This window comes from Saccoglossus kowalevskii, chromosome 12 (assembly GCF_978046115.1).
Source record: "Saccoglossus kowalevskii chromosome 12, keSacKowa6.1, whole genome shotgun sequence".
Taxonomy (NCBI): domain Eukaryota; kingdom Metazoa; phylum Hemichordata; class Enteropneusta; family Harrimaniidae; genus Saccoglossus; species Saccoglossus kowalevskii.
The window spans coordinates 11602579-11746757 of NC_140652.1; the positions used below are offsets into that span (position 1 = coordinate 11602579).

General features: G+C 33.6%; 3 protein-coding genes and 1 long non-coding RNA gene across 4 annotated transcripts; 1 reads left to right on the top strand and 3 right to left on the bottom strand.

Moving 5' to 3' along the window:
- Nucleotides 1–5047: 5047 nt before the first annotated feature.
- LOC102807318 (sialidase-2-like) lies at nt 5048–16735 on the bottom strand. Its single transcript, XM_006817070.3, has 9 exons — nt 16546–16735; nt 15849–15888; nt 14758–14928; nt 13573–13708; nt 12198–12294; nt 9158–9238; nt 7508–7650; nt 6109–6300; nt 5048–5389 (listed from the first exon to the last, which is right to left on the bottom strand). Exons 1-9 carry the CDS (start codon nt 16733–16735, stop codon nt 5048–5050), a joined length of 1392 nt encoding a protein of 463 aa, XP_006817133.3.
- Nucleotides 16736–17670: 935 nt separating this feature from the next.
- LOC100367150 (sialidase-2-like) lies at nt 17671–104784 on the top strand. Its single transcript, XM_085506133.1, has 8 exons — nt 17671–17749; nt 57137–57176; nt 95560–95730; nt 97032–97261; nt 98745–98825; nt 99026–99210; nt 103442–103630; nt 104298–104784. Exons 1-8 carry the CDS (start codon nt 17692–17694, stop codon nt 104631–104633), a joined length of 1290 nt encoding a protein of 429 aa, XP_085362259.1. The 5' UTR covers nt 17671–17691; the 3' UTR covers nt 104634–104784.
- Nucleotides 43981–45002, bottom strand: LOC146735518 (uncharacterized). The gene is made up of 2 exons (XR_014931102.1): nt 44660–45002; nt 43981–44162 (listed from the first exon to the last, which is right to left on the bottom strand). It is a non-coding gene; the product is annotated as an uncharacterized LOC146735518 (long non-coding RNA).
- Nucleotides 104785–135266: 30482 nt separating the features above from the next.
- Nucleotides 135267–136070, bottom strand: LOC146735519 (growth hormone secretagogue receptor type 1-like). The gene has a single exon (XM_085505888.1). The coding sequence runs from the start codon at nt 136068–136070 to the stop codon at nt 135267–135269; it is 804 nt and encodes a 267-aa protein (XP_085362014.1).
- Between the last annotated feature and the right edge of the window lie 8109 nt (nt 136071–144179).

Consider the following 144179-nt stretch of genomic DNA (forward strand, 5'->3'; position numbering starts at 1 on the left):
TTTTCGCTGAAGAGATGATTCCGTGAAAATAAAATCCAGCAAATATACTTTTTTTCCTATATTTCACATTCAACTCATCAAAAATCAGTGAAAATAAATTCCATAAAGAACGCCCAAAAAGCCTTTTCAGCGAAAATTAATCCCAGCGAAAATAAAGTACTCCACAGTAGGTGAAGTAAATAATCACAACATTAAAGTAAAAGACTTAGAGGTGACTTATCAAGTTGCATATATGATTTAAGTGGGAGAGTCGTCACCTGTGTATGCGTCAGATTGCCATAGCATGTCAATGTTTACAAACAAGTGTCTACCCATGAACCTTTGCATTTTTAGCTTGTGTTATAGTTGTTTGGGACGAAATTCCTGCGCGTGCAGAAGGTTTAGACACTTCTGCTTTAAAAAAAGTCTTGTTAGTGAAAAATCGCACTACAACAATGACAGTTGATTCTTGAGAGGTCAAACTAGTAAATATATACTAGACAAAATAATAACATACTGTAAAACCATTTATTTTCACTGACATTTAATTTCACTATTTTGATGTTTTGAGCATATTCACTGTGTTTTAATTTCATGAATTTGTCAAGGAAACAATGAGTCCCCCCCCCAAAAAAAAATAAAACAAACAAAAACAAAACAAAACAAAAACACAGTGCTAATAGTCATTACAGATGATGGCATATGAAAACAAACATTCATTCAAACATTTGCTGCAGTTTTGCAGTCCTGGTTTTATAATCATCAGTATTACCGGTATCTTGAAATCAATGTATCAAAACATTACACAACTGCAGCTGATACAAAGTACTCTTACTATCAATGGTTATGGTTCTGATAAAACTTCAAAGACATGATATTAGAACACAGTCTGTCAAAATTGCAATAACCCAAACAGGACACTGTCTGTCAAAATTGCAATAAACCAAACAGGACACAGTCTGTCAAAATTGCAATAACCCAAACAGGACACAGTCTGTCAAAATTGCAATAAACCAAACAGGACACAGTCTGTCAAAATTGCAATAACCCAAACAGGACACAGTCTGTCAAAATTGCAATAACCCAAACAGGACACAGTCTGTCAAAATTGCAATAAACCAAACAGGACACAGTCTGTCAAAATTGCAATAACCCAAACAGGACACAGTCTGTCAAAATTGCAATAAACCAAACAGGACACAGTCTGTCAAAATTGCAATAACCCAAACAGGACACAGTCTGTCAAAATTGCAATAAACCAAACAGGACACAGTCTGTCAAAATTGCAATAACCCAAACAGGACACAGTCTGTCAAAATTGCAATAACCCAAACAGGACACAGTCTGTCAAAATTGCAATAACCCAAACAGAACACAGTCTGTCAAAATTGCAAAAACCCAAACAGGACACAGTCTGTCAAAATTGCAAAAACCCAAACAGGACACAGTCTGTCAAAATTGCAATAACCCAAACAGGACACAGTCTGTCAAAATTGCAATAGCCAAAACAGGACACAGTCTGTCAAAATTGCAATAACCCAAACAGGACACAGTCTTTCAAAATTGCAATAGCCAAACAGGGCACAGTCTGTCAAAATTGCAATAGCCAAAACAGGACACAGTCTGTCAAAATTGCAATAATCCAAACAGGACACAGTCTGTCAAAATTGCAATAGCCAAAACAGGACACAGTCTGTCAAAATTGCAATAACCCAAACAGGACACAGTCTGTCAAAATTGCAATAACCCAAACAGGACACAGTCTGTCAAAATTGCAATAACCCAAACAGGACACAGTCTGTCAAAATTGCAATAACCCAAACAGGACACAGTCTGTCAAAATTGCAATAACCCAAACAGGACACAGTCTGTCAAAATTGCAATAACCCAAACAGGACACAGTCTGTCAAAATTGCAATAAACCAAACAGGACACAGTCTGTCAAAATTGCAATAACCCAAACAGGACACAGTCTGTCAAAATTGCAATAGCCAAAACAGGACACAGTCTGTGAAAATTGCAATAACCCAAACAGAACACAGTCTGTCAAAATTGCAATAACCCAAACAGGACACAGTCTGTCAAAATTGCAATAAACCAAACAGGACACAGTCTGTGAAAATTGCAATAACCCAAACAGGACACAGTCTGTCAAAATTGCAATAGCCAAAACAGGACACAGTCTGTGAAAATTGCAATAACCCAAACAGGACACAGTCTGTCAAAATTGCAATAAACCAAACAGGACACTGTCTGTCAAAATTGCAAAAACCAAACAGGACACAGTCTGTCAAAATTGCAAAAACCCAAACAGGACACTGTCTGTCAAAATTGCAATAGCCAAAACAGGACACAGTCTGTCAAAATTGCAATAAACCAAACAGGACACAGTCTGTCAAAATTGCAATAACCCAAACAGGACACAGTCTGTCAAAATTGCAATAACCCAAACAGGACACAGTCTGTGAAAATTGCAATAACCCAAACCTGACACTGTCTGTCAAAATTGCAATAACCTAAACAGGACACAGTCTGTCAAAATTACAAAAACCCAAACAGGACACAGTCTGTCAAAATTGCAATAACCCAAACAAGACACAGTCCCTCAAAATTGCAATAAACCAAACAGGACACAGTCTGTCAAAATTGCAAAAACCCAAACAGGACACAGTCTGTCAAAATTGCAATAACCCAAACAGGACACAGTCTGTCAAAATTGCAATAGCCCAAACAGGACACAGTCCGTCAAAATTGCAATAACCCAAACAGGACACAGTCTGTGAAAATTGCAATAACCCAAACAGGACACAGTCTGTCAAAATTGCAATAAACCAAACAGGACACAGTCTGTCAAAATTGCAATAACCCAAACAGGACACTGTCTGTCAAAATTGCAATAACCTAAACAGGACACAGTCTGTGAAAATTGCAATAACCCAAACAGGACACAGTCTGTCAAAATTGCAATAACCAAAACAGGACACAGTCTGTCAAAATTGCAATAGCCCAAACAGGACACAGTCCGTCAAAATAACCCAAACAACAGTGTAGTTTTGATAATACTGTAACCTACTTACTAATTAAACAAGTTTGCAGCAGTGAACATTTCACTGGAAAGAAGAGGCAGTTGTGTTGACCTCAACCTTAAATCACCAAATCACAATTCTGGCAGCAACACAAGCTTAGGCCAAAAAAGTATAAAAGGAGGAAAAAGGTTTTGCCTTATATACTTGGAAAAACAATGCAGTTTTAATTTTTTTTCATATAAAGATTATTTAATACCCAAACAAGAAGATATATATTCAACAATGAAAATTTGTTAAATAATGGTTTTGAGAATACTTGCATTAAAAGTTGACAAATAATCTTCTTAAAAAAACAAACATTTCCTTGTTCTACCATATGTGGCACACTTTACTGATTCACAAAATTTCCCTCGCAAAATGTTTGAGATACAGGACTGGTTTAAACTGTGTTTTTTTTTTATTGGCCTTACAGTATGTCACCCAACAACTTTGTTTTAGACTATTCATCAACCTTTTGAGCAGAGCACCACAGTTTTTGTTACCATTCACAGATATACCAGTAAACCCACATAAATTTTTCCATATTTTTTCAAAAAATTCTGATAAAAAAATATTACATTGTAGAAAATTGTAGAAATCTACATAAAGAAGTAGGAAATTTTGGCAGGAAAAATTGTGGTGTTCAAAGAATATTCATTATGTGTACCATATTGCCAAAACAAACTTTTGTATTAAGGTTATTTTCACTGATTTAGTGAGTGTAAAATATCTGAAAAAAAAAGTATATTTGCTGGATATTATTTTCACTGAATCAACCCTTCAGCAAATAATGGTAAAATAAATTCCAAGCAAAAGTAACTAGTACAATTTTTCAAGTTTTTAATCCATGATACTGATACAAAATAATGTTTGTGGTCCCCAAGTCATTGTTAAGGATATAGCCATCGTTGAAATTAGGAGAAATGCTATTCATGTCAAAAATAAAGTACCGTGGAGGAGGGGGGGGGTAATATACATTAAACTGCATAGTTAGTAATTTAGAGTAAATAATTGGCTGGTCTAGTATCAACAGAAATTAGATGTATTACATGATGCTTCCAAAATCGTGATATATGGTCAGAAAATAAACAGAATATGCTATTCATGCATTTTTTGTATCCAAACTGAATTTCACTGAATTCCAGGCTCATGTACAGAGATACGAAACACGAAATGAATTATCATAGACATGTACATTTGTATCTCAACATGTATAATGTTTGTATCAAATTTGAAAGCCGACAGATCCTGTCCAAGATACCACATTTTCAAAAAAAAAGATGGATGCCAATCAGCCATTTTTGATCAGATTATGGATTATGTATGATGTATGTGCCAAATGTGAATAAAATGGTCCATAAACCGTAGAGATATAGTAGTATGGTCAAAAAGCAAGATGGCCGCCGGTTGGCCATTTTTTATCTGACCGTAAAACAAATCGTAATCTAAAATGTATGTACCAAATTTTAACAAAAACTGACAAAGCATGCATAAAAAACTATTTTCAAAAGCAAAATAGCTGCCAGTCAGCCATCTTTGATCCAATCGCAAAACAAATCGTCATGGACATGTATCCTAACATGTATAATGTATGTATCAAATTTGAGCAAAAACTGACAAAGCATTCATAAGATACAACATTTTCCAAAAAAAAAAATGGCTGCCATTCCGCCATCTTGGACTTCATGTGCATATTTCCCAGATAAAGTACTAGGCACATGCAAAAGTACTTTTGTTCAAACAGGGACTAATAACAAGTATAAAGTTTATGTAAGGTAAAAGAACACTGAAGGTGAAAATAGGTTACCAGTAACGCTACTTCTGGGAAATACCTACATCAGGTTAAAAGGCTTTTTAGCCTCACTTTGACAGAGAATAGCAGAGCGCCCTCTACATAGAGAAAAGTAAACAGTCCATATCTACATCAGGTTAAAAGGCCTCCTAGCCTCACTTTAAACTGAGAATAGCAGAGCGCCCTCTACATATATCCACGTGACAGATTTTTAACCTTCCCCCTCAAAGACTGACTTTTTGTTATCGATTCCTTTTAGAAGTGCATCCAATGTGAAAATCCTCAACATTATTTTCTCGGCTTCTGACATCGTTCCACCCTCATAAAAGACGGCAAACTTAGGAACACCTTGATCCATGCCGAGATAAGTCAAGTCAGAATACCCAGAATACCATGGGTAAATTGTCCATGGTTCACTCCATGTTTTGCAACTGTCATAACTTAACCTGACTGACATATACTTGCGAGTTGTTTTGCTGGCAGGATTCGAAAATAGTACCCACTTCTGGTTTCCATAGTTACTAGCAGGTGCAGGAAATGAGAGAATACTACCCTGCAAACAAATAAACAAATAAATAAAAGAGACAATGTTTTGATAACTTTTTGACTTTTAACGGTTTGAAAACTTTTTTCAAAATTTTGGATCAAGATCTGTAGGTAAGGGATTTTTATTTCTATTTGATTCAAAACTAATAACAAAATTATGGAAAAATACATATCAAAAATATGTAAAATATTATATCAAATTTTTTGCAGAGAACAATCAAACAAACAGTTAATATTTATTCAGTATTTTGAACCACCTGACATTGAATGTTGTTGTATCTTCTGGCTTTTTCTCATTTGCAATTTTCAACTCAAGTTAATGTTTAACTTTAAGTACTTAAAGGACCTATAAACTGAGCATGGGTGAACAGTGCTACACCACAGATGATCAAATTTATGTAACTATTTATTATTATTTACTATTATTTATTTTTATTATTATAGTTTGCATTTGCAAAATCTTGTTTACTATATTTATGTCACATGTTAGAAAAATGACTCCTGAAAAGCATTTTGAAAAACAAAAATGGCTGCCAGTAGTACTACATGATACGAGCAAATTTGATGACGAGAAATGTTGTGATTTTTTTTTCAAAAACAATTAGTATTCAGTGCATTTGTATACAAAAATATATGAAATTGAAAATTATATCAAAACAATTCCAAATGAAGAGCATCCCAGCTTGGCTCTTGAATTAAAAAAAATGATAAATAAGCAACAGTTACCTGGCAGCCTGGAGTGTTTTTTGGAATCAGAAATCCGTAGCTCTCTTTATAACCTGGTTCAATCAAGCTGGTATGTACCTCGGCTTTTTGGAATGTGATGCCACCATCGTAGCTGAATGCTTGCGCTCTTGGTTGACGGGACATTAGGGTGCGCATTGCCATGACAACAACTCCATTATCTAGCTCTGCAACCTTAGTAGGCAAACAAAACTAATTTAAATTTATCTGCCTGTTATGACTGAATCAAATCTTGTGTATATATAAACATAGAAACATTTTTAATATAAAAATTGACCTCTCATGTTACATGGTATATTCACCTTAGCGAGGGGGTGTACTGAAAAACATGTTGAAAAAGCGACATACTATTTTAGCGAATTGTGGTACAATGACGTAATAGAGAAATTAGCGAATGATTTAGCGAATCTCACTTGTCATTGTTGATTTCCTGGTTTCACAATACTTGTCTGTCGTGTACCAAAACAAATCCGCAGTTATCACCTCTATACAAACTCTCAAGTGTAATAAGGAAGTGCTCCAGAATATTATGTTTTCTGTGTTGTTTACAAAGTGTATGTGTGGAGAAAAAGACGTTGTTTGGCCGCCATTTTGAATTTATAATGAAGTCATCAGCGACATCTTAAATTAGCGAATTAGCAAATTCTCTCGCTGAATTCGCTAAAAAGACATGCTCACGAAAAAGACATGTTTTACAGTATTTCATAAATAATACAGACATTCTCATATTTTGAACTTGAACTTAGACACATTGACATAAATTAGATAATTACATTAACCTCCACATAATCACACTTTTACAAAAATGTCCTACAGGATTTTATTTTGTCATATAGGACTTGTGTAGGATTCGTATCAGGCATAATTTGTCATATATGCTCTGTACAGTCCATTTATTTGTTACTTGTTTCCAATTTTGTTTCTACAAATTTTATTATTTGTGCTGCAATAAGAGAGTGTTTAAAAATGTTTTCTTTTGTTTTTTTTATCCCTGGATTTAGATGAGTGTAAAAGATTATAGAACAGATCCATAGAACAGATGAAACCAAAAGCTGCCTTTTTTATTGGTTGGCAGTTTACAACTAATTCTATTTTATTGCATAATTATCCCCTCAAAACTGCAGTGACAACTATAGAGGGCGCAGCAGAACAGATCAGCCATGGAAATTTTGTGTCAAAGCGAGAGATTCTACAAATTTGCTTTTTAGGAAATTACAATAAAAAACAATAAAATTAGTCAAGACATTTCTGTAAATGTGCATTAAATTTCAATCTGTTGAATTTATTGGTCTTGAATAAACTAGATTCATTGAAGTAGAATCAACTGAAATCAACTATAATAAGTGAATTATAAAAACTGGTTTGTACTATTTTTGTTCACCTGTGCCTCATTAGTAATTATCTTCTGCCCAGCAAGGTCCCTTGAGCTGGGTACAATACCACCCATATGCCAATTATCACCTCCATCATCACTGTAGATAACATTACTATAATCACTATTATTAAGTAGACCTCGTGGACCAGCTGTGAAAAAAAAAAAAAACGAAAAGCAATTGTATTGTGCATAAATTCATCATTACCGGGGTAGTGGAAATATTATCTTGAATCTAAATTTCTTTGTTTTTTACGAGTTTGGTTTTAGTACTATTGATAGTAAGTAAACAAGCAGCCTCTCTGCTGTGATAGCTTCGCTGTTAGCAGTGCATATTTCAATTAAGAACTGAAGATATCATTAGAAAATGAACAAATCTAAAAGAGGTCCATGATCTATACATTGTATATGTAATATCAATTTTGAAATATAACTTTTCACCAAAATTAGAGAATTGAAGATATCATCATGAAATGAACAAATCTTAGAGAGGTCTACCCAAGGTACATATACACCAAGTATCAAAGCATTCAGGCTTTAGTTTTCAAGAAGAAGCCGAAAAAGTAAAAAGTTGACACGGACGACGACGGACAATCACTCATATGATACGGTAAGCTCAGCTTGACAAAGTCGACAGCGAAGCTAAAAAGAGAGAGTAAAACAAGAATTGTTTTCACGCTAACAAATGATTTTCCCCAATATCAATTCTGAAATATAACTTTTCACCAAAATTAGAGAATTGAAGATATCATCATGAAATGAACAAATCTTAGAGAGGTCTACCCAAGGTACATATACACCAAGTATCAAAGCATTCAGGCTTGTAGTTTTCAAGAAGAAGCCGAAAAAGTAAAAAGTTGACACGGACGACGACGGACAATCACTCATATGATAAGCTCAGCTCGAATAAGTCGACAGCAGAGCTAAAAAGAGAGGGTATAACAAGAATTGTTTTCACGCTAACAATGATTTTCCCCACACAGTGTCATGATCCAAAAATTGTGGTCATTTTATGATGAACTGGAGAAAATATTTAAACTTGAGACACTATACAGTTTGAAAATCAAGAGTGATTACGTAATTAGTTTGCTAAGGGTTTTCAACATGATGAATATTTCTACGATCAAGTTTTTTTTTGCTACCAACCCAAAATCTGCAATTTTGAGATTTTCTTTCACTTTCCTTTCACCATACTTACATCACATCTGCTTATATCATCAATGTACAGAGTGAAAAACTTGTTTTTGTAAATTTACAAATGAACAAGTTTTGAATTCCAGGGCTACTACCGGTATGTTACCGAGTGTGTGTCTGTGACAGAAGGGAGGATTGATTTTAAAACCAGGTGTATGTGAACCTGTTCACCTCAGTTTTACGTGAATAAAATACACATCCCTGCAGAAGTTTGAATAGATACCAAAATGTTATAAATCATATACTGTCCAGTTTCATTTTTACAGATTTTATTTACATTTCGTAAACTTATACGCACACATTGTGGATTCATACCTACCACTCAAAGTGGTATAGCTACCCAAAACTGTATTTCCAAAACACAACTGTAATTGTGCACACTGTAGCTAGGCAACCGGAAATTCAAAATATCAGCTATTTGGTGAGAATTTTACGGCCAATTCACAATGAGATCTACAGTCTTACCTATTCCTAACCAGTCCTTTTGATAATGATTACCAGCAATCAAGATCCTTCCAGACTCTAACTGAATTCCATGTCCAGGTCCTGTAATAGTAATTCATTACTCTTTATCTGTATCTACAGAAGCAGATCATATTAACTTTGTGCATAGTAGACAAAAAAGTGATTAGCAAACATCAAAATAAAAAAAAGTCTGATGTTATACATACAAAGTGTGTATCATTGTAAATACACCACTTTTAACCATAACATATTTGGGGCACACATTCTGATATTAATGATGTGGAGAGAGTACACAATAAATTTTGCAAATTTTTACTAAGTGTTAGTTTGGTTGCCACTAATTCCGCTGTTAGGGGAGAGTTGGGTCGGCATTATCTTAGAGTGTATGTAAATTATTCGTTTTTGGTTAAAACTAATACGTGATGTTTCTCCACATATTTTAAAAGAATCGTATAAATTTCAACTTAATATGGCAGGAGCAGGTGCTATTTGCTGGGCTTTGACAGTTAAAAATCTTCTCTATAAATATGGTTTTGGACATATTTGGATTGACCAATATGTAAGTAACTCTATTGCATTCCTGGAACTATTTAAACAGAGGTGCTTTGATATTTCCAGACAAGATTGGAGCTCTGAAATTAATAGAAGTCTCAAACTAGTAACTTATTGTAAGGTGAAACATGAATTAACATGTGAGAAATATCTTACAAATATTGGTCAGTCTTATGCAATATACAGAAATGCTTTATGTAGATTAAGGATCTCGTCCCATGTACTACAAATTGAAAAGGGTAGGGCCAGTGGTACTCCACGTAACCAGAGGTTGTGTCCTTTTGGCTGTAATGTAATTGAGGACGAATACCACTTTACATTAGTTTGTCCCAAATATAGCTCCCTAAGGTTGAAGTTTATTGCACAGTATTACTTCTCCCCACCTACAGAGATAACGTTTATTTCATTATTTCAGAATCAAACCCCATATATACAATTAAACCTTGCTAAATTTATATTTTATAGTTTTCAAGTACGTCAGCTTATGCTTGAAGAGAACACTTAATTATGCAAATGTTATGTATTATGATTTTATATTTGTTTTTCTTTACTTGTTTCTGCGACCATTCCAATCTAATTTATTATGTATTTATTTGTATCTGTACATAAGGCCAATGGCCACAGTACGAAATAAAGATATATATATACACCACTTTTAGCTGCAACTGTTAAACCACATGATAGATGACTGAATACACTTACTAAACATATTAACTGTAAACACCAATTGTTTTACCGGTACTCTAGAAATTTGACTGCTAACCACCACACATTCCAGTGTAAAGACCAAACATCTCACTGTGAACACTCTCCACTGTACACATGACAGCAATCTGATTGTAATCCAATGTAGGTATGAGGCTCCATTTTTTTTCTTTTTTTCGACCTTTTATATAATACTTATTCGTAATTTTGTTTGTTTATGTCGGTATTTTGGTTTTACACGCTGTTAATTAGTTTTTAGAAAATCATGTCCAAGTCGCCTCTAACAAATCCTGTCTAAGAAACCACATTTTCCAAAAATTAAGCGGGATGATCAGATTATGGAACAAACTGTCATGAACATGTACTCCTTCATGTGTGATGTATGTGCCAAATATAAATGAAAACAGTCAATTAAGCTTTGGAAATATAATAGCAGTATGGGCAAAAAGCAAGATGGCAGCCAATCTGCCATCTCTGCTCTGATTATGAAACAAACTGGATGAACATGTATTCCAATATGTATGATGTATGTGCCAAATATGAATGAAAATGATCCCCAAGGCCTGGAGATGAAGTAGTAAGTCAAAAAGCAAGATGGTAGCCAGTCAGCCAGCCATCTTTGATTTGTTGTCATGGACATGTAATCTAAAATGTACAATGTATATAACAAACTTGAATGACAAACTAATGTCCATGAAACAACATTTCCAAAAAACAAGATGGCTGCCAGTTGGCCATCTTTGATCTGACCGTGAAATGAATCGTCATAGACATGTATCCTAACACATATAATGTATGTACGAAATTTGAACAAAACCTGACAAAGCATGCATAAGATACCTTATTTTCAAAAAACAAAATGGCTGCCAGCCAGCCATCTTGGGTTGAAACTATACATGTGTATATGCATGTACATATGTTCCAGATGAAGTATTCGTTACATCCAGGAAATGAACAGATTTGGTCCACAGGATTCTGCAATATGACCCCGAAGGGGCAGACAGAGACCAAATTATAAGTCCCTGTTTCAAGTTTTGTTCGAACAGAGACTAAAAACAGTGTGTTTCTAGTAACCCATCTTTGTAGGTTGACCTTGTGCCAGCAACAATGTGTCAATAAGAATTGACTAATTTGTAGATAACATGGTCATTGTCTGCAGGTTCGTTGGCGTTGAGTCGTTTTCATAAAAATAAGTAAAAACATTGCTGTGTGATGCTGTTATATTCCATATTCATATCAGCTGTCTGTGGTACTGGTTTTCAGCAGGCGTTGTGTTGAAATAAACAGTTATTTCTACATGCCTGTTCTAGTTTTCAATGTTCCCTGAAACAGTCTTTACTGCGATGGCAAGAAAGAATGGAACGGTAATATTGCAGTAGGAGACACTTTGCTAATGATATACAATACAATATAGCCATTGCTTCCTATGTCAACACTTTGTGTAATGTTATTATTTTGTTTGCAAAACATTATCTCATACTGCAATATTGCTGTTCCATTCTTTTTGCAGTCGCAGTAATATTTTAATTCGCTTAACAGTATACATTTGCTTCCTGCAAACATAACCATATTTATTTTTCTAGTGAGTTTAAAGCGAGGGAGTCCTCACCTGCATATACATCAGATGGCCATTGTGTGTCATTGTTTATAAACAAGCCTCTACCCATGAGCATTTGCGTTTCTAGTGCGTGTTGTTATTGTTGCTTGGGACGGTTGGTTGGTCCCGTGCGTGCAGGGGACGCCCCTCCCGCTTTAATGAAATGATATAATAATTGTACTTCACCTGGGGCGTACATAGCAACTGGCGGATTTTGAATTGTATCAATAGTGGTGCCCGTGATATCAATAGCGTCACTCCAGGTTTTACCAAAATCAGGACTCTATTAAAAGAAATAAACAATATTATCTACTATTAGTACATGTAACATACAAACTTTTGAAAATGTCAAACATGTGTAACAGTTGGCTACAATGTTACATTCAATTAGAAAAGCACATTGGATTGAGGGAAAATCAATGTTTATCAACACAAATGTTGCACATGCCAATTTTGATTAAAATCAATAACCACTCTGTCTATTTAATAATTTCTTTCTTACCATAGAAAAACTGAATTGCATAAGTATGTTAATCATGTCTTAATTTAATGTTGCATTCAGAGTGCATTCAGAGTATGTGAAATAAAATTTGCATATTGTTTCTATGGAGAAATGGAAGGAAAAAGTTATATATTGATATGAATACTTTCACGTCCAAAATAAACATAGCCCCCCCCCTGAAAAAATTCCAAAATGGCTGGTATAAATTATTCCTTTGCTTCTTAAATGTGCTCTTACTGATGTATATGCAAAATTCTCTCTATCCCTTGTAATAAGAAATATAAATGGAAAACAAATGATGCATTTCTAGCAATATACTTCAAATGACTGTTTGCCAGGCTGCAAGATCTAATCAAATAGCAAACCAATCACAACCCGAGTTGGCCTGGCTGTGAAACTTCCAGCCAATCAGTACAATGGTGTCACATTTCGAGACAATACTTCTCTCGATTTGCATGCCACCGTGCAAGATACTGGTAATTACAAAATATCAAAACAAATAAACAATCAGACTTTATTGTATGTACAGTGTGAGCTGACAAACAGGATTCCCTTTGGCCCCGGACCATGCATTTTGACTCAGTCCTCTACAGAGGCTATTACGCCACATGCCAGCACATCGGCAAGCCTCCCCAACGCTGATTTTCCAAGGGAGAATGACCCTGTTAAGTTTGCCGTTTTGCACACGTGCTTGAGCATTTATAAATGTCTTAACATCAAAGATTGTATAGAATTTTTTTTTAACCGATAAATAAATAGACATATCATGTTTTTCGGGAAAAAAAATAAACGTACTGGTATGTTTATTTGGGACATGAGAGTACTAATATTATTGAAAGATTTAAAAAAAATTGAATTTTCAGTGTGATAATAGTTTTCTATATACAATGGGAAGTTCTCTCCCATAATACATTGCCACAATTTTGCTCACTCACACTGCCTTAATGCAAAGTTTCAATGAAATTTACCCAGACTGTCACAGAAATGGTTGAGAGCATATTGAAAATGTTTCTGAGGAATGAAAACAAGATATTATGAAGATAACAACACTTATGTTACCTTGACAACAGCAACAGTGACTTGATGTTGTCCCATTTTCATCAAGTATTTTTCTCCTATCCTGGGATCCACTGCGAGAAACACCAGAATTACTGTATTCCTCATCCTATCATACACAGGGCAGGGATTAGAGGTCCTGCAAAGGAAAAGAAAAGTTCAATCACTGGTTGCAAATGTGTGCTGATTCATACAATACAAACAAACATCAACACCATGAATTATTTATTACTCAGAGCACAGAATCAAATTGTCCATGCATATATTTTCAATATTTTGGGAATATTCACTCAGTTTTGGGTTCATAAAATTGCCAGTGACACACCGAGTTCTATTCAACATGTGAAATTATTTTAACAGATTTTCAATGAAAAAAATACAGTGAATAATCTGAATGTATTTACAGTATCAATCTATTAGTCCTATCAGCTTAGTTTTATACAACAACTTAAAAACCAAAGATTATTTGACATATCAATAAGCCAGTAAGTTGAATCCCAACATTTAAACGAAAGTGTTTTCTAGATTTTACAATCAAATCACATTGGTTGAAAGTAAAAAATTAAGTTAATTTAACTATACTGATACTGCCAATATTGAAAATATTAACCAAGTTAACCATTTCAAAACCAGTTGGTTTTTATTAGAATTCCACTCATAAATCTAGATGCTACATTTTTTTTCTCAAATAGCAAGCATTACATTTGTGGATGGCAAATGTAAAACTTGCTCTTAAAGGGCAGTGTGCAACATTTGTGTTGATATACATTGATTTTCCCTCAATCCAATGCACTTTTCTAATTGAAATCACGATTACGAGTTTTGATCTAGGCACAACATGCACTAATTACCACCGGTGACTCCTTCAATACCTTCCAAATACCATGAAAATTACATAGTTAAATCTTAGTAGCGTCTCAGTTTGTATTTGTTGGAGTCAGAGGTGACATCGAAAAACAAATCTATACCTAATGATATCTACAGTTCTTTAATTGAAATGTGCATTTTAGAGAATAAAAGATATCATCACGAAATGAAAAAATCAGAGAAAGATTATGTTTCTGTAAATTTCATCTTTCACTCAGAACATCTGCACTCTGATTGCTTTTATTTGCACCAAGCTCCTCATCTCAAGGAGTTAGAACATAACTAGGCATTGCAGGTACCCTGTACCTTTGATTATCTTACCTCAAACCTGCAACCTGGACAACAATTTTGCTTTCTTCCCACTGTACACTGTTGTCAGGTTGCAGTAGCCCTCTTTTAGAAACGATGGCCATTTTTCCATTGTCTGCCAATCGTGCCCTAGCTTCACAGAAAACCAAGAATTGACCATCATGATACAGCATTCCAGGCACTCTACAAAGAGAGAATACTAGTTACTGTAAAAGGTTTAATTATTCACTGGGTTTTAATTTTGCTTATTTCGCTGACTGAAAAATGCGCTAAATTATAACCCAGTGAATATGTAAAATTGAGCATAGAACACATTATCTAAATGATAAAACCGTGAATTTAAAACCCACTGAATATGCCTGAAATGCTAAATCAGTGAAATTTAAACCCAGTGAAAATTAGTCATTTCACAGTATAGCATCCAAACTCATGAAAAATCCATTGACATTTGGAAAAGGTCATTTAATATCAACTTATTACTGAAAATACTGCAATAAAACACTTTATTTTCGCTTAGAGCTTATTTGTGCTATTTTTGCAGAACGGATGATTCAGTGAATATAAAATCTTTTGAGTATGCCATTTTTTTTATATTTCACATTTTTAGTATGGCATGCATATTAATTTTATGGGAAAACAATTCTTCAACTTGCTGCTTAAAAATTATATACAATTTGGGAGAACAAACAAACTAATCAACAAAGTAAAAAATTCTTTTCAGGAAAAATGCATATATTTTCAGGTAATGAGAATTAGTTCTAATATGCTTTTCCACAGTGTTAATAGAGAAGGGCAAGTTTAAATGGAAAGCTACACGTGTGTAAGGATGTGCCACTAAATAAAGTCACTCGCAAAAATGTGTCTTTATCAAGCATTTGATTGAAAAATAAACATTTAAAAGCATTGTATGCACCTCAAAAATAAATTTAGTTGGTGATAAAATCAGTTATTTGTATCAAAATTGTGCAAATACTGGAGTATAAATAATTGTCTTTTTAGATTGTCGGAGGAAAAGATGGAGGCAGGTGGTACTGGAGGCGAATCCCTACCACTGCTACAAATACGTTTTTTAACAAAATCATTTCACGTCTTCATTTACATACCTGGTAACATTGAATCCCTTTTCGTTGCCAGTGAACACATCTGTAAGTGAATAAGGAAGTAAGCAATTGATACATTTAGTGGTATAGTAGAGCAGGTGAATCACTCTGAACAGCCTGTGGTTGCAGTTGGCTCTCAGTAAAATGTACCTTACCATGATAAATATCTTGGTACCGGGGTACTTAAATTGGTTAAGTTTATTTTGATATATGTATACATCATATTGAAGAAAAGTAATAATGATGCAGAATTATCAAGTAAAAGTATCTTAGGGGGAATCTTGGTTTAGGTACACAGGTGTTTGTGTTCGACCGAACCTGGTTGACGCCAGGAGAGCGCATTAAAATTGCCATTTGATAGAGGGATGGCCACACGGCCCTGTCATGTAGTCCCAAACATGAATATGACTTCTGTGGCAAAAATGTGTCAGCACTAGCACTTGCACTTAATACAAAGGAAAAAATCAGGAGAAACAATGACAGTGATACTCAATGTTCAGAACAAAAACAATTTAAAAAAAAAAAAAGTATCTCAATGCCATATTCCTTTCAGACAGATTAGCATCTCTACATTGAAGTATAGAAAAAGAGGAATTCAAAAGCAAATTTTTGTTCCACACGTTTCAAGCAATACACAATATCTCACGTTGAATGGAAAATTGCCTATTAATGCCACACTTAAAAAATAACTCGTACTTACCCATGACTTCTGACATGAATACATTATCTTGCTTCCATCTGATTGGTAATTTAAAGTCTGTATTTTGTTTCACAAGTCTTGGCTCATGCGGTTTGTTAAAGAAAGGAATAATATTTTCATCTCTGTGGTGGTGCTGGTGTTGATACTGAGTGAGCTGCGGTTGATTGTTTCGATCTGGCAGCATGTACATAACCACATAGATGGTAATAAAACTCACAAAAACAAGTAAAGTACAAGTTTTTAACCTGATACTTCTCATTTTGAAAACTGTAGCATGCTTATTCCAGTTTAGGGCGTGTATACGGTAAATCACCAATTCTTGTAAACAATCTCTGCAGCAAGGGTTTAAGCCTCATCCAGAATCGGCTTTTTTGCCACTATAATGGTCGACGCATGGCACACATAAATGACATAATGCGAGAATATCCCCCGCAGCTCCGCCAGGGTAATGTTCGCACACAGATTTCAGCTGGAAGGGAGACCTCAATCGGTCAGAGAAGACGTCCGCTATATTGATGGTACTCACTTCCGGGTTTGGACGGATATCTGTTCGCAGCTTGTTTACCTGTTATTAATAAAGCTTATACTATTATTTTGCCTTATACTATAGGCTTAGAAATATGTCGACTCGATATCTATCGTTGGACATGCGACAGCAATCCTCTATTTTCTAGTCTGTAAGACGTTGCCACGTAACATAAAACCGTCACGGTTCGTGACAAGTTAACATTCGCATTTCTCCAATCCAAGATAACCTGAACAAGTCCGCGTGTGTCAACAAAACAAACGTAAATTTAAATTCACGATGACTAAATAAAACCAAGAAGTGAACTTACTTTCAGTGAAAATAACGTGTTTACAAACCGCATTACGTACAAGGCACCACACGTTCCAGCCCAGGGTTTTGACCACTCAGGTTTGTGATGTTTTAGCTTAAAATAAAACAATATTTACATAAAACACGAACAGAGGTTAATAACAGTGTAAACACATCGCAGCTTCGCGACACGGAACTAATATAATAATTTATATGGCCACTATCTGACTATTATAGAAAAAAATGCAAAACAACACTTTTTGTGATAGTTATTTTTTCGAACTAAGTTAGGTGGTCCGTTCGAGTTAGGCGATCGCTCAGTGTTCAACATGTCTTCAACGAAGGCTGCGGTTTCTGGCACGGGTCTGAAAGAGTTTCCGTTAACAGGTAAGACATTCATATATAATTTCCATATTTGGTGGAATCGCGCTGTTTATGCTTGGTGCAACGTGTAAACCATGCGTTGAGCTGTGTCAGTCGACGTGGCTTGTAGAATACGTGAGTTGATGATGATGGAGACCAACCATAAGTATATCCCGTACGCGTGAAGCCCGACAAGTCCATAGTACTAGTAGCATTGTGGATCGTACCAAAGAAGTGCATAAAAGTTGCACCGTTTAGACCGGTATTTTAGTAGAGGGGTATTTTCGTAAGCTGTAATAAATTGTTTTATTTTCGTAATAATGTAATTTAAATAAATAAAAAAACGTAAATTCGTAGACATGCTATTTTATTTGTACAAAAATATTATTTTTTGTAAGCGTATAAAGCATTTTTCGCATTAAATGTCGTAATTCGTACGCAATTTCTAATTTTGATTCTTAAACACAAATTATCAAATATACTATAAAAATGTAAAAGTGTAAAAACCTATTTTTTTTACTGTAAATGGAACATTCATTAAATATTCCCTGTAAAAACATAAAATGCCTTTTTTTATTTCCTGTAACCTGTATCAGCTACCCCCCCCCCCTGTGCCCCCTTGTGTGATATTAGGAAGAAATACTCAAATTGAAATAGTTGTTTAGTTTTTTGATTTTTAGGAAGGGTGTAAGACTTTTTAATACAATACTACATCCTCCAAGAAATTTTTTTTTTTTCGTTTTATTATTTCTCCATATGACCGACATACCCACTGATCTATATAGTGTGTATATTTATCCTGTAAATTTACGTCATTGTTGTGTTTTTATTCAATAATTGCTCAATCTGGATATTTTTTTTTTGTCAGATAGTATTAGTTCCATGATGTTCAAATACTGCCAATGATAATGACAGATTTAATTCTTTAATCCTATTAACAAAATAATCCTGTTAAATACAACAGAAAACTTAAACCTGCTTAATTTTATTATCATTTTTCAAAAATTGTGTTTAAACCAATAGGAAATTATGTTAATTTAGTAAAATCTTAAGAATTAGGGAAAAATGTATAAAAATGTGTCAATTTTTACCAAACAAATATTGAGTCATGAAAAATTGCAACCTTAGTAGGTTTATGTCCATCTCAATATCTAATTATAAATGAGGTATTATTTTTTTACTGTTTTCAAAACATTTTTTTTTTAACTACCCTGGTACTATTCTTTTTCTGATTGCAAAATCTGAAGGTCTGACGTGACCAACTCCAATAAGAATTCTGATTCAACTCTCAATTGCTAAACTAATTAGTCTGTCAATCACAGAACATCTTGCAAACAGCATTCTTGTGTCTTTATTCGGTGCAATATGGAGATTTTTTATTTGTCAGATTATTGCTCCAATATTGTGATTCTATTGTCTGTATCTTTAACCTTTTCGCCACCAGTTTCCTCTTTTCATTACAAATTCACAAAATAATTCTGTTTATAGTCTGCACTTTCCTTCAGAAGATTGGGACAAAAATAGCCAATTTTTTTGAGTAAAAACTGAAAATTGATTAAAATTTTGTCTATATTATCCCAATATTCTGACGGTAAGTGCAGACTATAAATGGGACTATTTTGTAAATAAACTAAATTTGTGATGAAAAGTGGGAACTGGTGGTGAAGAGGTAAACTTAGCAAATTGCTTGCATGTTTTTGACATATGTCCATGTTTTAGAACATGTACTGTAAATGCATTAATTATTCGCTGGATTTAAATTTTGCTATTTTCACTGATAAGTAAAATCCACTAAAAAATTAAATCTACATGTACATGTAAAATAACAGTAAAATTCATTGTTTTCTTCACAAATTCATGATATTAAATAAAACACAGTGGAAGTGCTCAAAACATCAAAATACATGTAGTGAAATTGAATGTCAGTGAAAATTAATGTTTTTACAATACACATGCAAAAGTCACCATATTTTGCCTCAAAATCTGTATATAATCACTAAATATTCCAGTATTAGTCAACAATTATAAAAAAGCCAATTAATATGCATGGAATTTAATGATTTAAGCAATTTCTGTAGACACAATGAAAACACATTTTGTCATTAAAAAACAACTAAACAGAATGTCAATTTTGTATTACTACTAGACATTGAACGAGTACATCGTAAGATATTATATATCACTGAGCTGAATTTTCGAGATATAATGGTAAAATAATATAAACATACAAGACATGGCTATTTTTACCTTACCTTGTATGTCACTATTCTCTGAGCAGATTGTAACATGGAATGTCAGAAACATGTACGTAAAAATATAGAAACTAACATTAATTGTACTTTTTTGATGCAAAATACTCCTATCTCATTTTGTGCAATTAGATTTTGTAGCCAGACTCCATAAATTATTAGAACTTTAATTAGTTCTGTCACGTTACAGCCTTTTTCTAAGTATTTTTGTTAGGATTTTAGAATAAACAAAAGAAATTTATAAATTGAATTAACAGCACAAATTTAATGAAAAACTTCGGAATAAAAATGTAAAAAAACTGCCTATGCAAAATATTTTCTTTTTTTGGGAGGGGGGTTCTTAAATGCCATTATTCATATTTAAAATTTAATGTACCGGTAATGTTATTGGTTTTTATTTAAGGTTATATATATTTACATGATCTGTATTTTTGTATTTGCCCATGAAATGAATATTGCTGTCATGGAAGAGTATATGTATTAATGAATAAATCTGCATCATTTTAGCATACTTTATGAAAGAATTTAAGATAATAAGACTACACTAGGTAACTTTATTAAAGATATAAAAAAATTGCATTTCCTGACATTTCCATTCATGTTTAAAAACTTCTGACGAAAAACTGTAAAGCATATCAGTGTTCAGGCTACTTAACTATTCTGGACATACTGTTATTCAGGTTATAAAGTTAAAATGCTAACAACTTGTGATGAGTCTCTAATATATTGACAGTAAATAATAATGACAGTATCAATTCTCTATAGTGCTTTATTGCCGATTGGATTAAGAGACAGAGATTTCTATGTACATCTGTGACTTGCACAGTATTTCATTCAGATTAGCTTCTCATTTAATATTGGATTGCTTAGGCCAAGAAACAAATCTTTCAGCCCACCTGTAAAAAAAAAACATGTGCCTGGAACATTTTTTAAGGGAAAAATACATAAGTATTTTGGGGTCTAAAAGAACAGCAAATTGACCTTGATAATTCACAGCAAAAATTCCCTAATTTCAATGTTTATATGGTGAGAACAAAAAACCATCACTGTCTCTTTTTTAAATTTTGCTCATACAAGAAATATTTTATTTTGACCTTTTATTATAATAAAATTATATTAGGGTAAGACAAAGAACAGATCTGATGTGTTTTCCAACGTTCAAATTTTTTCTATTTCTGAAATATAATGTACACCAGCTTTCTAGCTCTCTGCCAAATGAATAATAAGTTGGAATTAATTTTTGCTGAAAAAACTTTTTGGGAGTTTTGTGTGGATTTTATTTTCACTGAGTTGAATGTAAAATATAGAAAAAAAAGTATATTCGCTGGATTTTATTTTCACAGAATCATTCCTTCAGCGAAAATTAAGTATTTTACAGTAACCAATTATTTATACTGGTATTTAGAAGCACTAGCAATCTCGCCATCAGTATTTGGAAAATACAAATATTTGAATAGTGATTATTGCATTAAATAGCACACAGTTGTTACACTGATTCATTTGTTGCATTTGCTGTGTGTATATAATGAATACATGGCATCTAAGTGCTGCTATTACAGTCATCTTGTGCTCGTTTTAACGTCATCAAGATTGAAAAGAGAAGTAAATGCTGTTAATCTTTCTTCAATAGAAAACATTCAATGACAGTAAAAAGAATTCTGTGTAAGCAGTCACTTAACATTTCATTCAAAGCGTGTTGAAAGAGTAACATGTTAAGGATTAAGTGCATTTATATATAGCTGATTAATATTTGTATGTAGTTTTGAGCCTCCAAAATAATGCATTTCTGGGGACTGTGTCATAGTGCATTCAACTATACAAGACAATATATACTATATATATATATATATATATATATACTATACAAGACAATATATACTATATATATCATTTGCATTTTAATTCAATAAAAGTATGCCCTCTATGACAACTCAATATTAGTATGCCCCGTTGTGTCGTCACCGGAAGCGCTGTCCCAGCACAAACCTGTGTCATATGACGCCTTACCGTTATGTCGTCACCGGAAGCGCTGTCCCAGCACAAACCTGTGTCATATGACGCCTAACTAGCCTTACTAGTCGATTTTGGCTAAAATTCCGCTCCGCCGCCTCTTTACAACAGTGTTTATACGCGGAACTTGATATTGCTTTTTACAATTTGGGTTGCCTTTGAATCACATATTTTAGTGAAATATTGTTTATAGAGTGAAATATTATTGTCATACATAATTCAATCTTTGAAACAACAGAAACTAACACATAATAACAATAGTCAAATTTGTGTTTGAAGTTCGAAAGTAGTTATGTTATTTCTGGTTTCAACATGTTCGAAAATAGAACGTCCTTGAGCACAATAAAATCACGCGAACCAGACTCCAGCAGCGTAAACTTATTGCAACTTGCGCAATTTGGGCCCAGTTTGTTCTTACAAGTTTTCTAAGTTTCATTTATCATTATTTAGTAAACAGGTCTCTGAAACGATTTAATATATCCGTAAAATACGTGGCAATCGACAATTGACTTCGAAACGTTCGAAATTTCGAACAAACTCCCGGCACACCTAGCGCGATATGCGTCAGATCGGTGTAGAAGACGCCGAACTGCAGCGTCAATGAGTATGCCCTCTATGGCAACTCAATAAAAGTATGCCCTCTATGGCTACTCATTAAAAGTATGCCCTCTATGGCAACTCAATAAAAGTACGCCCACTATGTTATAGCCAAATAAATTACCTATATCATGTATTCTTATTTACCCATATTTTGGTTGGAAATCCAGAAAATTCATTTTATACAAATGAATTCATAATTATTTATTTCTAAGCGCTTTGAAATTAATATCATAAACACAAACTTAGATTTCATTTCAACTTTCGTATAGCAATTAATAGTACAACTCACTGGGAAAAAAAAAAAAAATTATAATCTGTGCCAACCTTTGCTAGTTTTTTAGAACATTACTGCAAACACCAAACTAATAATGCCTTTGATGCACAGAGGTAAGACCTGCAGTACTACTCTGATGCTATTTTGAATTAACAAAGAACACAGGCAGAATTAACTTATAACGTAGTGGTTGTTGCATCAGGCTCATGATCAGTAGACCCAAGTTCAGATCCTTACCCAGATTGAACACCGAAAAGGGTCAACCCCTACCCTGAGTGAGTGAGTTGTTTAATTTCGACAGATTTCTGCCAAAGTATAACTGCGAGGCAATGGCCAATTAATGAACCTTGGCTGGCAAAGAAGATATAGACATTAATAACGAATATAGGCCAGCAGTAAAATTAGGTCTCCTTAGGTGGTTAAGCCTATATTGTCCGCGACTAAGGAATTATTATAACATGTACATAAACGATTATGTTGATCATCATTACATTCTATCCCATTGATTTGTCTATTGCCACAGATGGTCACATTGTTACATTGTATTATTTTGTACCATTCATGAATTCAGTGTTATGCAAGGTAAAAAGGGTGAATGAACTGTAGTTGTGGCAATTTATTGGAAATTTCACTACTGGTGACTGGTTTCCCTGGTAATACATTGTAGAATGTTATAATGAGTGTCTAATGTGTTGTCATCAATTATTTTTATGTAAAACCTGCGTAATTCTTTTTTCTCTTTAAAAGTATTTTCGCCTTTGAGGTTTATATAGAAGGAAGGAGGAGCTGTTATTTGAGTTAAGATAAATTTAAACATAGTTGATCGAGTGCTTACTGACTTTGAAAGGGTGAATACTTGAATAAAGAATTTATTGCTTTGTGAATACTTCCAGACATTTGCCTTTTAAAGGATGATTGATGTGCCAAACCATTTACAGTCGGTATAAATGCCTCCATATGAGAATACATCACCATATCTCCTATGTACATATATCATTCGTATTAATCATATTGGCATGTACATGTAACATCCTGTGATGAATTAGAAATCTAAATTCCCAAAGTAATAAAATAAAAAAAGGCAGAAACCATTGTTATATTGTTCCCCAATATTTGTCTTCGTTCAGTTGGGGAAAATAGTCATGATATAAGAGGTGTAAGTTTACTCTTCTAAGACTTGTACTGATACCACTCGTATTTTTCCAAGCTGATTGAAGAAAAATAATAGAGAATACAATGGTAAAAGTCACAAATATGGTCCTGGGCTAATAGACCATTTCCCATTCACTGCAAGATTCCGCATTTTATATGTGTGGAATTGAATGTTAAAATGGAAAAAACAAAGATCATGGTGTCAGAGTGGCATCAAAAAATATGCAAAGGATTTGACAATCACAAACTTACCTTTTAGACATTTTAAACTATACACATTTGACGATGGTAAATTTTGATGAAGTAATGGTATCTCAATGCCATACTCCCCTCTGAAAGATAGTTAATTCTAAAATCAGAAATTTAAGTTAAAATAACAGCTTAGCAAACCGGGTTAGTCATTTAATATAAAAGGTGAATGAAATCAAATATGACAATGGGATTACTATGACTAATTTGCATAAAACCAAATAATTTGAGACTTGCATAAAATGTACTACATGTATACCGGTAATACAGGTTTATTTATTTTATTCTAGCAACAATCTTAAAGCGTGTATACCACCATAAGCATAAACTAAAATATTTAAAATAACATGGATAAATACTGCCTACCCACCCATTAATTTTCAGCCTGTTAATGGAAACATAAAATTTGTTTTAATTGGCCTTACTCGACTGTAAAGTAGTGACACTGCGATTAGTACACTAGCTAAATACATGCACATACGTATAAGTAATCAAAATTACATAAATACTGTGGAATACTTTATTTTCGCTGGAATTAATTTTCACTGAAAAGGCTTTTTGGGCATTTTGTATGGAATTTATTTTCACTGATTTTTGATGAGTTTAATGTGAACTATGGGAAAAAAAGTATATTCGCTGGATTTTATTTTCACGAAATCATCCCTTCAGCGAAAATAGCGAAAATAAATTCCAAGCGAAAATAAAGTATTCTACAGTACCTTCAATATGTTCATGTCTGCAGGCTGTGAAAACATTCAATCTGGACTATGTAACTAAAGAAAAAACTTTCTTCTTTCTTGTTACACCATTATAATCTGAGTAAAATTCCCAAAGAATGTACTGATATACATATACGTACAGTGGTCTAGAATCAGGTTGAGAGACAGCCAAGCTAATGAGCCAATATTTTTTAGATCTTTATCATCTTTAAAAACTGTGATAAATTGGGGAATATTAATCTTGAAATCACAATCTTAATGGCAATCGTTGCAGCAACCTTTATAGTTGTAACTCGTATCCCAAAATGCTTAACAAACGAGATAAAAATTAGACCTTAGGGTACACTAAATCACTATCATGTTTATATGACTTACATTAGACATATACCACAAAATGTACGTTCCACAAGAGATATCTGAAAAACTTAAACATCAAGCCATACTTATTCAGTTTTGTGTTTATATAATTGCCAATAACAGACCTGTACTGCATAATGTGCTTTCACAAAAGAGCGATACATGAAAATTAGACATCAAGCCATACGTGTTCAATGTTGTGTTTATATTGCCAATACCATACATACCACAAATGTATGTTCCACAAAAAAACAAAACACAAACAATAGATATACTAATTCAGTATCATATTTATCACTAGTAAAAAACGTATTGTAAAATGTATGTTCCACAAAAAACAATAGACATACTACCGGTAATTCAGTGTTATATTTATAAAAAACATGTATGTATGTTCCGCAAAAGATCAATATTTTAAATATTTTGTTCCACTTGGTAGATACCGGGGTACATACATTGGACATTATGTGACCTTGATACACAATGTTTTGTTTTTCAGATCAGATTCAAAATGGCCAACTGACGGCAATTTGGTTTAATGAATGTGGTTCATGAGTTGTATCTCTGACTTATACAAGTTTGAACATTATCTCCTATCATACATCTTGTCACATATATGCACATTTATTTGTTTGCCCATCAGATTCAAGATGGCCAAATGATGGCCATTTTAACATTAAAATTCATCAAGCTCAAAAAATTAGTTTATTCAAGTACTGCAAGCCACTGGCCCAAAATAAGTACAATTACATCATATAATAAATACATGATGTACATGAAAAAATTCTAGCACTCAAGAAAAAATTGCTCATCAGATTCAAGTTGGCCAAATGATGCCATTTTAACATTAAAATTCATCAAGCTCAAAAAATTAGTTTATTCAAGTACTGCAAGCCACTGGCCCAAAATAAATACAATTACATCATACAATAAATACATGATGTACATGAAAAAATTCTAGCACTCAAGAAAAAATTGCTCATCAGATTCAAGTTGGCCAAATGACGGCCATTTTAACATTAAAATTCATCAAGATCAAAGAATTAGTTTATTCAAGTACTGCAAGCCACTGGCCCAAAATAAATACAATTACATCATACAATAAATACATGATGTACATGAAAAAATTCTAGCACTCAAGAAAAAATTGCTCATCAGATTCAAGATGGCCAAATGATGCCATTTTAACATTAAAATTCATCAAGATCAAAGAATTAGTTTATTCAAGTACTGCAAGCCACTGGCCCAAAATAAATACAATTACATCATACAATAAATACATGATGTACATGAAAACATTCTAGCACTCAAGAAAAAATTGCTCATCAGATTCAAGATGGCCAAATGATGCCATTTTAACATTAAAATTCATCAAGATCAAAGAATTAGTTTATTCAAGTACTGCAAGCCACTGGCCCAAAATAAATACAATTACATCATACAATAAATACATGATGTACATGAAAACATTCTAGCACTCAAGAAAAAATTGCTCATCAGATTCAAGATGGCCAAATGACGGCCATTTTAATGTTAAAATACATCAAGATCTTGGTTTTACATGGACAGCTATTGGTACATAAATTGTACATATGTATATAGTATATATTGTCTTGTATAGTATATATATATATATATATATATAGTATATACAAATATTTCACATAATTCAATCGACCCTAGGTCGATGATCAAGCTGCTCGGTCAACTATAAAGAGTCTGCCATCTGTGAGCTTTCTTATAGTGTGGAGGACTTTTCCTCAAAAAACTGATGAACTGCTATCTTAGCATGCCATTGTCCTGTTTTTAATTACCATACATGTATGTAGTGTTATACTCTCTATACACAGTCTGTCTGTCTGTCTGTCTGTCTGTCTGTCTGTCTGTCTGTCTGTCTGTCTGTCTGTCTGTCTGTCTGTGTCTGTCTGTGTCTGTCTGTGTCTGTCTGTGTCTGTCTCTGTCTGTCTCTGTCTGTCTGTCTCTGTCTGTCTCTGTCTCTGTCTGTCTCTTCTGTCTGTCTCTGTCTGTCTCTGTCTGTCCGTCTCTGTCTGTCTGTCTGTCTTTCTGTCTGTCTGTCTGTCTGTCTGTCTGTCTGTTTGACTGCAGTTATAGTACAATTTGTTTGGACCGCCTTTCAAATCCTAGGAAAGTTAATTAATTCCCATTTTCCATGTTCCAGTCTAATCTGCTAATTTCAAGGGATTTGCCTTTTCTACATAGACAAGATTCTGATGATTACATTCTCTCTACTCTGCGGAGTCTGTACGATATGTTAACCTTTTCACCACCAGTTCCCTCTTTTTATCACAAATTCACAAAATAGTCCTGTTTATATAGTCAACACTTTCCTTCAGAATATTGGGATAAAAATAACCAAATTCTTTGAGTAAAAACTAAAAATTGAGCCAAATTTTGTCTGTTGGCTCCAAAATTAGGGTTCATTTCCAGAAATATTGAAGAATGCAAGAAAAAAAAGTGCAGACAAATTTGGGTGAGAAAGTCTGGTGGTGAAAAGGTTAACAGTCTGACTAATCATTGGTTTTTGTGTCCCTTGTGATGTATCTTTTTTCTGTCACACACACACACAGATAAATTTGCTCAGTCGTGAAATGAGAAAAAAAAATGAGCAGAAAGACTAGTCAAAGTTTTTTTACTCTCCTGGGGAGAAAGGGTGAATTTTTTAATTTGTATGCCTGTCAATTCATTTGCTGGCATTCTCCTTAAAAATATATAGTATTGCAATATTTTACACTAAATATGTTATGATATACTAACTTTCGTGTTAGAGGCATTGATAATGGGAAGGCAGGCAGACAGGGATTTTTATAATATATCTCAATTTACTCTTACTTTTCTGAATGGGTTGATAAAACGAAAATTTAATTTTCAAAATATACTTTCAACATAAAAGTATGTGCTATAGTCATTTAGTGCATAGAAGTAAATCAAATTCAAAATTACATCATTAATACAAGACCATAGCTAACTTGCATTAAAATATATTTTTGGTTGGGGTGGGGTTAATTAAGAGCAGGCAGTCGGCCATATGGCCTGCTACAATCCCAGATTGGCTGTCTACTCTTTTTCCCCCTGATCGTCTACGCCGGTCTATGCACTGCAGAGAGCCTTCTTATTTATTTTTTTGGCCTGCTGTTACAGGATGATGGCCTGCTATAAACGCATTTGTGAAACCTCTGTGGACTTGCTTGCATAAGAATAAACTTTCTGATTCTACCAAAAATATATGTATAAAGTAGGATTATTGGAAATGCAGGATTTATTTTATTTATCTAAAATTTCAATCAATTAACGCTTTGAATGCCAAGGTCAAATATTGTCATCTTCAAATTATAAGATAAACCTATTGAATTTGTTCATTTTTCATCGACAATTTTTATTCAAGACTTGTAGGTACGGTATTAAAATAACAAATGATTATATAATAGGGGGATGAAAGTTGGCTGTGATATGCGTTGGTTTTCTTGTGTGATTTGAAAAAGAATGATCTGACAGGAAATCACAATTAATACGTAAAAAGTTAGGCAAATTAGTCTGTGAAAAATCTGTTTAGTGTTTGTTGTCTTGGGCTGTTTTCCTAGACGTGTTCTTTCTTGTTCGTAAAATGAGTATTGCGTGCATTTTTGGATACGATGACAATTATCTTTCTCATTCTGTTTACGCAATCCAATCTTTTCTCAAGCATCACTGCATTCTGTGATGTCATTGGTTAGACATGCATTCGATTAATGTAGATTTCTTATCACATCTCACCATACAGAGGTATCAAAAGCCTTATCTTTTAAATTAGCAATCATGTCTACAACTACTGGATAACCAACAATGTTGACCCATAGATTTTATCCATCACATACAGGTACCAAGGGAACTTGAACTTCAAGGAGACATCAAAGAAAATTCACGAGTTTGCCTCGGTGTCTTTTGATATTTGAATTTTTTTTTTCTATTTTATGCTTATCTTACGGTGGTGCCTCTGATAGAAACAAAAGGAATGCACATGTGACATAAGTGTGTTTATCGTAAAATTTGTATTTAAAGCCACATCCCAAATAGAAGTCGCACCCATTCTTTTCATTGATTCTCCATTTCTCATATGTGTAGATGTTCTAATAGAACCGCATCCCCTTTGTTAGAATATACCATTTTAATAGAAATCGTGGCTTCTAATACAGGTTTTACACAGTACATATTTTCAAAATAAGTTGGCTTATTTCATTGAATAGTCAAATTCTATTAAATGTTGCTACTGTCGGTGGAAACTTGGCAATGCATTTGTATTATACTAGTATACCTAAATTTTCACATCATTAATATGCATGCTAGTGCAGCATGTATTAGGGGTTACCCATTTGAAATCTGTGGGGGAGCTGGAGGATTTTGGTAAAAAAATGAAGGTGGGTTGAAATCAAGGAAAAAAAAATTCCATTGATTAACTAGTTAGCATAAAAAAGAAGTTCAAAAATAAAAAGCCTCTTATTAAGAAAAAAGTGAGTGTGGGGGGAAAAAAAAGAATGCAATAGACCAATTTCCTCTGCCCCCCCAAATTTAAAATGGATCATCCCTAAGTATTTACATATAAATGTATCAATTACTGTGATATGATAAGAAACCATTACACTTCACTGTTAAGCTGTTGGCAAGATATCCTCCAGGGTATCTGCTATCTAATTGAAATGCCGCTGGGCACGGAAACTATCCATATTACCATAATTGATAAATTCAGAATATTTGCTTTTAATATAATGTAACCATAATTTTTTCAGCTGTGCCAGGCAGCGTCGCACAGCTTCTGTTAAAATTGATAACTTTATGGGTGATTTAATATTCATTGGTCTGATCAGTTCTTAGATGTGTGTAGCACTGTTTTAATACCATACCCTGTATGCTAGACTGGCAAAGTTGGGACTTCTTTTTTGTTTTAACAAAAAAAAAAATATAATTAATTATCAATTTGGCCTTTTTAGCATAATCGCGAAAACTAGAGTGGCCGTGAAAGAAATCCTGCTAAAAAGGCCAAATTGACAATTAATTAAATTTTTTTTTGTAAAAACAGAAGAGAAGTCCCGACTTTGCCAGTCTACCTGTACGTGTCAACTTAAAATGCTGATTATCGACAAATTACCATGCAATTGCTCACTGGTCAAAATAAATATAATTATTTATCAATTTGGCCTTTTTAAGCGTGATCGCGAAAACTAGCATGACCACAAAAGAAATCCTGCTAAAAAGGCCAAATTGACAATTATTTATATTTTTTTTTGTAAAAACAGAAGAGAAGTCCTGACTTTGCCAGTCTACCTGTACGTGTCAACTTAAAATGCTAATTATCGACAAATTACCATGTGATTGCCTGAGTTCACCTGTTCTTGGCTCTCGATCACTGGTTTGTTTAAACCTTTGAGCATCATTGTCAACTTTTGACACCTTCTACAAAATGATTTTGTACAGACTGCTTCTCCTTACAGGAAATTTTGATAAAAAATGACAAACCTTTTAATCAAAAACTAAAAGTAATATCCTAAACTGTCAGTTTAGTCTAAAATAATGATGAAATTTAGTGACAAGTTTACAGAATGAGAAAATATTTGCACAGAATTTTGGGTGGGAAAAATTTATCTGACTCTTGAAGGGTTGATCAAAATGTCAATAAAGTTCATATTTGAGGGAGAAAAACAAGAAATAGCGAACGTTTTCCTTATACATACTAAATGTAATGTAAATTTTTACTGAGTATTTCATTTTCAAATTTTTAGTAAATTTTTTCACCACCAAACTTTCTCGTCCATTTTTTTTCTTCTTTTTTTTACTTATATTCTTCAATAATTCTGGAAGTGAACCTTAATTTTGGAGCCAACAGACACAATTTGAGTCAATTTTCAGTTTTTACTCAAAAAATGTGCCTGTTTTTGTCCCAATTTTCTGAAGAAAAGTGCAGACTATAAACAGGACTATTTTGTGAATTTGTGATGAAAAGAGGGAACTGGTGGTAAAAAGGTTAAGAGAAAGAATATTGTATAGCTGTTACTGGCGAGGGCATGTATACAGTGTTCTCATCAGGAATTAAATATATTGGGTGGGATTTTTCCATCAGTTTAAAAAGTATGAGACAATTATCCATCCGTGAAGTATTTTGTTTCCCTGATAGTGGAGACGGTTTATTCAAATGTTTATTATGTTTGAATTTTTTTCTGCACTTATAAATTGTTGCTGGTATTTCCTTATTATATTTTTGTCCCGTAAACTTTTTTTTAAATTTCATTATTATTTTTCGATAATATGACCCAAATTGCCCTTTAGTTGTACAAATGTAGATAAATTTTGATGAAAAATTTGTTATGGAATTTATTTTGTGAAGAGAGACGAAAGGTGGTTGATTTGATATTTTGTTGAAAAATTTCTTCATTGAGAGAGAGATTAAAATTCTATCACCAATTCCATGATATCATTGCTTATAGAAATAGTTTAGAGGTGCATTTCCAATAGAAGTGCATATAAATCGCATTGGCGTTTACATATTATTTAAGATCATTAAAATACTACTTATTTTGATCATAGAAACTCTGATTTGCTTATAAAACACATGTGCTACTAATAGAGCAAATACGGTATATGATAACCACCAACTGCAATTAGCTTCTGGCTTTGAAATACCAAAGTGATTATAAATCGAAAAAGCCCTTAGAGGCAGCGGCCATTGATGCAGAAATGCTAGAAACTGCATTTTACGCACAATTGTCTGTTGTTGACATTGATTTCCAATATCAGCTGAATACACAGAGTGTATTGCAAGCACTCATGGTAATTTGTTCTGCAAAGTAAGATGAATATTTACATTTCTGTTGTGGCTTATAGTGTTAACCCTTGAATGTTGGATTTTCACATCAACATTTGAAAGCAACATTCTTCTCACAGTGATGTATTTATCTCCATCTTTCTTGTAAGTTTTGAACTAGTTGCACATCATTTTCTATTGTTTACTTAGCTATTGATCAAATTTGGACAAAAATTGCATGGGTTATTTTTTGAAAAAAATTGATGTTTAAGTTGTGTTAAAGTTGTTACCCAGTGTTATCCGAACTGTAACCTAGTGTTATCCAAAAACAGTAACCTAGTGTTATCCAAAAACAGTAACCTAGTGTTATCCGAAAAGTAACCTAGTGTTATCCGAAAAGTAACCTAGTGTTATCCGAACAGTAACCTAGTGTTATCCGAACAGTAACCTAGTGTTATCCGAACAGTAACCTAGTGTTATCCGAACAGTAACCTAGTGTTATCCAAACAGTAACATAGTGTTATCCGAACAGTAACCTAGTGTTATCCGAATGGTAACCTAGTGTTATCCGAACAGTAACCTAGTGTTATCTAAATGGTAACCTAGTGTTATCTGAACAGTAACCTAGCATTATCTGAACAGTAACCTAGCGTTATCTGAACAGTAACCTAGCGTTATCTGAACAGTAACCTAGTGTTATCTGAACAGTAACCTAGTGTTATCTGAACAGTAACCTAGTGTTATCTGAACATTAACCTAGTGTTATCTGAACAGTAACCTAGTGTTATCCGAACGGTAACCTAGTGTTATCTGAACGGTAACCTAGTGTTATCTGAACAGTAACCTAGTGTTATCTGAACAGTAACCTAGTGTTATCCGAACGGTAACCTAGTGTTATTCGAACGGTAACCTAGTGTTATCCGAACGGTAACCTAGTGTTATCCGAACGGTAACCTAGTGTTATCCGAACGGTAACCTAGTGTTATCCGAACGGTTACCTAGTGTTATCTGAACAGTAACCTAGTGTTATCCGAACGGTAACCTAGTGTTATCCGAACGGTAACCTAGTGTTATCCGAACGGTAACCTAGTGTTATCTGAACGGTAACCTAGTGTTATCTGAACGGTAACCTAGTGTTATCTGAACAGTAACCTAGTGTTATCTGAACAGTAACCTAGTGTTATCTGAATAGTAACCTAGTGTTATCCGAACGGTAACCTAGTGTTATCTGAACGGTAACCTAGTGTTATCTGAACGGTAACCTAGTGTTATCTGAACGGTAACCTAGTGTTATCTGAACAGTAACCTAGTGTTATCTGAACAGTAACCTAGTGTTATCCGAATGGTAACCTAGTGTTATCCGAATGGTAACCTAGTGTTATCCGAACGGTAACCTAGTGTTATCCGAATGGTAACCTAGTGTTATCTGAACGGTAACCTAGTGTTATCTGAACGGTAACCTAGTGTTATCTGAACAGTAACCTAGTGTTATCTGAACAGTAACCTAGTGTTATCTGAACAGTAACCTAGTGTTATCTGAACAGTAACCTAGTGTTATCTGAACAGTAACCTGGTGTTATCTGAACAGTAACCTGGTGTTATCTGAACAGTAACCTAGTGTTATCCGAACGGTAACCTAGTGTTATCCGAACGGTAACCTAGTGTTATCCGAACGGTAACCTAGTGTTATCTGAACGGTAACCTAGTGTTATCTGAACAGTAACCTAGTGTTATCTGAATAGTAACCTAGTGTTATCCGAACGGTAACCTAGTGTTATCTGAACGGTAACCTAGTGTTATCTGAACGGTAACCTAGTGTTATCTGAACGGTAACCTAGTGTTATCTGAACGGTAACCTAGTGTTATCTGAACGGTAACCTAGTGTTATCTGAACAGTAACCTAGTGTTATCTGAACAGTAACCTAGTGTTATCCGAATGGTAACCTAGTGTTATCCGAATGGTAACCTAGTGTTATCCGAACGGTAACCTAGTGTTATCCGAATGGTAACCTAGTGTTATCTGAACGGTAACCTAGTGTTATCTGAACGGTAACCTAGTGTTATCTGAACAGTAACCTAGTGTTATCTGAACAGTAACCTAGTGTTATCTGAACAGTAACCTAGTGTTATCTGAACAGTAACCTAGTGTTATCTGAACAGTAACCTGGTGTTATCTGAACGGTAACCTAGTGTTATCTGAACGGTAACCTAGTGTTATCCGAACGGTAACCTAGTGTTATCCGAACGGTAACCTAGTGTTATCCGAACGGTAACCTAGTGTTATCTGAACGGTAACCTAGTGTTATCTGAACGGTAACCTAGTGTTATCTGAATAGTAACCTAGTGTTATCTGAACAGTAACCTAGTGTTATCCGAACAGTAACCTAGTGTTATCCGAACAGTAACCTAGTGTTATCCGAACAGTAACCTAGTGTTATCCGAACAGTAACCTAGTGTTATCCGAATGGTAATCTAGTGTTATCCGAACAGTAACCTAGTGTTATCTGAATGGTAACCTAGTGTTATCTGAACAGTAACCTAGCGTTATCTGAACAGTAACCTAGCGTTATCTGAACAGTAACCTAGTGTTATCTGAATAGTAACCTAGTGTTATCTGAATAGTAACCTAGTGTTATCCGAACGGTAACCTAGTGTTATCCGAATGGTAACCTAGTGTTATCTGAACGGTAACCTAGTGTTATCTGAACGGTAACCTAGTGTTATCTGAACGGTAACCTAGTGTTATCCGAACGGTAACCTAGTGTTATCCGAACGGTAACCTAGTGTTATCCGAACGGTAACCTAGTGTTATCCGAACGGTAACCTAGTGTTATCTGAACAGTAACCTAGTGTTATCTGAACGGTAACCTAGTGTTATCCGAACGGTAACCTAGTGTTATCCGAACGGTATCCTAGTGTTATCCGAACGGTAACCTAGTGTTATCCGAACAGTAACCTAGTGTTATCTGAATGGTAACCTAGTGTTATCTGAACGGTAACCTAGCGTTATCTGATCAGTAACCTAGTGTTATCTGAACAGTAATCTAGTGTTATCTGAACAGTAATCTAGTGTTATCTGAACAGTAATCTAGTGTTATCTGAACAGTAACCTAGTGTTATCTGAACGGTAACCTAGTGTTATCTGAATAGTAACCTAGTGTTATCTGAACAGTAACCTAGTGTTATCTGAACGGTAACCTAGCGTTATCTGAATTTCTTGATGCATTCATTCAGATCTTATTGGATTACCTTACATCTTCCTGTGAATTACTGTTTATCTGCTGTTAGGAATGTTTGTGTTTTGATGACTTTTTGACATTAGTGATAAAATATATATACAAAATATATTTAAAAAAGCATACTGCTTTATGGAACTGAGACCTGGACACTTACCAAAGCAATGGAGAAAAACCTTGATGGAGCATACACCAGTTTCTTGCGTCATGCACAAAACATCAACGGGAGACAACATGTCACAAATAAAGACCTCTATGGTAATCTACCACAAGTATCGGAAACAATCAGAAAACATGGACTCAGACTAGCAGGACACTGCTTCAGACACAAAGAACCAGCATCCTTGGTGCTACTGTGGAAACCAACCCATATACAGACAAAACTTGGCAGGCCTTTTGATGACTGCATATCCGTGCTTCAAAAGGATGCTGGCCTAAGCACTGAAGAACTACAAGTTCTGATGAGGGACAGGGAATTGTGGAGCAAGCTGACCATGGAACCGGGTGTGCCTGACTGATGATGATGATATTATATAATTTATACTTCACTCTATCTGTCCATTTCAAGTCAAATTCTATTACAGTGAAGTCTAAGAAATCATGTATATTGTTTATATATGATACTCGTACGCATACACATACTCACATAGAGCTCAAACTTTCAGAGTTAAAGGCACACAGTTTCAAGACAAAATTTGTTAACACATACATGCCTTTAAGTTAGCTCATAGAAATGATATTAGGAATATAATTGTTTCCAAAGGCGTCACAAATTTCAAGATAACTTGCTTACGATGCCCCCATTATTTCATCCAAAATATTTATATGCTAGTTTGCTACGAAAAATATTGTTATATTTGATCTCGGTATTTAAAAACATTCTCTCCTTGCATGGCTCCACTGCATGCATCCAAATGATGATACACATTAACCCTGCAGTGCTATCTCTTTCATATCTTCATTATGAAATGACATTATGCCATAGATTACTGCTTCAGCACTCATTATTCATTAATAAAACCCATCACACTGCCGGGCAAATTTACCATATCCTTCCCCTCCCTCAGTAATTAAGTGATGAAATGGCCTTGCATGTCTTTGAGAATAGGTACTGTGATGGTATCACACTTTGTACTACGAGCATGTTCTACAGTAATACATGTACTCTAAGTTGCCATGGCAACTGTCTTCTGATCATAGGCTTTACGACGCATTTTAATTTAATGAACTGTCGCTGTCTCTCAGTTAAAAAAAAATAATTAGGGTAATTATCAATTTTTCTTTTGTAACATGAGTATGTTGTTTGTCTACAGTTAATATTATGTGAATGTCCCTTGCATGACAGTGTATCAGCTTATCTCATCTCAGTGCAGTATACCTAAACAAGCTGGCAGCTTACTGCACAGAAGCTTATGAATTATGCTACATTTGGTTAACGCTACATCACAAAAGGATAAGTTTATGAACACAGTTGAAACCAAAAAAACTCTTCTTTTGATTCAAAATAGATTAATATATGCTTCATTTAGAATTTGAATACAGTAATATAGATACTGTAAAAGGGTTAATTATTTACTGGGTTTTAATTTTGCTTATTTCGCTGACTGGAAAATGCGCTAAATTAAAACCCAGTGAATATGTAAAATTTAGCATAGAAAACATTATCGAAATGATGAAACCGTGAATTTAAAACCCACTGAATATGCCTGAAATGGCAAATCAGTGAAATTTAAACCCAGTGAAAATTATTCATTTTACAGTAGTAAAGCAAAGTTTCTTTGGACCCTCAGAGAAATTGACACTGCTACAAAATTTCGCCATTTTCATCGACTTGCATAATTAGAGCAAATGTTTGTAGAAGTTTAAAGTAACTAAAACCTCAAACAACCATTCAAAACACTTTCCGTAGCGTTAAACTTGACTGAGTTAAGGTGGTTATATAGCTACATGTACCATTATATAAAATGCATGGAGTTATGTGCCTAATCATTCCATATTTGGAATTCACATTTCCTAATATGGTAGGATGAAAATACCCCATAAAATATCGCAAAATTACGGCACGCTGTAACTTATGGCGTTACGGTGACATATGTATGATAGTATCTATTACTATATTTAATAATTTTAATGTTGGGGATTTCATGATTTAGCAAAATCCACTAATTCAACTTAAATCGATGTAAAATTTGGAAATCATGGTTTTACTGGTGAACCCATGAATGAAAAAAAAAATGTGTCCTCGAATATGTGAATATTTCCAAAATAGTGAAATTAAAGTGGGGGAGTCGTCACCTCTGCTTGTGGCAGATGGTTAGAAATGTCTACCCATGAGCTTTTGCATTTTGAGTCTGCATCGTTATTATTGTTTAGGATTCAATTCCAGTGTGTGCGTTGCTGAAGATCCCTCCGCTTTAAAGTGGGGCTGTCATCCCCTGTGCATACGTCAGATGGCCATAGCGTGTCATTGTTTACAAACAAGTGTCCACCCATAAGCCTTTGCATTTTTAGTGTGTGTTGTTATCGTCACTTGGGACTCAATTCCTGCTTGGGACAACCCTCCCGCTTTAAATAATAGTGAAAAACGGATGCGCTTACAAATGAAAAGATGTGCATTTCAGGATGTAACATAACAATTTTTTAAAAATATTTTTGGCCACTTAATGTCACTGTTGTCTGTTCTGACTTTTTTTATGCAAGTTCTTCCACAGAGCCAATATTCCAGTTTTGGACTACATGACAAGGCTTTGTGACCATCTTACTATATATTAATGGAAATATGGCACTTTACTGCATATCACAAGCACAACACAAGCATCCAAAGTTGGATAAATTTGTTAGTTAATAAGTCTCAGCCAGTGGATTTAACCTTACCATTGAGTATGTCTTTTTAATGATTAAAATACACATGTATTACTTATTATAAATACAGAAAAATCTGATTTATATAATAATAATAATAATGATAATAATAATCTTCATTGCATAATAATATCCTTATTTGGATATTGATAATATCCTTATTTGGATATTGATAATATCCTTATTTGGATACTGATAATATCCTTATTTGGATATTGATAATATCCTTATTTGGATATTGATAATATCCTTATTTGGATATTGATAATATCCTTATTTGGATATTGATAATATCCTTATTTGGATAAAGACGAAAAACTGAGGAATAGCAAATTGGAAGCGCAAAAATAGAAGAGATTCATAGAAAAAAAGGAAGAAATAGTTGACTTAAAAAGTACATATATGCTACTAATAGAGCAAATACAGTAGTAAGTAGGTAGGTTTCTAGCTTTGAATCACCAAGGTTATTGTAGGTCAAAAAAAGAGGCAACAGTCATTAATACAGAAATGCCAGAAACTGCATTTTATGCACAATTGTCTGTTGTTGACATTGATTTCCAATATCAGCTGAATACACAGAGTGTATTGCAAGCACTTATGGTAAATTGTTCTACAAAGTAAGATGAATATTTACATTTCTGTTGTGGTTTAGTGTTAACCCTTGAATGTTGTATTTTTGTTCCAACAATAGACTGCAGCATTTTTTTTCATTGTGATGTGTTTTTTTTCCCCATCTTCTTTGTAAGTTTTTAACTACTTGGACATCATTTTCTATTGACTACTAAGTTTTTGATAAAAAAATTTAAAAAAAAAGAATATAGTAAAGATTTGTATTTAGGTTGATTTTGTGAGAAATTATTGAACATTAAAAGTAATGTTTTTATAATTCAACCCCAAAGTAGACCAATCATTAGTCTGACAACTACTGTGTTACTAGTGACTGTTATTGTATTACGTTGCTTGTATTTAATCACTGAGAGTAATTACCTTAATGCTTTTCCCTTTCTTACCGTCTGAGTGTTCCTCTGATTCTGATGTAACGGGGAAATCCGTTAAGCCTTGGGGTTATAGCAATCCCAATTTAATTGCATCTTTAGTGTAGTTCAATTTATTTCATTCAAGCTTGGTAGCCCCTTAAAGTAGCAACTACTTATATATATTTAGTGTACACACTATACATTTAAAAGTGGCATGAAATGGACATTTCCTGATTCTCATACATCGTGAGAACTCTATCGGGGTGCTTAATTTTTTGGCAACTCTTTTTTTATGTATTGACCTCCAAAATTTTGACCTCACCAGTAGTTGCTCACTTATTTTTACTCAAAAAATTTGTTTCTATATTCTATTCTATTTCTGCAACTGTATATAACCCAACTTTTATATTTGTTGTTTTCACTCTAAAAAAATTGACTGGCCGAAAATTTATCGGTATTTTGTATTCTAAAAACCCAACCGTTTTTTTCAAAAGAAAATTATTTAAAAGTGGTCATAATTTTTAGTTTTTATGGTAGGTGATTTTCCGATCAACTGCAAGATCTCGCGAGTTGCGTGAAAGACGCACACATCGAACTTTTGCAACAAAAATCCAACGATTTGGTTTTGAACTAAAATTTCTTTATTTTGTAGCACATATCGATAGGCCGATCTGTGACAGGAGAATATTGCGTTTGACTACCCTTATTTCATCGAAATTGACCATCAAATGTGTACAGCAAATTATTAAGCACAGAAATATTTCCCAAAATACTTTTACGTTTGTCAATTCCCATGTGTCTTCATTACAAAGCATTTGCTACGTCATAAAACCTCTGAACAAACAAGCACCTTTCTGATTGGTCTGGCCGTTAAGTGTTAGCTTTGGGTAGCCAATCGAGCACAATTTTTTAAGTATAGCTTTGACTCAGAAAAAGTAGTATATTTTTAATAGATTGATAAGATGTTTTTTTTTTTTTCATGTAATCATGCACTGTTGTCAAGCTTTAATAGTAAGTTTTGGAGCTTTGTGTCTATTGAATTAATAAATAAATAAATAAATAAATAAAATACAATTTAAATATATATATCTAAACATGATGCATACTGTATATTTTTTCACTTGAAGAAATAAAGGTATAATGCTTAGTTAATGAAATGAAATTCCATAGGTGTGTTTTAATCAAATGAATGAATGAATGAATAAATAAATAAATAAGGAATGAATGAATGAATGAATGAATGAATGAATGAATGAATAAATAAATTAAAAAAATTGGAGTGAATAAATGAATAGATAAACAAACTTACTAAATTTTAATAACCAACTTATTAAACTTTACAACAATGTCAATTTATATTCTTCTGATGACAACTTCTAATGGTTAGTATAAACAGTTTAATTTTCATAGAAAATAGAAATTTTCACTTTTTCAGGATTCCATGGTACGTTGTGTATTCGTAAAAGTCAAAGAACATGATGCGATTTTCACTTACCAGCAAAATTTACGAAATTTAGTCTCTCACAAAATGAAAGTGGTTTATAGTACATGTATTGCCACTGTGTACTTGATTTCAGAGCTCTGTGCAGATCTATTCTGAATGTGAAAACAGCATTCCGATGAACACTTGCATGTTTTCAGTAATTTCATTACAACTACATTCACTTAGCTGATCAATAAAAATACTTAATTCTGTACCATTAATCAATATTTGAGCCAGCACCAAAAGTATTTTAATGGTAATCCCATTGTACACTTTTAAACAACGATGAATAATATTTTGATGACATTTATTGGGTCAAATATTGATTTCTTCATAGTTTTTGAGACAATGTTTCGTTTGTTTAGACTGCTGTTGATTGATCTTTTATTTCAAATGTGTGAATTTAAATCATAATTAATTAATTTGTAAATAAAAATAAAAAAAGACTTTTTATTAAAACATAGTTGTCAATGAATATATTTTTTAGTGGAAATCACTAAAAATATATATCTTGCCTTATGCTTTCCATGACACAAACGATGCAAAATATTAACACCACAGTACTATGATAATAACTAACACTCCAAACCTGATTAGAAAGGTCATTGACCCAATCAGTGTAAAATTGGTGGTCACTGGACACATTTGATCAGTAGTATTTACATGTAGGCCACTACATTGAGGTAGACTGCTACACAAATTATTAAAATATTGTCATTTTTTTATTTTTACGTATTTGATATATCATGTTATCATGAAAATTAATTATAAATTTGAGGTCGCCCTTCTCCGTTAAAAGAAAAACAATCAATAAAGTAAAGTTTGTCTGTTTTCTGGCATTTTACCATAGTTTCCTATCCTATGGCAAGGATACATCTCAATATCTCATAATGTTGCTTAGTAACATTTGGTGAAAAAATATGTTTAGTGTCTTGCAAGGTGTATTGGCAATATTTTTATTGCCTTTTGAACGAAAAAATGCTTTTTCATTGTGGTCTATAAAAATTGCTGCTAAAATGACATTTTATCCGTATTATTTCATTGACAGTGAACCAAAAAAGTTGACATACTGTTAGCTAATACTAAAGCATATAATTGTAGACAGATTTTTGCATTGCTATATGCGCTAAAATATGTGTGCCTGTTAAAACTTATAAGTATCATTCTGTCTTAACCTTTTCACTACTAGTTCCCTCTTTTCATCACAAATTCACAAAATATTTCTGTTTATAGTCTGCACTTTGCTTCAGAAAATTGGGACAAAAATAGCCCAATTTTTTGAGTAAAAACTGAAAATTGACTCAAATTTTGTCTGTTGGCTCCAAAATTAGAGTTCATTTCTAGAAATATTAAATATTATAAAAGAAAATGTGAAAGTCTAGTGCTGAAAAGGTTAATTAAGCATTGGAACTGCAATACAACAAATACCAGGGTTCTTTAAAAATTCAGAATCTGCAGTGAATTACGACAGTACCAGTACTGCGAAATTCTTTATTTTAGCTGGAATTAATTTTCGCTGTAAAAGCATTTTGCCTATTTATATGCAGTCTATTTTCACTAATATTTAATAAGTTGAATTTATAATATAGGAAAACATTTTTATTCACTTGATTTTAATTCCACTGATTCATCCATTAAACGAAAACAGCAAAAATAAATTCCAAGTGAAAATAATGTACTCGACATTACGTAAAATCAAATGCAGCCAAATCAATATTGATTACCTCACCTGTGCCAATCATAAGGCAAATATTTAATCTGTCAGAGACAGTCAGTACAGACCATGAATTCAAATTTCATGTAAACATTGGTATCCATTGCATGAGACTCGTATAAGACATTAGCATACCCATGATGGCGCTTTAAGATAAGAATTAAGATCTCCTTCGCTCGCTAATGTCATAATAAATTCATCTGCTTCCTTTCTGTAATCTCACAATGCAAATAAAGAGATTAGATCATTTAATATGCAGGTAAATAGCAATAACAGCTGATCCATTGGCATTAAATCAAATTAATAGTTGTAATAGTACAGGTATGTGAAGTATTTAATGCGATTCTTAGGTTTTAGTGGTTTCCTGTAAATAGTTATCACAGGAAATGAATTCATTTGAAAGGCGATATGGGGAATAAATCAAATGGTATGTTTCTGGTAACATTAAAAACAGAATTTTTTTTTTTTATACTCAATAGTATTTTGCTTTCAACATTTTTCATGTTATATTTTCATAATAAACAGCTGGGTGGCTTTTTCACAACCAGTCGTTATCTTCGCAACATCAATTTATCAAATTAGAGCTACGTATTTATTGCATTTGTGATGTATATTTGTCACCTTCGCATTTATTGCATTGTTTATTTATTTCAATAGTCTGCATTCGAACACAATAAAAAAATAGTGACTTGTAGATTGACCTCTGTGTGTGGGGGGGTTCATGCATCCATTCGTCCTCCGTATACAACCATAATCAAATTCAATTAAATTCAAACTTCACAAATATATGTACATCCTATCAGACATATGCAAATGCATTTGTTTCAAGATCCGATTCAAGATGGCCAAATTGCAACCATTTTAAGTCCAAAAATCGCACATTTTCATCATTTGGAATCAGATCTCAATCATGCAAAGATTTTTGTACATACGTTCTGCATAATCAGACCTTCATGCAGGTCATTTTTTTAGCTCCGCTGTCGACTTTGTCAAGCGGAGCTTATCATATGAGTGATTGTCCGTCGTCGTCCGTCGTTCGTGTCAATGTTTTACTTTTTCGACTTCTTCTTGAAAACTACAAGCCTGAATGCTTTGATACTTGGTGTATATGTACCTTGGGTAGACCTCTCTCAGATTTGTTCATTTCATGATGATATCTTCAATTCTCTAATTTTGGTGAATATTTTTGTCATTTTTGGTAAAAAGTGATATTTTCAACTTCTTGTTAAAAATCGCAAGTCCAATTGCTTTGATATTACATATATAGGTACAATCTGATTAAAATCTGATGTAGTGTACGGGCTTTAATTATTTTGGCTATAAACTTATTTTAATTTTATTACTTTTGTTATTAATGCCTTTTTATTTTATTATTTTACTTTGATTTTGATTTTCTTTAATTCCGCCCTACATACATCTGATCCGACGCCTACGTAAGTCCCGTTCAAATCTCGCATAAGTAACAGCCAATCACAGGCTCCCTTTTATACAGGCTGTCGGTTGCTTACTTTTCAGTGTAGCGATACTCTACGGGCAATCTTTCTGTACATTATATTTTGCCCACTTGAATAAACCATTAATAGAACATTGCTAGTATATTTTTATTTACAAAAGAAATTCCACAGCATTTTACAATTTTTGTCATTACATTGAATATTTTGTTCACTTCCAACAAATGTGTACACTTCCTGATACATCTTCGCCAGCCACGGTTCGTTTATTCAGTCATCGCTTCAATTTTACATCAAACACTGAGCATAATTATCTAGAATGGAAGCAAAAAAATAAGTAAATCGTAATGATTAGAACACTGTAAACAGCTATAGTAAACAATGCAAATTTTAAATTGTATAACGGTCACCGGCCCACGGCATCGACGCAGACAATTGGAGCAAAAAAATATTTCCTGATCAATTGCGATGTGTTCCAAATAAAAAATATTTTATTCCAGTCCAAATCAGCTCAATTACTTTAATTAATAAAGAGTTATTGTATAATGTACAAAATGTTGATACATTTTGATGATTATTTACAGCTACGGCTTCAATACCGTAGACGATGTTGGCCCGATCGTCAACAAAACATCACCCGTCTCCAGGGCAAGCGACTAGAAAAAGACACCGGTGTTCGGTCGAACCGGTGGAAAAAAAATCGTCACTCCCAGAATAACTACGCAAAATAACGATCTAAACTCGAACCATTCGAGCCACAATATAAACATAAAAAAATGACTTTCGTTGCATTTGACAATGATAAACTTACCGAAAAGCCGTGTTCTTCTCGGTCGCTAACGTCGGTATAATCCGCCATTTTATTTGAGTGTGTTTGCCACCTGACTCTGCCCAGTGACGTCATCATGTGCGCTATAGAAGAAGGTCTGTGATTCGTTGACTAAAATCGTCGACAGTGGGTCTCATTGAAATCTCGTTACATAGGCATCGGCTCAGATGTAGGTAGGGCGGAATTTAAAAAAAATCACAAAATCAAAATCAAAGTAAAATAATAAAATAACAAGGCATTAATAACAAAAGTAATAAAACATAAAATTAAAATAAGTTTATAGCCAAAATAATTAAAGCCCGTACACTACATCAGATTTTAATCAGATTGATATAGGTACTACATGTGGACCTCTCTCAGATTTTTTGATTTTGTAATGATATCTTTAATTCTCTAATTTTGGTGAATATTTTTGTCATTTTTGGTAAAAAGTGATATTTTCGACTTCTTGTTGAAAACCTCAAGTCCAATTGCTTTGATATTACATATATAGGTACTACATGTGGACCTCTCTCAGATTTGTTCATTTAACAATGATATCTTCAATTCTCTAATTTTGGTGAATATTTTTGTAATTTTTGGTAAAAAGTGATATTTTCGACTTCTTGTTGAAAACCTCAAGTCCAATTGCTTTGATATATTATACATATAGGTACTACATGTGGACCTCTCTCAGATTTGTTCATTTTCTAATGATATCTTTAATTCTCTAATTTTGGTGAATATTGATTCTATAGTATAACTCCTTACAGCTAATATGACTACATTTCCTGTATTCCATAGTAAAGTTAATACCCACCTGTTGATTCTATAGTATAACTCCTTACAGCTAATATGACTACATTTCCTGTATTCCATAGTAAAGTTAATACTCACCTGTTGATTCCTTAGTATAACTCCTTACAGCTAATATGACTACATTTCCTGTATTCCATAGTAAAGTTAATACCCACCTGTTGATTCTATAGTATAACTCCTTACAGCTAATATGACTACATTTCCTGTATTCCATAGTAAAGTTAATACCCACCTGTTGATTCTATAGTATAACTCCTTACAGCTAATATGACTACATTTCCTGTATTCCATAGTAAAGTTAATACCCACCTGTTGATTCTATAGTATAACTCCTTTCAGCTAATATGACTACATTTCCTGTATTCCATAGTAAAGTTAATACCCACCTGTTGATTCTATAATATATAACTCCTTACAGCTAATATGACTACATTTCCTGTATTCTATAGTAAAGTTAATACCCACCTGTTGATTCTATAGTATAACTCCTTACAGCTAATATGACTACATTTCCTGTATTCCATAGTAAAGTTAATACCCACCTGTTGATTCCTTAGTATAACTCCTTACAGCTAATATGGCTACATTTCCTGTATTCCATAGTAAAGTTAATACCCACCTGTTGATTCTATAGTATAACTCCTTACAGCTAATATGACTACATTTCCTGTATTCCATAGTAAAGTTAATACCCACCTGTTGATTCTATAGTATAACTCCTTACAGCTAATATGACTACATTTCCTGTATTCCATAGTAAAGTTACCCACCTGTTGATTCTATAGTATACTGTAGAATGACTAATTTTCCCTGGGTTTAAATTTCACTGATTTACCATTTCAGGCATATTCAGTGGGTTTTAAATTCACGGTTTCATCATTTAGATAATGTGTTCTATGCTAAATTTTACATATTCACTGTGTTTTAATTTAGCGCATTTTGCCAGTCAGCGAAATAAGCTAAATTAAAACCCAGTGAATAATTACCCCCTTTACAGTAACTCCTTTCAGCTAATATGACTACATTTCCTGTATTCCATAGTAAAGTTAATACCCACCTGTTGATTCTATAGTATAACTCCTTACAGCTAATATGACTACATTTCCTGTATTCCATAGTAAAGTTAATACCCACCTGTTGATTCTATAGTATAACTCTTTACAGCTAATATGACTACATTTCCTGTATTCCATAGTAAAGTTAATACCCACCTGTTGATTCTATTGTATAACTCCTTACAGCTAATATGACTACATTTCCTGTATTCCATAGTAAAGTTAATACCCACCTGTTGATTCTATAGTGTAACTCTTTACAGCTAATATGACTACATTTCCTGTATTCCATAGTAAAGTTAATACCCACCTGTTGATTCTATAGTATAACTCCTTACAGCTAATATGACTACATTTCCTGTATTCCATAGTAAAGTTAATACCCACCTGTTGATTCTATAGTATAACTCTTTACAGCTAATATGACTACATTTCCTGTATTCCATAGTAAAGTTAATACCCACCTGTTGATTCTATTGTATAACTCCTTACAGCTAATATGACTACATTTCCTGTATTCCATAGTAAAGTTAATACCCACCTGTTGATTCTATAGTGTAACTCTTTACAGCTAATATGACTACATTTCCTGTATTCCATAGTTAAGTTAATACCCACCTGTTGATTTTATAGTATAACTCCTTACAGCTAATATGACTACATTTCCTATATTTCATAGTAAAGTTAATACCCACCTGTTGATTCTATAGTATAACTCTTTGCAGCTAATATGACTACATTTCCTGTATTCCATAGTAAAGTTAATACCCACCTGTTGATTCTATAGTATAACTCCTTACAGCTAATATGACTACATTTCTTGTATTCCATAGTAAAGTTAATACCCACCTGTTGATTCTATAGTATAACTCCTTTCAGCTAATATGACTACATTTCCTGTATTCCATAGTAAAGTTAATACCCACCTGTTGATTCTATAGTATAACTCCTTACAGCTAATATGACTACATTTCCTGTATTCCATAGTAAAGTTAATACCCACCTGTTGATTCTATAGTATAACTCCTTTCAGCTAATATGACTACATTTCCTGTATTCCATAGTAAAGTTAATACCCACCTGTTGATTCTATAGTATAACTCCTTACAGCTAATATGACTACATTTCCTATATTCCATAGTAAAGTTAATACCCACCTGTTGATTCTATAGTATAACTCTTTGCAGCTAATATGACTACATTTCCTGTATTCCATAGTAAAGTTAATACCCACCTGTTGATTCTATAGTATAACTCTTTACAGCTAATATGACTACATTTCCTGTATTCCATAGTAAAGTTAATACCCACCTGTTGATTCTATAGTGTAACTCTTTACAGCTAATATGACTACATTTCCTGTATTCCATAGTAAAGTTAATACCCACCTGTTGATTCTATAGTATAACTCTTTACAGCTAATATGACTACATTTCCTATATTCCATAGTAAAGTTAATACCCACCTGTTGATTCTATAGTATAACTCTTTGCAGCTATTATGACTACATTTCCTGTATTCCATAGTAAAGTTAATACCCACCTGTTGATTCTATAGTGTAACTCTTTACAGCTAATATGACTACATTTCCTGTATTCCATAGTAAAGTTAATACCCACCTGTTGATTCTATAGTATAACTCTTTACAGCTAATATGACTACATTTCCTGTATTCCATAGTAAAGTTAATACCCACCTGTTGATTCTATAGTGTAACTCTTTACAGCTAATATGACTACATTTCCTGTATTCCATAGTAAAGTTAATACCCACCTGTTGATTCTATAGTATAACTCTTTGCAGCTATTATGACTACATTTCCTGTATTCCATAGTAAAGTTAATACCCACCTGTTGATTCTATAGTATAACTCTTTACAGCTAATATGACTACATTTCCTGTATTCCATAGTAAAGTTAATACCCACCTGTTGATTCTATAGTGTAACTCTTTACAGCTAATATGACTACATTTCCTGTATTCCATAGTAAAGTTAATACCCACCTGTTGATTCTATAGTATAACTCTTTACAGCTAATATGACTACATTTCCTATATTCCATAGTAAAGTTAATACCCACCTGTTGATTCTATAGTATAACTCCTTACAGCTAATATGACTACATTTCCTGTATTCCATAGTAAAGTTAATACCTACCTGTTGATTCTATAGTATAACTCCTTTCAGCTAATATGACTACATTTCCTGTATTCCATAGTAAAGTTAATACCCACCTGTTGATTCTATAGTATAACTCCTTACAGCTAATATGACTACATTTCCTATATTCCATAGTAAAGTTAATACCCACCTGTTGATTCTATAGTATAACTCTTTGCAGCTAATATGACTACATTTCCTGTATTCCATAGTAAAGTTAATACCCACCTGTTGATTCTATAGTATAACTCCTTACAGCTAATATGACTACATTTCCTATATTCCATAGTAAAGTTAATACCCACCTGTTGATTCTATAGTATAACTCTTTGCAGCTAATATGACTACATTTCCTATATTCCATAGTAAAGTTAATACCCACCTGTTGATTCTATAGTATAACTCCTTACAGCTAATATGACTACATTTCCTGTATTCCATAGTAAAGTTAATACCCACCTGTTGATTCTATAGTATAACTCCTTACAGCTAATATGACTACATTTTCTGTATTCCATAGTAAAGTTAATACTCACCTGTTGATTCCTTAGTATAACTCCTTACAGCTAATATGACTACATTTCCTGTATTCCATAGTAAAGTTAATACCCACCTGTTGATTCTATAGTATAACTCCTTTCAGCTAATATGACTACATTTCCTGTATTCCATAGTAAAGTTAATACCCACCTGTTGATTCTATAGTATAACTCCTTACAGCTAATATGACTACATTTCCTATATTCCATAGTAAAGTTAATACCCACCTGTTGATTCTATAGTATAACTCTTTGCAGCTAATATGACTACATTTCCTGTATTCCATAGTAAAGTTAATACCCACCTGTTGATTCTATAGTATAACTCTTTACAGCTAATATGACTACATTTCCTGTATTCCATAGTAAAGTTAATACCCACCTGTTGATTCTATAGTATAACTCCTTACAGCTAATATGACTACATTTCCTGTATTCCATAGTAAAGTTAATACCCACCTGTTGATTCTATAGTATAACTCCTTACAGCTAATATGACTACATTTCCTGTATTCCATAGTAAAGTTAATACCCACCTGTTGATTCTATAGTATAACTCCTTACAGCTAATATGACTACATTTCCTGTATTCCATAGTAAAATTAATACCCACCTGTTGATTCCTTAGTATAACTCCTTACAGCTAATATGACTACATTTCCTGTATTCCATAGTAAAGTTAATACTCACCTGTTGATTCTATAGTATAACTCCTTACAGCTAATATGACTACATTTCCTGTATTCCATAGTAAAGTTAATACCCACCTGTTGATTCTATAGTATAACTCTTTGCAGCTAATATGACTACATTTCCTGTATTCCATAGTAAAGTTAATACCCACCTGTTGATTCTATAGTATAACTCCTTACAGCTAATATGACTACATTTCCTGTATTCCATAGTAAAGTTAATACCCACCTGTTGATTCTATAGTATAACTCTTTACAGCTAATATGACTACATTTCCTGTATTCCATAGTAAAGAAAATACCCACCTGTTGATTCTATAGTATAACTCCTTACAGCTAATATGACTACATTTCCTATATTCCATAGTAAAGTTAATACCCACCTGTTGATTCTATAGTATAACTCCTTACAGCTAATATGACTACATTTCCTGTATTCCATAGTAAAGTTAATACCCACCTGTTGATTCTATAGTATAACTCCTTACAGCTAATATGACTACATTTCCTGTACTCCATAGTAACGTTAATAAACATTAATATAACTTTTCATAATATAATCATGGAAACAATGAGTTGCATGATAACAATTCAGTAATACTAATAATATTTTCATTAAACTCACTTTAAGTAAAATAATCACTATGGTGAATTCAAGACCACACAAATAGATATAATGTAGTCATGGCTGCTTGTACTAATGCAGATGCCATGGTAATCTAACGTATAGCAAAAATATTGCTTTAATGATGATAATTACAGTGGGTAAAACTATAATTACGCCAAGGAAAAAATATCTGTTTCCAGGGCTAACAAAATATTGGGTTAGCATGTAGGTTTTATTCAGTTTTATTTAGTTTAATTTAATTCCCCCACCCACGAAGGACTACCTTTTGTCAGGGTATTTATACCACACTCTGGCATAATACAGACTTAACCGTTGTACCACCAGTTCCCTCTTCATCACAAATTCACGAAAACAGTGCTGTTAATAGTCATAGCCACATTGTTTGAGCAAAAACTGGAATTTGACTCAAATTCTGTTCGTTGGCTTTAAAATCAGGGTTCTTTTCCAGAAATATTGAAAATATAAGAAAAGAGTCTGGTGGTGAAAAGGTTAATTTTAAAGGAAGAATCACTGGCAGTCACAAGTTAGGCATTATTTTGGATTTCCTTATATTTCCTTGTATACTACATCAAAAAAAGAAAGTGGACAATTTTTTAGAGGAGAAGGACTAACACACGTCAATTTTCCTAAAAATAAAATAAAAGGAGAAATTTTGACTGAAAATATGTGTATTTACTTTTCTGTAAACATTAAAAAAAATGTAATCATTAGTTCTATGCCAGCAAAGTACATTAATGCGGCAGGGCAAAGCATGCCGGTACTAAAACACAAAAAAGTTCATAAGTAGATGCTTGTTTCTAAAAAAAGGACATACTATGGGCTTCTTTTTTTTTAAATTTCTTTTTTTGTGCCAGGCCACAGTTCCGGACATTAAATGTCACTGTTGTCTCTCCTGACTATTTTGTATGTACAAATTGCAAGTGCTAGTGCTGACATATAGTGCATTTTGACACAGAAGTCATTTCCTGTTTGGGACTACATGACAGGGCTGTGCGGTCATCTCCCTATCAAATGGCAATTTAATGCGCTATCCTGGCGTCAACCAGGCTCAGTCGAACACAAGAACCTGCAGACCTTAATCAAGAACCAAGGTTCTCCTAAAGTCGCATTCGTTAGTGAATGAATCTCGGCCAGTGGATTGGCCTTCCCATTGAGTCTGTGGCACACTCGCCCAGGGTAGGGGTCGACCCTTTTGATGTTCAGCCTATGGTAGGATATGAACTTACCGATCTACCGGTCATGAGTCTGATGCAACAACCACTATGCTACCAATGACTATGGCCTTCTGCCCCATGAGTCCCATGCTTTAATTACTGCATTAGGTTTCCTTGTTGCAAAGAGCACAAATTTCGAAAGATATCTAATTAAGGGATGTATATTTCGAACTCGTGAATGATTTTTACAGTAAAGAACTCGCAATGTATGTCCTGTCGTCACAAGTCCATGAAAAGTTAAATTGAAGTCATCATATCGATGGTACCACACACACACACACACACACACCCACACCCACACCCGGACACACCCCCCCCCACACACACACACACACACACACACACACACGCACACACAAAATAGTGAGATATTGAATGTCTGACACTGTGACCTGGTATAAAATTATTTAATTAAAAAAAATTGTCCTAGATATATTCATGATCATAATATGAGGTTATTACGAAGATACCTCAAAGTATGCACGAAGACAGTGCAGCGGCAGTATCGACGGACGCGCAGCGGAGGTCGATGTGACAGCGTACTGTCTGAGTGCATACTTTGAGGTATCTTCGTAATAACCTTATTATTATACATCTTTTCCTACCAAGGATACATCATGGGAATGCCGAAATCTAAAAAGTTTAGAACAGAATCAGCGAACTTCTTTATATGGAGTCCGGTTAAATTCTGGTGGCAGCCATGTTTGTTTTTATTATTAGAGGGCGCTTATGCGCGTAATAATTCCATATTTGGAATTCGCATTTCCTAATATGGTAGGATGAAAATACCCCGTAAAATACCGCAAAATTACGGCACACTGTAACCTGTGACAGATGTATAATAATGTGATGTACTCCTAATCAGTGTGCCCTCTAGGCCAATGTGATGTATCAATGATGCGTAATGATTTTTCGTGATGCAGCTAGTTAAGTGCATCATTGACTGAATAAAAAATCATACATTGAAAAAGTTACCTTACTAAAAATATTTGCAATTTGTTAAAAAAAAATTGTCATTTTGAAGACAAAGAAAATCCTTGGCCACAATCTTTTTGTTTGTGAAGTCAACAATTTTTATTTTAGCGGACTATTTAAAGTTAATCAATAATTTTGCTAATTCAAGATGATGCTATTTTAAAATAAAGTATATTCTCACAATGTGATTGTCAGCACTTCAACCAAATTAAAATTCTCTTAATTTATGCATTGAGTCAAATTCGATAAAATAGCATGTAGCTATTTTAACATGTTTTACAGTAATTCACCAACCTCTAGACTCACTTTGGGGAAGGTGTTCGTGAGAGTTCTGCATGAACCGGCCATGACAATTGGCCATGATATACATGATTGTGTGTATTCATACTTATAAACCTGTTGGTGAGAAATTGTAGCCTGATACTAAATTATCACTGACAGAACTATTTTTTCAGTGAGAATGGTTCAGACTAACTTAAAAATATTCTGATCATCAATTTTTTTATTAAACATTTTTGTAAAATTCGTTAAGCAGTGTCTTTGATATACTTTTTTGTATCCATGAGTATTAAATTGAAAGTATAGGCTATAAATAACTATAACTGTGTTGTAACAAATCACATTTTTCAAAGATATAACGGATTACTTAAATTAGTGTGGCCACTATTTCCACTAATGTATTCACACCATACAATATTAAAGTATGTCCTCTATAAAACATGGAGATATTACTCTCACCATTTCTATTGTGAATTCAGTAGTACAGGCTATGTTCTCCCTCATTAATCTCACTGTTAATAGGTGAGAATAATTTCTCATCATAAACAATGAGAATAAAAATGTATTCACGTAAAATTGTCCAGTGTGACATGCGGGCTAAATAAAAAAAAATTGTGGTATGTAGACATTGTTTTTTTCTTTTTTCTCTATATATTGTTTTTTTTTAGGTTATACCGTAAAATCTGTATTAGAAGCCGCATCTCTAATATAAGTCGCATCAATTCCTTTTGAACAATTTAGAATCAAACATTTACCATTCCTCATATGTGTAGATGCTCTAATAGAAGTCGCATCCCCTTTGTTGCATTGTATCATTTTAATTGAAGCCGCAGCTTCTAATACAGATTTTACAGTAATATTTTTTTTACATATAATGACTGTTTTGCATTATTAATTACATTACCAAGTTTTGCAAAATATAGAAATTCTGTGAAATTTCATTTGGAACCTGGCACAATTTTGTGATGTTTTCTCAAATATGGCAAAAAAGTTGAGTAGTATAGAATAGCGTAGGTTGGGTTATAGAAACCACCGTTTTTTTTTTTCTCTTGACCTCACAGTCCTACTCTGTAGTGACTAGTATAGCCTGCATAGTCGGCTGTTACATGGTATAGCGATTATAAGCACGTCTGATACAATTGCTGTGCACGCAAAAGTATTCAAGTAATGGATGCAACACATGTCGAGCATTCAAGAGAATTGAACCCTGTTTAAAAAAGACCAGATGCTGCTCTTTCAGTTTTCAATTGTCTTTTTAAAAAGGATTTAGAAAAAGTGCAAATCATAATAAACCAGAGATATATATTTCATTTTGCCAGGTTGTGAACATCAATCTATCAGTAGAGTATAATAGAATCTATTAATAAAATAGTGAAGAAAATTCGCTTTATTTGCAACTTAATTGAATTTTTGGGAGTATATAATGAAGCTGGGAACATTTTTGAAATGCAAAATAAACAACTACAGTCCAACCTGTAGTACTGATCACCTGACTCAATACTGACATAAATAAATGTTGCTTACCGATGACATCATCTTTAGAAGCAGCGCCCTCAGTGTTGAGTGACATTAATGTTGCTCACCTATGACATCATCTTTAGAAGCAGTGCCCTCAGTGTTGTGTGACATTAATATTGCTCAGCTATGATATCTTACATGGAGGCAAAGTTTTCTTGTAAATGCTGAGTGAAAATTTGAATCTGTGTGACATAATGTGTCATAATTTGAAGATACCGGTATATGAATCTGTATTCATCAAAAAGTCAATCAGGATTTTTGAAGCTGATGTAACTATTTTCTCAAAATGATATAAATCGCAACTTATAAGTTATACTCACTGGGACCCTTCAGGTATTATCTGTTGAGATGGATGAGTAAGTAAATTGCAAATATTACTATTGCAGCAATAAATTAAATATCAGTTAATCTAATGCACATTGCTAACTACACATCATTAATCTATTTTGTTCCACAGGGATCTACATTTCCTGCATAGAACAGTGTTATGCATTTTTTCTATTTAATTCAGTACTATAGATGAATAATTGTTAAATCAAAACTTTATTATCGTTCCATGAATACAGGTTTCATGTTGTTGAATAATGTGCTCAAATAAATGTCTGGAAAATTTCTAGCCACGATATTTGTCACTTGATTGTTGAGGGGCTGATGTAGTTGGCATTTAAAGTCAACATTAACAAAGTTTTTTCATACTTTTTTGGTTATGTTTTTTTGGCAATGAAACATTACAAGTGATTGTGTTTCAACATAAATGGTGCTTTTTTTGACAACAGATGATGGACCATATATGGCATATAATGTTTTTGAGAACACTGATTTTTAATCAACCAGTACAATATTTCAACATATTTTTGTAAACTGAAAATTGAACTATTTTTCAAAACTAATTAATATTTAAAAGTGGTCAAAATTTTTTTCAATTGAGCTTTGCCAAATTTTCTAAAACATGTGATCTGACAAAGTATTTGGGGATGATCATTTATTGTGGATGAATACAGGTTTTCCATTTTGTGTCCAGTACGTACTGACAATTAAACCGTATGTATAGTGACCCCACCGTGTGCGTCCAGTTACGTTGGTGATGGAAAAACTTGTTTTTTTTTAAATGATTTTTACAAAGAACTCGGAAATCGTCAATTGATTAGCGTTCATATTCCATGTTTGGTTTTACCCACTTAGCTCCCAACGAGATAAATATGTACAATATTATACAGTGTATGCGTTGCCATAATGACGAGACTGATCAGCAATAGTATATATAATCTTTATAATGTGTGGTATCCGAGCAATATGCTGCCATAGACATAATCATTCTATCTTTTTATAGGTAGATGAATCACTCATTGATTATGCCTGGGGAATTCTTATCTGTGTCAGTGCCCTTAGTTTGTGTATTTTTTATGGGTTATTAACATGATTATATTTGGGTTTTTTCTGAATTAGAAATACTGTTGTGTTTTGTACAACTATGAGGTTGTGTTTGGGAATATTATCAATAAAATAGAATAGAATAGAATAGAATAGAATAGAATAGAATAGAATATTGCTTCTTTTTACAGAAATAAATCGATGTTTATTAGAAATGTTTCATTTATGCTAATTAATAATCATTTTTTGTTACAGTTGAGAGCCAAAAAAAAATTTGTTTACCAAAATCAATGTGCATGACATTTTTCAACATATTTATTCTATCGGTAAATTGCATTTTTCATAAAAACTGAATATTTCAAAAACAGAAAAAGACGTGACTTGTATGTTTTTAAATGGGAACATGTGGTGACAATCGTGTGTGTGTCCATAATCAAAACAGCTATTCGTTTACAGTAAATTTGAACACATGTTGCATAGCAACCACCATCAGAGTTTCAGTCGGAATTGAATATTATGTTTCATATTCTTACTTACATTAGTATGAGTTATGAAGCCGTTATGACAATTTTTTGAGAACCAATAGTCCGAAATGTGATAAAAAATTGCAAAAATTTTCATTTTTGCAGGATCTCTAGTATCAAAATTATTTCTTTACATTTTTGCTCAGTGACATGGGATGTAGAAGTCATATTTGCTCCTATTAATAGAGCATGTCTTTGCGTATACTACACAAGTATTTCTATGTTTAAAATAAGTAATATTTTATTGATTTTATTTTAGAATATTTTATGTTTCTAATAGAGCAAATTTGGTAACTATTTTAGGTTCCCTGTATGATGTTACTGTTGAAATATTTTAGCAGATTTGGGGGCCGAGAGATTTTCATTGAGTTTTAAATTCACTGGTTTGTGGAAAAAAGAATATTTGTTGTTGTTAAATTTGTTAAATTTTCACGGGGTTCAATTTAGTGCATTTAGCGGTCAGTGAAAAGAAACCGCAGTGAATAATTAAGCACTATACAGTAGTTTGCCATTAGGTTGAGTTTTCTCCCACAATGCATTTTTCGGTGAAAGCGTTGTAATACTGCCGAAATGGTAACTATCCACTGGGGGGGGGGGGGGGGGGGCTTAAGTTAGTCTTTCAGTTAATTTTACCGAATGTATATCAATCAATATTGTGGTCTTGAACTTTGGAAGAAGTTAACTTTCTTTTTTTTTTTTTTGCAGAAATCTTTGGACAAGGAGACCATGGCTATGATACCTTCAGGTAATGGTTTATTATTTTTAATTTTATTAATATTATGACTTGTTAGTCCCTGTTTGGATGTCTGAAAACGTGGAAGTATTAATTCTGGTTCTGTTCTTCTGGTTATTCAGAACATCAGCCGATATTGTTCAAACTTCACATAAATGGAATATGTAATGGCATACATATACACAACAATTTACTTAATTATCAGAGAAAAATGGCTGATTGGCAGCCATCTTGGAAACAACTTTGCTATACTCTGATACTTGATTGCATTCAGTGTTGTTTTTCATAGATTACTGAGGCGATTATTGATATCTGATTTTAAACCTTTTGGATGCAGTAATTTTTTCTGCCATACATGGTGAAATAATTTTTGATCCTAATAATTTCTTTCTTCTTTCTTGGACCATAATTTCTCATTGTCTACATTTCTTAATCTTTGAACTTTTTTCAGCAATGTAGAATTAGCTACATAAACTAAAGGAAATATTCTGATCTTTTTCAATAAAGCATATATAAATATGATTACTTTAGTTATAGAAGCAAAATATTCTGTATATTTATGGCTTTTGCTAACAAAAACATTATGATTGCCACACAAGCAAAATGATCATGGCCATGCAGGCATGCAGCACTAGTGCAAAATAGATATTGATTAGCACATCATGTGTCTTATTAATTAGCAAACTGCAAGTCGCATAGACTCATAACTACAGAAATTAATGAAATCCTGCTGAAATTCTCTGCTAAGAAATTTAAAAAATTCAATTCAAAGTAAAACATGATCCAGTATATCTACAAATTGATGTGTTAATTGCTGGCTTGTAAAATTTGTCATGCAACATTTTTTAATGATTTTTTTTTATTAGTGGGCATTAAGTGAGATTCATCTTTGATTTCTTCCTCAGTATAATGTTTTTTTTTACTCGTGTTTGTTGCATTTTGTGCCATCCAGATCTAAAACTCATGGTTACTTAGTCTCAGTTGAGTTGACAAGGTGATTATTAGAGTTTGATGTTCTCAGTGTAAAACATCTATATATTATATAGGATACTACTATTATGAATTCAAAATGAACGAAATTTAATGGAAGTCTGCTTGGCTAACAGTTTTAAAAGCTGGTAGCCCAATTATATTGTATTATTTGTTAATTTGTGTCGGACAACCATAAAAATTTTTTTTACTTGAAAAAAACAAAGTATTAATATTTTTAAAATTTTTAGTAGTCTGGTTGGACTACTAAAAATATAATTTTGGAACATATAATACCGGTATTAAAATATAATTTTGGTAGCCCTAAGACAAGATTTGGTCATCTGTGTGCCTTGGGCTACTGCATGTCATGTGATAAAATGCTCTTTCTCAGTGTCACAGCACTGTCCAAAATATTTATTAATTTTACCAGTAAATTTTGCTACCATTAGCACCACTGTACCATGTATTTCTATTTCTATGGGCTCTGCACCAGCTGCTGTGGAACGCCAGGCGAAGAGCCGGTGAAAAAAGATAAAGTTGAAAAAACATCACAAACTCAACTATGAGACAATCCTTATTACACTGTTAAGGAGAGTCTCGGCAACTAGCCTAAAGTACAGTATTTAGCTCTGCTGTCGACTTTGTCAAGCGGAGCTTATCATATGAGTGTTTTCCCGTCGTTGTCTGAGTCAATTTTTTATTTTTTTGACTTTTTCTTGGAAACTACCATTCTTATTGCTTTGATACTTGGTGTATACCGGTATATACCTTGGGCAGACCTTGCTAAGATTTGTTCATTTCATGATGATATCTTCAATTCTCTAGTTTTGATGAATAGTTTTGGTAAAAAGTAATATTTTCTAATGATATCTTCAGTTTTTTAATTAGTCCCCGTTCGGACGAAGTTTCCAAGCAATGAAAATTCCTGGATATTCACTCTCAAGAATGAATGAAAATAGAACTACAAATTAAATCATTGATACTGTAGTACACTATCATCACAGACTTAGCTTTGCTCCCTTAGAGGCTCAGCTGTGTCAGTAGAATAGAAATCTGAATGTCTGTATAATTACAACAAATTCAAGGCCTTGGATGCTGAAATCTTTAAATCTGTATAGGGATTTATCAATACCCCGGAGTACAATCCCCGATATTTTTCATTTCTTCTCTTACAATGCAACTGTCACGCACTGACCATAAATATAATCCTTTTTTTCTTTGCTTTTTGAATTTATATTTGACCTACTTCTGAAGGATTAACTTTTTATATGTCTTACCTTGCTGCTTCTTTTGACTTGATCTCTTGGTATTTCTATAAATAGATTTGAATAAAATTAAAAAAATAAATACCATATTTTCTCTATTAGAATTGCATCTCCAATAGAAGCACATATAAACTTAAAATTGGGTTTATACTGAATCATTGAAATATTATATACATGGAAAAATCTTTTTAATTTACGTAAACACGTGCGTCAATAATAGAGCAAAATTAATTTGGTTTAAGAAATTTCTAGATAAATTCTAAGCTGCCTAGCTGTTAGCTGAAACAGCTAGATTTTTATATACCCTATATATAAAATATGTTTTTGAAATGCAGTCCATCACCCCTTTGGCCATTTTTGCCGATTTTTAGTCGCCGGAGCGATTCACGTCCCAAATTTTGGTTCTCCGGGCGTCTCTAATAAATACCCTATCTAACCGCTGGATTGAATTAGCTAAATTTATATGAAAAATTCATAGAAAATTGGGCGAAAATCGGTCGTTTTTGGCCTCAACGTTTTTTTGCTCGGAAACGCAAGGGCGATAAGACTCGATTTTCAAGAACGTAGGTCGCTCGGATCAGACTGTTTCTATTGTTTCGAGTCTGTTGTGTGTCTAGAAACATAACAACTTTGTTTTTTGGTGAATATAGAACATGCTCTGTTCCAATAAAGGATTTTGATATGCAAATCGAACAATTTTAATAGTTCCTTATTGTAACGTCTCCCATATAAATAGTTTTCTACTCCCCAGAATTTGACAATGGTACTAGCCCAGAATTGACTTTCTGTTCAGCGCGTCTTTGATTGTAGCAATGTTTACGCCACTGTACAAAAATACGCACACTCGCGAATTTGACAACATTCACTTGAGCGTTTTAGGATAGTGGGAATAGAAGCAAATAGATGGAAATGCCAGTTACGTCACTCATGAAGATTGATGATTCGATTGCTGGCCGGGATAGATGTATTAAGTGTTCATTTCTATGCAATATGTCTACACATGCGATTCTCAATTTCGATGTGTAAAATCATATCGCTGCTGTGGACGGCGAGGCCGACAGATTGTTATTGTTTTGGTTTTGCGGCTCTCTTGGCATGGGCAACTGATTTTTAGGTTTCTGTTTTTTTTAATATTCTGACGTTTACTTGGTCGTATTTAACTGTTGTTGATTTTTTTGACAAATTCCAAGAACACAAAACAAACAACTGACAACAATCGACAAAACAAAAACACTTCACAGTCACTGTAGCCACACCAGTAAGAATCAAAGAAAGCTTGGAAAGAACTCCCGTGTGCTGAGAGTATTGAAGACACATTAAAAATTAATTCAAAATTACTTGTACATGAGATATTGATGGAAAAGCTGAAAACTAATTATGTAAATCAGGTATCTAATATGAACAGAACAGAACAAAAAAATTATGAATTATTATGCTAATTAGAGAATTAATATGAACAAATTTTAACCCAAAATTAATCAGGCCTGTCTATTTTCCTAGAGCATTTATGTACCAAATTTTATTCAAATGTGATGATCAGTAATTGAGATATCAGTGTTAATTAATTATGTTAATTAGGTGATTAATAAGCATAAATATTTACCAAAAACTAATCTGCATAGTTCTCTTTAAAAGTTTCATTAAAATCCAATTCAGGGTTATTTATATATCAGTGGAACATTATGCAAATTAAGTAATTTATATCCAATTAAAACTAATCAGGTCTCTGCACAGTCCTAGAAGATCTATGTAGCAAGTCTCATTGAAATATGATGATTATTACTTGAGATATCAGGCAAAAAGCTGAAAATTAATTAATTATGCAAATTAGGTAATTAATATGTACTCATATTACCCTAAAAACTATCAGGTCTGTGCAGTGTCCTATGACATCTATGTACCAAGTGTCATTGAAATGTGATGATTACTACTTGAAATAACAAAAGCTGAAAATTAATTAATTATGCAAATTAGGTTATTAATATGTACTGATATTACCCTAAAAACTATGAGGTCTGTGCAGTATCATATGACATCTATGTACCAAATTTCATTGAAATGTGATGATTACTACTTGAAATATCAAAAGCTGAAAATTAATTAATTATGCAAATTAGGTAATTAATAAGTACTCATATTACCCTAAAAACTATCAGGTCTGTGCAGTGTCCTATGACATCTATGTACCAAGTGTCATTGAAATGTGAAGATTACTACTTGAGATATCAGTGGAAAAGCCGAAAATTGATTAATCATTATGCAAATTAGGTGATTAATATTGCACAGATTTTTATCCAAAACTAATGAAATCTGTGCATTAGTCTGGAGCATCTGTGTGCCAAGTTTCATCAAAATCCAATGAGTTATTCTTTAGATATCAGTGGAAAAGTCATGGAACAGCTAAAAATCAGCTAATTATCATGCAAATTAGATAATTAATATGCATGGATTTTCACCAAAACCTAATCAAATCTGTGCATTGGCCCAGAGCATCTATGCACCAAGTTTCATCAAAAATCAATGTATGGTTCTTGAGATATCAGTGGAACAGACACACACAGACAGACACACACACAGACAGACACACACACAGACAGACACACACACAGACAGACACACACACAGACAGACACAACTGCAAAGACTCCCTTTTTGTGCTTCGCACAGGGGAGTCAAAAAGATACTGTGGAAACTACAAAATAAATGTCAGTGAATACAATATTTATTAATTTGCAGCCTCCATGGACAAGTTCACAGCCTCTAATATTGCAAAACCGTTAGTTGTGAACTGAACTTTAAATTTCATCAGGATTTACACATGAAGTTACACAGATATAAAAAAAAATGCAATATTAAGACAAAGAAAAATAATGCCTTTTTGTCAAGGCTATATCCTAATTTCTCTTATTTTGGGAGTATTTTTGTGAGTGTATATGTATGCATTAAAATTATTGTAACTTAAAATGTAATCATAGTACAAATGTAAAGTACACAAAATTATCGAGTGATTTAGGATGTGTTGGAAAAGTAGCCGAAATGCTGTGACATGGTCTAATTGGTGGTGGGAATTGCCAAGCCAGTTTATAAAACAAGCCAGTAGGCTGGTTGGCGATCCGCTCCACTCTGCTCCGGTCAAAAACAAGCAACTTCATATTTTCGGTTGTTGCCATGGTAGGACATGAACGTGAAGCTAACATCAGTTTATAACTAAAACCGGGCCCCGTATACGAAGTTCGCAAAAAAAAACGTTCAGTCTTTAGAAGTCACTTGTCATTGTATTCTGCTGTTAAATTTATTATTTCCAACCGTTTTGCAATAGTATTTTCTTGATTGAAGGCAGCATTTACAGTTCATTCATAGTTCATAGTTGCGTTGAGATTACGTTGATACAGTGTAACAATATTAGCGTCGGTGATCTCTTACCAGTGTGCCAAAATAAAAATAAAAAAACATGATCATATACACTGCAATTACAAGACTGGTAGGAGGTAATAAATTTGGGGCGAAAGTATCCAAAAATCAGTTTCTGGCTGTTGCCATGGCAGCAGTGAGCGAGAATTTTCTTTCAATTAGTGGTGGTCCAACCTGCCTGTCAAGTATGAACAAAATCAGCCAAGCCAAAAAAAAAACACAGAGCAGTTAAAAGCCGCTGGTGAAAAGTTACCCCAACTTTGAGGTCAAGTTTCTCGATAATGAAAATAGACATAAAACTACCAGTAAATTTATGCACACTCAAGCTGAGTAGAATGAGCTACTTAATCCTAGAATTGTAGGGTGAGAAGGTATACAAACATTTTTTTGGCTGTTAATCACAGAAGAGTCAAATTTCTCGGTAATAAAAAAAATAAAAATTTTCAGATTTTACCTAATAACTAGGATGATAGTGTGATCTGCCTGCCAAGTTTGAGGGAAATATGCCAAGCCAAAAAAATCACAGAAGAATTATTACGTGAAAACACTGGAAATCACACACAGAGACACACAAAATTGATTTTAAGGGCAATCCTAGTGGAGCGGATCGCCAATAGTGAACAAAAATGTTTGTAAATATATATTACTGACTGCAAAAGATGCTCATCGCGAAGTGACTTGTTCTGTTAATAAGATATTGTTGACAAAAAACATGAAATTTTTATTTTGAAATAGTTTATCATCCCGATTATAGAATTAATAAGTTTTCTGGTCAAAGTGTGGTAATTATTTGTATTCCTCTTTAGTATAAAATTATATTTATTGCGTATATTATTTAATATTTATATTTATTCCCACACCATTTCTATATTTCATAAATAATACCAGTGTATGAAATTACTATCTGTCTGTATGCCTGAAACAGGCAGGTAAAAATCAAAACTTACATGCCCAGTGGTATGGTAAAAGTTTTGTTCACAGTTTGCTTCAGTAAAAATTTTGAAAATGCAATTCTACTAAATAATACTATTAGATAAAATTGAATGCCATTCTCATCTGATGCTGATAACAATATTGTGAAACAAAATCTAACAATTTAAAATGGGAAATTTCAATTACCCGTTGTGTGTGTCAACAGAATGTGGAGTATTCTAAATTTATTTTTAATGCAGGGTTTGTGAAATTTGAATGTTACCTGCCATGGTGTCTCGTACACAATTATGGGAAATTTCAAACACTGATTGTATTCAGTAAGTGTAATTTCTAAGTGACATACAAATTTAATTTATGATGGTTTTAAAGGAGTTAAAACTGATTGAGGTCGAGCGCATGATTGTTCGTGTGTTAAGAAGGATAGATTTTTTTTCTACTTGAGAATTTTATCAAGCATCAGAATGTGAAGAAATTGATGATATATTATTTTTTTTACAAAACTTGTCCAAACCATCTGCTGTTAAAACATAAATGTCAAGCACTATAATAGAATTCCTACCTTTAATTTGATGTGCTCAATCCATCATTAAAAAGTAAAACTCGTAGAGCATATCGTAATTACAATGATCAAGTTATTTATTTTTAGTCTATTTTGAAATGAAACTAATTACTTCTCTTAATGATATTTTAAGGTAATTTTAATGTTCTCATCAGTAAAAAAAATCAATACAATTAATGGGACATTCATAGATTATAACAACCTTCACCTTTCTAGCTATTTTATTTATTTTTTATGATTGACACTTGAATCATTCAAACAATCTTCTGTGATGTAGTAAGTAATTATTCATTAATTTTTTAATGAAACAACATTTTTGTTGGAGTTTCAGTATATACTCAAAGATGTACTTTGAGAATATTGTAATCTTTTTTGAAGTCTTCGTACTATTACGTGAAATATTAGACTATTTGGGTATTTGGGAATATTTGAGTATAATTCACCCTTGTTTCCATTTACTTGGAGTCGCAGAACGAAAATAAATCTTGTGAATCCAAATGAACAATTGAACGGGAAGCCAAAATTATTGACAAAATAAATTTTCGAAACTCGTTGCAAATTGAAGTTCAGTACAATTTGAACAAAATCAGTTCATCGAATAATGTTCCATAATCCCAAGACCTCAATAAATTTTTATGAATGTGAAATTTTGTCACAGCAAAAAATATTTACAAACAAGGACAAATCATGTGCACAGATAGCTGTGTGTCTGGACCCTTTTTGGTCAATATTAAGTCTGCTCAACAATTCCATGTTACAAATAACACCTAAAGCAAACCAAATAACATGTAATTTATTTCCATATACCTATTTGCTCTATTACTTAGTATGTGTGCTTATGTAAATAGCAGAGGTTTATGTATACTGTCAAATAATTTATTTTAGCTGGGATTAATTTTGCTGAAAAGACTTTTTGGGTGATTTGTATGGAATTTATTTTCACTGATTTTTGACGAGTTGAATGTAAAATATAGGAAAAAAGGTATATTTGCTGGATTTTATTTTCACTGAACCATTCCTTCAGCGAAAGCAGTGAAAATTAAACTCAAGTGAAGTAAAGTATTTTACAGTATTTATAATCAAAATAAGTCATATTTTATTTAATAATCCAGTATAAATATAAATGTTAATTTGTTTTTATAATGAAGCTAATATGGTAACTTCTTTCAAGATTGCTTTAGCCATGGCAAAATGCTTTCACAAACATTCAAAATAAAAAGTTTAATTTTCTTGACATGAATTCTTGGTGCAGCTGCTAATTAAATAAGGACTTTTTCTGTTTTCAACTTTTACTTAGAACCCTTGGAATAGAAAAATATTTAGTTATGTACTGATCGAGATGTTGTGCATAATTTTACTTTACATAATGTACGTACATTGTTCTTGTTATGTACATGTACAACCAATTCCTTCCGGGAAATTTTACGTGTTTCAATAAACTAAACCTATTTACATTTTTCTTTAAATCAACTTTCTCTAAAATGAATTAATTTACTAAAAAAACTACTTAAATTATTATTTTAAAATTTTGTAGAGTAGAAAAATCTCTGTTTTAGGGCAGGAAATCACCGAGTATAAGTTTATTACTTAGACCCCACAAACATCCACATGTACTAATAGTTAATGTAAGTAGTTTTATTCATTTTCACATTGACATATAGCTTCATATATTGCATCATCGTCTGATGTTTTTTCCCCCTATTCATTGCGGCTATCTGTGGATGCTCTCAGCAGGCGTTATGTTAAATAAAGATGTTTAATTTTGCATTTTCTGGTTATCAACATGATTAAAGTACAAACTAGTTTTGTGTAAATTGGTACGTTAACTTATTAATTTTATATTATTGAATTATGGTAGGTTTAGGTTATAGGTCTGGATACAGAAATAATTCGTGTTCCTCGTCATGTATGTCATGTACGTAAAATTGTGCATTTTTTTTGTCAGAATAGATCAATTCTTAATGATATCATAGTGAGAATGCTTCAATGAATTAAGTCTCATCAACCATGAAAAAGTGGCGGAAACTTTCAGTCTACTCTCGCACTTTTTGTTTTCAATAGTGTTTATAGAGTTATTTTATATCAAGTCTAACAAGAAAAAAGAAGATAAATCGTGTTTAGTTTTAACAGACTCCTAAAATGGACAGATTGTACTGTTTGTGATGGCATTATTCTATGTGTATATAATGTTGTCGACAATTAAAATCAAATGCCTCAAAATTTATGCTTAAATGCATTGATGCATTGAGTAGGTCCTTTATCTCCCAGTATTACAGTGTTAATTTGCATTCAAACTCTTCCTAAAGACGTGTTTGCGATAGTGATAAAAACATGTGAATCAAAGAACCTAGAAGCACAAATGGAGGTGCCAAGTTCAGATTCCCAATTATTCCTTCTCTATCCTGCTAGCCACTGTTTTAACAAATATTTGTCTACTTCATCAAAAGTAGGAAATCTGATGATTATTTCCAGTTATGTAACCTGGTTATAGTCAGAAAATGAAAAGCGACTGTCCTAAAATCTACATTTAAATGTAAGATAATAGTTGCTGGTCTGTAGCTGAAGACTTGTAATCTATTCTGTGTGGATTATTTGTAACTATTTTGTAAAAACTAACAGTTTTCTATCAAAAGTTGACATTTAGAAATTTAGCCTGTCAACTAACCATAACATAGAGTGATTGTCAAAAATGACAGGTGGCTAGCTAAACAGCCTGTATGTAACTAATACAGTGCAAGTATATGAACGGTTTACAAGTATCATTCATGTAAATACAGGAGTGAGTGGTTGAACAATGGATCACATGATCAAAATGATTGAATTCTTTGTTTTGTTAAATATTGGTTGCTGAAGCGATAATGCATGTGCACGATGAAAATAGAATCGCGTCACCGTACTAAAACCTTTACAGTGGAAATTCCATTTTACTATCATTTCAGGCCGCTATCTCATTAAATTATTACTGCATGAAAATGATATAATAATAATAAAGACTTAGGTTACCCGGGTAGTATTAGGTGGCATCGACCTCTGTTGTACGTCGACCGATATGATCTCTAGACTGCCTTTATGCATAAGTTACGGTTTTCTTGTCATAACTTCATAATATATAATTAATAAAGAAATACATGCTGTTGATGAATCATGTCATTGTGAGCTTATCTCTCAAGTATGTCGTTTTCTCTACTTTTATTGGCTCATGAATATAACACAAGTTAACACGCATTTAAACTATATTTTCGAAATTGCGCTTCAAACTAACAGGGAAAATTAAATAAAAAACCAGGTGTACCCAAGTTTTAGATGTACTAGCATGATAATGCTTGAAGCCTAACTAAAGGATAGGATTTTCTATATAGCATGTAATATATGATGTATATGACATATTCTACATCATTATACTCACTATCATTAACCTAGTGGCCATTTTAAATTTGGCAAAATTAACTCAATCATTATGTTTGTATTACTTTCAAGAATCTGTCACAGTAAATAACTTTGCAAAATTTCAAGGTGTATACTCGTATGTCGTCTAAGAATAACATTTTTTTTGTGACTATTTGATAAAACCGAAAGGGTTTTTTATGCAAGGGAACAGGGGCCCAAGGCCCTCATGCCATGGCAATGTGCCCCCTTACCCTGGGAAGCAGATTCTCTGGCAATCATAAAATTCTGATTCACCAGGAATCACATGTGACCACAGTCTTCAATTGTGACCTGTCTGATAGTAATTTTGACCCCTGAAACCGTCTGTCTGTCACTCTATAAGTCAGTCATAACAGTGTTATACCTGCACCAAATTATCCGTAATCTTTTCCTGCACATCAGTGAAGCTTAACATATTCCTGACATGCAACTTCCCTTATTTCATCATATGCGTTCATGCATATCGCAATCAGATCAATAGCATTATATATCTGAATGTCACTCAATTTTTGTCAAGGATTCATGGATGAGTAATTTATTCGTTCTGTAAATCTGATTTATTGCAACAACTGAAGGATGTTGTCAGTAATTGTTACTCGTCCTTTTATAACTGACTTGTAAACTGCAACCTCGTATAACACACGCCCAGAACATGTACATGTATTAATGAACTTCTTCCCCATACCGATAGATTTGAGGTTTTTTTTACAATGCACCGTCAGCTTTACAAATGTATATCTGCACTCCTCCCCCACCCTTGTTTCTATACCAGGTATGTTGGTATCAAAATCATGGTTTGTTTTGACTCCGTGCTTTCCATATTATATTGGATTTCTGACCTCAAGCCTATTATACAGTACGTGTTCATGACATATGTTCCACATTATCATGTTAGAAATAGGAGAAATTTCAAATGTGTGAGAAAATAACACTTTCTCACAGCTGATCAGAAAACGGGATGGAGATTAATCAAATCTCTCCAATATGGTAAAGAAGATTTTGTTTTCTGCCCTTCAGCAAAGAAAAATAGCTTGCAGTGAAATTTCACAAGAGAGATATATTGTCACCAATTAGTTTTGTGAATGGCATATTCCAAACAATTAGTTAGTAAGACCTCAAATTGTGTCAGCTTCATTGATTTAAACAAATCATGCAATTTGAAGCAGTCAAGTAGTTTCTTCTACTTAATACATGTGCAGAGTATTATAATAATTAAATTGTACTGTGGTTCACGTAATTGACAGTTATTTTCACTTTTCATATTTACACTCATCGATATATATTTATTGTGCTTGTGAGTTTTTAATTACATTTTGCTGCGATAATCACATTACTTGTATATTACTTGTCAGTTATTACATATTTAATTATTCTCACTGGGATCATATCCTAGATAAAATTAACTTCACTTGTAAAGTTGTTTTCCCCAATGGCTTTAACTCAATAAAACATTGGTATTAGAAAATGCACTGTGCTGTTCTGTTTATCTGTTGTTCCCCCTGTGGTAACAGTAGATGTACTTGTACATGGTTTCTAAAGATGCATATATGAATAGAATAGAATAATGCTTTATTACATCCTTAATGAAATCTGACATTTCAGTTTATTAAAGTTTTTTTAAAATAAACTACCCCGGTACAATTAAACTACACATACAGTACAATAATAGATAATAAACTACAACTAAATCACACTGAAAATAATAACAATACTACTAATTAAAGGTAATACCCGGTACATCAATTAATTTTACCCTTTTCTTTTCTGTATGTAATTTAATAACTCGAGTAGACATTGTTTATTGGTTGTGTTCAAAACGTATATAAATTTATCTTTGTTGTTGTAGTTGTTGTTGAAATCTTGATTGGAAAATAGATTATATTTTAATATATTGTATTTTTTACACATTAGTACATCACTACAACCACTGCCTTTTGTACATTAGCTTCTTCCCTTGTTATGTAAATGAAAAAAATATTTCATGTCTATGCTTTGGAACAAGCATTATTATACATCTATTACTGTATGTATAGAGTATTTAAAGTTTCCTGACAAAACTCGCCTGTCTCAGAATGGTCGTAGACTTTAGATTAAATGGTTGTCAGTACGTCAAAACAAATAATGCTCTTGTATACGCCAGAGAATTGCCTCAATGTTTCTATTGACATTACAGACTACAATTTTAATAATCCAATCGTATCAATACGTATTACAAACCAATATACAACATTTTATAATAGAAGCGTTCACAAATTGTTGAAGTCCACGTCACACAAGTTGACATGCCCTGTCAGTTAAAACTGATGTACAAATAAGTGAATTCTTTTGGGGAAAGCGAGACGTGCAATTATTGGAAATCTTAGTTTATTGTTCTGCAGTTTTTTTTTTTTAGAAATCAATGATGAGTTTTTTCTCCCACTAGTAAGTAATGTTACATTTATTTTATAGGTCGTTCAACTATGACGTCATTAGTTTACATTTTTGTCAACGCGAATGTTTAACAAATGTCGCTCAATGATCATCACAAGCTGACAAATGCTGTGATAACAATGCCTATAAGCTGTTTTATTAACGGGAACACGTGCATGTTAATATAACAGCAGCAAACAGTACCGGCTCTTGCCAACCAGTCACTGCACACACACATGTGCACAAAATGTACACAAAATGTAAACAAATAATAACTAATAATGATTCAGTAAACAAGAAATGTATTTTTTTTGTTTTGATCAAATATTAAAATATATAGAACAGAGTTTAAACTTCATATTGGCATCAAGAGCAATTATTACCGGCCTCAATGCCCAATGAATTTGTCTTAATTCCCTTCAATGTTTTCTATGATAATTCCTATAATGCCAATGGCAATTTTATTAAGTTTGGCCTTGGAAATGTATGTCCTTTCAACTCTGAAGTTAAAGTCTATATGTAGCTGTAATAATGGTAAATATTCCCTTTTTTTATATAGGTGAGGTGCGAAAAGTAGCTTTGTGACAATATAATAATAAAAATAATAATAATAATAATAAATGTATTGCATCCTTAGAAATAATTTCCATTGGTTAACAACAATAAAATACATTACATATAAAACTGAGTAAAATTAAAATGTTTTTATCTGGGTTTAATGAACAACAGCATAAAATGAAACCATATTGCAAAATTCTGATCAATTGTTTTAATGGTAGCCATGCAACTACCTTAATTAACAATATCCAATTAGGCTTAAGTGGATCTCAGTTAGATTTCTCTTTTTATAACTACTTTGTAAAGTGAGAATCATTGAATTGTAATCAATAATTTCAACTTATTTTTCTGCAGAATTCAAATATATGATGGTTTTGAAAGGAGAGATTCAGTTCTAATTTCTAGCAAAATACACTTGTATACATACACCTGATGACATTTATTTTGGGTACTAAATTCCATTGTATACACTGCTGCATTAACTGAGAGGTTCGTCATTATAGTTTAATATGGATTTCTGCATTCCCATGATGTATACCTGGGAGGTAAAAATGTATAATAATACGGTTATTACGAGGTTACTGCAAAGTATGCACTCAGACAGTACATAGTCTCATCGACCTCCGCTGTGCAATGGTCGATACTCCTGCTGTACTGTTGTTATAATCTTAGTATGTTTGATATTCTATATTACATTGTCTTCTATGTGAAGAAATGCTTGTCACCTAACCTTTTCTCACCTTTTTATTGACATTCAATAAATATAAAAAATAAATACAGCTATAAAGCTAATGACAGGTGTTTTAAAATTTGTTAGCACATCCTGATCTCACTTGCAGCACCATCCATCAAATATTCTCTTTAGTATTATTTGTGTATTATTCATTCAAGAGACATATACTGGGTATTAAACTTACAGGAAATAAGCTTTCGTGTTTGCCCTGTTAGGTGTGCATGCATTTTAATATAAATGATAGAGATATTTTTTATTTGAGCAACTTCATTCAGAGATGCTAATTTTGCTTGAATATACACTGGAGTTATAACAAAGCCTCGTACAATTTTACTTGTAAATCTGAATATTTGTAAACTCGAATGGTAGCAGTGTTCTCACCAGGCATGAGACATGAAACCTTTGCATCATGGTTTAATTTTTTGTCCCAGGTTTTATACTCTCATGAGAATTGTCTCACAAAAATGTAAGAAAATACAAGTAGAATAAAATTTAAACATTTGAGTACACAGTCTCCACTATAAGAGGAACAAAATACTGTAGAATACTTTATTTTTGCTATTTTCGCTGAAAGGATGATTCGGTGAAAATAAAAATCCAGCGAATATATTTTTTTTTTTATATATCACATTAAACTCATCAAAAATCAGTGAAAATTAATTCCCAGCAAAACGCCCGAAAAGCCTTTTCAGCGAAAATTAATTCCAGCGAAAATAAAGTATTCCACAGTACTTCTGTTTCTGCCTGTATTTCCACATGGATAGGCAATTTTCTCATACTATCTAAATTGATGGAATAATCCCATTCAGTGCATTTAATTCCCGGTGAGAACACTGTGGTAGTTAGCATACAGAATGTACAAGCTTGTTTTTGTCGTCATAGATTTAAGGATTTATGCTTGCTGATGTGGTGGGGAAGTGGTGATTAATCACTAAATGGTCTTTGGCTGATGATGTGTTATCACTTCATGAAATGAAGGGAAGCACCTGTCTAGCTAATTGTTTTGATCTGAATAAAAGTGATTTAAAATAAGAATAGTTAAGTTTATTAATATTTAATATATGATATTTATACAGTGGTGGGCAGAGTCATCACAAGCATTTTATAAATATTTTTTTTTTTTTAAAAACAAAATTAAAATTGTCCAATCCAGAATTTGTATTGTCTTAAAGTGAGAGGGTCGTCACCTGCGCACACATGTGGGAATTGAGACCCAAATGACGCTAAAAACGCAAAGGCTCATGGTTAGACGCTTGTTTGTAAACAGTGACATGCTATGACCATCTACCGCATGTGCAGGTGACGACTCCCCCACTTTAATATAATTAGTATGTTCAACATTACCTCACCAGCATGAACTCCATTTTGAAAAATTATAAACTCATAATGTACGTGAGTGCCGGTAAGAGTCACACTTGCAGTACGTGATTATTTTGATTTGACATAGTATTTACCATGCCGTTTATTCAGTGTTATTTGCTCACTCCATTTTGAATAGCTGGGTGCATGATCACAGTTAAAATTTCACCTGAATGCATGTACATACATTATGGACGTAGACAATATTGAGCCCTTGAGCAAATCACTATTTTAAATAAAATATTTGAATGAAAGCTTAATATGTTTAGTATTTCAAATTATTATAAATATTATTAACTAAGGTCTTCTTTTCGCCTTCATATCCATATACACATGGTTTTATTGACTGCAATGAGTACTCAATCTGATTAAAATAAGATCCTGGTTGGCTTATTTTTTTAATATTTTTTTTTATATAGGTACTATAATTATTTTTGATGTTACAACTATTTTGCTACAAGAATTGTTTTTAGAGGATTTGTTTGTGAAAGCCACTGGTGCAGAAAATTTATTGTGAAAACAAATATTAAAATACATAATAATAATGATAATAGAATATATTAAATTAAAATTAAAAAAATTAAGCTAACCAAGATCAATATTGATGAATACTATGAGGTTATTATGAGTACACCACACAACGTATGCACAAAGACAGTACAGCGGGAGTATCGACCATTGCACAGCTGACGTTGATGGGACTGCGTATAGTCTGAATGTGTACTTTGCAGTATCCTCATAATAACCTTATTATTAGAAATATCTTTTTTTTCCCAGGAATTCATATAATGGGAATGCATTTACTAATATGGTAGGATGAAAATATCCAGTGCAATACAGCAAAATTATGAAACGCTGTAACTAAATTATGGCATTACTGTGACCAATGTATATGCTGTAAATTATTATGTAGCTTCTTATACATATCATGGAGGTACATGTACATTGGAAAATAGATATATTGTACATAAACAGTAAAACCTATTTTTGGAAAAAAAATTTTATGATTTTATTTTAGAATACTTGCAATTTTATTTCGCAGTACATTTTACAGTAGTTTACCCAGCAGTTCACTGTTTTTCAGCTTTCACGTCTGCTCAATTTGTCTTCAAATTTGATTTTTTGCATCGATTGTTCTACCGTGAGTAATAAGGGCATTGACTAAATAAAGTCTTACCAATTTTCATGAGAGCTTTAACAATAATAATATTGGTGAAATAAATTGGCCTTTCTTCCGGACAGGGTAATTGAATCGCCTCTTTGAAAAAATTTAAATGGCTAAGTAAAGTCAATTAGGCTAACATAATTTTGTTACAATTCCTTATCTTCTCATGGATGTCAAGTACAAAGTAGCTGCATTAGCAATACTTTTATTACATTGGTTCATTCCCTAATGCATTTGTGGTGAATTAACAAGATGAAAGTCAACACTGGAATTCCTAGAATGGTTAAAAGTCACATAGGATTCAAATAGGTTCTGGCTGATTTATAAGGTATATTTGTATTGTATTTTTTTTTTAATGGATTCATCAGTGCAGTGCTACATATACATGTATAAATCAACTACTCCCTCCCAATTCTACATACCGTATTTCATATATTAGAAACGCATCCTAAATATAAGTGCATATAATCCAAAAATTGCCTTGGCCATATAAAACTCATTTTTTTCTTCAAATGCCATGAATAATATGAAATTTTATGGATACATAATATATTAAAAACTATAATTAGAATTACCAGATTCAAATTAATGTGTACACAATTAGCATAATTAAAATTTATAAGCCTTCCAAACTTAATTAATGTTTATTACCTTCTTCTCAGCAGGGTTTTGATACTCAGATCTGCCTACAGAAAATATTCATTTGATAACCCTAACCCCAGTAAACCCCTCAAATTCAATTATGCATATTCCCCTATGGGAACTATAGGTATCTTTATGAGGGACATTTATAATTGAATTGGGGAATCCTAGAGGGTAGGAGTAGATAGCTACAACACAAACTCTTTTATTTTTTTGGAACTCAAATTAACAAAGACGAACCCTCATATTTGGGGGAGGGGGTCTTTATTGTTTTTTTTGGAAGAGATACATGTAGAAGTGAGATGAAGGAGGCATCTTAACTTAAGTATTGTTACTGCTCTGCATTATGGGAAATGCCTGGAAAAGAAATTGAATTAAGGTTTACTTCAAAACTTGTTATTTTTTCATTTTATTTTCACCATTTTGACTTATTAAAAACATCACCATATGAACAATCATGTCAAATAACAATTACAGAACTTATTGTCTTACATAAATTCTGTGAATTTAAAGAACCTACAGTGTATTGATTAGTTAGGATCATGTGTACATACACTGTGTGCTCCACCCTGCAAAATATGCAATCGGGTTCAAATGACAGGAGATTTAAATGCAAACTTCTGCAATGGTACGTAAATCAAAAAAAAAACACATGACAATTCGTCAGTTGTGAAGCAATGGAATATGCCAACAGCATTGATACATGTATCTATTAAATTTCTAATTTATAGATTTTTTGACAATATTATTCGTCTCGTATTTTAAGATGGAAATACCACCAGAGAATAACTTTATAATTAGATATATTAGATGGAGTCTGACCTGCAATTGAGACAGTAATTATAATTTACATGTGTACATGAAATTCATTTCCTGTCCTGATGACATATTGTTCAGCTGTTTCCTCTATTTGTACCATGTGTGACCTTTTTCTATTGTGTGTATGGTTCAATCTGAGCTACATATTTTATTGAATGATAGCAGTGGACCATAATACCACGTAAAGGCATAATGCTATCACAAGATGGTGCTATAATAATGCCACTTAATTCTTCATGAGGGCATATCATATTGCAACATAAGGACACTATAGTTCCACACGAAGGTCATCACCTGCCCACTCAAGGGCATCACAGTTTCTCCGAAGGCATTGCAGTTTCACCAAGGGAATCACAGTTTCACCTAGGGTATCACAGTTTCACCTAGGTACGTATCACAGTTTCACGGAGGGCATCACAGTTTCACGGAGGGCATCACAGTTCCACCAGAGGGCATCACAGTTCCACCAGAGGGCATCACAGTTCCACCAGAGGGCATCACAGTTCCACCAGAGGGCATCACAGTTCCACCCGAGGGCATCGCAGTTCCACCCGAGGGCATCGCAGTTCCACCCGAGGGCATCGCAGTTCCACCCGAGGGCATAGTAGTTCCACCCGAGGGCATAGCAGTTCCACCCGAGGGCATAGCAGTTCCACCCGAGGGCATAGCAGTTCCACCCGAGGGCATAGCAGTTCCACCCGAGGGCATAGCAGTTCCACCCGAGGGCATAGCAGTTCCACCCGAAGGCATAGCAATTTCACTCAAGGGCATCACAGTTTCCCCCGAGGGCATAGCTGCTCCACCCAAGGGCATACATGTAGCTGTTCCACCCGAGGGCATCGCAGGTTCCCTGAGGGCATACTACGAGGGCACCATAATACCCTACTACGAGGGAACCATACAGCCACAGTGCGAGGGCACCATACTGCCATAGTTTGAGGGCATCATACTGCCATAGTGGGAGGGCACCATACTACCACAGTGTGAAGGCACCATACTGCCATAGTGAGAGGGCATGATACTGCCATAGTGAGAGGGCACCATACTGCCATAGTGAGAGGGTTCCATAGTGCAAAGGTACCATACTGCCATAGTGAGAGGGCATGATACTGCTATAGTGAGAGGGCATGGTACTGCCATAGTGCGAGGGCACCCTACTGCCATAGTGAGAGGGCACGGTACTGCCACAGTGAGAGGGCACCATACTGCCATAGTGCAAGGGTACCATACTGTCATAGTGAGAGGGCACCATACTGCCATAGTGAGAGGGTGCCATAGTGCAAAGGTACCATACTGCCATAGTGAGAGGGCATGGTACTGCCATAGTGCGAGGGCACCCTACTGCCATAGTGAGAGGGCACGGTACTGCCACAGTGTGAGAACACCATACTGCCACAGTGTGAGAACACCATACTGCCATAGTGAGAGGGCACCATACTGCCATAGTGAGAGGGCACCATACTGCCATAGTGAGAGGACACCATACTGCCACAGTGTGAGAGCACCATACTGCCATAGTAAGATGGCACCAAACTGTCATAGTGAGAGGGCACCAAACTGCCATAGTGAGAGGACACCATACTGCCACAGTGTGAGAACACCATACTGCCATAGTGAGAGGGCATGGTACTGCCATAGTGCGAGGACACAGTACTGCCATAGTGTGAGAACACCATACTGCCATAGTGAGAGGACACCATACTGCCACAGTGTGAGAACACCATACTGCCATAGTGAGAGGGCACCATACTGCCATAGTGAGAGGGCACCATACTGCCATAGTGAGAGGGCACCATACTGCCATAGTGAGAGGACACCATACTGCCACAGTGTGAGAGCACCATACTGCCATAGTAAGATGGCACCAAACTGTCATAGTGAGAGGGCACCAAACTGCCATAGTGAGAGGACACCATACTGCCACAGTGTGAGAACACCATAATGCCACAGTGAGAGGGCATGGTACTGCCATAGTGCGAGGACACAGTACTGCCATAGTGTGAGAACACCATACTGCCATATTGAGAGGACACCATACTGCCACAGTGTGAGAACACCATACTGCCATAGTGAGAGGGCACCAAACTGCCATAGTGAGAGGACACCATACTGCCACCGTGTGAGAACACCATACTGCCATAGTGAGAGGGCATGGTACTGCCATAGTGCGAGGAACCGGTACTGCCATAGTGAGAGGGCATGGTACTGCCATAGTGCGAGGACACGGTACTGCCATAGTGAGAGGACACGGTACTGCCATAGTAAGAGGACACGGTACTGCCATAGTAAGTGGTCACGATACTGCCATAGTGAGAGGGCATGGTACTGCCATAGTAAGAGGGCATGGTACTGCCATAGTGAGAGGGCACCATACTGCCATAGTGAGAGGGCACCATACTGCCATAGTGAGAGGGCACCATACTGCCACAGTGTGAGAACACCATACTGCCATAGTGATAGGGCACCATACTGCCATAGTGAGAGGGCACCATAATACTATATGAGAGTATGCTGTACTAATTTGTCCTAGTTCTGTAATACATGTGATTATGTAATATTTAGTTTAATCTGTGCTTATGATTTGCAAAAATAAAACCATACGTCTTTTTGATCTGGTTCTCTCAGTTACATCCATTTTGTAAACTGACCATGTCTCATCATCATGCAATGTCCCAATCAAAACTTTTGTTAAATATGATTGAAGACGTGTGATTTATTTCAAGACAGCAAAAACACTCAAGACATACCTAAAGAACAACTTCCTTGGATGGATTAAAGCCTTGCATGTGTTAATATTTCTAAAAGTTTGTGTTTCTCTCACAATTTCTTCTGATCAATTGCATATTCATCTCATGTCACTATGGTTATTTCATCCACCTTATTTGAAAACGTAATTAGAATAATGAAGTTATATCATCTACTCAATATTGATGAATTTAATTTGCGTTGTATTCATCCCTCGGGTGCCCTCACAAGTTGTTAAAAAACCCTGCAATGATATATTATGTTTAAGGTACACGAGTGTTTACATTAAAAGGTAATACTACGTCAGCAACGCGTCTTGATTGACAAGCGGTATTGTTCTCACTGCATTGTTCTGTTGTATAACTGTTAATAGGTGTACATAGCCCTGGGTAATGTTTGCAAGTTTGTCTGTTCTACTTTGAACACTTAAGGTGACAATTATCTGAAAATTGCATTCTGTAATGTAATTGAATGTAATATGGGTACCACCACGTTTTGAAAGCCTCTGATAATTCCATTCACTTTAGCCATTCTTCCCCAGTTTGTATAGGTTTTTGTTCATTGCATAGTGAGAAAGTTATTAGCTCTATATGTGTATAGCAAACTCAGTGTTCTACGGAAGTTATTATTTTTCAATCAAATTGAATTAACTGAATGCAACCAGCAATTTTCAGTTCATCATTTCATGCTCCCTTCAAGAACAGCAGCATTGTAGATATTAATTATTGAATGTACAACTTGTACATGATTCTTGTTGATATTAACTAATTAATATTCATTTTCATTGTTATATCGAAAGTCCCAGTATGCATGCAATGAATATGCAGTCAGTATGCAAATAACATGCACACAGCTGCTAACGTTTGCATATTCCTAAAATTTACTTACCGTACATTATATATTTGTAGTGAATTAAATGAGGATATTTTGCTAATAATATATTATTATTTATACTATGCAGTCATGAATGTTTTTCAGATAAAATAATTATAAATGTTTTTCTTAATTTCTAATAACGATTGAAAACAACTTGACTAATCCGAATGCCTTTGTGGATATGTACCGCTTGTATATAATGTTTTGATTGGATGCAGTAAATTGACCAATGATTTGAGGAAACCCAGAAAGATTCATGGGTAATGGCATTACTGCATGGCTTTTATAACCAATGAGAGCATCGTCTTCAAATTTGAATAAGAAGCATAAAGGTCTTATGGAGTAAATAAAGTTTGAATTTATATAAACAAAACATGCCTTCGTGAAATTCACTGTATAGAAAAAGAATTATCATAAAAAAAAATGTCCCCACATTAGTATTTAACTTTGTTCATCTTATTCAATTGAATTCTCTGGCTTCATAAACTCAAGGACAATTTAGTTATTAGTCCCTGTTCAGACAAAGTCCAAAAACGGAGACTTATTAACCGGTCTCCGTTCGTCTGTCCGTCCGTCGGTTTGTGCGTCCGTCTGGAGTCATATTTTTCAAAATCCTTTGTATCGATTCTGTTCATTCTTTGCATGTGCCTAGTACTTTATGTGGGACATATGCACATACAGTGGTTTTGTGATTTGACTCAAAATGGCCGACTGGCAGCTATCTTGTTTTTTGAAAATGTCGTATTTTGGACATGCTTTGTCAGTTTTCATTCACACTTGGTACATACATTATACATGTTAGGATACATGTCCATGACAATTTATTTCGCAATTGGATAAAAGACGGCCGACTGAAAGGCATCTTGTTTATTTTTTTAAATGTGATATCTTGGACATCCTTTGTCAGTTTTCATTAAATTTGGCACATACTTTATACATGTTAGAATACATGTCCATGACAATTTGTTTCAAAATCAGATCAAAGATGGCTGATTGACAGCCTTTTGACTTTTTGGCCTTACTACTATATTTCCACAATTTATGTACCATTCTCATTCGTATTTGGCACATACATCATACATGACACTTTGTTTCATAATCAGATCAAAGATGGCTGAATAACGGCTGTTTTTATTTTTGGCCTTATTACTATAAATCATCAATGTATCATTTTCATTGATATTTAGCATGTCATAAATGGACATGGACATGTACATGTCAATTCAATTTGTAATTTGATCAAATATGGCTGACTGGTGGCCATCTTGTTTATTTAAAATGTGATAACTTGGACATGCTTTCACTTATGATCTATGTTTTTATTTGCTATGTCTTAAACCGAAGGGGTCGTCATGCAACACGTGTTTGAATTTGATGTAAATAAACAATCTGTTGTATCTGCCACTTCAGACTCAAGTTACAAGAACATGCATGTGACAACCCCTCCACTTTAATATGAATGAGAACAAAGAGAACTTTCAAAAATTTGACGGAGACTGTGTCATTTTCAATGACTTGTTTCTACTAGTTTTGACAATGAGGGTTGTTCTACATTTTCCCCTGCGATGCAACATATTTATATATATATATATTTATATATATCTATTTATATTTTATTGTAATTGTGTTGTGTTTTACCAAAAGAAACATTGTAATTTCTAAGGATGCAATAACATTTGATTATTATTATTATTATTATTATTATTATTATTATTATTCTCAGCAGTTCTCTGAACACTTCAATTGTTTAATCTGTAATCCAGCTTTCATTAATACCTGTAAATCCAACCTCATGCTAAACAAATTAAATTGTGTGGTTCTGATAACATGCACTCCAAAAAAAAACAATGAGGATAGGCCAGATGTTTAATTTAATCTTTAATTTAATTTATTTTCGTTCATTGGACATTATTTATTTAATTTGCACTAGCTTGCCGATGACTTCACACCTATATTTAATGATATTACTAAAGTCTTCTCAATTTGGCCAAAGTTTGGGGTATTAAATTGAGTGTCATTCATCTTAATGAAATCTTGTGTGGTTGAATCATTTTTATTTAATGTTTGACCAAATCAATGTAAGTTTGGCAATAAATTTTAGGTAGGGTAGTAGTATTAATTTATTTGAATATTGTTTCATACAATAAATTAAATTCCATAATTGCTTTATTTCTGCAGTTCAGAAAAAAACAAACGCTTTCCTTGAGCAGTTTTCGGGGCTGATCAATATTTGTCCTAGAACATTCTATATGTTGTTATGACGTGTACCATGTATTTCTATGAGCTCTGCATGAGCTGCTGTGGAACGTCTGTCGAAGAGCCAATGAAAACAGCTTAAGTTAAGAAACAGAAGAAACGGAACTATGAGGCATTCCCAAACTGCAAAATTGATGTATGTTGCACATGTGTGGGCAATCTTGTCACTGTTCAGGAGAGTCTCCACAACAAGCCCAATTAATTATTCTACAATTTTTTGAGAGTTTCAACCACTGGTTGTGGCTGCCATGCTAGCGGTGAATATGCCCGGTTGTTCATTTCCGAGAATAGGGGGTTGTCTAGTTGCTAGGTTACCATGCAGACATCAACATCACTTCCATAATTCATATGAGGTGATTTCATGTCTAGTGTGTTGTAAGATAAACAATTATTGAGGCATGTTTTATCACAGAGGAACACGTAACATGCATCTGTACATGGACGTAAGTTCATCTGAAATGATCCACTCTATCTGTGCTTCTGCAGGCTAGGCTGTTTGTATCTTTCTCTCCAAACCAGCCTGCAGGTTGATTTGATGTGATTGAATAACATGCATACCACCTTTCATCAATCTCCAGTCATTGTACTGAAACATTATTGTTGCATAATAATTTTAATTAAGCCATTCATTAATTAAATTTGGTGTATAATTATAATTGGTAAAATTATAATTTTAGTTAAGCAATGCATAGTTGCAAGACGAATGTTGAAAGCTGCATGTACACATAGACTGTGGTTTTAATTATGATCAGATAGAGACTATGAAACATCAACAGACTATTTATTGTCCATAAATTACCAGGAAAAAGTGTTAGTGTGATTACATGCACGCTATAATTTGATTATTACTCTGTATGTTTCATTAAATTGATTTATGTGATGTAATTTTGTGAATGGATTAATATTAAGTGTGTCTGCATACTGTGGTAAAAGTGAACATGCAGCCACATATTTTAAAGCGGGGGGGGGGGGGGGGGGGGGTCGTCACCTGCACACATGTGGGAATTGAGTCCCAAGCGACGATAACAACACACACTAAAGGCTCATGGGTAGACACGCTATGGCCATATTACGCATGTGCAGGTGACGACTCTCCCGCTTTAAGGAAAGTCTACAGCTCAGAAATAATGAATGTCTTCAAAGAATTTCATTTGTTTATAAAATTAATTAAAGGTTGCAAATTAAACATTTATTTTCCCACAATCCAGTGCACTCTTCTAATGTAAATCACAGGTACAAGTTTTGACGTGGACTTGACTTGCACCACCATTTTTGTGACCAAGTTATAATTAATTAAATTTCAGAATTTTTTTTTCCGGAATTATATTCTGGGGTTATAGTTCATTTACAAAGTACAGTACATTCAGAGCATAACTCAACTCCCATATATATCAAATTGTCTTGGCTTTTTTATAACAATTAACTTACAATATTTAAAAAAAGAATATTTAAAAAAAAAAAGATTTTTTTGTGCAACAGTTTCAGACATTGAATGTCACTGTTGTCTCTTGTGACTTTTTTTTTGTGTGCAGATTGCTTGTTGGAGTTACTGATATATAGTGTTGCCTCAGAAACAATATGTTTGGTACAATGTGACAGCCGGTTTAAATTTACGTGATCGTCTTCCTATTAAAATGGCCTTATGGCAATTTGATGCATTATCTATTTCAGCATTAATTTTAAGTAGTCTACCTGAAATAATTTACTGTAGAATACTTTATTTTCGCTGGAATTAATTTTCACTGAAAAGGCTTTTTGGGCATTTTGTATGGAATTTATTTTCACTGATTTTTGATGAGTTTAATGTGAACTATAGGAAAAAAAGTATATTCGCTGGATTTTATTTTCACGAAATCATCCCTTCAGCGAAAATAGCGAAAATAAATTCCAAGCGAAAATAAAGTATTCTACAGTAGTTAGGATTTTCTTTATCAATCATATGACACTGTGCTACTAGTGAATGGTATAGTTTTTTGCTAATTTAAAATATTTTTTGTGCCAGGAGACAGTTCCGGACATAAGGTATCACTGTTGTCTCTCTTGACTGTTCTTTTTGTGTGTGCAAATTGCAAGTGCTAGTGACGACACATAGTGCATTTTGCCACAGAAGTCATATTCATGTTTGGGGCTACATGACAGGGCTGTGCGGCCATCTCTCTGTTAAATGGCAATTTGTAATGTGCTATTCTGGTCCGGTCGACACAAGCACCTGCGGACCTTAACTAAGGTTCCCCCAAAAATCGCATTCGTTAGTGAATGAATCTCGGCCAGTGGAATTGGCCTTCCCATTGAGTCTGTGGCACACTCATCCAGGGTAGGGGTCGACCCTTTGATGTTCAGCCTAAGGTAGGATTTGAACTTGGGTCTACCGATCATGAGTCTGGTGCAACAACCACTATGCTACCAGTGACCGGTCTGGTCTGCTTTCTTAACATGCATGATTAGGTTTGGGAGATTGGTTTGCACACATGTACTCGCAGATGTATTGTAGCAGACAAAGTCAGGCATAGTGAACGAGAAATTAAAAAACAAAAACATTAAGCTCAGATTGTGTACGTACTGTACTGTACAGCTTCTATTCCCTTCAAACCAATCTATTTTTTTTTAGTCCCTGTTCGGACGAAGTCCGAAAACGGGGACTTATAATTCGGTCTCCGTCCGTGCCTACGTGCGTCTGTGCATCTGTGTGTCCGTCCGGAGTCATATCTCAGAATCCCTTGGACCGATTCAGTTCATTCTTTGCATGTGCCTAGTACTTTATCTGGGACATATGCACATGCAGTGGTTTAACGATTCAATTCAAAATGGTCGACTGGCAGCCATCTTGTTTTTTGAAAATGTTGTATTTTGGACATGCTTTGTCAGTTTTCATTCAAATTTGGTACATAGATTATACATGTTAGGATACATGTCCATGATGATTTATTTCACAATTGGATCAAAGATGGCCGACTGGCAGCCATCTTGTTTTTTGAAAATGTTGTATTTTGGACATGTTTTGTCAGTTTTCATTCAAATTTAGTACATCGATCATACATGTTAGGATACATGTCCCCGACCATCTGTGAGTTCCTGAGTCTGTTCGTCCGTCCGTCCGTTCGGGTGTCAGTCTGTCAATAGTAATATTTCAGAATCCTGTGGACCGATTCCGTTCATTCTTTGCATGTGCCTAGTACCTTATCTGGGACATATGCACATGCAGTGGTTTAGCGATTCGATTCAAAATGGCCGACTGGCAGCCATCTTGTTTTTTGAAAATGTTGTATTTTGGACATGCTTTGTCAGTTGTCAGTCAAACTTGGTACATAGATTATACATGTTAGGTTACATGTCCAGTACAATTTATTTCGCAATTGGATCAAAGATGGTCGACTGGCAGGCATCTTTTTTTTTTTTTTTTTATGTGGTATCTTGGAAGTGCTCTGTCAGTTTTCGTTCAAATTTGGCACATACATGTACTTTATACATTTTAGGATGCATGTCCATAACAATTTATTTCAAAATCTGGTCAAGGATGGCCGATTGACAGCAATCTGACTTTTTGGCTTTACTACTATATTTCCACAATTTATGTACCATTTTCATTCGTATTTGGCACATACATCATACATATCAGTGTGTTTCATAATCAGATTAAAGATGGCCAAATAACGACTGTTTTTATTTTTGGCCATATTACTACTACACGGAACACATGTTTTGATGTAAATAAACAATCTGTTGTATACGCCACTTGTTTTTTGTAATTTGATTCAATATGACTGCCCAATGTCCAATTCTTGTGTAAAAGCACTAAATCATAATTTTTTACAAATCCATCTCCTATTAATGGTTTCAATCTAATCTCAATGACTTCACAGCATCAAATTGAGATGTCAGATCACAAAATTTGGGACAGGGACTGTGTCATTAACAATGACTTGTTATTTGGTAGAATCTTTAATTCCTGATTTCAATTTAACAATATAATTACATTCTGAATAAGTTGGTATAAACTAGCTAATTCAGGAAGAGGTGATGTTAATGTTCAGGAAGTAGATGTGTCACAAGTTCATAGCTGCATTCATCTTTGTATTTAGCAATTATTTGTTACCATGCATGTTTGCATTGGGCCATTCCAGTTTATATCTGCACCCCCCTGTTGATGTGGTCGGATTTCCAGCACTGTATGATGGGGATAATACCCCGGAATTCCAACTGTATATGGAGAAACAGAATCTGGAAATCCAGAGGAGTATGGAAAAAAAATTCCTGGAAATCCAGGCAGTTATGGCTACTAAATAAAATATGGCCTAGCTTATCTCGCCACATACCGGTTGATGAGGTTGGATTTCCAACAGTATGACTAAAAAAACTTGGAATTCTGACTGTATATGGTAAAAAAATTGGGCCACTATGAAATAGTTAGGATGGTGGCACGAATGAGCTCATCAACACCGTGAATCAGGACTAGTTTGGGTTTCCATTATCAAATATAAAATTTTGAACTTGGTAAATTAGCATATGATGAGTTATATTTGGAAATCCTACTCTGTATGGTGGCACAATGGAACTCATCAACACCATAAGTAGGAACAATAGTTTTGGATTTCCATTACTGTATAGTGAATGGTGATTTGGAAATAAAACTTTGTATGACTTATACACCCATGGAAATTATACCCTGTATGAAGTAAACACACAAGCTCATCAACAGGGGGGAGGGGTGCAGATATAAACTGGAATGGCCCATTGCCTGGAATGAAATGGAAGTTAAGTGGTTATGTAATGACTGCAGACCACTGCATGAGAAGATTAACTTTAGCTATAGCTGCAGTGTTATACTCTCTAAATATTTAGATATATAACTTCCTTAAAAATAAGCAGTTGAAGGAACTCTTTGTTGTCATTGTTGTAAATGTTAACAATTGTGATTCAATTTTCTCAAGTTATAATCCGGCTGTTTTCAAACTTTAACAGTTTGTTCAGTTTTCTTCCATTTTTTTTTCATAAATACCTCAAACATTTCACTCGGTGTACATGTATATTTGCTTTAAAATTTCTTTTGATTTGACCTTCATGTAGGAATAATTACATTGATAATTTAATATTAGAATTTCCCCTGGTAGGCATGTATTCACATGTTTCCTGTAATTTTGTTTCCATTGTTAGATTTAATATGAAAATTATACTTGAATATATGTCATGTAGATAGAAGTCACATTGAACTTCATTTTTTTTATGTTAAATATTAAGTATAACAGGAATCACTATGTGATTGCAATGAAGAACTCTGTATAATATTGTCTGGCGTTTCTATAGTTACTAGATATTCTGTTCATTACAATACTAATATGCCTTTTTACCAATGCTGTTTATAAACTAGCATGCACATAAATTGACTGACAGTACATGCTATTATTTTTCCTGGCTTACAATGGAATATCCTGTGCCTATATTTGAAGACTGTATTGTAGTTGTGGCTATATTTCAGTGCTTCTCTTGAAATATATCACACATAAAGTACAAATAAACAATGATCAATGTAAATCACAGGTATGAGTTTTGACCTGGGCGTGACTTGCACTAATTACCACCGGTGACTCCTTTTTCAGAAAAATAATCTTTTGTGAAGATCTATGTGAATTCAAAAAATGGTATTTTGAAATTACTTTCTGATGAGGCAAGGCTCAAGAGTTTTTGCTATGTTATACAATATCTTAGTATCTGTACATTAGACACAGGAAATGAGAGGGGTCGCCATCACAATAAAACTCATGAATCAAGTTGTTATCTGCAGTTATCTTAATTCTTATCTCAGTCTAAAAAGCTTTTAGATTTGATTTAAATTGCTGGACTATAGGAAGCATTAATTATTTTATCTATTCATCTCATTTTTATGTTTCTGATTTTGTCGTTATTGTTTTCTCATACATTTCAAACTCCACTCAAATAACAAAACTTGATTTAAGTCTTATGGAACATATCAGTTCTTATGCCATTTGGGTACTATCATATTAAAATATAATAAAAGTGAGCTATTAAAAATCTCCAAAAAATTAAGAATTAAAACATATCCTTTGATAAGTAACCAAAAATCTACCACTGCCTTGAAATGTTGCTAAACCTGAATGCTTGCGATTGCTAAAGCTGAATGCTTGCGATGCTAAACCTGAATGCTTGCGATGCTAAACCTGAATGCTTATGATTGCTAAACCTGAATGCTTGCGATGCTAAACCTGAATGCTTGTGATTGCTAAACCTGAATGCTTGCTATTACTAAACCGGAATGCTTGCAATTGCTAAACCTGAATGCTTGTGATTGCTAAACCTGAATGCTTGCAATTGCTAAACCTGAATGCTTGCGATTGCTAAACCTGAATGCTTGCGATTGCTAAACCTGAATGCTTGCTATTACTAAACCTGAATGCTTGCAATTGCTAAACCTGAATGCTTGCAATTGCTAAACCTGAATGCTTGCGATTGCTAAACCTGAATGCTTGCGATTGCTAAACCTGAATGCTTGCGATTGCTAAACCTGAATGCTTGCGATTGCTAAACCTGAATGCTTGCGATTGCTAAACCTGAATGCTTGCGATTGCTAAACCTGAATGCTTGCGATTGCTAAACCTGAATGCTTACGATTGTTAAACTTGAATGCTTACGATTGCTAAACCTGAATGCTTATGATTGCTAAACCTTAATGCTTGCGATTGCTAAACCTGAATGCTAGCGATTGCTAAACCTGAATGCTTGCGATTGTTAAAGCTGAATACATGCATTTGTTCATTCAAAGCAATTTCTCAGTCATGCTTTGACCAATCTTAAGTGGAAAGTTTGCACACAAGTACGGTTTTTTGGTTCTTTCGGCTTTTAATTTCACTGAATATTGTCTCCAAGTGGTGAAAATGCTCAGATGTGTGTCCCAGGTATAATGGAAAACTGAAAGCTGGAATTAAAATACATATCATTTTTTTGAAATGAATTTACAATGTTATCAATCATTATTAATACAACTTTTTTATCCCATGTCAGCCAGTAAAATTTTGAGATGTGAACAAATAACCTCATCCTTTTCATGTTTGTGGTTACAATGTCATTATATTGTATCAAAAATGAAAAGAAAAATGTGATCACTGGAAACATTTTTTCATGATACAGTAGTCTGAAATACCAAGGAAAAATAATCAAAATTTACATTTTTGTTACTGGTTTCTTTAGTAAAATTTTCTATTCATGTCTATGAAATTCTGCTTTGATGAAAAGGTTGTATATTATTATTTAAATATGAATCTTGATTATGCTAAAACATTTAACAAAAAACAATTAATTTATTACACTGTGTTTTCAGAAAAAGATTTCTCCATCCCAGGACAACGAGCAAACTTGGGTCTTCCTGGATGCATAACCAGATTGGCCACTAGAGGGCGCTAATTTGCTTACAATTTATACCCCAAAGCTAATTTGATGAATTGAAAAATTGACTGATTTTGACGACAACTTAAATGATACAAATTAGTATTCAGCAGTAATTAATAAAATATAAAACTAGCAATTTTTCACAGTTTTTGATCGGCAGTATTTGTACAAACCGTGGAGCCATTTTGTATACACATAGGATGTCTTGATTGGGGTTTGTTACATATACTGCATATTTAGTTAATTTCTTTTTCTGAAAACCATGTTGTTTACAATATATATGCCTGTAAAAGTGTTCCATTGTTATGTGACAATGTAATTCTTCTCAACAAATTATGATCTCTAATTTCATTTATGATCTACATAACAATTTATTAACTTGCAATTTAAACATGCCGTTATAGTTAACACTTACTGACTAATGTTGCTTTTTTGTTCTCCATCAATAAAATAAATTCACGGATGAGCTACATGTATATGCATATACTTGCTGTTCAAGTGCCTAGATCTTTCTGAAATAGTGAATATCTGCAAATAAGGGCAAGATGGAATTTCTTCGGAATTTTGGAAAGATGCACCACAGAAAATTGTTGAAATGTTATTTATTTTATTTAATGTATTACTTGAACAAGGTTATTTTCCTGAAAAGTGGGCAATTGGATTAATAACACCAGTGTATAAAAAAGGGCATAAGGATAACCCTGAAAATTATCGGAGCATTATGCTTTTAAATGTTATTAGTAAAATATATATGAATATCCTGACAGAAAGATTGACAGTATGGTTTGATAAATATAGTAGAATTGTTGAAAATCAGAGTGGTTTTAGAAAGAAACGAAGCACATTAGATAATATGTTTATTCTGAGCACAATTATTGATAAATATGTATTTCATCTCAATAGTCGATTATATTGTGCTTTTATAGATTATGAAAAAGCATTCGATAGGGTCCACCATATTTCACTATTTTATAAATTAACAAAGGCAGGAATGAGAGGCAGACTATTAACAACTTTGTTCTCAATGTATACACATGTTAAGGCAGTAGTTAAAACCCCACATGGTGTGACTGATCTGTTTAAAATTGGAACAGGCCTGCAACAAGGCTCAGTTATTTCCCCATTACTTTTTTGTTTTTATATAAATGATATAGAAAAGGCTCTTACACAAGGTGTTGAAACTGTAATCTATGTAAACACTTTAAAATTAATGTATTTATTATATGCTGATGAGCTCGCATTATTTAGTAAATCTCCCATTGGTCTACAGCGTCTTCTAAATAGATTAGCAAATTACTGTAAAAGATGGAGGTTAACAGTAAATTTGAATAAATCAAAAATTGTTGTTTTTCGCAAATCGGGTAGACTAAAGAAATCTGAAAAGTGGTTTTGGAACGGGAATGAAATTGAAATAGTCTCAAAATATAACTATTTGGGGGTTCTTTTTTCTAGTTCAGGTATCTGGTATCAGGCCCAAAAACACATTGCTGAACAAGCAACGAAAGCCATGCACAGTATTAAAAGTATTCTTTATAAATATGATGGGTTCAAACCAGCTATTGCGTTTCGTGTTTTTGACTGCAAAATTCTCCCAATCCTGCTTTATGGCAGTGCAATATGGGGAACACTTAAATCTTACGATATAGAAACAGTTCATCATAAATTTTGTAAATTTGTTTTAGGGGTACACCCAAAGGCCACAAACTCTGTTGTGAGGGGGGAGTTGGGAAGACATCTAATTAGAACACATGTGAACAAAGAAATAATTCGGTATTGGTTAAAATGTATAGGTGGTGATTCCTCTGTTTTAGTAAAAGAATGTTATGGCTATCAATATGACAGGGTACAAAGGGGATTCAATTGTTGGGCAACATATGTTAAGGATTTGTTATGTAATTTTGGTTTTGCACACGTATGGGAAAGCCAGTATGTGAATAACCCAAATTGTTTTCTGCTACAGTTTAACCAACGGTGTCTAGATATTTCCCAGCAACAGTGGCATGATCAGATTGGTAATAGTTCAAAATTATGCACTTATTCTAAATTTAAAAAATTATTAGCCGGGGAAAAATATCTGGATTCTATTACTATAAGTGTTTTTAGAAAATCTCTCGCTTGTTTTAGAATATCTGCTCATGAGCTCATGATTGAAAAGGGTAGGGCATTGGGAATACCACTTGACCAAAAATTGTGTCCTCTTGGTTGTAATCTCATTGAAAACGAGTTCCACTTTCTATTACAATGTCCCAAATTTGAGGAAATTAGAACTCGTTTTATACACAAGTTTTACTATTGCCCAGCGCTTGAATGGAAATTTATTTTGCTACTGCAATCTGAAAATACACATATAATACAAAATCTTGCAAAATACGTATTCTACTCTTTACAAAAACGTCATAGTTTGTTGGAGGGAAATTTAACTGAAATATAAATTTAATTTGGTATTCATAGGTGAAGTATAAATTTGTAATATTCAGACAAGCAGTAGCAGTGATTATTCTTGTCAAACGATTTATTTATTTGTGTTACATTTAAGTGTGTACATTATGGCCTATGGCCAATGGTACTGAATAAATATAAAAAATAAAAAAAAAAATAAAAACAATTTATTAACTTGCAATTTAAACATGCCGTTATAGTTAACACTTACTGACTAATGTTGCTTTTTTGTTCTCCATCAATAAAATAAATTCACGGATGAGCTACATGTATATGCATATACTTGCTGTTCAAGTGCCTAGATCTTTCTGAAATAGTGAATATCTGCAAATAAGGATTCCGAAATACATTTCTATTAGTCTCTATTACAATGCTTTATTTTTGACAAATTTCCCAGTAAATATACATGTAGTTGATGTGATCAAATTAGGGTTAAATATCTGCAGAATTATATCTCTCAGTCATGCAGGTTACTTTTACCATATGTTTTTCCCATCGGCAGTTGATCATGTTCTTTTGTGAGAACTCTTGTTGTAAAAAAAAAAAAAGCTGAAGTCAAGAAAACAACACAAATTCAAACCTGAGCAACCAAGTTTATACATGTTGCACATGTAGAGGTAGTTTTGTTACACTGTTCAGGACAGTCTCAAAACTAGCCCAAAGTACTGTTTTTGAGAGTTTTGGCTTTTGTTTTCACTGCTGATGGTTGCCAGGTGGTGAAAATGCCCGGATGTCCACTCCAAGAATAATGGAAAACCTGTATCATCTTGGCAACTCATTAAATTATATATCATTTTTTTAAATGATTTTATAATGTTAAATTTCATATCATTTTTATCCCATGTCACCAAACAAAATTTTGAGATATCATCCACTACAACCCCTCCTCACCCCCTCACATTTATAAAACTGTAAACCCCTTTACTTTTGTGTTGAATAAAATATCCCTTACATTGTGACTGCATAAAGGTATCTAACAATATAGTCACATCATGTCTACACAGTATGTGTATGTGTACAGTTGTTGCCACGGTGATCAAAAGAAGGTGATTTGTGTCTATTTTAAGCATTGACTAATAGATCTATAATTACATCTGACTTATTTTATTTGAGAAATTCTATATTTACCATTCATAGAAACTCTAAAATAAATCAATTATTTAAGTGTCCATTTATAGTACCCATGGGTGTTAATTCACTGGCATTTTTCATAAAATTACGGCACACACAGAAACTTTTTTTTCATTTGAATAATCAATTATTCATTTGTCCTTTCAAAACTTGTTGGATTGTATACAATCAAAGGTTGAAGAAATTTCTGAATTGAAAATTGCGATAGATTGGCCCCCAAAAAAAGGTACTCACTATAAAATAGTCTCTTTATATCACAAATTGGAGTTCGTTTGTCGACTGAGGTTGTTGACCTGATAATACATGCATTTATTGAATTTGCCAACTTTCCTGATCGAATGAATTCCTGCTGAACTGCTCTTTTTTTTCATCAATGAGCTTGCTTTGAGGATAAGCCATATCACAAATAAATAGTTGTCTGTGAAATCACTTCTGTATGGCTGACGAATTTGCAAGGAATGTTGTGTAATCAGATTAGATGTTGGGAAAGAGATTTTGAAAATAATATAATGGATTCTAAAGTATGATTATTATAAAAAATATGTAATTTAAATGAATATTGTTTATGAAATTACAATGTGTATCACATGCAGCAACAATACATATACAAGGTAATTTCCTGTTGTAGGATCTTGCATATTGTATGAAAGGCCTCATGACACTATACATTTTTATATACATACATTTTTTAGCATAGGTCACCAAACAAAATTTTGAGACATAAACAAGCTTTTTAAGATAAATTTTCAAGTTTATTTTGTAGAAAAGTTAATTCAGTGACTATACATGTTTATTTCCAAATTTTGCACATTACACAAACCTGCATCCTTAATTTTGCTGGATTTTGAGAATTTCTGAGTATTTTATTTAATGATAGCAATTTTTAAACTACAGTTATTAATAAGCAATGTTCTACCCATAGAAATGATTGTGTTCATTTCGTCCCTACATGTAGTGAATGACTTTAACATGACAATAGGAAATCAACAATAATTACAATATAAGTGACAATTGGTAGTCATTCTGTCTTTAATCAGTAATTAAATGCATTATTATGATAAAAATATTCTGTTAAAAGGGAAAAGAAAACTACTGTAAAATACTTAATTTTTACTGAAAAGATTTTTTGAGTGTTTTGTATCATGGAATTTATTTTCACTGATTTTTAATGAGTTGAATGTATAATATAGGAAAAAAGGTATATTCACTGGACTTTATTTTCACTGAATCATTCCTTCAGCGATAGCGAAAATCAATTCCAAGCGAAAATAAAGTGTTTCACAGTAAAATAAAAATTTAAAAAGCAAAAAAAAACTGATACCTGCCCACCTAATAACCTGTTAATGTTTATATTTGCATATATATATTTGATTTAAATATAATTGGTTTTAAACATACTGAAGGTATGTGAAGGTCGTCCTACAAACAGATAAAGTACAATCATTGACTAATGACCAGAAGAATAATTAGATGTAATGTATGTTTGTTCATACTAGCCATGGGACTATCTTCAATTACAGTTAGTTTGTATGAGAAATAAACACCTGCACAAGCAGGATTGTAGATGCCGGGTAAAACAGAAATTTATAACCAAAATTGATTAAATTTTTGACACTCATATGGAGTAATATGCTGTTGATAGAGTTTGGAGTATACTACGTGTGGTTGTCATGGTGACAAGGGGACATCCATTGGTCGCGTTTGTTTAGAATGTATGACTCGAAAACAATAATATTTTATTGGACAATGACTAAGTGTAAACCACTTTCAAAATTTGTTAATGGTGAAAATAAATTGAGGTGAAGTGGGTCCTGCAATACTGAATGAAAATATGTAAATATATCTAAAGTATAAGTAGATAAAATCTACAATAAAATATATTGAGCAGCTTTCCTTTTACTCATACCTGCTTTGCCACTAGAAGGCGCTAAACAAGGAAGGTGTGTTCTATCAGGCAGTGTTTTGTAATTAATAAAAATGCCCAACTGATGGCTATTTTATTTTTATGCGTTCTTAACCCTTTCGTCGACATGCCTCATCAATTTTGTTCAAAGTTGATTTACCCAAATACAGTGTAGGTTTCATATCAGACTAATTACACATAAAAATGTATATTCATGCTTGTTTCCATGGAGACTCTTATGTGTTTTAAATAGACGTCGCTCTGGCATCCAGCATGAATTGGAAAACTGAAAATTTTAATTGTGCAAGTTACCGGTATGTGAAACCTTGAGTGAATCTAGGCTGCAAACGGTTTTATGTGTAGCGCTTGGGAATAAAGACACATGGCTGCATTATAACAGAATGTGTAGGCATGTAAATGTACATGGAAATTTATATGTAATCGATATATGCTGTGGAAGGATTGATTGACCCTTGATTGTATATACTATTGATTATCAAAAACTATCTACGGTGGGTTATCCATAAAATGACATGGTTTTTCTGCAAAGTGTTAGCTTTATTGATGAGTTTTATCTGTAGACATGGCAGTATATATAGTGTTTTAATTGTGTTGATATAACCTTAAGGTAAACCTTCTGTACTGTAACTCTGAATAACTCTGTTTGCATTGATGATCAGATATCACCCAATAAGATTAGATGTACTGTCACCATAACGATTGTTGACAAGGCAACGAAAAATTATTGTTATCTGGACTTAACAGAATGTTTTTCTTGTATACTGTTTTGATAACTGGGAAGTACATGTATGTGTCATTAAATTGTTGACAGTAATCCATATTATAATTTTAGAAAAAAATTATAAAAACTGTTTTGAATAACAGCAAATGCTTACTGAATTATGTTAAGTTAATTAACTTCATTCTTCTAGTAACAATTTATTATTTTAAAACTTAAGATGCCGTCATCCAAATACCTTGGGGACTATTTAGGATTCACTAACAAAATCTGTAGCCAATACAATGTAAAATCATGTTTATTTGGTCCAAAGTTAACAAAAAAATCATAAAAACAAAAGCAAATGACCAAGCTTATTTATATACTGTGAATTAGTGTGCTATTTTCGTATGGCTCAGTGTTGTATATCAGCCAGCCATCCAGAGTGTCCTGGTGAATTGCTACTTAAATACATATAAATGTCCGCAGTGATTGGCTGTATCCATGACTTCATTATATTACCATGGAAACTTGCATGCACAGACTGTAACACTTACCAAACCAATTCTATTATTCATAGATTTTTTAAAGTATCACAATAATAGAAAGCATCTATACTTACATATATATACTTGCAGAATTTTTTTTTTATCTTTGAATCTTGTCCTTGCCTTGCAGAATTCCTGCAATTGTGTATAATAAAGGTGTGTTCCTGGCATTTTGTGAAGCTCGGAGGACTTCATTCCGGGACTATGGTGAAATGGACCTTGTCCTAAGAAGAGGTATTCTACTAGAGAAACAGGTGGAATGGGAGGGCATCCAAGTAATCGCCAGTATGCGTGGTGAAAGGTTAGTTCACATATTATATACGTTAGTATAATTTTACAATATAAACATTTATTATTTATTTGAACGAAAAATAAAAGAGCATTGCTCTTCACTAGTTTAGCATTACAGGATAGTGCGGTCACCAGGAAATAGAATGTGCCTGTCTTAAAAACTTTATCGAAATGTAACCACAGACTTACAAGTGATTTTTTGTTGGATACTGTAAAATACTTTGTTTTAGCTGGAATTAATTTTCGCTGAAATAACTTTTTGGGCGTGTTGTATAGAATTTATTTTCACTGATTTTTGACAAGTTGAATATAAAATACAAGAAAAAAGGTACTAGTATATTCGCTGGATTTAATTCTCACTTCATCATTTCTTCAGCAAAAATAGTGAAAATTAATTCCAAGTGAAAATAAAGTATTTTACAGTATTTACGATTATTTTTGTAATATACTGGTCATTTTCAATAAAAATTTGACAGGTTTTGTCTAAAGAAATGACTGATAGACAGGTGGCTGGCTAAAGGCCTGAAAGTCTTACCATGCATGTGTGAAATTTGTGTGTGCTCACTGGTAAGTCTGAAGGAGAGTTTTCATCTTGAATTAACGAAATACTGAGTTTGACTCCTCGGGGTCTTTCAAAGCACCACCCTTTACAAAACACAAATTAATATGCAGTATATTAGTCCAATCATATGTTAACATTAACCTATAGCCTTAAGCAGACTTATAACTGCCAGTTTAGAAGTCGTGTTATGCCCTCGCTGTACTCTACAGTTCTAATACATAACATTAAATGGAATAAAAGCTGAACATACAACATTTCAATGGCTTTTAAAAGCACTTTAAAAAACATAGCAAAACCTGAAATCAAACTAAAATGCATAACAATTGAAAACAGGGTTGATTTGGATGAGAGATGGGGTCTCAGATTGGGAGAGGAATTACTAGGATAGGAGATAGTATAGTGAAGGCACAGTTGAAAAACATAAAAATTCGTGAAATATCAAAGTACATGTATGAAGACAAGAATGCAGAAAAGAATAATACAGTAGTCATTGTTGGAGTATGTGTGTCTAGCATGGCAAGATTCTAGCAACAATCAGGATTTTTTTCACCCCTGGGTCATGTTATCCCTGTGTCAGCATGGTGCTTCTATAAAACTGAATCATCATCATTCCAGCATTTTCTGTCTATGATATACATATCTATCCCATGATTCCTTGTAATATTATTTTATAATTTGATTTGAATTAATTGAATCACTATATCAATAATTATATAATGGGGAAAGCATTTGTGTTTTTCCATTCTCAGAACAATGAATCCTGTTCCCATAGTGGACAATGTAAACAAGGCTGTAGTGGTTGTCTTCAATACGTTCCCATCCAATGTCACAGAGACGGATCTTTTGAAAGAAGGTGTTTTCAATCAGACAGTATTTGTCATGAAAAGTACAGACAATGGTATAACGTGGAGTGATCCACAAGATATCACGGATACAACATTAGGAAAAGTTGAGCCTGCATGGACTATATTTTCACCTGGTGAGGATGCTGTTCAATAATCTGAGTGTATTCTGCTTGATAGTCATGCTATAATTAGAAGTTTTCCCAATAACCAATAACATAATTGTTCACTTCATCATTTGCATATTTTAATGTGTTTTTTTCATAATTTGCCATGTGTTGATCAATTAGCATAAATCATTCTTGTAAGTCTGACCAATTAGCTTTATGTAAACTTGAATTCAAATTGACTAATTACCATATAACATTTTGTATTTAGACCGACCAATCAGCATTTAGGAAACTTGTATTCAAATTGACTAATTACCATATAACATTTTGTATTTAGACCAACCAATCAGCATTTAGGAAACTTGTATTCAAATTGACTAATTAACATATACCATTTTGTGTTTAAACCAACCAATCAGCATTTAGTAAACTTGTGTTAAAATTGACTAATTAGCATATATCATTTTGTGTTTAAACCAACCAATCAGCATTTAGTAAACCTGTGTTCGAATTGACTAATTAGCATATACCATTTTGTGTTTAGACCGACCAATCAGCATTTAATAAACTTGTGTTCGAATTGACTAATTAGCATATACCACTTTGTGTCTAGATCCACAAATCAGCATTTAGTAAACTTGTGTTCAAATTGACTAATAAGCATATATCATTTTGTGTTTAGACCGACCAATCAGCATTTAGTGAACTTGTATTCAAATTGACTAATTAGCATATACCATTTTGTGTTTAAACCAACCAATCAGCATTTAGTAAACTTGTGTTTGAATTGACTAATTAGCATATACCATTTTGTGTTTAGACCGACCAATCAGCATTTAATAAACTTGTGTTCGAATTGACTAGTTAGCATATGCCATTTTGTGTTTAGACCAACCAATCAGCATTTAGTAAACTTGTGTTCAAATTGACTAATTAGCATATACCATTTTGTGTTTAGATCCACAAATCAGCATTTAGTAAACTTGTGTTCAAATTGACTAATTAGCATATATCATTTTGTGCTTGGAACGACCAATCAGCACTTAGTAAACTTGTATTTAAATTGACTAATTAGCATATACCATTTTGTGTTTAGATCCACAAATCAGCATTTCGTAAACTTGTGTTCAAATTGACTAATTAGCATATGCCATTTTTTTCAGATTGACCAATCAGCATAGTAAACTTGTGTTCAAATTGACTAATTAGCATATACCTTTTTGTGTTTATACCAACCAATCAGCATTTAGTAAACTTGTATTTAAATTGACTAATTAGCATATAACCATCTTGTCCTTTTATGCTGACCAAACGTATAACAAACCTTTATATAAATTATTCAAATGGTATACAGCAAACAGTTGACAGACAGTGATTTTGTTGTGAAATTTTTGAAAAATATTCATAATTGATTTCTGATAAAATGTAATCTTTTTAAATTGTCAACTGTAAATTGTTGAATCATCAAGAGCAATAAGTTTATTCAGATTCATGATTTTTCCTCACTCAGGCCCAGGTCACGGTATCCAGTTGTCCTCTGGTCGCCTTATAGTTCCCGGAAATTATTATGTAAAAGACCCAGTTGAACCTGGTATGTATCAATATCTATTTATTCTATCACAGTTAGGGGGGGACCTATAAATTTGCATATCATTAACATGTAAGCTAGGTAGTCCTGTTAATAGGAAAGTGTATCCAGTTTTGTCCAAATATATCTGAACAGATAAACTCTTGTTAATTTTGTTAAATTTTTTTAAAACCACTATTAATATAAAAATGTTTGATTCACAGGAATTTGGCCGCAAATAAAAACAGCAGTTTTGGAATTCTTTGACGTTCTCTATGGTGCTGTGGGTACTTCCAATGTGTTCTATAGTGATGATGGGGGCTCCTCATGGCATGTTGGGGGCAGTGTTCCCACGGCCAATGCGGGTGAACTGGAAACAGGAAAAACAATTCATGCTAACGAGTCGCAGGTCAGTCAGTTAATTTTTGGAATAAAATAATTGATAGTTAGTGATAAAATGTATTAACGACCTGACCAAATTGTAATAATGTAAATAATATTTGTCAGCTAACTGAATCAAAAACAGCCATCTTGTTGCCCACAATAATCAAGGGCAACCATATAAATCAAATGAAAATGAAAATTCGGTGTTCAGAAAATTTAAATCTCAGCCTAAATCAATAAGTGTACAAGAAAAAAATATTTTTTTTTAAATTTACCCCTACACATGTACAAACTGAAAAACTCAACTCTCAACTCTTCTGAAAAGTCAAAATTTAAAATTCTGTCTCTTAGAAATTGAAATTTCAACTAAAAACTGAGATATATAATATTATATGTGGTATGTACATAAAAAAGTGTAATTTAATTATTCTTACACACTAAAAGTAAATTCTTATAATAAATCCAATTATGTTTGATTTTAGAAAATTCTGTAGATTTTAATGTTAATTAACTTTGAGCTAGTAAAGTGTTATGCCTTAATGTATATGTTAACAGAAAATACACTACAGTTGTGTTACGCCAAATGACAGGTTAGATTTAAGCTCATGACAACAAATCAATAAAAAGGGAATATCCAAATTTGTGACAATTCAGTATTTATCACACTCTCTGGGCCATTTTAATCAGATGAACTTTAGCATCCAAATTTAACGAAAAAAATCATCATGCCTTAGAATTATTCTTAAGTGGATTGTGAAAACAACTGTCGAGAATCAGTATTTAAAAATTCAGTAATTATAGTATGAATGAAAAAGTATCCACATCCACTTCAATTCCAGTTTAAAAAGAAAGGAATGTTTTTGCTTGATTCAACCTTTCCTAGGTAGCTCCTGTTTCCAGCATGTCACTAGAGTTATAGCGCCCTCTAAGGTGAATTCTTGATTAACTGCATGTTGTTTTTTTCCTGTAAGGTGAAGGGTGACAGTCAAATTGCATGTTAATAGTTTTGTTTTTCAGCTTTACTATGTTGTAATTACAGCTTTGAATCATGTATTGTCTTACATTTACATGACATGACCAATTAATGTTACATTTACTGCATGACCAATATACTTGCATATAACATATCCAATTCATAATACATTTACATGAACAACTGTACAGTGAAACAACATCATTGTGAATTACATTACATTCACCTGCCTTACACAAGCGCTTTAAAGAATAATGGTCACCATGCAATGCAATTTTGGAACATAACATGATGACCACTGCCTTTCGACCTAGTTTTTTGAAAAAAAGTATTATTATAATAATTGCTATAGCATAGCACATCTTTGACATTTACTATAGGCCCATTGTGACAATATTAATTTACATTTTTGATGACCATCATGAGCAAGTCTAATGTCACTTTAATATCAACTCGAGATATGCTGTAATGACGTCTCCTTTAAAGGGGAATCGATATTATAAATAGGGGCAAGATGGCCACCGAAATTAGTATGCTAATCCGAACCAAGCCTCTCATATCGTGGCGGGGGCTCCGGAAAATGTGCCATTTACGATGTTTAGAGAACAAGCTGTGATTCCAAATACATTTCTACAGGGGGCATGAATATGTACGCTAGCAATTACACTCATCTGGTTGGGCTTTTGATGAATAAATGTTGTTTTTCCAACGAAACGTGCTACGACGAGTACAAATTGTGAGTTTAAAATGGCGGCTAATGTATGCAAAATGCATGTCAATCACAGTTTGAGTAAGCGAGCATAATAAGCATTCATTTACTTAGTGGACAGAGGCAGAGTTAATTACCCATGAGCCTGTGGTGCAATCTATGGGATTGAGACATAAATGTATATTTCATAACCTGAGCAATGATCAATTCTGTTGATTCAGCTTTGGATGTACACTACTGATTCTTGTCAAAAAGTCGTCACTGCACACACGCTCAAAATGTTACATACATGTATCCTGCTTTCTGACTCCCTAAACATCCTGATAACTGCATGCTAGCAAACTTATAAATATCCCTAATGCCAACTCCCATTTAGGACTTCTAGGGGAATTGAAGGCCTGGTTGTGGACACATTTTCATTGGATGAATGGCTGTTCATGCTACTCAACAGTGCTATTTAGCGATGACGGTGGTGTCACATGGTGCATTGGGGGTACGATTGATCATGTGATTGATAAACTGGGACGATATTTACTATGTAATGAATCACAGGTAAAACTGTCAAATGGATGTTTATGCAAATGTGGTGTCTTGTCGCACAAATGTGAAGTTCAATCTGTAAACTATTTCTGTTATGCAAATGTTGTGATTATATATGCAAATGTATGTAATTGTGATTTTCTTCATATTTTTTTTTGACTGTTTATTAATCTAATTTTTTGCTTCAGTATGCTAATTTGATGTTCAATTGTGCTAATTTTGTTTTTGTTTTAAATATGGTATTCTTTTTATCAAATATGCTAATTTGATGTTTAATTCTGTATAATTGTGTATCTAGTGTGTACAAAATCATAATTCAGAAACTTATTTTAATATACTTGAGTTGTTGATTTTCCATACTGTAAAATACTTAATAATTTTCAAGAAAAAAAACTTTGGGTCTTTTGTATGGGATTTATATTCACTGTTGTTTGAAGAGTTGAATGTAAAATATAGGAAAAAAAGGTATATTGGCTGGATTTTATTTTCACTGAATCATCCCTTCATTAAAAATAAAACCTGAACGAAAATAAAGTATTTTACAGTAATAGTAACATTCAAAGTTTTATATCAAAAGTTACTGTTTATATCATACCTAACATATTTTACAGCATCGTTCTGTGTAAACCTGGGGTATACCATATTTGGAAACAAACTCTACATAAAGTTGGATGCCATAAACAAAATTCAACATTCAAATGCAATCCTAATAATATTGTCCATAAACCTTTTAAATGTTGTTGTCAATGACATTTTTGAAATTATCAAATTTAACCCCAATAAAGGAAAGGGAGTGACATAAACTCCTGGAACAGCTCTTCAGACTAAGTGAAGGCACCATATGTTTTGCAATTATTAATATTTTAAGACTAGAAAAATATGATCTGATATTACATTAACCATATTGTGCCCTGAATGTACATACATAGCATCTGATTATACTGTATTTTTAAAGTGCAGTATTTGCTTTATTACAATCATATTTCCAGAACAAGTGCATATGCTACATGTGTACATCATGGTTCCTAAACATAGCATTTATTTAGATTATTAATTCACACCCCTGCCATATTACTTTAAGCTATATATACTGTGTATATATGTGAATAACAGGTGTGTCTCAAAAATACATCATATTTTAATAATCCTGTATATTAAAATAAATAAATTTTTTGTTTGCATGCCTTTATTAGAGATAATTGTTTTCGATGAGAAAGATTTTACCATTTATGGAATTTTTCATTCAGCTCTTAAACTCAATTCAATTGTATTGATTAAGCAAATATGTGCATGTGTGTTTGTAAATGACAGATGTTCATGAGGTCAAAATATGTCCTCTATTGATTCGTTTTGGTTTACATGCACTTCTGTGCACTTATATTTTATTATATGGAACAGATATGACTCAATCTAACAATCACTACTAATGATCTAGGCCCAAATGGTTGGGCTTTATCAATAAAACGCTTAACAAATATGTACATGACTACACAATATACAATTTAAAATACAAAAACATGTGCTTACTTGATTAATGCAATCAGCGTTGCAAGGAAGAATCTCTATAAATTAATACAGTAGATTACAAAATTTCTATATTTTTGTAGTAGGCTTGCAGTCTACAATTTAACTCTTTCCAGTTGCTAAAAAAAAAATGATAAACAGTTGACTTTGGTGTTAGAAGAGGTAAATCCTGAAAATGACAGTTGTCAATCCTTTGTTGAGTGTGTTAAAAGATTCAGCCAAGTATAAAATAAGGCAGGAAATTTACAACAGTAGAGACAGTATGACATTTCTAACTTGGTCAAACATTTAATTGAAATTCAATTAAAACAACCAACACTTATATGTGTACATCAATGTTTTATTTACATTTAACAAAATGAATTTAGAAAATATAAAAAACTATTGTTACAGTGACTTTATATTTTGTGTATAGAGAAATGCCCTATCGTGCTGAATATACAACGTCTAGCTATTAAGTGAGCTTAATTCATCTATGAGACTTTACTTATTTATATATTATGTATACAGGTAACAGAGCTTGATGACGGTGTAATATGCATAAACTGTCGTACATTAGGTGTTGAGATGCCACGTGTACAAGCCTTCAGTAAAGATGATGGTATGACATTTACAGTAGCCCAAGTTGTGGATAAATTAGTTGAGCCAGGATATACTGGTAGTTTTATGCCGAGTACTAAAAACTTTGGTGGCTGCCAGGTAAGGTGAATTGAAATCATCTAAAGGGCGGTGGTTGTTGTGTCACGCCGTCTATGTGCGACAATTGTGTTGATAAACATTGATTTTTCCACAATTAAATGCATTCTTCTGATGGAAATCTCTATATGAGTTTTGACCTGGGCACAACTTGCACTATTTACTGCCAGTAACTTATTCGATACCTTCCAAATCACCTAAAAAACTACTTAATTAAAACTTTATAACAAACAGCCAATGTCAATAGAGTAGATAATGTGTTAAAATAGTACTGGCAAACCTGCATAGGCATGTCCGTAACGAATGATTTTGGTTCATTCGGTGTACTTTTTTAGACTCTATTAATGTAAATAATCCATCGAATATTCACATTTTTTCCTTGTAAACGCATGTTGGCTCTCTGGACTCCAACAGAATAATTGCTGTTGTAGCTCAGTACTAAGTACAAAGTTTATTGGCTTAGATTTAGTTCGTGTTATAATCCAAATCCCCCTTGGAAGAGTTGTAAGCCGAAATCTTCATGATGTCAAAATATTTCATATTTTTTGCCAATTTGCAAGTTCACAAATAGGTAGTAATGCACTAATTGAATTTTTTTTTCAAAAAGATTATTGTCTATTGCATCATTTCATGTATGTCAGTTATTAAACCAGTCTTATATATCTTGCAGGGAAGTATCCTAGGATTCCCGGCACCAGAAGGAGTTCCAGATGGGTTTTCAAAAACCTGGGCATTGTTCTCCAATCCGGCAGATAAAGAAAACAGAATCAATTTATCCGTACGTCTTAGCATAGATGGATGTAAAACGTGGAGCGCTCCATGGTCATTGTGTCCTGGACCCAGTGCATACTCAGATCTAACATACTTCGAAATGGATGATGGAAATGGCGGAATAAACAAATTGTTTGCTTGTCTTTATGAGTGTGGCACAACAGACTTTCCTTACGAAAAGATTGTTTTTCAGATGTTTACATTAGAGTCTGTACTGGAGGGAACAAAGCACTGACAAACAAATCCAAGATGGCTGACACAACTTAGAGATCGACATGCATATGGTATGTATATATTGTATTATATACATAACAGTTCCAGTCAAAAATTAACTGTAGATTGAGACAGAATGTTTTAAAGTTTTTAAAATTGTAATACTTCTTCCAGTGTAATTATTTTGTTGGGAAATGTAGGATACATATGCAGTTATTGTTTATATTGGAACTCATCTAAGTTATTGGTTGATTTTCATTACTAAACATGGTGGATAATGAAGATTTATTGTTATGGATGTTTTGAAAACAGTTGATATTATGTAGTACTGATTTATCTTTTCAGAGTTGTCAACCAATGAAATTATACTGAAAATGGCTGTGCGCATGACTATATACAGATTGTTGATCTGCTACTGTATGCATATATTTCTGCAATATACTGGCATTGGTTGTGTGCTTGAGGGTCCCACAATCAGTCTTTGCCGCAGATGACATTTCACATTTCAATTCGAAGTATTTTGCATTTTATTTTAAATGTGCATACTATTCATTGTTTAGTATTTCATTTATTTATATATTTTATATAAAAACATGATATAAAGTAAAAAATCAACTAATGTGATAAATAGCATAAATGATTTCTGGTTAAAAAATGATCTGTTTGGTTTATATTGATATTTTTTGTACCTCTAGAGTTGTTCAAGCGTTTATTCCCATGCACTTGTTTGGAATACAAAAAAAAAAGAATACAAAAATATTCAAAGTCACCTGTTGCCAAGACTGATTCTGCCCGATCGATCAGTCAGTGTTACATATGGCTGAACTCTGAATAACATAAACTTCTAATTCCTCATTGCTCTGCCTTAATTAACATACTCCTAGCTGGTTTAGGTAATTTATTTTCATTAGTTAATTAATTAATTAGTATCATTGATATTTACCATACATTTTATATCCATTTAACTCATTGTAAAGGTTAACCTATTTAGGTCAGTGGCACGACTTAGAACTGCGACTTAATTTCTTGATTATGCCATTTTGTTTCCCTTGAGAAAAGCTACAATGGTATATTCTAAAATTTAATATACCGGTATTTACTAAATCTGAGATGAATGAATTTGAACAGATTTTTAATGCATTTCCCCAGTCATGTATCTGAACTGAAATCTATTCTTACTGATAACATTTTTTATATGCGTTATATGTGGCATAATCAAGAAATTTTGTTTCTCTATGTTTTGATGAGTTGTGTTGCCAAATGTAGGAAATGTCTTTTTGTTAGATTTGGTTGACTTTAAATAGAAACAACATTTCAGAATAGCAATAAAATGAACACCAGAATTGTTCCAAGGGTGTATAAAATAAGGGTTTGCTCTTACATAAAGTCAGGCAATGTGCATTGTAATTTGATGATGTCATGAATAATAATAATGTAAATCAAGATAAACACATTTCATCACTTTTATTTACAAAGAAAACAGATGTCAATATCATACCAATATCTGTTACAAAACACTTGTATTTTTATCATCTGTTTATATCAGTACAGTTTGAATGAGATTTTATCAGATTTTCTGAATATTGAAGTGTTATCTAAATTTTCCATCTAGTACAAATGTCTCTACATCAGGAAAATGTCAATTCTTGTATGAAAAATGTATATATTTATGCAATGCAATGCCCTAATACAAAATGTTCCCCCATATATGGAAATGTGGCTACCTTATATGAACATTTGAGGAGGGGAGGGGTTAATGAATTATCTCTGTAGTAAAAACACAAATCAAATGATACTGGAAAATTTCAATTTTGAGCTAATTGTATTTTCGCTTACCTGCATTTTCTGTTATTTAGTAATCCAATACAAGGTATAACTTAGTTTTTGAGTAGCTTGTGTACTATTGTGTTTACTATTATTAACTACTTTTTCTATTACTATCAATTTGTAAGATTCCTCCCAGTCTACTGATAGTACAGATTAGTTACTATGAAGCAAAGAGTAGTATAGGTTGACAGGTGATTCTTCAGTCTGTCTTTGTGTTGTAGAACTTGCAAATGTTTCCTAAGATTGACCAGGGTTTTCACTGTTATTTTGACAAAAGTGTTTGTTTGTAACCAAGATGGTTGTCTCTTTTTCACATGTGCATTCAGTGATGATTTGAATGAAGTGGAAAATCATCAATCTTTGTGATTTGGCTGCATGAGGTGTACAGATTGCAACAAGATATCAGCTGAGAAATTTATAGTGGAGAGTGTCTGTACTGCCTCTGCGTTAAGGCTATATTATATAGCCAGTGCATGATGCATTAGGAAGTGCTTATTACCCACTACTACTACTATTACAGTGACAGATTCTTCCACTATGTGAGCATGGTGGGCTTGATCTCTCTGTGACAAAGTTTACTACCCTGTTTCTGTTCAACACCTCGGACTGATTCAGCAGCTACTGTTGGGTGCACATGCATCATTCAGAACGTCATGTTCACCTAAACATCTTGGTCAGACTATTTGCCAGTTATTTAAAAACTGGTGGACAAACTCCATTTCACATGGATGATACTGAGCTGGAGTTGTACCTATACTACTTTCTTGACACATTGCTGATAAATGTTTTTTGGTCTAATATGGCAAGTTAGCATCATGAACACTATAACATTTTTGAAGATCAAATTTGTAATTGAACATTTTCAGTATGGCCGACTGATAGGTATTAGTTTATCAATGGTTTGAACATCTTGATGACTGTATATTTATGTCATTACCCACTGAAGTTTTTTATGATATTTAATGTCTCACTTATTGATAATATTCCAAAGTTTTATTATGTCAAATATTTCCAAAATGAGTAAATAATTTTGCTGTGAAAACTGATAGCAAATGACAACAGTGAAGGCATTGTGCATTTAAAAATGCCATTATGTACAGAGTGTCATATCTTGCTTATTCGAATGCTTGTCATGTATTATAATAATCACTTAATCACTTGTCGGGGCTCTGGCACTGCATGTGATACGAACAAATGAGGCAAACCTGTTCAACTGTTTCAAGCTTTCAAATTACTATCAGCCCTGTAGTGGTGCAATAGATATTTAGAGATGGTTTCCACCGATTATTGCTCAAATGGCCATGAACAAGACGACAGATGGTATAACACACTCTGACAAAAATACCACATTATACTAAAACTAGTCGACTATTCCCACGTATGTGAATGAGTTGTGACGATTTATCGCATTGGCTGCTGGTTATAAGTCGACACTAATATTAGCATTGATAAATTTTTCATTTGATACGATCCTTTTGGCATGTGAACTCGTTAATACAGATTTACAACTTCAATAAATTAAGCAATATTTTAAAATTATACCGTTTTGAAATAAAAAAAAAAATATAGGCCTGGGAAATGTATGGGATGAGGCATTGCTAAAAGAATACTTATTTGCTAGAGGTATATTCAAAATGGTTGCGTATATCAGATTCCGTACAGTTGTTCTACACTGACATAGAATATTTGCATCAGAAGTATGCTAAGATGAGGACCTAATAACAGTTATGTATATGTAATTTAATGAATTTTGACTTGCGTTATGTCCCACTGATTAATTTTTCAAAGCAAAATTTTTTTGTTGTAAAACAAAAACGGAATTATGAGAGCATGGTCGCATGCGAGGTGCAAAGTTTAGTTGGTTTTCAATGTTGTACCTTTCATATTTTGAAATGCGTTTCATTATACTAAATCTATCAATCAATTTTACTTGAAATTAAAGTCTTCTATATATATTATACATTTGTATCTACGAATCCTTTAGGGTACTAGAGTCTCACTATGTCTTTCGAGCAACTTTTACTTAATTTTGCTTAGTTTCTTGATATTCAGAAATTGAAGTAAAATGTTTCATCTATCTATTCTATATCATGTTGGTGTGTATATGTTTGCTGATTGTTTGATGCCCAGAACATTAAGAATTCAGACAAATGTTTGAGAAAGTGAATTGCCAATCGAGAAAGATGGATGTTGACTAAAACCGACTTGCCATCACCATGGATGCGCCAGGAAAACGGGTGAAGTTGGAGCATTGGATGTTCATGGTCAATGTTCATCAAGAGAGAGAGAGAGAAAGAAAATCCCGCAGAAAATGGCAGTTATAACTGTTGTTTACCGTTAGCCTGAATAAAATACCTCCTTTGTAGCAAGATGCACCAGATCTCTCGCACACCAGTTCAATCTATAATATAATTGTCTATCGACTTTTTACTTAATTCATAAAGTTATCACTGTTTGTCTCTAGAGTCACATTCGACCAATCGTACCAATGGCATGTCGTGATGATGCTGTGGAATAACGTGAAAACAAACGCATTCACACTGTTTCCCGCTGCTATTACTTCGAGCAATTGAACTGATATATATTGTTCATTGATCGCAATGAATTGCCCGAGCAGAATAGGTTTTTCCATTGCTCCTCAGCTCCTTGTGGTCACAACACAACAGTCAAAACATTGTGGATCAAAGTGTTCAACAATAACACAGAAGTACATCTATTTATACGCTTATTCGCCTGGAGGTGATTCAGAACTTTAGCCTTGCAAGACGTTTTCTTGACCCTTTGACTCTGGCTTTTACTTGATTGTTTTCAATATGCGTTGTCTAGATGGGTTTGATTAAGTTTCAGCATGTTTTTTTTTTCTATTTGCAGAAAATGTGTTATTTTTAGCCATTATACTGCATGTTCAGCTTCAAACAAGACATTAATTATTCTACTAATTAATGAAACACTGAATAATTCAGTGGGGTCTGGTTATTGTTGAATCATACTTGATATTAACCAAAACATCAGCTGTTCCTGCCCATAAACTGGGGAAACAGTTTGAAAAATCAAGTACTATAAGGTTTTGATCTTATGTTCCTAACTGTGAATTTATATTTGAAGAAAAACGTAACATTAAATATCACCATTTGTATAATTAGATAGGCGGAATTCAGACAAATCGGACTTATTCGTCAGACATACATCTGGCTCGGGTTGAGAATGTTAGCACAATGATGCACGAAGCGCCCTCTATCGGCAGAAATATTGCCAGATGGCTTCCAGATGGAGCAACAGATAAGTTAAGTCGCCTTAAAGCTGATTGTCGAATGGTCAAGTGAAGACTGTAATCTGTTTTATTTCACTTAACTTGTTTCATCTTATGTTAACGAATATTGGTGCCGAGAGCTACACTCATTTTGTAGACAAATTATTCGAACTTTTTGGTCCACTTCATCTATACCGAAGAACACGAAATCTACTGCAAACAAACACCAAAGCTCACACAAAGAGTTTTAATAATGTACACTATTTTTATACATTTTTATAGAAGGTAGTATCGATGTTTATCTCTGTGTGGTCAATATATAACTTGAGATTCTGAAAACCTATAAGCTTTAAATAAATGAAAGACACGTATTTGTCTCTAATTTTTTCTGTGTTGAATACTAGTGACAAACGCAGGACCACATAAGAAAAACGGAAGATTTTTTTTTTCATCATGCACAAAAGTTCCCAAACTGACAAAATGGCCGCCATAATTTATAACTAATAATTTCTAAAAAAGTAGAGTTGCACCAGAATAACCAACAAAACTTTTGAGAAATTATGGATTGTTTCTACAGTGTGTTGTATGTTAGCACAGGAATGGACATTTATGTATCACCAGTTACCAGACAAAATACTGCCCTCATTGCATGTTGTGCTTGAATAAATTTTTAATAGCGAACGATATACACAAACATACACATGTCCATATTTGAATAGCGCCCTCTTACTGCATAGTGTTGATAGAAAACGAAGGGAATTCAATTAACAATGATTGAGGGCATTCCAGATTTGTTATTTTGTCCATAATATAAGGTTACTACATTACCTATGAACAATATATCACAGTAATAGCGAGCAGAAGAATTCATATACATTCGAAACAACATGTTAGTTACTTTTTGGGTTTAGTTTAAAACCTGCTGGTATAGAAGTGTCAAAATCATTATTACCATGGGTACTGGGGACTGACAACTGTATGAAAATTGTAAATTTATTTTTACAGTTTAGTTTTAATAATACCGTAATACAGCCCAACTTAAGGAGAAGAAAATATCGAATGACATTTTTTTAATAATGAACTATAAGCCGTGTGTGATTACACGGACACTGAGAGGTGCACATATCAAGATCATTGAACCATATTTTTGTGAAACAGGTAAAACACAAATATACTGAGTGTCGTCTTTTGATAAGAGTTGCTGTCTGTAATTATCAACAGTCTAATACATTAATACACTAAAACAGCGGAAATGCCCTTGATTTTGGTATTACTTTTAAATAGAAGAAATACGTAACAAACATTTTTACATGTCATGTTAACAATTTTATCTAATTATTCCTTTTTACATAAACTTTTGCAATATCTGTGTCAGCTATCATGTAAACTTGTCCGTTGGTTAAGGTGGTTTCAAAAAGTGTAACTAAAATAAAAAAAAATCGATTGGAAACAGCCGCCGTAAATACCTGTTTTTCTGACACAAACAAGTATTTCATGGTTCGTTGAGTGCAGTTTATGATTGTCAAAAGGGGTAAAATATTAATCCCATCTAAATATAAAGGAGGGAATGAGCTCGGGCTCTTGACTCACATGCTCGAATTGTGAGTCGAAATATCTGGTAAAATTTTGTAAATAAAAGATCATAATCACAACAAGTATTTAATTTATGTTCACCATTATACCCACAATAGCAAATTAACAATTTTTTTTTGCATTTTGGCTGCCTCTACCACATTTCTAGATAAATACCATCCCCTCTTTTCTCTAGCAACATTCTTTAAATGGAGTAATTAATTAGTGGTGACAGGAATGTTCAGTACCTATACGATAAACACTGATGAACATGAAATGCCAGTCAATAAAAAGGGATGCACAGTAAAATCTAATCCATTTGAATTAATTAGTTTCAAAACAAAACATAAAAAGACCAAAAGCTACTTTTTATATGATCTATGTATTTATGAACAGTTTTGCTTCGAATAATATTCTATTTTATTAACCTCTATTTATAATACCAACTGATTCCATATGCGGACATTTTATCAATTTAATTGTGAAAAAATTATACTACTTGTGATAGAATAGGGAATAGGCCACAATTATAATGTCTTTGTATAATATCACAAATTCCCTAAAGAGAAATGTTAATAATTTCGCAAGTCAGTATAAAGTGATGATTCAACGGAAACAAGAATTCGTGATCGTTGCAGTACTCATGTTTGTCCATATACTATAAAAAGAAATAACATTTGTATTTGTATATGTAAGAGCTTAGAGAAATTACGCCGTGATTGAAGGAAATTGTATCATATTTTGTCTGACATATTCATTCTTGTTATACCTCGTGGGGGAAAGAGTTAATTGGTCACATTTGAAAGGCGAGCGAAATCCGATAAGCTGGAATTATGAAACAGGATAGTAATGTGTCTTAAATATCTTTGGGGAATACATAAGTAATTATTTCGTTGTGTCACTAATATTTGTGTATAGATCAAATATTACAGAGTAATTTTCTTATGTATAAACGCTATAATCACAGAGATTGTAATAGATCTTTATTTTAGGAGTGGAAGTATTTTTAAATGCAAGTGTCTGCCAGCATCGTCAGTCTACAGATTATACTTTCATCACAATTTTGCCACATATGTTTTTGCCGTTCACAAATTACCAGCTATTGAATCGATTCCCACAGTTGACAGAAAACACAGAACTATACTTCGAAAATCACCATTTAACATTTATTGTTAATCCACGCTTGTCCGTTTATGCAAAGTCGGGATTTTGTAAACGTCACAATTAGTACAAAATAGTCATTTAAACGCCACAGTTATATAATAAAAACTTGTTTTTGAATCTTGAGAATATTTGAAACGTAGATACATATGAAAAATAATAAACAAACTACCTCAAACGAAAGTGTTTTGAATATTTTCGACTTTTTCACCCGGCACTGTATATATATTTATGACTAAACGAAATAAGTGTGTTAACACATAACTCCATATTGCTTGTCCTTACTAAACCAATGTTGCTTAATGTAGATGCCTGGTCATTTTTGACAAAATTGGTCATACAATGTTTATTAGTTTATTATGTACAATCACGAAGCCAATGTCCTATGGTACAACGAAATAGAATTATTTTGTGTGTTATAGTCGAACTTTTTGAGAAACGTGTCCTAATATTTCTTGAAAATTGCTATTTTTAGAACAATTCCATAGAACACAATGTTGAAGAAAAATTGCATTTTTTACACTTTTTAAAACCCAGATTTTTTAAATAATTCAGTACAACAAAAAGTACTCCATCATTAACAATATATCATTTTTTAGTCTATGTCACCAGGCTAGATTTTGAGATATTGCATAATATCTCTGCCATAGGAACCTGCGGTAGAAGTGTTATAATAGTGTCAAAATGGCGACTTTCCACTAAAATACAACCATCAATTTCTCAAGAAAAAGGCTGGTGACCCCCAACTTTTTTTGGTCAATATCCTTAGATTGAGTAGAGTTTATTGAAAAATGAATAAATTTCTGGGTATTTTAATTTATGAGTAAGCTTCTACCTTAATTACATAACAATAGGGCGAGAAATCAGACAGTCAAAATATTTGGAACAGATTGACCATTTGTTGGATAAACAACCAGAGCGATATCTCCTTCAAAACCTTTAGATTTTTACATATTCTGACACGATTTGAGTAATAAAATATTGACGAACATGTTATGTTATCATGAAGTTATTAATATTTATTTATATACATGTAGTACATTTAATGTTGTTCGTTTCAAACAGTTACTGAATTTTATGTTCAACGTTATAATTTTTAGCTCAAAGCAACACCGAGGAACGAAAAAAATATTGAATTATTTAATATCAATTTTCGCTTTCAATTCCGTGCGGACTGCATAACGTTCTATCACGAGTGAATTGTTTCAACGTCCTATCACTAAATCAACAATATTTAACGGTGCAATTTTACATATTAACTTCTTGCTTGCCAATGAGCCAAACTGCTAATATCACGAATCAATGAATTGAATTGAATTAACACATTCAGTACGGTATAAGTGGAGATAACAAGCATTAATATAACACTAACAAAACTAAACAAAAAACATTTCAGACGTACATATTCTAAACGTGAAATCACTAAAATATTTAAATCGATATTTGGGCGCGTGCATACAACTAATATTAGTATCATCTTAGTTTTCACAAATAGTTTTTAGATGATATCAATTGAAAACAACTCCCTTTTCATGCGATTTTATTATTATTATTTTTTTCTGAATGTATACACATTTTGCAAAATATGGACCATGATATTTTTAAAATTGCGTTTCATCACTCACTGGGATAAACGAATTTATTCCTTCTTTTCGGATATTTTCACCTTGATATCTCTCCCAAAAGAATTTGCATCACCAACAACTCGATATACTGCATCGCCCGTATCCTGACTACCTTCATCGTTACTTATATCGTGAAATGAATTCCCATCAACTTTCAGTGTGGAATTTATTGCTCGATCCCCGTTGGTAGATGAAAGCTGACTGTGAAATGTCTTGGCCGGGAAACATCCACAACAAGTTTTACAGAACGCCGAACAATATCATGACTTGTGGCGTTGTAAATTGTCGGATTGACGGAAGAGTTTAAAAAAAGAAAATTGTAAGTAATCCAATTTGAACACTGACAGAAATCCATGCTGACAAGTTTGGGCTTTTAATGCGCTTATCTGAAAGAATATGTCATTAATCACCCTGGATGCTAGACATAAGAAATATTTAGCACAACAGGGAAAAAGTTGAAAATGAATTGATTAGGCAGTTATTAACCCCTAAATTTATCAGGAACGAATTGTCGTGGTAGTTCTCATAGAGGGAATTCTGAACACGGCGATCATTAAGGAAAAGTACAGAAGGATGCCAGTAGTCAGGATGCAGAACGCAACGTAGAAATACTCGTTTTGGATTGACATATCTGGGCAGAAGTTTAGTGGCGGTATCGATTCCCCAAGGTAGTGTAGGTCTCATTCCACGTATTTAACTCAGCCGACGTGTTAACTTCCGCCATTGTTAGTTGAACACGTCCTACCATTTCGAGGTAGTCAACTTAGTGGGAAAATGTGGTGATACTTTGTTCAGTGGTAGAAATACTTTCCATCCTGCTGCTTAGGTTCATCTCCTTCGAAAAAAAACAAGAAACAAAATGAATGATTCAATTATTGAAGTATATGTAATTAATATTCATTTCAGTTCTAAAAATCATACATGAACGTGTAACGGGCAAATATAGTCGCCTTGAGCGATGATCATCTACCGGTTTTAATGACTTACTAACATATAGAATGAAAATTTTATGAAATATTTACGATACCTTGGTGAATTTATTTATAAGTATATGCACGAATCTGAATGACTAATATGACTACGGGGTTTAATTTCAATGTTTTATAATCTATTTTTTAACTGAACTGGTAGAGTCCATGCGTTGAGAGTAAATTAAAAGCAACCCCATTGAATAATTTAAATCAATGAAACTAAACGTAACCGTGATTGATGTTAAATTACTTTTGTTCACAAATTAAACATTGTTTAAATATTGCTTCGTGGAATAAAATAAATCCAGTTTTTTCATTTAAATAAACCTAATTAACCCCTCCCTTTTCCAAACCTGATTAGTACATTTTCAATATAAAATCTAATAAATCAGTACAATTCTGTAATATGACGATGTTGTTAATCTGTTACAGAGCGCAAAACAAAAATGTGATATTTATACTGTCGTTTTTATTCTGCCCAAATATTCGTCTGAGTTATATCTTGCAAATAAATAATGACATGATATGAATTAATTATACAACTAATTCGATTGATTATTTCAATATGAATAAGCATTTGTTAGTCCCCGTTTGAACGCAGTCTGAAAACTGGGACTTATTGATTAACCTCTGTGCGTCCGTGCGTGCGTGCGTGCGTGCGTGCGTGCGTGCGTGCGTCCGTGCGTGCGTGCGTGCGTGCGTGCGTGCGTGCGTGCGTGCGTGCGATTACACTCAAACTTCACACATACATACTATTAAACATATGTACATCAATTTGTTTCACGATCTGATCTTTGTACTGAAAAGTCACCAAAATCAAGCATGTTGACAGATGGATTTTGTTCAAACTTGTCACATACAATATGGAATCTTGATGCACGTCATTTTGTTTTCCAGATAAGACTGGCGGCCATTTTGTTTTAATGAATGTTGTTCTAGTGCCATATTTCTGACATGTTTTAACTCATTATTTTCAAATTTTAAATATTTTTATAAATTATCTCATAGATATACTGATATATGGTTTGGCGATCCGACTCAAAATGGCCGATTGGTGGTCATTTTTGTGCTAAAAAAATTAAGCATTTCTGGCATTTGGGAACTGGATCTCGGTCTTTTATGGATGGATTTCATTTAAACTTTGAACATACATTAGACATTATGCGTCCCTCACGCAAGTAATGTTTTTTTCAAAATGGCTGACTGATGACCATTTTGTTTTAATGAACGTGTTTCTGTCAACTTTTTTCTTGTTAAAAACCACAAGTCCGATTGCTTTGATATTACATATATAGGTAGTACACGTGGACTTCTCTCTTATCGTTCGTTTCCTCATAATATCTTCCATTCTCCTATCTTGATGAATGCTTTTGTAATTTGTGGTAAAAATGATATTTTCGACTTCTTGCTAAAAAACCGCTTTTCCGATTGCTTTGGCATTTAGATTCAACAGGTAGACCTATCTCCGATTTGTTCTTATCATGATGGTATCTTCAATTCTCTAATGTTGATGAATATTTTTGTTATTTGTAGTAAAGTGTGATGTTGTCGACTTTTTGTTGAAAACAGCAAGTCTGATTACTTTGATACTATACATATAGGCTCCTTTGATTGACCTCTTCTAATGATATATTATGTTTTTTAATTGTCATAGATATATACAGATGTCGCGGTTTGATGATCGGATTCAAAATGGCCAACTGATGGCCATTTGGTTTCAATTAATGCTGTTTTAGGGCAAACGGAGTGAAATTTATTTTGACACAGTGCAAAATGTGTCAAATCATTGGATTTCCATGGAAAACTATCTCAGACTGTTTCACAATATCAAATTGACCCACAAAACCATGCGAATAACATTGTATACATGCATTCTGGCTTACATGTAAGCTGCCGATAGGTAGTGTTCATATATACCTTGTTTGCTTGCATGTAAGCGGCGTGTTAAAATCAGTACACAATGCTCACTGGTAGTGTGGAGATATCCTGGCTTACATGTAAGCTGCCGATAGTTAGTGTCCATGTAGACTTGTTGGCTTGCATGTAAGCGGCGTGTTAAAACCATTCCACATTGTTCACTGGTAACTTGGAGATATTCTGGCTTACATGTCAGCTGCCGATAGTTAGTGTCCATGTAGACCTTGTTGGCTTGCATGAAAGCGGCGTGTTAAAGCCAGTCCGCAATGTTCACTGGTAACTTGGGGATATTCTGGCTTGCATGTAAGCTGCCGATAGTTAGTGTCCATGTAGACCTTGTTGGCTTGCATGTAAGCGGCGTGTTAAAACCATTCCACATTGTTCACTGGTAACTTGGAGATATTCTGGCTTACATGTAAGCTGTTCATAGGCAGTGTTCATATAGACATGATTGGCTTGCATGTAAGTGGCGTGTTAAAGCCAGTCCACAATGCTCACTGGTAGTGTAGAACTAGGCTGGCTTGCATGTAAGCTGACCATAGATAAACATGGTTGGCTTGCATGTAAACGACGAGTAAAACCACTCTACCTTGTTCATTGGTAACATGGAAATAGCCTGGCTTACATCTCACACCACTAGGAAAACAGTTTTAAAATAATGTAGTGGAGTTTCAAGAAAAACTCAGTCTGCAATGAACTGTATGGTACATGTGATGGTGATATTGAAAGCATAAACGAGCAACCTGGTAAGTTATATTTATTTTAATTTTACAGCGTTGGTATAAGAAAACAGTGTCGCGGTGTTTGACATAGGAGTCAGCCCGACATGATCAAAGATATATGTTTTATCGCGTTTCCCGTATATAGCAACAAGTACACACAATGTAAATAATGATATAATTTCAGCAGCATTCCGCGTGGGATGTTAACTCGGATAAGACCGCGATGAAATACCAATATTTATGGTAAATGTTCATATCAACCGATAAAGTATTAAGTAAAATAATTGATCTACAGTCACATTTGGCAAAATAATACTGTACTTTATGTATTGAATGTCCATCAATTTAATCCCGCTTTGAAAAAAACACCATTGACCTAACGCCCCAGCATAACGGTATGTGATACACACACATCAACTTAGAATGATTATAGTTTTTTGCGTCTCTCATCGAGTATTTTTAAAGCAGTGTTGGCATAATGTGAGCAATATCACTGCTTCTTGTATAAACATAGGTTTGAAAAATGCTCTCACCAGCCAACAGAACGGCTTGAGGTACCATGTTTTGTAACTTTGTAAGTTACGCTGCCGGTCAATGGCATCAAAATGAACAGTTAACGTGGTGTTTATTTACTATGAAGGGCAATTTCAGTTGCCTAATAGAATCTACGCCAATAACTTGTCAATGTAGTATGATATAAACCAGCAGGAATAGGTACTCTTATGTCCCCATCCACCCACATGAATGATATTTGATTAATTTTCGCCATAGTCATTTTTTGCACTGTCAGTGCTGTTAACAAAAGTCTAATTTTTCAGTTGATAATCTACGGTGTTCGACAGTGAGGTCAGTGAGAACTTTGCGGAAAACCTAAAATGTAGAAATATGCGCTACACTTTTTCGTTTAACTAAATAGTCAGTCAAAACAAGTCCTAAAACATCTAGTATTATGCCACAACATTAGGTTTTTATTGCCCTGGAAGAGAACTGTCCTCATGCCATCAAGACATAAAACAGTGTTGCCCTGCTCTAAAAAGTCTACATTGACAGTATAGGGTCACATATATTCTTTCCATCTTTCTGAGGGTCAGTTCTCTTCCAAGGTAAAATAATTCATCAAATTCCCGTATGGGAGGATTGTGTGCTTAAGTTCGTTAAGCTTCTCTTGACAAGCTCAGCTCGGTCAGTCAATGACACATTGAACTCTGTCTGGCATAGTAAGTTGATTAGCGGTCGTGTGAGTCGTGCACCTCTTGCGTAAAGCGGATGCTCCTAACATTTTCATTATTTCAGAACAGAATACATTGTACTTGCATATGTTGTATAATGTATATTAATCAATATAAAGTAGATAGGGGGAATTAACAGTTTTTTATTGGTCGCCCTCTCACATAATGATTCAGTACCCACGCCTCTGTAAAAAATGTTTTCCCATCCTCCGCATATTTCCAATGGACGGTATCCTTCCATGCACATCTTTTCAAAATACATAAATTAACATATTAACACAATTTGGGCTGCAAATAATTGTTTTGAATGCGCATGCATCGTGGAATAAGCTGTACGTAGAAGTAATTGGAAACCAACATTTTCAATATTTAGTTTTTCGTTTTATAGTTATCGCTTAAAATGAAACAGTTGCACGTTTTCACGTAAACGCAATATAACCGCACCATATCACTTCTTATCCGTTCGATATTCCAACTATTCATGAACAAAAACAATTATGTGTACAAGACGAATCAAAACATAATTGTCATTCGGGATTTATAGAACCTGTCATCTATGTTCATAATGGAGATAATGAACTTTGTACAGAGAAATGGAAAGAAAAAGAAAACATTAATGTAACTGAAGAAGAAATCAGGATGGGCATATTAACTGAGTCGTAAGTCGAAGCTATAGTATCATCTGTAGTCATAACAGAAGAAGAATATGAGTTTTTGCTTTGCGAATTAATTTCGGCACTAAACTCTCATTTTTGTAATTGAAAGGCACCCTTGGATGCAGAGCTTTAGGCACGCATAATAACCATTTTTTCTGTTGAATATTTTGCTCTGTCATTTTTATGTTTAATTTATGATGGTCAGTCTCGCATGCACAATGTTTACTAACTGATTTTCATCATAGTCAACACTTTTTTCATGGGATACTTTAAGTGTATACATGGTCGCATAAGGTATGATGGGAAGTGCATGCGGTAGCTGTCTTTAGTGTATTAATGTTTGAATTAATCAACGACCTCTTGCATAGCTGGCACAGTCAAAACTGGTTAAGTTGAACAATAAAGTGTTTATTTTCACAAATTTCACACATCTATATTTACAGACTGTGCACGTGGGTGATTTCTTCCGCATTCGTGGTACAGGCAAACAAACATGGTCTGGAAACTGAAAACGAGTGCCGCGATAAAAATATAGACATCCAATGGTATACAAAAACGGACGAATACTTTCCGACGATTAAGAGCGGTAAACCTTGGTCACATTGTGTAGTAAACAAATGGATTATTTTTCAGTTCTAATAAAAAAAACGCAACACATAGCGAAATGGTATAACATTATTTTACAGACGCTCTTGGGTTAATGCATATACATTATTTTTTAGTTGACATTTATGCATATTATTTATCTATTTAACATCAAAATATTTTTTGAATAATATTTCAAAATTTCAAAATCCATGTAAGCCAGCCTATTTCCACATTACCAGTGAGCATTGTGGACTGACTTTAACACGTCGCTTACATGTAAGCCAACCATGTCTATCTATGGTCAGCTTACATGTAAGCCAGGCTATTTCCATGTTACCAGTGAGCATGGTGGACTGGCTTTAACACGCCGCTTACATGCAAGCCGGTCATGTCTATATAGACACTGCATATAGCCAGCTTACATGCGAAAGCTAGGCTATTTCCATTATACCTGTGAACATGGTGGAGTGGTTTTAACACGTCGCTTACATGCAAGCTAACAATGTCTATCTCTGGTCAGCTTACATGTAAGCCAGCCTATTTCCACAATACCAGTGAGCATTGTGGACTATTGAACACGTCGCTTACATGCAAGCAAATGGAAATTTACTACCGGCAGTGTACAGTGTGGAACGGTTATTATGACAAATATATGCCTTTGAACCATGTTATTCGTGCGGTTTTTGCAAAGTTTTGCTTTTGTAAAGAAGTCTACGATAGATGTCTATGCAAAACGCTATGATTTGACACATTTTGCACTGTGTCAAAAGAAATTTCTATTCGTTCGGCAATACCTTTCAATTTGAACAAGTACTTGTATTATATGTATCACTATAAAAAAGCAATATAACTTAGATTCGATAACTAACGGGGACTGTACCATGCATGGCCTGTTGTAATATGTTGTATGTATAGACATGGTAACACATCTCAGAGTGTATAAAAAAATAATACACATACTTTCAAAATTATTGAAAGAAATAATTAGAATTTACCTCATGGTGACAACAAAATCTAACCCACTTCTCACAATAGATCACAAACAAATTTCCCCTGGACTGACGAAATCTAACCCAAACATTGGACGTCGGTGTTTTTTCACAAGACGATTCTTTTACTGATTACATATCATTCATATCACTACACATCTCAAATAACAAATTCGCCAAAGGTAGTTCCAACAGTTTTGGAATTAGAGTCAAAACCAATTTACAGAAAAAATAAGAACAGTAATAAGAAAAAGAATAATCAGCACAAAAGCAAAATGCTTCCTGGCGGCACACGAATTTCGATTATAACAATTCTATCTCCAGGAATAAATGGTAACAACTGATCGAAGTCCATTGATAGGATAGAAGCTTCATTAAACTGAGCTCAACATATGGTACATCTTTTGAGGATTTTTAATCGCATATATAGCCTAAAATAGCTAATATGTGTACTCAATTGCCTCAGAACACTGTATGTTTGAGTCTTAAACAGAATGTGAAAATAAACCCTTAAGCTCCTAAATAAATGTAACGTCACAATTATGGACATTTAAAAAAATAAAACAATTTGAAAATGGCATGCTCAAAAATAACGTAAATTTGGCATTGAACAGATCTTATACTGATTATCTCAATCCCATTTTTTTATAATTTGAACTTTATAAACAATATGAAAATCACATATATGTTTTATGGATAATATACACAACGATAACGATTTCTGATCAATAGGGTTTGCTAAACAAAGTAAAATAATTATCGTCATACTTACAAAAGAGATTGCACTCAAAAATTAGGAATCAGCGACGAGTTTCTGTCTTTGTTGTCTGTCGTGTACTGTAAAAAACATGTGTATGTTATATATCCGCATATGCAAATTAGTTCAATAACTATTCAATTTGTTAAGAACATAAATTAAATGATGACCATATTTGGTGAATGGATGGGAAAGCCTCACAAATTCAAGATAGATATATCCAATGGCTTCGAACTATTCAACAGCGTTTATTTGTGTATATTTTTATTAGTTTGTTCATTAGAATAATGTTACATTATTGTGTATGTTAACAAAGTGCTTCTTAGATGTTGTTCATTTGTTTCATAGAAATCAACAAACATAAATTAATTAAAGCAGATATTCAAAATTGTTAATACTTGTTTAGTGTGTCTCATCAAAAGTGTTGTAAGTTGAAAACCTAATACCCAGAGACAGTGTTCAATTATTTTCTTAGACATAAAATCTATAATATAAGATTGTGGCAGTGATGTAAGTAATCAGAGATATTTATTTGAGTAATAGGAAACTATATTTTATTTTATATGCTCGTTATTTGAATGTGTCTGACGGCGTCAACTGTCTACAGATTATACATTTACCACACATTATGTTAACGTTGAAGGGTTTATTGGTTGAAACAGCCCAATGTTCTGTGCATGTGTCCCAGCGCTTACTACATAATACAATACGATTGCGTTCATATATGGTGTTGCAAAAAGCGATATTCATATTTATACTGCCATGTCATGTTCTCAATTGTTTTGCGAAATTCTGTTTATGATTTATGCAAATTTAATATATCCTAAATGATAACATGATATAAATTGAAATAAATTATCCACCAGTCGATTGATTACTATAATATGAATTGGCATAATAGTGCATAATAGATGAATTAACATTTTATTCAGATGAGAACAATATTAACATATATTCCCTCATTATTTAACTGATGAAGAAATATCTAACACTCATTACTATGTTACTTGGTTTTAGTATTTCACTGTACACTATTGATAAATCTCCTAAACAACTTACTAACAACGTTTTGTTAGCAGGGTTTAGTCGATGTAAGGATTAACAATAATATTAACAACTATTAAAATGATCTTGGTCGATATTGCGACACTTTATAAAACTAGTTGGATTATTCAAATGCGGATTTTTTAAAAAAATGCTGGATACTATTATAAATATGTAATAATTTCAATAACATTAGTACTTTTGTTTTGTTACATTATATACTAAAATGCTACGTCATACGTTCAAATCTAAAAATGCTTCAAAGACATATAGTCATTGTTATGACACTTAAGTACAGATATTGTAGCGAAAACATGCAAAACTGATGTTGAAATCAGTGATATGTTAAATTTTCTCATTGACAATATATTTGTTATGTTTTTCCGAATTAGTATTTGAATGGACCATTGACATGTCAATGGACACAAATTGTGTACAATTGCCATCGCATAACGCTGAATTTATGCAATTTCGTACTTGTTATTACCCCAGACCATTCGTCCCGGTGTTATCGCTATCGCCACACGAGACTCCAGCTTGTCTCCTATACAATTTGACTGCGCACATCCAGAAAGTAGATGTAGCTGTGATTGGTGGAATACTAATGAGTTGAGTGTCAATCAAACGCCCACGCTATCTTTAGTAAACAAAGTCACGTGACACGCGCCATTTTAGTTTTGGCAGGCGATTTCAAGGCAGCACGCTTAACCCTTTCGTTCACAGGTTGGGAGATATTAGAATGACTGACAATTTCACGCCACTGTTTTACATTATTGGCGGATTTTTCTGCGCTATCAATCTTTCTCTTACAAACTAGACATAGATGAGACGACAGAGTCGCTCCTTTCACAACGTCGCACTGGATCAAATTGGAAAGACGATTTCCATAAGTTATCCCTCCTGCTTTTCCTGGCTTGAATAAATTCACACACGACTTTAACTGTCCACAAACTCGAAGACTACACGAACACAGTCTACAATAGTCGTCCGCAACAATATGTATGTATTTCTTCGGTGTACTGATGCACGAATGCACCGTGACACGGTGTTTCTCGGGTGTCGCCATCGCTGAGAATGCCGCCGGCGCAATTTTTCACCCAACTCGCGATTCTGTTTTGCAACATTTTATCAATATTCCCTTTGACAAAATCGCCGACAAAACCACCGCTTTGCTGATCTTTTGTTCTATAATTCTTAATGCAAACACCGACCCTAGTAGTAATTAGTAACGTCGCCTAGTACATATGAACGGTCGTCATTGCAAATCGAACATCCTTTTGAAATTTGGACGTCGGGCAGGCGATTTCAAGGCACCGCACTTAAATATTAGCAACATATTTTTCTGAGCGGTTGTTTATTCTCTTTCAAACGAGACATAAATGTGACGACATAGTCGATCCCTTATCCACCGCTAAGAATGCCGCAATGTTTCGTTCGTTTTGCAACATGCCACAAATCGTCGAAAAAAACACCACTTCGACGGAAGCTTGCGTAATAAGGGGGTTAAAACAAGAAAACAAATGCCATGTTTAATACATATCGACCTGTTTTACTTGCGAAAGATAACGGAACATGAACACGTTTCGTGCGACTTCGGAACCCGAAGGAACACACCAACAATGTTGAATTTACCTGCTATCTTCCAAATATGGTATATTAATTTATTCAGTTGTTTATTTAGAGTGACGTCCGCGGTCGAATACGATTGGCTATCGATGTCAGTGCAAAGGACATATGAATATTAAAATTAAGTGGGCGGAAGGAAAATTGTATAGGAGACAAGCTGGAGTCTCGTGTGGCGATAGCGATAACACCGGGACGAATGGTCTGGGGTAACTTGTTATATTCACATTGATTTATAATTCAATGAAACAATAGAGAGTATAAACTCAGCTTCATATCGTAACCTGCTTCTTACCTCGTACCACCGCTGAGACGTCACCGGTCCAGGATTGTCACTTCGCAATTTATTTTCAGTGAACTACGCCTCATCGAACTAGAAACCTTGTGTTGCTTTGCAAGGCATAGGACACCTCTCCTGTTGTAACACTCATATTGGTACGCCTAGACTGATGTATCTGCTGATTGAACAAATCGTATATTTTGAATCACCATCTACAAATATATGTATTACTTCAATCACGTGACGTTTATACACACATAATATAATAATCAAATGTATGTTTTTATGAATAACATACTAAACATTAAGAACTTCTAGTCAATAAAATTCTCTAAAATAAAACAGATATTATGGCTCTACTTACACAAAATGCTCAGTCAGACATATCAGGAATCATCGACGGCTAGTAGAATTGGTTGTCAAAAGTGTTACTGGTTAAGTGTTTAACAACCATCTTATATACCAGCGTTTAAAAATTAGTTGAAGAAATATTTAAATTGTTAGGAAATTACAAATATTGTTTTCTATATTTGGTGTATGAATGGGGAGGCGCCACACAACCAAAATAGATGTAGGCCACGTCTTTTAGTTGTTCATCTGTTTCACTGTTCACACTATTATTTGATGACACACCAACAAACATATATTACAGTTGATAGGAGAAAAAATATATATCAGTGTTGTACATTTAATCATCAATTGTTTACATGCTGCATTTATTCAATTTGCATTTTATAGCGTGTCGTGTACACAAATCACGTAGCATTTTGTTAAATGTCAAATCTATGGAGAGTTGAAACATGAAACATGAAACAAAATGAATGATTCAATTATTTAAGCATGTGCAATTATTATTAATTCCAGTTTCAAAAATCATACATGTACCTGAACGTGTAACGGACAAACTACAAATATAGTCGCATTAATCGATGCTTATCTACCAGTTATAATGACTTACTGACTTACTGAATGAAAAGTTGGTGAAATATTTTACGATACCTTGGTGAATATATTCACCATCATATGCGCGAATCTGATTGACTGATAGGACTATGGGGCTTAATAATTTCATTTTTTTTAATAATTTGGCTGTTTTATAAACCTATTTTAACTGAACTGATAGAGACCATGCGTTGAGACTAAATTATAACCAACCCAATTGAATAATTTACATCTATAAAACTAAGTGTAACCCTAATTGAGACATTGTCTCGTGGGAAGGATAAACCTAATTAACGCCTCCCTTTCCCAAACCTGATTAGTACATTTCTGATATATCATATAAATTCTAATAAATCAGTACAATTCTGTAATATGACGATGTTGATAATCTGTTGCAGAGCACAAAACAAAAATGTGATATTTATACTGTCGTTTTATTTGTTTCAGTTATCCTGCTGAAATACTCGTCTGAGTTATATTTTACAAATAAATAATGACATGGTATAAATTTGTTATACACCTAAGTCGAATGATTATTATAATATGAATACGCATTTGGAGTAGTATTTTATATGTATCGCCATGGTAACAAATCTCAGAGTGTATAACAAAATATTACACATACTTTCAAAATTATAGAAAGAAATAATTAGAACATACCTCAAGGTGACAACAAAATATAATTCACTTCTTACAATACATCACAACAAATTTGCCCCCTGGCCTGACGAAATCTAACCAAAACATCGGACTTCAGTTTTTTTCACAAGAAGTTTCTTTTACCAATTACATATCATACATATCACTGTACATCTCCACAAACAAATTCAAATAGTTCAAACAGTTTTGGAATTACAGTCGAAACCAATTTACAGAAAAAATAAAAAAAAGTAATAAAAAGAATAATCAGCACAAGAGCAAAATGCTCCCGGGCGGCACACGAATTGTGATTATACAAATTCTCCAGGAATAAATGGTAATAACTGATCGACGTCCATTGACAAGATGGAAGCTTCATTAAACTTAGCTCAACATTAGGTTATCAGGATAAACGGGTAGTCAGCAATGTAATATGGTACATCTTTGGAGGATTTGTAATCGCATATATAGCCTAAAATACCGAGTATGTGTACTCAATTCCCTTCACGATTTCACATTAAACAGAACACTGTATGTTTGAGTCATAAACAGAATGTGAAAATAAACTCTTAAAATCCTAAATAAATTTATCGCCACAACTATGGACATTTAAAAAACCATTAAAACAATTTGAAAATGACATGCTCAATAATAACGTAAATTTGGCATTGAACAGATCGTATATTTCGAATCGCCGTCTACAAATATTTTGATTATCTCAATCCCATTGTTTTTTTATAATTTGAACTTTATACACAAACAATATGAATATCGCATATATGTTTTATGGATAATATTCAAAACGATAACGATTTCGGATCACTATGGTTCGCTAAAAAAATATCCGACACCAGTAAAATAATTATTGTCACACCTACAAAAAAAATTGAACTAAAAAAATAGGAATAAGCGACGAGTTCCTGTACTTGTTGTCTGTCGGGTACTGTATTAAACATGTGTATGTCAGACTATATATCAGCGTATACAAATTAGTTGAAGAAATATTTAATTTGTTAAGAACATAAATAATGATGGCCATACTTGGTGAAAGGATGGGGAAGCTTCACAAATTCAAGATAGACGAATGGATGGGAAAGCCTCACATATTCAAGATAGATATATTCAATGGCTTCGAACTATTGAACAGCGTTTATTTTATTTGTGCATTTTCCTTAGTTCATTAGAATAATGCTAATGACTGTGTATGTTAACAAAGTCCTTCTCTGACGTTGTCTATTTATTTTATTGAAAAACCAACAAACATAAATTAATCATTTAATAATTAATTATGTACATCCTACATTTAAATGATTTGCATATGAATGGTTTTGCTGAATGACACATTTTACGAACTTTAAAACGGCGACATTTAATGATTTGGCTATGTTATGTAAGGTACTTCTAAGTTACTTGTTTTTTTCGTGAAGTGTTTTTTTTTTCTTCTATTTTTATCAATCATTTGTTTTGTGTTATTGGACTGGTGCATTTTTCCAGTGCTGTATACGCTATTTTCCATATGATTTTTAACAACTGACTGTAACATATCCATTAACACAGATATACCACTATTTGCTTCACAGCCAATGTGTGATTATTTTTTTCTAGAACAGATAACGTCGTTGTTAAAGACCAGGTGGGTCAATATCAAAATGCAGTTTTATTCCCACTTTTTAAAGTATTTATATTTTTGGATTTAAGTGCTGTTACCAGACCTCGTTCTGGCAGTAAACAACAATCAGTAATAATCACTGCAGTAATAATCACTGAACCTAAATGTTACTCACAATTCACGAAAATTTCAAATAGTCTTCATGACCTAAATCACTTATTTATTTATTTATTTATTTATTTATTTATTTATTTATTTATTTATTTATTTATTTATTTATTTATTTATTTATTTATTTATTTATTTATTTATTTATTTATTTATTTATTTATTTATTTATTACATCATAACTTATGAAACCCTATTACAAATCTGAAAACATCAATATAATACTAATGTGTTATATTTTTTTAGTAAGAAATTATCTATGTTTATTGTTCTCATGAGCTTTATATTGTAGGAAAAAACGCTCCAAAAATATTTAAATTAACATAAATTTAGAAAAGTAATACCGATTTTAAAATATCGTTCGCTGGTTTGGTGAAACTTGCAGTTAAATGGAAGATTGTGGACATTTTTGTAAATTATGAAAAAATCGCATTACTAGTACCAAAATGAAGAGCAAGACAAAATAAATTAAGTTAATAGGACAAGTTATTATAAAGCAATGGCTCAATTGAAACTAGAATTCGTGATCTATTTATTTTTATTTTAGACGATTTACTATAAAAAGAAATATTGTTTGTTCATGAGATTTTGTTTTCGAAAATATTACAAGATTTACATTATACTCAGCATATTATAAATACAGATCGCAGAAAAAACTTCGCGTTTGAAGCATATTTTGTCTAACAAGGTATTCCTTATATATTCCCCGGCCAAGATCATATAATGAGTAAGACAGGTCCCATAAGCTGGAATTATAATTATTACTCAATTAGGTTTATCGAAATAAGTCCCCTAATAACAAGTCTCCCTCATTACCTTCATCACCAGATGGTATATGTCTTATTGTGTAATTAAAGCAGATATTAAAAATTGTTAATACTTGTCCAGTGTGTCTCATCAAAAGTGTTGTAAGTTGAAATCCTAATACCCAGAGACAGTGTTCAATTATTTTCTTAGACATAAAATCTCTAATATCAGAGATTGCGGCAGTGATGTAATCAGAGATATTTATTTGAGTAACAGGAAACCATATTTTATTCTATATGCTCATTATTTAATGTGTCTGTCGGCGTCGACTGTCTACAGATTTAACATTTATCACACATTATGTTAACGTTGAAAGGTTTATCGGTTGAACCAGCCCAGCGTAATTTAAGACATACTCTTTGTATTAATGTTGAGATAACAGTGACGGAGGATAAAACGCGTTATTTTAAAATAAGTATTAATCATAGTTCAATCCATTCGTTTCTACTGTCAATAAACACTTGTTCGTTTGTATGTAAATTTGTAAACAGCTGCGATTTGTGCAAAGTCGTGATTTTGTAAACGCCGTATTTAGTTAAAAATACACATGTACTATTGGTAACACCTGAGCGGAGCTAAGCGACTCCCAACGACAACTGACTAATGTTTTGATTGTTCCCTTCGCTACTCGGGCCCGCATATTGTGACGAGTTCGACCTTGTCTTGTGCCTGTGTCCTAACGTCTACTACATAATACAGTACGATGGTGTTTATGTAACGTGTTGCAAAAAGCGATATTTATACTGTAGTGTCCGTTTCTCAAATTTTCTGCGAATTCTGTTTATGATTTCCGTCCTGCAAATTGAATATACCTTAGAATGACCGATAACATGATATAAATTGAAATAAATTATCCACCAGTCAATTGATTACTATAATATGAATTGGCATAATAGATGAATTAACATTTTATTCAGATGAGAATAATATTAACATATATTCCCTCATTATTTATCTGATGAAGAAATATCTAACACGTATTACTATGTTACTTGGTTTTAGTATTCCACTGTACACTATTGATAAATCTCCTAAACAACTTACTAACAACGTTTTGTTAGCAGGGTTTAGTCGATGTAAGGATTAACAATTATATTAACAACTATTAAAAATTATCTTGGTCGATATTGCGACACAGTTTATAAAACTAGTTGGATTAACCAAATGTGGATTTTTGGTGGATTTGGTGGATACTATTACAGATATTTAATAATTTCAATAACATTAGTACTTTTGTTTTGTTTATGCTGCGTCATACATTTACGTCTAGACTAGCTTTATTGGTGAAGCAGTCCCTCAAATACAAAAATGAAAACATGCAAAACTGATGTTGAAATACTGATGTTGAAATCAGGGATATGTTAAATTTTCTCATTGACTTGATATACATGTAGTTGTCAAGTTTGGTATATTAGTATTTAGATGGGCTATTGTCACGCCAATCGGCACGAATTGTGCACAATTTCCATCTTGTATTCGCATAACGCTGAATTCATACAATTTGCTTGTTATATTTACGTGATTTATCATTCAAGGACACAAAAAAGTTTGACCTTCATATATCGTGACCTGCTTCTTACCTTGTACCACCGCTGAGAGGTCAGCGGTTTAGGATTGTCACTTCTCAATTTATTTTCAGTGATCTACGCCTCATGGACCTAGCAACCTTGTGTTGCTTTGCAAGGCATATAACACCCCTCCTGTAGTGACACTATTATTAGTACGCCTAGTCTGATATTTCTGCTGATTGAACAGATCGTATCTTTCGAATCTCCATCTACAAATATATGTATTACTTCAATCACGTGACGTATATACACACATAATATAATAATCAAATGTATGTTTTTATGAATAATATACTAAACATTTAGGACTGCTACTCAATAAAATGTTCTAAAATAAAACAGATATTTTCGCCCTACTTAAAAAAAAATGCTCAGTCAGACAAATCAGGAATCATCGCCGGCGATTTGAATTGGTTGTCAGGCGTGTTACTGGTAAATAAGTGTTTAACGACTATGGTATATACCCGCGTTTGAAAATTAGTTGAAGAAATAGTAAAATTTTTAGAAAATTACAAATATTGTTGTCCATATTTGGTGTATGAACGGGGAAGCGTCACACAATCAAAAATAAATGTGGGCCACGTCTTTCGTCATTCAGTTGTTCATCTGCTCAACAGTGTACACAAATCATACATAGATTAATGATCTGTTCCATTTTTCTGAAGGTTAATAAAATTATTATTTGATGACAAACCAACAAACATATTACAGTTGATAGGATGATAAATAAATATATCAGAGTTTTATATTTAATTATCAATTGTTTACATCCTACATTTATTCAATTTGCATATTATTGCGTGTCGTGTGCACACATCACAAAGCATTTTGTTAAATGTCAAATTTTTACTAACTATGGAGAATTAACCTTTCACATACATCTCGGAGATTTTAGCAATTGACTGTAAGACACTCTTCAACAAAGATGTAGCACTATTAACTTTGTCGCGATTGTTCTAAATATGTTTATTATTGTAAATCGTGTCGAAGTGCAATTTCATCCCCACTTTTTAAAATCTCCCAGATGTGCACAGTGGGTAGTCTCAACTCCGTCTATACGTCGGCCGTAGATAATATTAATTACCTTAAATCACTCAATGCTAGAATCGACTATCGATCACTGAACAAACTAGTTAACTGAACAAGTGTCAGTCGTGATATATATATATATATATATGCACCACACAATCACAATTTAAACGCCTTCTGTTAACATTATGTTGCAAGTTATAATACGGAAGATTTATATTGTATATTTTAGTTATAATACGAGCGCAGTACAAAAAATCGATGATATCAATGCATTTCAGTGATATCAAATCAGTCTCCGAAGATGACTGTCAACTAAATTCCTCTCACATACACTTTAATTTGTACTGATGACAGCTTATGAGCCCACTTGGAAATTTGGTTTGAAAGTAAACAGTCTTAAAGACAAATATAAATTGTACGTGTGTACTGTCACCGGATATTTTAGCAGGTCCAAAAGGATGGTGCAGCTTTGATCGAAGGAACAAACATTAGAATTATCCGTAAACAATCGTAAATACAATCAGATATAGTTTGACCTACGTACTTTAAATCTGCTGTGATTACCGTGAATTTGAAGTGACTTTGTATTAATATGTCATCCCATATACAAGACCTTATCCAAGCTGCCCGTTTATTTTCTCAGTTTCTATACTGAATTAGACTCCAGAACATTTGTTATACGATTCCTGTTCCGTCCACCATAAATCCACTATTTGAAAAAAAATACCCAAACATGTAGTCAGTACCAAGGATCACTACTTGAATATTTATTAAATTACATGCCCATCTTTGTCAATTTGCGGGAGATTCAAATGTGGACATCATGTATACGTTAACTGTTAATAGTTCTGTTCTGTCTCTCGATGTAACATTTTCGAAGTCTTAGTAAATCAAACTACAATTACTGTAACTGGGATTGAGATTGTTGTGCTGTTAGACAAACACAAAGTCTTTTCGTAGTTTGAGTAAAATATCATTTACTGTCATCTTTACCGACGACGGGATGTTTGTTTGGAGACGAATGGACCTGGTGTGCGGTATTTTGGCGCATCGAAAAACAACTGGTAATATGCATAATAATTTGACGCAATCGCAACAGAGATGCATTCCCTGCAATAGCGACTCCCGACAAATTTACTGCTTTGTCGGAATGAACTCGTTGATTAGTATATCTAATGCTTAATACTGTCGTACATGTTTATGTAACTTAGGTGTATCTGGACAACCCATATAATCCTGCATGAAAGTATTGAAATTGAGCCGAAACAACTACGATGCTAAATCATCAAAACACGTATGCTGAACGACTTTCTGCGTTCGCCGAGTTGTCAATTATAATAGAATCTTTGACCTAACGCGATGTAACGTACTTCCCACAGTTGGACATTACCCGGCATCTCGATAGTTTGGATTGCTTGTGTAAGATCAAATGTACTGTAACGAATAGTACTGTTATAGAGACTAGGGTGTTGTTTCCATAAATCATATTGACTGCGTATCGATTGTTTGGTTACACATCATTTGTGAGAATTTTCTTTTTTTTATAAAGAGATGTTCTGTCAAAGCCAACATTCTATTTCTCGTTTTATTTATCATAGTTGTCGGACTGTATTTTTGATGGTAGAATTTTAACTCCGCGAATGCGCAGTCGCATTATATTTGCATTTCAGATTCAACAGTAGTTATTTATGTATTGAATATAACAAGCGATCTTTATTGTCGGACAGCAAGATAATATAATGGTTACAATAGTAATATCAATGATTCAATGTTAACCATAAAATGGTATTATCTATATGTTACGAACGGGAATACGAGATAGTCTCGCGCGAACCTGGCCGCCAATATCCCGCACTCCAGGACGCAACAAAGGCACACAACAAGAATATGTCAAATAATACAAATTTAATGATACACTAAGCATAAATCATTAACAGGAGTAATATAAATTACATACCGGTCAGCAATATACATTACAATAATAATAATAATAATAACAATCATGATATTCCAGCTCGGAATTGCCTACCCTACCTAGATGCAGAACTCTTACTTGGCAGTTTCATCGATATTACAGCATCGTCGACAATATCAGTTCTACAGCTCCAAACGACGAGGTAACAAGGAATATAAACTACACGACACTGACCGTAATGTCACTCACGCGACTTCCATACAGATAGTGCAGAGAAAGAACCAAGATCAGCAAACTACGCTTTCCGGCAAAATACAGATCTTTGAATAAAGTTGGTTTTACAGCGCAGAACCACGGCAGGCTGTCTTGCATCTATCAGTCCCACATGCCGAATTGGACAGACATTATCTTGAGACATGCACTGGCTTCCACGTCGACAGTGCACTGTAGCTGAGCTGAACTGCACTGCACCGGCCGAGTGCCGGGTGACGACTGACTAACTCGTGTTCACGTTCGTCTTGTACAAGCACGAACACACGAATATTAATTGTAATTCCGCAGCTGAGCAAGCCTCACTAGCTAACTGGGCATTAATAAAATACATTTACATTTCAGTAAAAAAATAGAATATAACAACATATATAATATTGACAAATAATATGGCAACGTTTGTGTTTTGGTGGATAAAGTATCAACGCGAACAACACCATCTATTACTCTAAGTTACGCAATCATGTGAATTAAACAAGGTTCATTGAATCAGTCAATCAAACTTGTAAGTGATAAAAAAACAGGGGAGCCGATGTTTGTCAGAAATTACATTACAGAAAAGTTTTCTTGGGAGGAGTGTCATAGTCTGAGAACAACATACCGTAACGTCTTTTGCACTAAACAAACAAAGTACAGATTAGCAAATTAGTAATTCATAACTTACTCCACAGTCTCCAATAAATATATACATGATTGCGAAGTTCAAAACAGCCATAGGCCAGTCATCTACAATTGCTCCTAAACTGAACGATGAAATGAAATCGTATCTATAAAAAACAAGTGAACAGTATATGACGTCATATTTACAGTACATCAAATTAATTACATATAAGCAATACAACTTATTTATTAATAAACACACGTGATTTTAAATGTAATGAGACAAATCTGAATATCATTTTACAGCTTAATTGTTAGTTGAAAAACAAAATCGAACCTTACGAATTATTTCATATAAAGTATTATTATACATTCGTCACCGTATTTTCATCCTACCATATTAGGAAACGCGAATTCCAAATATAGAACGATTACGCGCGTCAGCTTTCTCTAATAATAAACACAAACTTGGGTGCCTCCAGTGTTTGACCGGACCCCACACAAAGAAGTTCGTTAAATCTGTTCTAAACGTTTTGGATTTCGGCATTTCGATGATAAATCCCTTGGAAGAAAAGATGTATAATAATAAGGTTACTACGAGGATACTGTGCAGTATTCACTCAGACAGTACGCGGTGGCATCGACCTCGGTCGATACTCCCGCTGTACCAACGTCGTGCATACTTTGCAGTATTCTCGTAACAACCTCATAATATTATGATTATTCATAATTATTAAGAGATGGCGCTCTCTATCTTTGAGTCAAGTGATTATCATCATATAATTCACAATGTGTAAAAAGCAAGTTATGATATATATCAGCTTATCACGGTTACAGGAAATATATTACAGAACTCCCAAACATTTCAAACATAACGCCAAGAGGGTAACACTGTTACAGTCTTGTATCTCTAGATTCATCTTCTATAATATAGGGTGCAGAAATACCATCTTGGCGCGCGACGTCACAGATCGAGGAAATTTTAATAAGCTCATTATTCTGATCAAGGTATTCTTCAGATTCTCCGCGTACCCGGGTCCGTATAGTCTGTGAGCAGTTGTTGTGCGATGACACCGAATTAACACTATTCTTGATATTATGCTCTGGTGTGAAACAAGAACAGAAAGCTTGTTTGAATGCAGATCGGTATTTTTTACTGGCAACGTTGTAAATGATAGAGTTGACTGATGAGTTGAAAAACAAGAAATGATAGGTGACGAAGTCGGTACAAGTGAAGACCTGCATTGTAATCACGCCATTTCCGCTCTGCGCAACGATCGCCAAGATGCTGTTCAGAATGCGCGGAGTCACGCAAATGACGAACACAACTGATGTTGCGATACAGACTTTGATCACTTGTTCCTTCTCTTCTAAACGGCTGCTTATTTGGCTCTTCTTGTAATCGTTCATCTTGCGAGTGATTTTTGTATATGCAATTGTTACAATAAACAGTACCAGAACGTATGTCAAAATCAACAAAGCATGCATCACGTGATTTGTGTTGTCATCATAATAGAAACCGGTGCACTCTCTTACGTTGTTAGGAATTTTCAAAATGGCCGCCACCACCCAGGTGAGAACGACAAACGGAATTATTCTTCCTTTTCTGTCCAAACCATTAGTTTTGTAAGCAATAGGTCTACAAATTGCCAAGTATCGTTCTATACTAATCGCTACAATCGTGCAGATGCCCGTCATGATTGCAAGTTGGAAGGGAAAATTGTATAAGCACCAATTCATCCGATCTTTGAACAGGGGACAGCTTTTACTGTACATAGAAGAACACACTGTAAATCCAATAGTGAATAAGTTAGACAAAATGTCGGCTACGCCAAGATTTATCAGAAAAAGGTTGGTCGAATTTCTCATGGAGGGTACTGTAAAAACGACGTACATAAACGAAATGTTCAGAACAATGCCTATGACAAGAATGGTGGCAAACCCAATAAAGTACTCAGTATTTTCAAAAGCAGCATCACAAAAATCGTAAAGATGTGTGGAATTCATTTTCCTGCAAACAAATTAAAAAAAGAGAGAAATATATAAATTTGAGAAATGTGGATTGTAAATGCAAGTGAACATCATCTATTTTTTCCAATATCAGAAACATTATACATAACAACAATATCGCATACAAATTTTATATTGAGAGCGCTGTCATACGACAATGCATGTTAACATGGGTTTTGTTTTACCTCAGTTTCCCATAACGATGCATTCATTTAGATACATGTTGTCTCAATATAAAAGCACGGTACGTTATCTATTAATGTCAAATATGCAGCTTATTAAAATTAAAAATGTAAAATTTACAACCATCCTGTTATGATATAGCAAACTAGTATAGTGTGTGTCAATGTGGCTGCTTTTCTATTTTGTGTGAATTTTATTAGTGATATTGCTTTTTTACATTGGCAATACATTATTTTCTGTGCGTATGTGTAACCATGGTGACGTCATCAAACTCACTAGCCAAGACGCAGGCACCATGGTTACATATATACCATGCGCCTTCAACATCGATAAATCAACCATCAGGACTATTTGTTGAGACAAGCTACGTCACAAGCGATGCACTTCTTTATGACCTGGGGTCACGCAAGCTTGATACTGTGAACTACATCATGCATGTTATATGACCACTAAGCGAATCACAAACATCCGGCCATGATAGGAACAACTCCCTGGTGGACAAAGGTCAAATGTGACTGAAATTGAGGGGCATGTTGCTCAGTGCATTTACAAAAAATAGATTTGACACTTTACAAATCTACACTTTGTAAATGCACACCACAACAAAAGTAGAGTAAAAACACATATTTTATTGCAAACAGAAAACTGAATAAAGTTTGCACTAACTACAAAATACAAAACTATAAAAAATACAAGACTGTAAAAAGGCTGGGCAGGGGGCCCCTTCGATCGGTGGGTACCAAGGTCACGCAGGACCAGGGTCACACAAGAGCCGAAAATTTGGGGGGGGGGTGGCCGCCGCGCCCTTTAATGGGAGGCAGGATAGAATCCTTAGCCCAAGTGAAGGGCAAGAAGGATGAGAGTGACCGAAGAGACCCCCATCCATTTAATTTTATCTCGTAAGGTAATGACAAAATAGCATGGAATGTACTTATGTGTGATATACAATATGGTGGTCTGAAAGCACTTCAAATTCATGTTCATCTCCCGGATTCAAAGATGCCTGGAACTATAAGCTGAGTCCTCATGGGAAGGTTATTTTTTCATGAACGGTTTAAGAGGGTGAGTGGATTTTGTAGTTCAACTGTAATTTTGAAACAGCTCTGTTGCCCATTAATCGTGACAAGTTTCAGTTGATGCTCTTATTGTATGGATTGATTTCATGAATCTTAATGGAAAATCTACCATGAAGGATACGTTATATCACTATGAAAGGCAATTCCTTATTTTCGCAAGCTTTTTAGGACAAATTGTTACATTACTGGTATCTTGGAAAATAACACATATCGAGATAATGTATTACTACTAGAAATTTACCATCTATCACCAATCCAAGTAACAGATTATCATGTATCTTAGCTGAAGTTACTCCCTTCCATTATTTAATTGAATGATTGTTTAATTGAATTGAATTCATAGATAGTAAAAAAGCAAGTAAAAAAGGTAAAGAGCACGAATTTCTCATTAGCTCACTATGTTTAATAAAAATAGTTAATCACTTGGTGTCTAATTACTATAATATTTCATTTAAGTGTTCATTTGATATTGTGGAGTATTTAAATTTAAACTATTGCATCGTATTCTATATGCCAATGAAGATCTATGTAGGATCAAATCACTTAAGACTCATTATGTTCCTTTTTAATTTAGAAGTAGAAACTAGGAAACACCTATCGCCTACCAAGGGCCTTCTGGACTTTCTTCGAATAGTATTTTTTTAAGTTAGGTCTGGTAGAATTGTCTGATTTTCCAACTTTTCAACATGTGATTTCAGATTCACAAGTTTTTTCTTAAATATTATATCACTTGCTGATTATTGGAAACATTGTCTGTATCAATTGAAGATGAAGAACCACCTACCATGTTTACAATTTTTGAGGTAATCAATAAAATACAGATATAAATGTGTATTAATGAAAAATTTCAATAGGGTTTTAATGTACAGAAATAGCATAATTTGTTTTTGTACCGGTGATGCTGTGAATTTCATTAATGTACTTTACATTTTGTGTTTAAGTTTCAAATTTATGACGAATATCTGTATGAATAAATGATTTGTTAATTGGTTTTTCTTACTTTGTTCATTTTAATTTGTATTTTCTTGTTTATTTTTATTTCTGTCTTAAATTTAATGTATTATTTATGTGATAAAAATGAATAAAAGCTAAATATAAAGATAACAATCCTTACCAAATGCACTTTGATAAACCGAAAATATTACTCGGAGAGTAAATTGCAGCAATTTAATTTTCAGTCACCTTCATCTTATTGAACATGTCAGTTTCACAGATGTGAGACTACAATTACTAGTATTTAAAGCAGTGAAATCCGAAACGAGTTGACAGAATACAATTTGGCAGACATATAGATCCATATTTATTTATTCATGTTTAAATGATTACCATGTAATTGCTATTTTTCATCTTCAATGTAACAACAGCAGTCAGAATGTCTAAGAATGAATTTTGAGCACCTCGTATACGAGATTGGAATGCTGCAGGCAACTACACGGTTCCATGGTAACATAACAAATACCCATGGAAATAAGGCTTCAAAGTGAATGTGCGCTTTGATTAATCTGATACAAAAACTATTATTCACATATTTTGATAATACATGTGTAGAATCCGAATAATCTATTAAAAGTACATGTAACGAACCCACAGTACAAAACATTACTAGCGTACTTACGTTTAACACTGAATACATCGTAAATGCATAGTGTAGTATTGTAGAAATGAACACGTATTAACAGTGAAGTACTAGGTTATTTAGATATTAATATCTCATAGATGTACAATTTTTTTTTTGATATCTATTTACCGCTTATAATACGTTGTTAATAAAAAAATAGGACATATTTTGAATTGCCCGAATTTCGAGTATATTATAAAACTTTATATTTGACTAAACACATATATGACCCGCATGTTTTAGAAATATAAATGTCGATAACAAGCATCTGATAATTGTAACCAATAAAGTTAGGGAGAATATCAATGCACACTTGAAGCCATGCTGTCTATTTAACAAGTCTATCAATAAAGCTCATTGAAAATCTACATTTGATACCTTTATCAGAAATGTGTTTTAAAGTCGTGTTGCCATACGTTTGAGAGTTACCATCATTATAGCTGAATTTATTCTCAAATAAATTGTCATTAATTCACAAATTTCTGAATATACTAATAATATTAATTAAGACTTGTCATTTGGAACAAGTTTACAGAGCGAATACAATGTGAATAGTCACAATGTACTTATTTTCACTATAAAATCAGATTGGTTACTGGAATTAGAACATGAAGGCAAGAGGTCATTGCGGTAATAAGCTTTTATCTGTATTCGACTATCTGTTATCACAGAACCTTATTTTACTTGGCTAAATGCATATATACTGGTATACTGACTATTGTTTTGCTACGTCGTACGTGTATAAGTATACAATTAATATTCATATATTATAACAAAATACTATTATTTATATGCTCGCCGTATTAAGTATCTGTCAGATATTGTGTGTGTAGGCAGTCTTATAGTGATCTCTCGTAATTTAGAACTTTAATAATTAAATACATACTAATTATGGGGCAATATTTCCCTGCTATGTCACTCATGTAAATATAATTATATGTCTGTATATTGTAGGGTGTGGCGATGTTTAACACGCGCTGTACACCTTGCGATGATACCGGAGTTTTGCACATTGTCGCTAAAGACGAAACATCATTAATGCAGTATTTGCGGAACTCCCGATTCAAGCCCAAATATAGTGTGCGTTATTTGAGGAGGATTAAAACTCCGATATGCGTATAATATCTAATAATAAACATAACAATAAACATTAAACAAATGCTTTCAGCAAGTTTAGCAAAACATTCATTACGCTAATTTCAAACATGTAAAAAACAACTATGAGTAAAATGTTTACCTTATTCGAGACGTTATCTGCACAACGTTGGCTTCACTCATGAAAACACGAGCTTCACTAACTATATGTCAGGCTAAACATTTCTTGTGAACAAAGTGTTGTGCTCAGGGAACTTTGTCTCGCTTGTCTGATATCACTTACGCGTAGAAATACACGCATCAACCAGACGGATTAAACAATATTACATATGTACTGCAGTTTATTTTGATTCGTCCATTAAATCAAAATCGGTATTACCACACCCCATATGCAAATGAGGTCTGGGAGCAAACAAAGTAGTCCCTTCAGGAGTCCGGTTTTCGAAACAAAGCAGAAATAAACAATATTTAGAAGTACGATATTCCTGTCTTGGGTACATGAATATACTTGCCGAGTGAAATAAAATTTGAACAACAGTAATGGTACTTTTAGGCAGTGACTTATTTTGACTAAAACTAATTTGCACATCGCCCATGCAATAATGTTTTCGGTATTTTCACGGTCGATATGCAAATGAACATGGTATTTTCATTGGCAACCGAACTATTTTTATTTTGTAAACACATTTCCGTTCGCTATTTATATCTGGTTCAAATCGTTGAGCAACATTTTTGGCATGTTAGGTGTACATCACCTGGAATACTTCGATTGGGAGAACTTAATGTTTGTTGGCCAGATGGAAACTGAGTTTCTTTACCATGAAGGGCTCTTGAAAGATCCACCCACAGTAAAATCAGTGATTGTTATGGAGGTTTCTGCTGGCGACGTTACGGCGTTTCTCAATTGCAAATAAAGATCATCAACGCTAAAAAAGCAACATTTTAACCGGTAATCATTCATTCAAGCCACGAGCAAGTGGTGCGGTGTATTTTAACTTGCATCGCTCGTAAAGGTATGGCCGCAGGATACACCGCATCACTCGTGAAAATAACTTCCATACGAAACGAAAGCCACGGGGAGGGCGTGGGGTTCTGTAATATTACTTCAATACATTTACATTTATTCTTCCAATAAGTCAACTGAGGTCACGCCTCGCTGCCCACTACTTTTCAACTTCTTCTGTTCTAATATCTTAAAAAAATTATAATAAAATCCTAAGGCATGGCAGTGTAAACATGCGATCAGCCAATCGCTGCAGCCGTTGGCATGATCACGTGATTACCAGGAACGTCTCACGGTTAAAGCATCGCGTAATTGCCACTACAGAATACAATTAATAAACAATCTATTTATAAAACTCCTGTAATATATATATTTATATATATAATATCTGCTTTAAAAATATGCAAGTTGTTGATTCTACACAATACTGCAACCCTGGGTGAAGCAAATATGCGTACATGATGTCCTTGATAACAAATTGATCACACGACTCGCGAGATGTACACTTATTGCGGAATGCTAATTCAAGAAGGTTTGGCCACATTCATGTAACCTGATTGGCTATTATCTAGATCGCAATGAACAACGCCTCGATATAATTTTTAATCCAATCCTTACATCCCTCAACAAGTACACAGAAAAATTACCACCTTATCGTCTCGCATTGTTATCACGCAGGAAAAAACACGGTGTTATGCCGCAAGTACACATACATGGATCAATTTTTAACACCAATGATATCATTGGAGATTACGTCAATGTTGCCAGTGTTAGTTTCCCGTAGTATGCGTATGTCCATTGTCGGATTGTATTTTTGATTATTTATTGCATATAGGTGTATTATCAATATGCATAACTTGTTTGTTGTTTACTTAGTCCTACATAAGCTTTGCCTTAGAACGATAATTGTGAAATAGCAAAGTGATGGTCGTGACGTGACCAAGCCAAGGTCGTTTGCCTCAGATGAATACTGTAATAAAATAACATTGTAGACCCCCTTTTCACCGTGTCTTGCCCTGAAATTGAAGACACGTGAAGACAGATCGGCAAATAGGTACATCCGAAGTGCTGATATGACAACTGATACTTTACATGCCACAAGTATATTGTTTCAAGTCCAGCAGCCATTGGCTGATTATATTCAATCCCTGGTAGAATCTGGGCAATTCTTCTTCAAATTCTGTATAAAAAGGCTTGTTTTTCACTGTAAGCTTGTCTCAGATTACGGATTGGGAGAAGACTGTTCAAGTTTTATTGTGCCTGACTAAATTCACCGTTTTTTCAGTGAGAGCCTTTGTTTGTTGTGAAAACACGGAGAAACCTGACTAGATACTGATTTTCATAGTGTTCGGGTAAGCAAACTAAGAATTGTTTCTTGGAATAGACTTTCACATTTGAGACAAGATTCTGGCTTCTTTTAGTTAGTGGCTATAACCCAGGAAAAGCCTCCCATTAGTATTTCACTTTGAAAACCTGAAATGTCACCAACATCGCGATAATAGTTGTTAAATGGTTTCTGAGAATTCACAAAGAGGCACTTATTACGAAGTAAAAACCCTGGTAAGATTATTAATTCCCGACCTAAAATTCGGCTAATTATTAATCTTGGTTTATTAATATATTTCTTCCGACTCTTAAAAAGTGATATAATGTTTCTATCGGCCGTGAAATTATAACAAGATTCAATTATGGAATAAGTGGTGACAATAGCTAAACAAGAATATCTTAATTGACTTATCATAATGCCTGTGGTGAAACCAAATACTCCCATTGTTACTTGACGGGTTGACAGATACAGATACAGATACTTGTAAAGTGATTATGTCCGAAGTCAATGTATTGATTACAGTTGGGAATTCAGTTAGCGTGGCAGCCCAGGCAATGGGCAACCGATTACGTAGTATTGTCGAGCGTCGCCATGACAACCCAGCTGAGACTCAACGTCTGAAAATAGCGATATCTCACTACAAATCCGGACTTGATTCAACAGCTTAAATATAGGTTTGATCTCCGAGTACGTTCTGTAACTTTCAGAAAAGAATATGAACTTAATTCCAACACACAAACCCCAGATATTACTAGTAATTTAATCTTTATATGCTTCTGGAACTCATTTAATTGGAGTTCACCATGCAAATTTTCTGTATTTCTTCTCGTTCTTGTTGGTGTTGTATTATTAAACCATTTTAACTTTATATTTTCTTGGTATGAGTATATTTTATCGAAATAGTAACTGACCCGAGTTAACCTATTCGCCCTTCTGGTATGATCTCCCATCGTCATGACCCTGTGTACCAGCCATTCATTAGGAAATAAGCCTTCAATTTATGATAACTGAAGCCGGATCTTGTGAATATGTGCAGCTAAATTATCTTTATTATATTTGACAACGCCACTTTACGCTACCTTTTTGAATTCGCGCTATTGTTTAACCCTTAGTAACACAATGTACATTAACCTAAAGGGTGTTTGGGGATTACTTCCTTTACAGAATTCTTTCTTGCTCCTCGACAGAATTGTGTTACAATACTTACATATTGTCTCCAGAAATATTTTACAAAAATGTTATTTAGTCAAATTTTATTGTGTGTATATATTAAAATTGCTTTTCATGCTAAAATATCTGCCTAAAGTTCATGTAAATTGGAAGTGAATCATCGCCCCTCTCACGAGCATAACAAATAAGCAGCGAGAGACCACAAACAACTACTGTGCAAATCTTTATATAGAACTAAACATTCAGAGGTTATAAACGGCACGCGAGGTTGTTTGGTAGCGGATATAATACCTCTCAGGGGAAAATTTGCATATTTGGCGGGAAA

Excerpts from the sequence above, each read along its gene's own strand:
- LOC102807318 (XM_006817070.3), bottom strand. The coding sequence starts at position 16,735 with ATGTACATGCTGCCAGATCGAAACAATCAACCGCAGCTCACTCAGTAT. Across the intron at positions 14,929-15,848 it reads AAGGGATTCAATGTTACCAG|AGTGCCTGGAATGCTGTATC; the intron begins GTATGTAAATGA and ends CTCTCTTTGTAG. Across the intron at positions 12,295-13,572 it reads TCACTGTTGCTGTTGTCAAG|AGTCCTGATTTTGGTAAAAC; the intron begins GTAACATAAGTG and ends TTCTTTTAATAG.
- LOC100367150 (XM_085506133.1), top strand. The coding sequence starts at position 17,692 with ATGTCTTCAACGAAGGCTGCGGTTTCTGGCACGGGTCTGAAAGAGTTT. Across the intron at positions 97,262-98,744 it reads ATGGACTATATTTTCACCTG|GCCCAGGTCACGGTATCCAG; the intron begins GTGAGGATGCTG and ends TTCCTCACTCAG. Across the intron at positions 98,826-99,025 it reads AAAAGACCCAGTTGAACCTG|GAATTTGGCCGCAAATAAAA; the intron begins GTATGTATCAAT and ends TTTGATTCACAG.
- LOC146735519 (XM_085505888.1), bottom strand. The coding sequence starts at position 136,070 with ATGACGGGCATCTGCACGATTGTAGCGATTAGTATAGAACGATACTTG.